At 42.0% G+C, this 123,062-nt stretch overlaps 10 protein-coding genes across 19 annotated transcripts; 5 read left to right on the top strand and 5 right to left on the bottom strand.

The window, feature by feature from the left end:
* Positions 1–18,384: 18,384 nt before the first annotated feature.
* On the top strand, positions 18,385–27,778 carry ncln (nicalin). 4 transcript variants are annotated; one of them, XM_031575152.2, is made up of 15 exons: positions 18,385–18,725; positions 19,309–19,499; positions 19,808–19,952; positions 20,085–20,179; positions 22,347–22,427; positions 22,792–22,895; positions 23,316–23,404; positions 23,630–23,769; positions 24,235–24,413; positions 24,994–25,081; positions 25,562–25,600; positions 25,884–26,044; positions 26,341–26,394; positions 26,489–26,567; positions 26,702–27,778. In XM_031575152.2, exons 1-15 carry the CDS (start codon positions 18,551–18,553, stop codon positions 26,765–26,767), a joined length of 1,686 nt encoding a protein of 561 aa, XP_031431012.1. In that variant the 5' UTR covers positions 18,385–18,550; the 3' UTR covers positions 26,768–27,778. The 4 variants fall into 4 exon arrangements, with proteins under 4 accessions (XP_031431012.1, XP_012683819.1, XP_012683820.1 ...); XM_012828365.3 differs by having other exon boundaries at positions 24,235–24,458; XM_012828366.3 differs by having other exon boundaries at positions 18,388–18,725; positions 25,881–26,044.
* A 15-nt stretch (positions 27,779–27,793) lies between these two features.
* cers1 (ceramide synthase 1) lies at positions 27,794–44,591 on the bottom strand. Of its 2 annotated transcripts, none has more exons than XM_012828367.3 (7): positions 43,127–44,588; positions 37,123–37,282; positions 35,079–35,259; positions 33,715–33,876; positions 31,797–31,944; positions 30,874–31,025; positions 27,794–30,270 (listed from the first exon to the last, which is right to left on the bottom strand). In XM_012828367.3, exons 1-7 carry the CDS (start codon positions 43,382–43,384, stop codon positions 30,228–30,230), a joined length of 1,104 nt encoding a protein of 367 aa, XP_012683821.1. In that variant the 5' UTR covers positions 43,385–44,588; the 3' UTR covers positions 27,794–30,227. The 2 variants fall into 2 exon arrangements, with proteins under 2 accessions (XP_012683821.1, XP_031431013.1); XM_031575153.2 differs by lacking the exon at positions 27,794–30,270 and adding an exon at positions 31,447–31,490 and having other exon boundaries at positions 30,950–31,025; positions 43,127–44,591.
* Positions 44,592–50,002: 5,411 nt separating this feature from the next.
* tnfaip8l1 (tumor necrosis factor, alpha-induced protein 8-like 1) lies at positions 50,003–57,238 on the top strand. Of its 2 annotated transcripts, none has more exons than XM_012828400.3 (2): positions 50,003–50,550; positions 54,859–57,238. In XM_012828400.3, exon 2 carries the CDS (start codon positions 54,864–54,866, stop codon positions 55,422–55,424), a length of 561 nt encoding a protein of 186 aa, XP_012683854.1. In that variant the 5' UTR covers positions 50,003–50,550; positions 54,859–54,863; the 3' UTR covers positions 55,425–57,238. The 2 variants fall into 2 exon arrangements, with proteins under 2 accessions (XP_012683854.1, XP_012683853.1); XM_012828399.3 differs by lacking the exon at positions 50,003–50,550 and adding an exon at positions 52,001–52,754.
* A 3,343-nt stretch (positions 57,239–60,581) lies between these two features.
* On the top strand, positions 60,582–65,105 carry LOC116222136 (inhibitory synaptic factor 1). The gene is made up of 4 exons (XM_031575151.2): positions 60,582–60,780; positions 61,459–62,056; positions 62,806–62,908; positions 64,126–65,105. Exons 1-2 carry the CDS (start codon positions 60,589–60,591, stop codon positions 61,960–61,962), a joined length of 696 nt encoding a protein of 231 aa, XP_031431011.2. The 5' UTR covers positions 60,582–60,588; the 3' UTR covers positions 61,963–62,056; positions 62,806–62,908; positions 64,126–65,105.
* mydgf (myeloid-derived growth factor) lies at positions 62,675–67,016 on the bottom strand. The gene is made up of 6 exons (XM_012828401.3): positions 66,783–67,016; positions 65,439–65,489; positions 65,287–65,348; positions 65,099–65,180; positions 63,853–63,925; positions 62,675–63,513 (listed from the first exon to the last, which is right to left on the bottom strand). Exons 1-6 carry the CDS (start codon positions 66,948–66,950, stop codon positions 63,434–63,436), a joined length of 516 nt encoding a protein of 171 aa, XP_012683855.1. The 5' UTR covers positions 66,951–67,016; the 3' UTR covers positions 62,675–63,433.
* A 3,494-nt stretch (positions 67,017–70,510) lies between these two features.
* On the bottom strand, positions 70,511–74,889 carry loxl5a (lysyl oxidase-like 5a). Of its 2 annotated transcripts, XM_031575150.2 has the most exons (8): positions 74,759–74,889; positions 74,473–74,592; positions 72,355–72,463; positions 72,066–72,203; positions 71,578–71,734; positions 71,286–71,381; positions 71,088–71,203; positions 70,511–71,014 (listed from the first exon to the last, which is right to left on the bottom strand). In XM_031575150.2, exons 2-8 carry the CDS (start codon positions 74,486–74,488, stop codon positions 71,008–71,010), a joined length of 639 nt encoding a protein of 212 aa, XP_031431010.1. In that variant the 5' UTR covers positions 74,489–74,592; positions 74,759–74,889; the 3' UTR covers positions 70,511–71,007. The 2 variants fall into 2 exon arrangements, with proteins under 2 accessions (XP_031431010.1, XP_031431009.1); XM_031575149.2 differs by lacking the exons at positions 74,473–74,592; positions 74,759–74,889 and adding an exon at positions 72,604–73,806.
* A 3,178-nt stretch (positions 74,890–78,067) lies between these two features.
* On the bottom strand, positions 78,068–82,974 carry mibp (muscle-specific beta 1 integrin binding protein). Its single transcript, XM_012828322.2, has 8 exons — positions 82,717–82,974; positions 81,726–81,816; positions 81,305–81,353; positions 80,967–81,141; positions 80,256–80,327; positions 80,009–80,115; positions 78,595–78,680; positions 78,068–78,397 (listed from the first exon to the last, which is right to left on the bottom strand). Exons 1-7 carry the CDS (start codon positions 82,740–82,742, stop codon positions 78,595–78,597), a joined length of 606 nt encoding a protein of 201 aa, XP_012683776.1. The 5' UTR covers positions 82,743–82,974; the 3' UTR covers positions 78,068–78,397.
* A 1,247-nt stretch (positions 82,975–84,221) lies between these two features.
* On the bottom strand, positions 84,222–91,178 carry atcaya (ATCAY kinesin light chain interacting caytaxin a). Of its 2 annotated transcripts, XM_031575148.2 has the most exons (13): positions 91,097–91,178; positions 89,928–90,004; positions 88,032–88,090; positions 87,369–87,605; positions 87,045–87,215; positions 86,837–86,939; positions 86,573–86,704; positions 86,268–86,354; positions 86,090–86,188; positions 85,729–85,764; positions 85,506–85,580; positions 85,347–85,408; positions 84,222–85,128 (listed from the first exon to the last, which is right to left on the bottom strand). In XM_031575148.2, the coding sequence occupies exons 1-12, from the start codon at positions 91,139–91,141 to the stop codon at positions 85,375–85,377; spliced, it is 1,155 nt and encodes a 384-aa protein (XP_031431008.1). In that variant the 5' UTR covers positions 91,142–91,178; the 3' UTR covers positions 84,222–85,128; positions 85,347–85,374. The 2 variants fall into 2 exon arrangements, with proteins under 2 accessions (XP_031431008.1, XP_012683770.2); XM_012828316.3 differs by lacking the exons at positions 89,928–90,004; positions 91,097–91,178 and adding an exon at positions 88,905–89,221.
* A 714-nt stretch (positions 91,179–91,892) lies between these two features.
* On the top strand, positions 91,893–106,318 carry zfr2 (zinc finger RNA binding protein 2). Of its 2 annotated transcripts, none has more exons than XM_031575146.2 (19): positions 91,893–92,001; positions 93,392–93,641; positions 94,725–94,839; positions 95,073–95,291; positions 95,470–95,777; positions 96,328–96,510; positions 96,804–97,041; positions 97,313–97,455; positions 97,632–97,751; positions 97,980–98,125; positions 98,486–98,612; positions 99,524–99,720; positions 100,182–100,350; positions 102,224–102,404; positions 103,709–103,794; positions 103,966–104,061; positions 104,140–104,251; positions 104,455–104,552; positions 104,642–106,318. In XM_031575146.2, the coding sequence occupies exons 1-19, from the start codon at positions 91,910–91,912 to the stop codon at positions 104,813–104,815; spliced, it is 3,054 nt and encodes a 1,017-aa protein (XP_031431006.2). In that variant the 5' UTR covers positions 91,893–91,909; the 3' UTR covers positions 104,816–106,318. The 2 variants fall into 2 exon arrangements, with proteins under 2 accessions (XP_031431006.2, XP_012683851.3); XM_012828397.3 differs by having other exon boundaries at positions 103,706–103,794.
* Positions 106,319–106,424: 106 nt separating this feature from the next.
* matk (megakaryocyte-associated tyrosine kinase) lies at positions 106,425–113,993 on the top strand. Of its 2 annotated transcripts, none has more exons than XM_012828314.2 (12): positions 106,425–106,758; positions 106,901–107,014; positions 107,097–107,212; positions 107,586–107,805; positions 108,560–108,653; positions 108,991–109,056; positions 109,280–109,379; positions 109,756–109,840; positions 109,994–110,067; positions 110,222–110,417; positions 110,556–110,642; positions 112,830–113,993. In XM_012828314.2, the coding sequence occupies exons 1-12, from the start codon at positions 106,750–106,752 to the stop codon at positions 112,998–113,000; spliced, it is 1,332 nt and encodes a 443-aa protein (XP_012683768.1). In that variant the 5' UTR covers positions 106,425–106,749; the 3' UTR covers positions 113,001–113,993. The 2 variants fall into 2 exon arrangements, with proteins under 2 accessions (XP_012683768.1, XP_031431007.1); XM_031575147.1 differs by having other exon boundaries at positions 107,574–107,805.
* The last annotated feature ends 9,069 nt before the right edge of the window (positions 113,994–123,062 follow it).

The following is a 123,062-nucleotide window of genomic DNA, read 5'->3' as shown; positions in this document are numbered from 1 at the left end:
GTTATTTTATGCACTCCAATGACTGTCTTCAGCTAGAGTAAGTGTACCTATACTAAAATGTATACCTTTTCTTTATGGTGCACTAACCGGATCAATAGCAACCACAGCAGACTACTTGAGTATGCTCAAGCAATAATGGACACCAGGAAGTGAAAAGCAAACATTTGGGCTAATATGGGAAAGAGCTGAATGTAGAAAGTTTGTTGATTGAGCAATGAGTATGACTCAGCTACTTGTAGAGACAAGGGACTGAATGTACTACACATTGTCTCATTGCACTCATGCAACTTACACGACTAACATGATTCAGCCTCTGTGTGCAGAGGGAGGGAGTGGTGAGACTGTGGCTGGAAAGGGTGGGTGGCACAATTATGTGGTCATTATGGGAGGAAGCAGAGGTGAGAAAACGGAAGGGGATAGGAAGAGATAAGGGACGGGTTACAAAATGGCGCTGGCTTATTCTTGTAAGAGGAGCAGTGACGTTGCAGATTTAAGATAAGGCATGCTGTGGCTGTTCTCTACACTGGAAGATGGGAGGGGATGCCTGCGGTTGATGGCAGTGCTGATGAGATGAATGCTCCCTCACTGTTCTGTCATCTTTGGGTAATCGTAAGATGAAAAAGAACAGGCTGTTGCCAGCGATGCCGGCCGGAGGTCCTGCAGAGCAGGATAGTGGAACTGTTGCTAGGAGGTGAAAGGGAGAAACACAGTGGCCAGAATCCAGATGGGGTGGGACGGATACTAGAGCTAACATGAAGAGCTTGAAAGAGGGAAGTAGTTGGCCGCCGAGCCTGGATTCAGTCTTGTATTGACATCATATCCTTCATGAGGGCTGTTAATATAAGTGGCTGCTGGCTTGTGGAGCCAGAGGTATGATGGTGGAGACTGCGGGGTGGGACTGAGACGAGAGAGTTGAGGCTTGTTGGTGATTTAGTTTTGGAGTCAGTGGACTTAGGCCTAGAGGCTGAGGGTTGGGGAGACAGGTCTGGTGCAGGTCAGTGGAGAGGATGAGCAAGAGCCAAAGAGGTGTGAGTGAGACATGGAGCTTGAGACAAGCACACACCACTGGAGATGAAGACAAGAGACTGGACTTCGAGAGCTGAACAAATAAAACTTGAAACATAGATCTGAATGATGCGCATTTAAATTGGATGATGGACTGGAGATGTCAAGCTAAACTGCTAAAAAAAAGTGAGACTGTAAACTAATCGCTGAACTTGGTCTGGACTCATTTGAGCATTTGGCATGGAGTCATTTTAGTCAGGGGAGGAGAGACTGGAGTACGTCAACTCACACTTCACCTTAAGGCATGATGCCTAAAATGAGATTTTTCATTTTCTTCCCCCCTTGGGGGCTGGGCAAGAATTTGGATGTTTTTGTCCATAAAGCTCGTCATGGAGGTGGGTTCCATACCTGTGTTGAGGGCTTGGCCTTCCCTCTCTGAATGACCTAATATGCATGTGAGCTTGAGGAGGTGATGTGGTGATGAGGTAACCTAGGGCTCCCACTTAAACCACCAAAAGTTGCTTCATTGTTCCCCTCTCCTGGTGTAAGGCTTTTGAAATAACCTCTATCTGTAGAGACTAGAGAACCTCTATCTGTAGACACTAGAGAGGTACAGCATAAAAGGGTTAAACAACCCACATCAGAATCATGACTGTGGCACATCCAGCTTTGGGCCGTTCTAATGAACACAATTCACAGGTACAAAACCAGACTTATTGGCCTTGTCCCCCTTTTCAGGGACTCTTGCTGGTTGATCGAGACACCCGGACAAGCGGCGGATGACTATAGGGAGCATAGCGGGGATCTCCGCGCTCATTACAACTCCCTTTGAAAGTCTGCAATTGTCTGGTGAAAAGTAAAGGCTGGCAGATCCACTTACAGCAGAGGAGACAGATGATACCCTGTGATCCAAGGCAACTGAGTATACAGTGAATTGGTAACAATGCAACTGAGAGAGAAAGAACTAAATTCCATGTGCAAGGCAGAAAGTAAGAAAGAAGTTATAGCTTTTACATAATTAAATATTCCTGGAAAAAAATCACTGGATTTGACCACTGATACATTGCAAATTTAAAACTTTTGTTTTAATTCTTTGTTTTACTCACCACCAGCAATGTGGTCATGTGTTCTATTATCTTCATCACAAAACATAATGTCACACTGCAAACATTCTAGCTCTTTGAAAATTCTGGTATCTTGGGTAAAATCAATTACGCAAACATTTTAAACACTTTCAAAGGAATATTCCACAAAGACCTTCAGTTCAAGTCTGAGATGTCTTTCAGATCATGTCTGTTTGTGCTCTTGTAGAGCTAAGAATGTTATAGTGATGTAACCTCAAAAGGCTTGTGAAGTAACACTGCATGTGTTTACAGCTAATTCATCACAGCCCAGAACTTAACTCTGCCTCTCAGAAACCTAATCAAATATTCGTTTAAATATTTACGATCATATCAGGAACCCGTCTATGAGAACTGTCCTTTATGTCTCGGGGTCATAACTGACAAGTGGAATGCTCAGATCAGCCCGGCCAATTACAAGTTGAACTTTTCTGGCCCGTGTCTAACCAACGAGCTGAACTCTGCTGACCTTTCTGCTGCTGCTGCTGCAGTGGTTGCGCGGAATGATGAGTGATGTGACTGGTGTTGGAGCAGTGGGCCGCACTCCTGTTCCTGCTGAACTGAGCCAGTATTCTGTGGACACACTGATACCAGTTCAGTAGGTACAGAAGGTCATAACCCGGTTCACGTGTTCTCCAGTCGGATGAACGATTCTTTTTGAAACATTGAATGGGATGCGTGTCCCAAAATGCAGGGTTGGTAGGTGAGGTCATGACAACAAAATGATTCAGAGAGGCTTTCACAGAGACAGAGACAGTGTGTGCATACAAAGCATATGCATGTTTATTCTGTCTTACCCTGGCTTGGTGCGGCTTGCAGAGCTGCAGGAATGGGCAACTCCATCACAAGCTGGCGGTGCCGTTCATTAGTGGGAGAATGACATGCACACTCCAGAAATGAAAGCGGGGCGTGTCCCTTTCGCCGTATAAATGCACGGCCTTGTTCAGGGCTAAGCACCGACTGAAAGAGACAGGCCCACTGCGTGCTGCAACTGGCTTGACATTTGCAGAGCATTCCTTCGGTCTTTATGGGAAATGTGCGCTGCCCGCCACTGCTGCCTCCAAGCCCACATCACTGACTGGGCTTCCTGCAGCCCTGTGATTAACTCTCCCTTCTTCTTTTACAATGAGGTGAGCTGGGTTTCCAGCAGAGCCTTTTACATCCTATCAACTATTTCACTTCAGGCACTGAACTTAGCCACTGTGAACAGTATGTTTTAGGGATCAATGCTCATCAATTAGCTAAGCTCTGTGCCTTTAGCAAGTGATGTTATAGGATGTATGGAACCCATAGAAATACTGAGGAAAGAATGGTCTACCACCTGTGATGTACGGCTTGGTTGTTTGTTGCTGTATCACGCGATTGTAATTTTGGGTGGGTTGTGTGTGGTGATGTGGATGGTGGTTCATATTTTGTGCTTGGGCATTGCAGACTCATCACAATCTCTGCTGGGTGTTCCATAAACTTCACGCCATGCGGCAGAGCAAATAGCCTGCGCTCATTCAATATTAAATCTTGTCAAAGGGGTGGGAGGAGTTCCCACTGCTGAGAAATCCCAGCCCTATTTCACAGTCAGTCTGCAATCCTATGGATTAAACTTGTTATTTACCCAAGTCTCACATCTGTAAAATTCAATTATCATATAATGCAAATAAGCTTATATGGCAGCTCATGGATCTGTTTGGGCTTGGGTTTATAAAACCGTAGCCTCACAGCCTGGTAATCTTTAAATCTCAGCCAAATACGTGACCTCCTCCATATTCATTCAGAGCAGCACAACCTTTTCGCCCTCGTCATGCCACTTGTCTGAGATCCAAGAGAATTGGAGAAGTGTGGACAGATGTGCCTCAGAGAGAAGACACACCGATGCCAGCAGTGTCCTCTCACACACCTGGAAAGCAATGAAGGAGTGGAAATCCCTGGCAATGTGATTTTTGTTTATGTTTGTCCACCAAATCACGGTGCCAGGAACCCTCCCCACCATCGCCAGACTGGACGCACCAGATGCTCCCCAGCTGCTTCCCAGCTGTGACCTGTGGCTGCTCTCACCCTATGGGGAAAGAGAAGAAAAAAAATCATCTTTATCTACACATCATGAGAATCAGAGAAGGTTAGCCCCTGCAAAGATTTACCACCACTAGAACATTGATGTCAATTTCTGGAAAGGATTTCATCCTCCTCTGCTCGATCGGTAGATAGAAATAAATCAATCATACGCCTCAGACTTCTAACTGTAATAGTTTGACACCACTGTTCAGAATGAGCTCAGCTGTCCAGCCAAACGTCTCCAGGTGAAACTGTTTCTCACATTACTGTGTGATGTGAAAATGTTCATAGAATCGTATTTCAGAACTGTAGTGATGGAAAGTATCATTATGATATGCTTCAAACTATTACATGAGATCCTATAAAGACTGGCATTTCAGAAAGCTGTCAATTCCTACTGTAGAGCTCTAAAATAGCTCTTTGTCCCTGAATGCCATGATGAAGTTAAGAAGAATGATCAACTGCCGTTAGACATACCAGAGCAAGACATGGCGGGAAGAAGAAAATGTTTTCAGATCCAACACTTTTGCACTCCACTGAAAAGTGCTATGTTTATCTTCCTAGGAAAATTCCAAGGCCACCCTGCCGGTAACCACAAAATGCTGCGATTGTTCATGGAAAATAGTGAATGAGCTGCAGCTCGATGAGAGATGAGAAGACGTCTTGCTAGGTAAACGCAGACTAAACCAAATTTAGAGCAGAGCAATGCTCTTAGCAGCTGAAGACCATGTTTCCATGCATTGTTTTTCACACAACAAGCAGCCCTCACTGGCATTCAACAGGAAATTGCTGAAATCCTCCAAGGTATATAACAGGGTACCTTTAAGTGGCACTATGGTGCAGAATTTTTCCAGAAGGGGAAATGTATGTCTCGGTTTGTGTTCATATTTAAGCCCCATCCTACCCAAAAGAACCATGAATACATACTGTGTTTATCAAGCACTGAGACTAACATGTGAGGATCTCACGCTACCACGGGGAGCCACAAGAAAGGAGAGACTCTGGAATGCCAGCAAAAGCATGAGATGAAGACAAACTGCGGGACTGAAATATGTTAAAAATGTTGCCCTGGTCCATGGAAAAATAGATCATGCAATGTGAGCAGGATAGCAGGCCATACCGTGGGGATCTTTTGCATGCAATGTACATACAATGCAGCCTTAATGTCTGGTTGGAGAGCCGAGCAGACATTAACATAAAACAACATCCACACACAGCTTGGGATATCTGGATGACCTTGTGATAGGCCCTATACTTTACAAACATGCGCACATTCACGTTACCTGTGTGGAAAGGCAAATTGAGCAGACTGGTACTTTACTTGTGGTTCAGGAAAAAAAAAAAAAATCACGAGAAGCCAGCAAGGATTCAGCCGACAGAAAATATTCATGCCTCGCTATGAGATTTTTTCCCTCCATAGGCTGAAACCACATTTGCAAATCGTGGGCCAAGCTATTTGTTTACAAAGCAGACTCTCACAGGTCCCTGAGATCTACGAGCCCCTGTGTCAGTTTCACACGCGTCCCCTTTGCCATGCCCCGTTTGCGTCATACCAGCCAACTTTATAGAGTGGCGGCCATTAGCTATCAGAACGTGTTTATCTCGCGATGGTCAACAAATGGTCAACAAATGGAAAGGTCAGCCTCAGTGGGTGCCTTCTGCTGCTATCACATCAGTGCGAGAGCTCCACTCACGGCACCAGCTCGCTTTGAAATTAATACATGGTGACTCACGGTGTGGAGCGCATTCGGAGGTTCAGAGGCGAGCGCTGAGAATCGACTGAAACACTGCTATTTTAAACTAGAGTTTGGAAAAAGGCACTATTTTAAACTACAACACATTTATCTCTTTAATTGTTTTGAGTGGCAGTTTGTGGTTGAAATGTATTTTGGAGGAATTCCATTGCTAACAGAATGCTCTTGGGCAAATGCGCCACTGGAACACCGAATGTTGATTTTAATTGTCTGTTCAGAAAAGTCTGTAAGGAGAAAACTCTGTCTCCACCCTGCCCCATAATTTCACATAACCTAACAAAGGCGACTTTAATGTGTGAAATGTCAGCTCACCATACAGCATTGTTGCACATTAATCACAGACTAATTTCTTAGTCATTTGAGTAATTTGACAGAAAAAAAATCACTGCATGTGATTCATGGCTGAAAAAACACTTGCATACACACTTGAAGTCCAAAATTGTTGACATATACACAATATCAATCATGGTCTACTGACTGGACTACACCCGCCCTAATCAAACATGCAATCTGTCTCACAGATGTCTCCAGCTGCAGCGCCCGAGAGACACGTCCATGTTATCACATGCCAACATCTGAGTCATCTTGCCTGCATCAGGAACTCAAAAAAGTACATCTGATTCACAGATTAGAGTACGTTGGATGGCCATGTCCTTCCCCCAGCCTTCAGTGTGAACAGGTACATCATTGTCTCTGCCTCACTGAATTATGTCAAGTGCATGTTTTTTTTCCATCAAACATATTGCAGGTGGTCAAACCTTTAATTGCACTTGTTTTCAGCTCATGGGCTGCGGCAATGGTGGCAATGTCGCCCGCACATTCGTCTCTGTGGCAATCATTTTGTGGTAATCATGTCATTAAGCGTGAGGGTTGTGTTACAGCCTCACTGGAACCTCCCATGTGGGCTCTGGCAGAGGCTGGCAGGGAGGATCAGGATGTCAGTTCAAACAAGCCTGAAGAAACCATGGCGTGATGCTGCTGCTGCTGCTGCCATGAGGCCATCACAGAAAAGCCTCTCCCTAAAAGAGCGGTAAAACGATACCAGTCATTTGGCTAATGGCTGGGATCATTGGTTTGCAACTTATGAAGCCTTTCGGCTTACGTTAAAGTACTTAAGGCCAAAGATGCGTTTCTGTTTCTGCTGAGGCCTGAGAGGATGTTCAGAATTTCAGAACTCAAAATTGAGAAAAAAAAGGGTAGAAAAGTTACATTTACATACAAGATATGATGACCACCAGTCTTCCTGGTTGAATAGACGTTGCCTTCACTTTTGTTATAGCCTCACTATAAACAAGAATAACATAACCATTTCAATTCTTGACAAACTAAAGATTTCTATCTATGATTAAACACAAAATGTCTTACATTTCCTTTTTTACCTACTATCTACGGCAACTCAAAACGACTCAAAGTCTGTAAGCATTTTTATTAACATTTTAGACCAGCCACCTGGGAGCGAAACTTCATCAGTGACCACAAAGGAAGTAACCACCCTGGGCACAAAACAACAGATTCACTCTTCAAAAGTTGTACTTACTGTTGGCTGTTTGGTTGGTAAACAGACACAGAAGAAAGACAGAAAGAGTGCAGGGAGAGAAAACACACCACTCACCGCGAGGATTTTAAGTGCTGTTACCAGACTGCGCAAAAGTTCAAATGAGGATAGGAACAGTGAAGCAGAGTTCAGTTCACGCCTTCAGATTCCATGAGAAATGCGTAATGTTCCCATCCGCCACTATTCCGTTTGTTGTGTGGGGATGAATGCACCGCTCAGCTCGTCCTTCTCCGTAACCAAGGGGGAAAGAGAGAGAGAGAGAGAGAGAGGGGTCAGGTGTGGTGTGAACACACCCGGTAGGCTGAGTGCTATCCTGGTGTCTATCTCAACCTGATGAATCACTCCAGACAAGGCACAGGCTCCTCCACAGTCCACTCAGGCAGAAAAGGGAAGAGAGAGAGAGAGAGAGAGAGAGACAGACAGACACAGTGAGGGAGAGAGAGAAAGAGAGAGGGGAGGGAGTGTAAGAAGTAAGAGGGAAAGAAAGAGGGAGAGGGAGACTTTTAACTGGCAGTCCCTGGAGATCCACTTTCCATTTGAGACTTGCAATCAGTGCTGCCTTCTCTCTCCCCTCCCTCACCCCACCCTTTTTCACCCCCCTTCTCTGTTTTTTTCCAGGCTCCGTTGAGACTGCTTTATTGTAGCAATTGCATTAGCCTTTAGCCAGAGAGGAATGATTCTTAGTGCCTAATGCATTCTCTCTCTCTTCCTCCCTCTCTTTCTCTCTCTTTCTCTCCCTTTCTCTCTCTCTCTCTCTCTCTCTCTCGCTCTCTCTGTCTGTCTGACTTGTACACGTACACACCTTCTCACACTCCCTCTTTTGGAGTCTCTTTCTGTTTTATCCCTTAAAGGGCCACTGTCTTGTTTTGGCTTTTTCAGCTTCAGGCTTTAGACCATTTCTTGTGCATATATTTGTCCCTGTGTATTGTGTGTAATACATTATCATCGGAGCATAGACCTGATAAGCTTGAAAAAAGCTTTGCTCAAAATACTTGGACATGATAAATGCATCAGGTGGGTATTTGTTTTACACTCATTATGAATAGATTTGAATTATTCATTGATTACAACATTATCAATATCAATGGCTGATTTAAAAAAATGTATGAGCCAAATACTGTCAGAAAACATATAGTATATTTTCACTGTTTCTTAATTTCATTTTTAACTGCATGAAATATTGTCTGGTTTAGTGGGCTGTGCTAGACAGTTGACCTTGACTGACTTGGCTTCTGTAATTCTTGGCACGCTGAGATAAATAAGCTTTTAAACTTATATAAATATCTGTGGATAACTGACAGACTTTGTGTAACCAATGTAAAACACTGTGAAATCATCGAAAGGTCATCCAAATAGCTGTTCACAGCATGCTAAACGCATTTCAGAACAACTAAAAACTGGCAACAATGGCACATAAAGCATGTTACTGCCCATTAAATTCTCAATGAAAAGTTAGCGTAGCAATGCAGCCATCAGTGCCTGATTATACTCCCTCCAGTTTAAATAATGCAAGAGAGCGTTTACAAAAAATGCCATATTCCTGTTCTGGAGAGGGCCATGAAGCTTGACAATTACAAGCACTGTGACATACAGTCTGATTAGCTTCTTGTTATGTGTCCTCAATCATTTTGTTGTTCTTTTCCGGGCTATGGAGGCAGCTTTGAGGAGTGAGCACTGGATGAATAAGTGGGCCTCATTTTTCTGCCTCTGGTTTATTTATTCTAAGATGGGGCATTTAGACTTTCCAGAGCCCAGTGCCAGGCCAGCCGAAAAAGGGGTAGCCTGTCTTTGTCAGAGGGGACTGTGGGCATGAGCCGTTAGAATGCCATGCGAATTACCCGTTGAGAAACACCCACACACAAGGGCACCAGTCTGCAGCTCTGCGAGGAGGTTGCAAGGCATGTGGCAGATGCCTGGCTCCTGTGCCCACCAATGAGCACAGCAAGAATCCAGCTTTTCATCAGAAAACCGTAGAGCCCTCAGGCCCCACAATGAGAGGTTAGCTTACCACTCAGAAGATTTATTAGTAGACACATTTATCCAAAACAAATGCTTTAATTTACACAAATATGTGTAATGAATATGTGTAAAGGAGTGTAATGCAAATGTAATGGTTGTTTTTCAGAACAATATTCATTCTTCCAAACAAATGATTACATTATTAGCTGATGCTTTAGGTATTGTTTTTTTTCTTTTTCTTCAAAAAATCAGCTATCAGTACAGTATCAGTGTTATACATTTTCTATATGTGTAAAGTCCAGAAATATGTTGATTGGCCAAGAAAGATAAACAAAGATTGCTGTCAGTATGCAGGGGTAGAAGTGATATCCTGCAGAAGCCAGTTGGGAAGGACACTAAATTACTTTTCTATTGAAAGTACGTGCACATGTTTTTCTAAATCTATAAGAATTTAACTTTAAGCCATCTATGGAGAAGAGTGTGGGCCAGACTGCTTGCCAAGCATCTCACTTTGCCAAAGCTATTTTCAGTCAGCTTGTTGTGCTGTTGCTGCCACTGTTGTTTTATTAAAACAATCATCTGGATCATTCACTGTGGGGAGACTGTTAGACCACCTTGACTTGTTCCCCGAACTCTCACTGGCTGTAGTGTAGCCCTCACACAAGGGGCAGGGGAGATGGCTAGATTGCTGCCTCAGCTCCACCCGCCCGTCTCTCTGAGAGGGGCAGCACATGTGCAGCTTGCGCGCTTCCGCTGCAGAAAATGGTCTGAAAATCTGCTGGGACCATTTGAACTCCCTGGTTCTGAACCGCAGCTGGGCCTCCACATCTGGTGGCCACCCCTCCTCCAGACATCAAAGGCTGGGTTCGCTCCATGCAGACAGGTGGCACAGTAATCCCTCTGGAAGCCCCTCCCAGCCTCTACACCCCCACCCCCCACCCCTGTGGAAGCCCACTGCATGCCCCCAGGGCTCTCGTGTAATGAAACGTGCCGCGCCCCAAAAGCAGGACATGCTAGCAAACCTCGCCGCCAGCGCCACCGCCTATAAAAGAAAAATTGGGGCTGTGGAGGGCACACTGTAGACCCATATGCCTGCCCAAGCCTGCATGGAAGGGCTGGCCTCACGAAAGCCACCTTATCTTTCCACCCCCACACCTAATCCATCTGTGGAGCCCCAAACATTCATATATGATTAGTGGATTCCACACACACACACACACACACACACACACACACACACACACACACACACACACACACACACACACACACACACACACACACACACACACACACACACACACACACACACACACACACACACACAAACGCAGCGCAAGTGGATTATATCATGCAAGACTAGACAGGTCATGAAAGACACAGTAAGCATTAACTGGATTTCACCCTGAAAAAATCAGAATGACACAATGCATGGTGAGCGGGTCACATTCATTTCACACTATCTGCCACCTCCAGAGTATGAGATTTTCCATTTAAACATATTTTATCTTGCAAGGAAAATTGATTCATTGATCACCTAAGAAATGTTATACTGATACATAAGTCATGTTTTTTTCCCCTCAATCATGTGACTATTTTTCCTCTGGAATACATGTTTGCTCAGTGCCTGCTGGGGCCATTATACAGTAAATTAGTGACAAGGAAACATGGGACACTTTATTCTATCGCATACCAAAGCCTTATTCAGATCCAAATCTTGTTTTCTCATCTAGAGCCATTAGTGTGCTATGTTGGGGCAAAATAAAGGGGGAAAAAAAGGAAACACTCAAATACTTGCATGATTAGATGAGGCACAGGGCATCTTTGGACATTTTGATGAATGAACCCACACGAGGGCCTCTAAACGATACTAGTGAGGTGTGTGAGATTACTCAATGTCACATTAATCACAGGCCCTCTGAGCAACCGGACACAGTATGCTAAATTTAACAAAGTGTCCTCTGTGACTAAGACCTAGGATGTGAACCTCTTACACTTGTATGTCACAACTAATGGTTGCATTTTGGTTGCTTCATTTCCCGTGAACGTCTTGAACAGTTCGGTCTGGTCCAGCATGCACGTATCTACTCTGTGAAAAGGCCAACTGATACATAACCTGAATGGAACATGAATGTGGCTGATCAGGTTAGATTGAAACTGCTGAGAAACAACCCATTCCAGTGAATTTAGGCAGGTACAGTATATCACCTTGTGCTTTGTCCAAAAACTATTTTTATCCTACTGTTTTCTATTTGCACCACTAGATCTTGTTAACACTACCACTGATATGAGTAGCAGTGGATAAGCTGTAGGTCAGTACAGAGACTTTTCTTAGGTCATGTGAAAATAAGTCTCATACCACACAAATCTCTAGGTGAGCGTAAGCTTTAACACACGGAAACAGTCTTTTCTGTAGGACATTACTCTTTGGAAGCGCACTAGAATTTCAATCGTGTCTCCCCTGCATCTGGCCTTAGCTGTTGTTTGGATTCATAACAACCAATGAATCCACGTGGAAAACACACAGGGGGAAAGATAACAGAAGCAATATGGTTCAAGTGGCTGCCAGGTTTCATCACTCCACTTTTACCACAAAAATACTGATAGGCCAGATGGCAGACAGGAGACACACTGAGGCTTTGTCAGCCCTATAATCAATACGAATCGTGTGTGGACAAAGCCGTCTCGTGGACTGCTAATTGACCCATTTCCATGCTGAAGAGGAAATCTAGATGGTCTTTTCAAGCAGATCTGTTTTACCGTATCATGTATCTACTAAAAATACAACAAGCATAAATCAAGGGCACAAAATGGATTCCTAATTTTGTTCCTCTCCTGTTTATCCACATGAGTAATGGTCTACAGAGTGAGCTGGTAACCTGACCAAATAAGGCTAATCCAAATAAACACAGAGCACGTTTTGATGGTAGCCTAATCTAACCCCATGATCTAACCCTATGGTCACCCTCCTGTCTAACCGGCAATCGCACAGCCCACACTTCCTACTCCTGGGGACATCTACTAAATAGGCCCATTCTCTCAAGCTGCTCTGGCCAGAAGGCTACGTGGGAGTTTAATTACCTCGTATTTCCATTGCTGTGTTCATTACGCTAACTGCTTGGCCCACGCTACATACCTCCGACTTGCTGTACTTTGTTATGTGTTTGTTAGTTAGAGTCAGATTCCTGAGTGTCAGGCGCTTGTCTCTACAATGAAGGTCAGTACAGTGTGGTTAAAAACGGTTGAGACATGCGTCTGCTTTGTGATTCGCCAGCCATGCAGATCAAAACATGACAAAAGGAGATTATACAGTGGAACACGAGGGATCAAATGGAAAATGCTGTGACGAGGCTCTTTACATTTTCAATCCCCCCCTCCGGGGACATTTAAGAATTCGTAAGTATGCAATTAAGTTCATGTAAACATCAGCCAAAATGAATGATGACCTTTTCCCTTCCTACTATAAGGATTTGAAAAATGACATTAAAACAAAAATATTTTTATGTCAGCTAAACACAACATCAGGAACCCATTCTGGTACCTTTCTGAGAAACAGTGGGACATACAGAAGATGCTTTAAGGACAGATGCCATCAAGGACAGATAAATAGTGATAAATAAATCAGCAGGCCCTAGAGGACATCAAAACCCCTCACCTCCCGCTGGCACCTTGGGTAGATTGCTATACTGTCTGTCTGGACATCTAATCAGGCTGCTCTTGTAGGCAATACACCTTACTCTGTTTACTGACAGTAAAAGGCAGAGGGAAGAAAAACAAACCAAAAAGGTTGTGGCATTTCAGCTTTGTGTTTATAGGAGTGAACACATGAGTCACTCACGAGATTGAAATGAAAAGCAGAGGCAGTGAGAGACGCACACGCTGTTCAGATCTGCCCATCTGTTCTATTCTGTTTATGCCATAACCTCACAGACACATTATCAGATTTACATGGAGGAAGCTCAATCAAATTTCAACATCACACTGTCACAAATTGCAAAAGTTCATTTTATCTGACCCTATCTAGCTAAATAAGCATTCCTCGAATTAGTGTTTTTGTGAGCACATGAGAGACAATGACAATGCATGCGATCTTCTGAGATGAGATTGTGCACAGTTCTTGGTGAGGCTGAGCTCTGGCTGTGACTGAAGCAGTCTGAAACAGGATACGCAGACATGAGTAAAAAAAAGAGAGACCTTCCTGAATGCATTAATGTAACTTAATGGAATCTGTGGCTCCACCTGACCTTCCCATCCATTATCTCTGTGTCCATACCGAAGCTTACGAGACGCTGACCAAATTACAGCATTGACTTCTCATAAACACTCACTCACACCCATACTAAGACATCCAGATTACCATAGTCAGTTCTGTATGTATTATTTCAAATATTGCTGTTTCCTCAGCTGTTTAGTGGATTTAAACTTGTTTGTGTTCTTAAATAATTGAAAAGGAAATGCAATATTATGCCTTGACAGTTGAGGTTCAAATTGCCTACTGTATGTTACATGGCACATTTGACATAAGACAAAATTATGCTAAAATGATAACATTGCTAGTGATCAAATCTGTGTATGTCAGTAAATCATATAGAGCAATGGATGGGGAAGCTATTTCTTTGGTGTTGAACAATTAAAGAGATTTCTCTAAAATCATGGCAAAATTACAGGATATTTCATTCAAAGCTAAGCATGCATGTTTGAATGTAATTCAGTGCATAACTTTGTAAAACTGATGTTTGTAAATTGTTTAATTTACTCTGTGCCCCAGATGCAGACTAGACAGAATTTTGTAACCAGCGATAACAGGCCCTCTGTTCCATTAAGTGAGACGGCAAAACAACATCTGATGGTCTGCTCATTTGTCTTGCTAATGGAGCCACATGACATCGAGTGAAACTGCATGACTTCATCGCTCCCATATTTAGGCACAGTAACCTAGTTGTGGTATCGTAACATTTCGTAAGCATTATTCTTATGTTCATGGTGGTATTTTAAAATGTCAACAACAATTTTGTACTGTATGTTTGATGTGCACATTTTTATTCTATTATCTTTACGAATTTTTTTTGTTTTTGGAATATGACAAGACTGTTGGCCTTTGGATTGTATGTTGAAGACACAAAAAAAACAATGACTCGGTGTGTTAAATGTACAACAGGTATTTAAATATGACTATATGACCACCACAGGTTAAACAAATATGCTTCAAGGCTCTCCACCATTCTAGATTTGTTTTCAAAACTGTTCAAACGCTGCCCTCTGGTGGCCCAAACCAGAGCAGCCGTTGGGCTAGTGGAACAATCAATAGATTACACTCTAGTTCCCCATGTTCTTCTTTTTGTCTTTTTGTGTATGGGTACTATTCCTTTTTTTATCACCAAAAACAAATAGGTTTATTGCAACAAGGAATTGCGTAGTTGTTCGCTAATTCTCGCATTCATTGCTTGACATGTCGTTGCATGTGCACTAAATAATTATTAAGGGAGGAAGTAACAAAAATGGTGGGGGGGGGGGGATGTATATTAATAAAAAAATAGAGTGAGAGTGAGTCTTTTGATTTGATAAACTTGATTGACATTTTATTTGAACAACCGTGTTGCACTGATAAAAAAACTCAACTGACAAGTTTTTGCCACTGATCGGTTTTCAGATTTCAACTTGAAGGCCTGCCTGCTAGTGTGAGCTTAGATTTAGAAGATAGAAGCAAAGAGATGTTGCAATCTTATGCCTGAGATATGACGTTTAACTAGGTCCAATCCCAATGTCCACACTCATCAAGTCAGACCTTGAGATGTATTCCAGCTAAATCCGCTAAGTGCATGAGGCCTCTCGCACAGACATAAACAAAAGGACCAAGTCCGCACTATAATATTATTTTATTCCATTTGATTATTTATTCCACTGTCCCTGTCATTAACCGGCAAAGAGTTAACCTCAACAATGATTTAATGATTTTAATAAGTCAACACCCATACAAATCTTGCAGCTTTCGTCTGTTTACCAGGCAAAAAGGTCTTATCAATAGTACTAATAGCCTTAACAATGAATTCTCTAAGGTCTGAAACCTGTCCTCAGTGGAATTGTACCACCTGCCTAAATTCAACTTGGCTACCAGCTGATGGGTAGATGGAGCAGTTGTTGTCAGCTTCGTCATATCATCCATGTAAACGGGATGGGAGGTAACCGGGTGCTGTCCTGCAGTCTTTCACCACCAACGCCCATTTAGACGCACTTATAATTACCTCGATTGCTATGGTGAAAGCCAATGGTGAAATGGTACATCCAGCCATGACACCAATCTCCAAATGCTGACAGGATGTGGTGTAGTTACTTGTGTTAAAATAGAACTGAATATCCTCAAAATATACATTGACTTATGCTGAATTCTTCTCAGGGACCTGAAAATAACTGAACGCCTTCCACAACAGACTGTGTGGCACTGATCCATTTTCAAGATAAAAAAAAAATACCACACAGGAATGTCTGCTGGTAACATGACATCCATGAGCCTCTGATTGTCCACAAGTCGCTTTTGAAGATATTCCTCTAGGTCCTCTCTTTCAACTCTCAAACTTCCCATTTTCTCTTGAGTGAATAAAGACGTCACAAACTTAAATGGATCCTTGTAGAATGCAATTCTAGCTTGTTCTTTCTTCTTCCTTCTTCATCTGAGGAGCTCCGCCCTCCTTAACATAGCCAGTCTACTCTTCACCATTACCTGCAGTACACTAACACCTCCTCTCTGTTCATCATCTGCTTGTTTCCATTACTTATTCAGCTGCCTCCTTTCTCAAATCAGCCTTTCTATTTCAAACTGTTGTCTTGACTTGGTTTTGACTTTGCTTTTCCTTCCTAGCTTTCTGAAAAAGTCCATATCCTTCCATGCCATAATTATAGATGATCCTACCCATGCGATTCAATTTATTTTCCATCGTACCCTTCAATCCTTTCAAAATTCCTTTTAATTGATGCAATTCCATTCCTTGACTTGGTTTTTGCCCACTATCTGTTTCCTTCTTAGTCTACTTGGTTTGTCCTTGCCGTTCGCCAGCTACATGATGCCCACCATTCTTTCCAAGTGTGCCGAGTGAATCCTCCTTCCACTGTAGCAGGGGTACAGATATCCTGTGGTCTTTGGTGCTCAATCCACCGCTGGCCTTTTATGTGAAGTTTCCATCCTCCATCCACATAAACAAACTTGAAGAGCTTTCCCCTTATTCCCTGAACTGCCTGTGTCCTTGTTCATCCCCTTTCTCGTAGTCAAAGCCATGCCAAACGTCCAAGGCCATGTAGTCTGCCTGTGGGTCATCTTCCACCCCTGCTCTTGCTGTCTCTAGAGGTATTCTGTTGGTTTGTTCTTCTGTAGCTTACTTGGGTGCATCTTCTAGGCTGTGTTTGCCACAGATGCTGCCGTCACATGGTCTCTCCCTTGTTGTCAACTGCCCTATTCACAGCAGTCACTAGGTACTCTAGACAGGTCATTTGAGTTATACATGATGTTAAATTCCTTGTGCTATTGGTTGGGGGCTTCCCATAGTAGCCAATCTGACTGTCACATGCAAGTACTCTTACCCAACAGCCTAACCTAACCAACTGCCCTCCCATAGATCCTGAGCAGCAGGATACAACAACGCACAACTCCTACATCCAGCCTGCCTGGTGCAATTGAGCACTGTCCTTTAACCAATGTTTATGAGCAAATGTTTGGTGGACTATAGAGGGCATCCAAATATCAACTGTCAAAATATTTGTAATAATCAAGAAACTTATGTGGACAGAAGAAATCTGTCTGTTGTCACAAAGGTTTTTCAAGTAATCACACAATACGTGATCCAGTGATGGCCACAATACCATAGCACCATGAGCTGTGGTTCAACAACCATTTCCTCACTCTCAGCGAACAAAGACGGTTTGTCATAAAGATGATTTTGGATCATTTGGCATAGGTTTTCCCATTATAGCGACACAACCTACAACCTAAAAAGTTGAAGACTGACTGAAATAGCCTATCAAACCATAAAATATGCTTACAGGAAACACACACACAGTATCATTAACAGGGATGTTTGTCCACCAAAACCGAGGGGGATCACTGCTTCAATGGTGAGATTAGCCTACTGTAGAGTAATATTACAAGATTTTACACAAATATAACTGAGCATAGTTGTATTTATTGTGACATTGGCCAACATGACCAAAAGAATAACAAAAAAAGAATAACATATTTTAGTTTTGCTGAATTACTGCTCACATTACTATTTTTCAATTGAATTCCATTTTCATATAAAAAATGTCACCCTCATTCATAATTTGCAAACTGTTGCACTTCTTATTCACAGATTACTTTCTTGGGTTTGCTAATAATACATTGTAACATTTCTGATGAGGATCGAACTGTCAAATAAAACGAGGGGCAGACAACCAATAGGATTATTTTTAGTCACATAGTGCGCGTGAATATCTCGAAGGCCCTGTTTATACAAAAAAGGTAACACTGCATTCATATAGTGTAGTTAGGTTGTATTGTGGTTAGTCGTTCCATTATTACTTTACATATAGTGAAATAAACAATGAAGTGCCATACATAGATGTATATGTCTGTCCTCAGAAGAAATATGGCAAATTGCATCCATGTTCAAAACAGACGACGGGTTTCAAGAGGATGTATTAGGTTTAAAAATTCACGTCATCCATGTTGGTAGGACTCAGACTTCTCCAACTAAACTGATATTTGTGAAATATTCAAACGTGCATAAGTAAATTCGCTATATTATCGTCAAAGTATTTGTACCTTGCACCCAGTTGTTTTAATCACATATAATCAATTCATCTCTGTCCACCCCACTTCATAATTTTTTACCTTGTGGGTCCCACCAGCATGATCCCTTCTGGTTTCAAAAATTCTGTTCTGCAATACACCGCTCTATGAGCTCAACAGCACGCGCCGGTTGTTAGGTGGCAGTTGACATTGCCTGTAGCAAAAGGATAGCAGCGTGCTAGCTAACAAGCCTCTGACAGCGACCAGTGTACCCAACGTCCATCAATTGCCGGAAGAGACACGTTCAGTTGTCACGTTTTTCCTCGTATACTTGGTTAATTTAAACGCAAAGATGTTCGAAGAAGCGAGCGAAGTGTTTGAGAACATGTTCAAATCTTCATTTCCTTTGACATTCATTGTATTTTTGCCGGCTGTGCTTATTTTGGTGTCACCGCTTCCAGCCGAAGCAGCACATGAATTTACAGTGTACCGCATGCAGCAGTACGACCTGCAGGGACAACCCTATGGTATGTTACATTTTTAAAAGTGAATGAGAAATTATACAAATGCAGACTTTGAAGATATGTATCTGATTTCTATTTAAATACCTATATGACCGTTAAGTGGGGTAGTTTGCTGTGAATGTTTGCCACAGTATTTTGATAGCTTGCGTTAGCTTAGCTATGCTAGCAAGCTTGCTAGCTTCGTTCTAATTTCGGTCAAGGTTGCTATCTAGCTAACGTCATTGGCCAGATAAGAAGCTAACTAGCTGTGTTACCACTGGCTAATGTGTCCATTAACTAGATAGATTAACTGTCTACATTTAAATGGTCATCCGGAGGCACTCGGACACCTCCAGGTTGCCATTTCAATTTAGGCTGCATGATTTATTTGGTTGTGGCGTAGTGGCAGCTATGACTGTAACCAAAAGCTGGTAATTCACAGTATGCTGGATGTATGCTACCAGGCGAAGTTGGCTAATAACGGAGTAATGTAGCCGATCTTAGCTGGCGGATATATCCAAGTTCTTGAAATGTTTTTTTCGTAGTATGAATGTAACTCCAGCACAACAGTGACTTTTACATTGATGTGTTATACGTCCTCTGTCAGGCACAAGAAATGCGATTTTAAATACCGAGGCTCGCACGGTGGAAGCAGAGCAGCTGAGTCGCCGCTGCGTGCTACTACGGCTAGCAGATTTCTCCTATGAGCAGTACCAGAAAGCTCTTCGACAGTCTGCCGGAGCTGTCGTCATTATTCTGCCAAAAAATATGTCCACCATGCCGCAGGACATTGTGCAGGTACAATATTGTTTGGAATATCCTGCCAGGTTATACACTTATGCAATATAATTATGTTTTAATAGTATTACAAGTACACTATGAAGTCATGTATAATTCAGCATGTAGCATGCATCATGATTGATGTTTATATATATATGATAAAACATTTTCTAAGTTACCATTGACAAGTCTCTGAACACTACCCTCAGTATGTTCACTGGCCTTTAGCATAAGTTTGCTGAATTATTTGTTTTTGTAGTCATAAAGTCCATGCCATTTGTCTTTTCTTTATTTCACCTGACACAACGTGTATGCCCTCTTAACAGCAATTCATGGAGATGGAGCCAGAACTCCTTGCCACAGAGACCATTGTTCCAGTGTACTTTGCACTGGAAGATGATGAACTGCTGTCCATATACAAGCAGACCCAAATCTCATCATCATCACAAGGATCCTCATCAGCAGCTGAGGGTATGGAACAGAATCCCAATGAAAATTCTAAAGATGCATTGCATTGAATAAGAGCATATAGTGTAGCAGCATTTGTCATTCCAGCTATACCTTATTTGACCACATCCTTACTAGGTGTGTTCTTTATTCTAGTGCTGCTGCACACAGCAACTGCCAATGGTTTTCAGATGGTCACCAGCGGTGCACAGAGCAAAGCAGTGAGCGACTGGGCCATCACCAGCCTGGAGGTGAGCAGACTGATTCTAGAGCTCTCTGTCTCAGGGAAGTGGAGTCTGGGTATGTCAAACAGCTTTCCTCTTGCACCCTGAAGTTTGGCATACACCTGCTGCCACTTGCTGTCATTTTGCTGCTCGCCTTTCCAAAATCTTTCAGCCTCCCCATCCAATTCCTTTCCAACTCTACCTTACTGACCCTCTTCCAAAACAGAAGAATTGTGCCCCTCACTGTTTTCTTGTTCAGTTTGCTTGTAATTGCCAGATGTCTATAATGGCAAAATACAAAAAATTGCAAATTTCATAAAAATTGCACCTGTGTATATACATGTATGTGTAGGTGTAGTGTATATAAATGTATATAAGGATCCACATTTAGAAGTAATTTCACTGTACAAGTTTTAATTACACCATGGGTAGGACCATTTTTTAACTACACATTGCATTTACAATAGTAAAATAATAATACTATAGTCAAGACATTTCTATTGACAAATGTGGGACTAGACTGTTCGTGGGACTAGACTGTTCGTCTCCCTTGGTATTTGTGCGTTCAATTATTTTCCAGTGGCTTTGTGGTCTACATAATGGAGCTTTTATCAAGGGACCACCTGAATTAATATGGAGATACTCACCAATGATATATCTCAAATCAACCAGGGGTTCCCACCTCAATTTTTTATTTATTGCCATGGGGAATACACCAGATTGTGTTCTTTATGTGAATTGATATTCCATTTTTGATTTTGGTGCCAGTTCATCCATTTTCATTCTTACAGGCCAGTTAAGTTGCCAGTTGCTAGATGAAATCATGTATGGCCTTGAAACAGCACAATATTTCCCAAAACTACTTCTGTCAAAATGTGTTTTTGTTGGTTTTTCTATTTTGGAGGGACTTTATCTGACACACATCCCTATGAAATATGCCAAACTGACCAGAACCTTGTAGACCAAGAACATATCTCTCACCATAAGCAAAGTAGGCATACAACCACATGTCTATGTAGCTTTATAAAACCCCTAAACTTGCTGTATAAATCCTGTAAAAGTGGCTGTAACTTAATAGATAATTTGAAATGATATGATACTAATATTTGAAATTTGTCTATCATAGTGATCGATCTTCTACCAGTAAAACTTAAATAAATACAAATTTGAGATAGGGAAATAAACAACAACAAAAACAGTTGAATTGACATGGAATAGCCCTAATAGCATTTAGCATGTCATTCAAAAACAGTTTCCAGGTGGTACAGATAAAGGCAGTAGCAGAGATTGTCTGGGTCTCAGGTGTCATTTTAAACCAGTGAATATTCAAAGCAAATTATTAAAAGAAATGTTCACACTGTGTGGAAATAACCTCAGTCACATGACTCTCTCCACATTCTTGGGCTGCTGTATGAGGTGTGTGTGTGTGTGTGTGTGCATGCATCTGTGATCACCACACGCATATAGAACCAAAGCCCTAGTTTGAAAAAGAAGTTGGATAAATAGGCTTAGTGATGCTGGGCAGGGTGGGGGGACGGGGTTCAGCCCACAAAGAGCCCCTCGGTCTGCAGGCTTTTGTTCCAGCTATGGACCTGTCACCTGATCAGTTTAATGGCCTAATCGCCACTAAATCAAACAGTGAAAGACTACAGCAAGAAAGGAAAGCTGCCGGTTCAACAAAAAAAATAAAAAATAAAAAACTTACAGATTGAAAAGGAATTTTCATACCTTTAAGTGTGTCAAGGCCCTTACTGTGAACACTTCTGCGGGTTGCATTTAGTTTACAATGGCTTATCATTAATCGGAACTGTTTGAAAAGATTAAAGATTACATATCCTGGCTGATTATTCTGTATGAACCGACTTGCCATACTGGTTTGGCAGCTGGTCAGACCAGGAGCTCAGTGCGACTGATTTACCACACATTACTACCACACATGATGATACGGTTTTCACAACTTTATAGCTCTATGTTTCACAGAGCATTGGCAAATTGTAAAACACCTGTCTGAATGGTTTTTTTTATTTTTTTTATTTAATCACACTTATGACAGGGGCTACTTTCATCAGGATGTTTTAAAATATTCAGACTATATAATCATATAAATACCACCTATTTTGATACATTACCCTTGCATTAGACAAAGGTGTCTGATCTGCACATTAATGCATCATTAATTTCCATGTCCCATCAGGGAAGACTGACTGGTGTTGGAGGAGAGGACCTGCCAACCATCGTCCTGGTGGCTCACTATGATTCCTTTGGAGTGGCACCGGTAGGCGTTGTTCCTTCCCTCTTTGACTCACTATTTCATAAGGGTGGGAAATGCAGAGCACAGGGGAGGGTTTTCAATGGTAGATGTTAAGTGGTCTGTCTACTAAAGTGAGTTTTTTCCTCTTATTCTTTATGGGTTCTATCGGTCCTTGTAGCGTGAGATTTTTGGTGTAGCTGAAATGGGACTAGCAAAGTGACCTCAACCATCTTAGTGGATTTCTATGTTTGTATGCCTTGCAGCAAATGCCACATCTGTGTGAAAAGCCCAGACTGATATTCCTGGACTTGGCCCCTGTCCTTTCTTATTGCATGGCCCCGGTCCCACTTCGAAAAGCCCTAATCTGATCTGATGTTCCTCCTAACAGTGGCTGTCCTATGGAGCTGACTCTAATGGGAGTGGGGTGTCTGTTCTGCTGGAGTTGGCCCGCCTCTTCTCCAGACTGTACACGTATAAGAGGACACATGCTGGGTATGTGTCTCTCCCAAAGCAGTCAAGACACAGCTTCATTATCTCAGCACATACTGTCTGCCTGGCAGTGGAGAGAAGCTGATGGACTGATATCACAGTGTCAATGGACTGGTTGGCAAGAGGCCAGTTGCACTTGTCCAGTTGGATACCAGAGACAAAGGCAGTTGTGTCACAGCGTGATGAATAGCTCTTTGAGTGACTGCACTCAGCAGTATCTCTTGTTTAGAGCCATCACTAAGATATTGAACAGATGTTGAAGAAGCTAGCACAGACGTCCTGACTAATGGGATTTTTAGTACCTTGGCGAATGTTTAAAATAAAAAATAATTATGAATTTGAAAAGAAAAGTGCCAAGCCAGTGTGTGATCTTTTGAAAGACTGTCAATAAATGTGTCATTAATTCTCTTATATTATGTTTAGGTACAACTTGCTATTCTTTGTATCTGGAGGCGGAAAGTTCAATTACCAAGGAACCAAGCGTTGGCTGGAAGATAATTTGGACCATACAGGTAAAATGATGCAGAATTCACAGCTACATCTTCTACCCAATTATGTAGTCCCAGAGGTATAATTGTAATTGGTCGCAGTGCTATAACAAGATACTTGCTTCGGTCTAAATGACAGTGTTTTTATTGTCCTCTTTGAGGATGCATGCCACCTGAAGTGCTGCCATTTTAGGCAGTGTTGCTTATCCATGGCATGGTGACCTAATTTCCCTTTGCACACCACCCCAGACTCCAGCCTGCTGCAGGACAATGTAGCGTTCGTGTTGTGCTTGGACACTCTGGGCAGCGGGGACAGCCTTCACCTTCACGTGTCCAAACCTCCAAAAGAGGGCAGCCCACAGTACGCCCTGTTGAAAGAGCTGGAGACCGTAAGTCTGACTTCTGACCACTCATGGATCCCAGTACTATATTAAAGCTAATGGATAAGGATAAGACTACATGGGGCGACTGCAAGTCCTTAATGAATAATTGAGTAATACATTGGGCTCTTCTATATGGGACCTCATACTGCATTGTGATTTATTCCATTGTTTTGCCACAGTATCTCCACCACATGCTCTGTGTGAGGTAATTATTTTCTCAGTCCCAAAGATCCCTTTAGCGGTGAACCCCATAGAGCCTCGCAGCTGGAAGTATGAGTAGACTCTAGATGAATAGACGTTCAATAGATTTGGTCTTTGCGCATGACAAACTATATTAAGCGGAGTTAACTGGGTGTGCATCTTCTGGAGAGCCTTGATTCTTCAATCTGTTCCCTCGCTTACCTCTTGGCATAGACCACTGGTGTTCCTGCTTGCATGTCTTACCTCCTCTGTTACCCCCCCGTCCCTCAGGTGGCCTCTAGCCAGTACACCAATATGTCCTTCTCCATGGTCCACAAGAAGATCAACCTGGCCGACGACACTCTGGCCTGGGAGCACGAGCGCTTCGGGATCCGCCGCCTGCCGGCCTTCACGCTGTCGCACCTGGAGAGCCACCGGCACGCCCTGCGTGGCAGCATCATGGACATGCGGTCAGTGTCCCCCTCTCAGAATGGGGCGGGAGAGGTGACAGCTGGGTGGGTGGACGCCGCTCGCACATATGTTCTGTGTTTGTGTCCGACCACACCCTTCACCACCCCCCCCACCACCCTCATGGTACCTCACGTCTCCACCCGACGTCACCCATTAGGGCTGCACGATCTGGTGAAAAACTCACTTTGCAATTGGCGTGGACAATATTGCGCTTTCACAAACAAATGGTATCGTGAGTCTACTTGCTTGAGCAGCACACCGAATATGTGTCAGTCATGTGACTACACACTGAGACTGATTGGTCATCTCTTTGTTATTGGCATAGATAATGAGCACAGAATAGGTCGTCATGTTCTCACACGCACATTTTGTATTTGATTTGATTAATAGCAACCATTTGCAGTAATGTAATCACACACATTGCGATTGTGGTTAGATTGATCGTGCAGCACCTATCTCCCATTATTCCCTGTTCTCCCATCACCTTTGTTCGTCCTTCCTTTTTTGTCATTGAAAACTGATTCTGTACTGTGAGGGGTAACTTGGCACGTGTATTCGCTTGTTTTTATTTTATTTTAGGCCTCACGTGGACTTAAAAAAGCTCAGTCGCAACACAAAACTGATCGCAGAGGCTCTGGCCAGAGTGGTCTACAACCTGACCGAGAAGGTAATGGGCCTGTGAACATCCGTCTGCTCCTCCCCACCAGACACTGGATCTTTGGTTATTGACCACCAGAAGGACCGCCATGTTTTGACTTCCAGCTGCCTTACGCTCTCTGCAAAGCCTGGATGAAAGGAAGCCAGCCCCATACAGTGGAGGCTCTGCAGGGTTGCTGCTGCACACTGGCTGCACATTACGCTGTTTTATGTGGGGGGGGGGGGGGGGTTCTTTGCATGCGTCATAAGTGATCTATCTACTGTGTGTGAGTTTCTGTAGAGTTACCACAACTGTGAAGTAACAACCAGCACCACAGAGTTATTCCCCAAATGTATACTTAACTTTGAAGTCACTGCATAGAAGTGTTTACTCGTTACATTTAGAGACCTTTGATTATATAAGATTGTATAAGATTCAAATCGTTTGGGTGTGGTGTTACATACAGACGCATTGATGTAAATCTCCTTTTGTCAAATGCTAATCTCTTAGGGTGCACCAGGGGACCTCAAGATCTTCACAGAGCAAATGGTGAGTATTAGCTTCTGGACCTTCATGAGAAATAACCTTAAATGAACCCCCCACACCCGGGGTGGCAGCACATGGTGGCATGGTAGAAATCCCAACCTTCCCCCCCGAGACACACACACACACACGCACTCAATCACCCACTTACACTCTCATATCCAGCATAAACTATCGTCTGCATATGTGTGTGCACCTGTTCCTTTCTGCGTCTGTATTTGTGTGCTATGCATACTCCGGCTGCTGTGAGCTTGTGTGTGCATGGCTGACGGCTGTGCTCTTTCAGCAGGTGCAGGAGGAGCAGCTGTCCTCAGTGGTGGACTGGCTGACAGCTCAGCCCCGAGCCGCCCAGTTGGTTGACAAGGACAGCAGCGTAGTCAACACACTGGAGTACTACCTGGGCCGCTATCTCAAGGATGTAAAGCGGCACTACGTCAAAGCAGACAAGAGGTAACGCGTGTGTCCCCGCTCCTGAGGGTGTGTAGTGTAGGGGGTGTGTAGAGGTTTGTCCCAGCACCTGAGTGTGTGTGTGTGTGTGTGTGTGTGTGTGGTGTAGGGGGGCTGTAAAGTGTATGAGGACCTACAGCCTCATAAGATTTGCCCCACAGTCTAATTGGTAACGTGGTGTTCAAGCACATTTTTGAAGCAGGCTTTCTCCCTGTATGCCTCCTTTATAAGTCCCATCATCTCTGGACACATCTATTGGCTACTGGTTTTAAAAGTGGCTCGTTTCTTATTCCCCACAGAGATCCAGAGTTTGTATTTTATGATCAGCTCAAACAGACGATGAATGCATACAGGTGAGACTCTTTTCCTTTTTCATGATGTTTGATCATCACTGTTCTCTGGCGTGTTCTACTATAGTGTTGGTCACTGTGGTTTGATGCTCAACAGGGTAAAGCCAGCCATCTTTGATCTGCTCTTGGCAGTCTGCATTGCTGCTTACCTTGGAGTCATGTATTTTGCAGTGCAGGTAAGATATCAGTCTGGTCCCTTTTAAAACAGAAGTTGGTGATCAGAAGTGTTTTGTGAGGAGGGAAATCGATGAGAACACTCATATACTCCATATGCTCTTGCTGACGTGAAACCCTTTCTCTGTTTTGGCAGAACTTCGTTTTTCTCTACAACATTCTGCGCCGTGTCACTCAACCCAAGGCTACCAAACAGCATTAAGGCTCAGGATCGACTTTCTCTTTTCCACTGAAACAGGAAACCAGACCCACAGTCCTGTTTGTCTCTGAAATGAGCTCTGCAGCTGGTCCAGTGACTTCCTACCCTTGAGCCGCCATGTTTACTTCAACTCACTAATGCCATCAACCACTCCCCTATAACCCCTGCCCCAACTAAAAGTGTTTTTCTTTTGCGGAACAATTTTACCCTAAATTACTCCCTCCTACATGTCAGGAACAGCTTAGGCGTCTTCCTCCTCTCTACTGCCATGTTTGTCTGTTTCTTCCAACACATTGAATTTTGCTCTCTTCTCCCCAACTCCTTTTACTGGCCAAGTTTCAGAGGGTGGTCTTCTCAGGCAGCTAAGATGAGCTTTCACTGTGTAGGAGAACTTACTGGGACCCTAACTACTGAGATGAAATCTCTTTGATAACCTGCCTTTTTGTCTATGCTGTCTTCAAAATGAGATAATGCGTGTGGTTTCTTTCGTTTTTTTTTTTCGTTTCCTGCATTGTTTGTGCCCCAGATCTTTTAAAACTTGACCTTAAAGTGGAATACTCTTCAGCCATTATAGATATTTAACTAAAACATACATTTTGAGGTCATATCCTATACCGGGATATCTTGCTGTGAAAATGACTTTGAAGTGATGGGAGATGATGCCCTGCATATTTTTTAACATTCAGATGCATCTCAAACCAGACCTCACGAGTGATTCTGAAATGTATGCAATGTTCTAATAAGATGTGTATTTTGTATTTGAAAGCAGTGGCAAGAAACTGATTTCCTGCATGCCCATTGTTTCATAAAAATAAATAAACATTCATGTAGTGAAGTTCTTTACTGGTAAAACATTTCATTACAACGGAAATACTGTACGGTACAGGTTGTAGAGATTATCATTTCTGGAAGCTATCCAGGCTTCACTTTGCACTGTAGTTTGATATCACCACCAAACATTTTTACAACAGGGATGAATGATAGAAAAATAAAGGACATCTGTTGAAATAAAAATGAGAACCAAAGAACTTTTTTTTTTCCTCAGACGTTTTTAATTGAATGGGAAAACAATACAATAACACTGGTTCAATGGAATTATTAAAACTGTTTCATTACAAAAGAGAAAGTACCTGTCATACCCAAGTGGTCAAATTTTAGAAAGTGGTCAGATCATGATGTTACGGGGGAAAAGGGCAGATATGGATCCTCGAGTACAAGTGTCTGGTCCAAGTTTAAAAAAAAAAAAAGTTAAAACACAATATTTAATACTTCATTTGATCCAAGTCATATGAAACTAGTTCATGAAAATCCCCCAGTATCTTCCCTATTTCCTAATGAACAATAAAAATAATAGTAATAAATTACAGTGCAATTTGTAAGAAACACCTGGGGGGCAGCCCCAATCTCCTTGTTTCTTCCCAGGTTTCTGTCATAACACTTCTCAGTGGTTCACAAGTTCATATTTGGCACATTCTCGAAAGATACATACTACACCATCAAATAAAATGCATAGAATCAGACTTTGTAAGCAAAGTCAGGTCCACATTTTTAACCCAAACCTGGATGAATTCGTGCTCCAATGCCAGAAAATTAAATCGGCCAAATCTGCAAAAAAAAAAAAGAGTTCTACAACCCAAAAAGTTTTCAAAATCGACTGATAATTTACTATTAGAATTGATGCAATATTGTCAATTGCCCACTGCAAGACTGTTTAGCTCCCTCGTGGTGTGTTCGTATGACGGTCCATGAGGAGACGGGCAGAGACCAAAGAAAGTGCACACTGTGGACAGTACCATGGTAGACAAAGGGCACCTCATCTGTACAAACAGTTAACCAATGCATACAACAGGAGAAGGACAAGACATCTACACACAGTGTTCTCAGAGAGAGAAAAAAAAAAAACAGCAGCGACTCAGATCATAACAATGTCCAAAATGACAAAAATTGGAAAGCTAGTTTCCCCAGCAGACTAGTGGAGTGGCTAGTCCGGAGAATGGAAGACACGTCCATGGATGTTGGACTCCTTTCTCTACTGGCATCTGTGGCCTGTTCCAGCACAAGCATGCTGTCCATCATGACGAGAGATAAAAAACAGTAGCATGGATTTGATCAAAATGACAGCACTTGGTCTCAGCACGGTGCAAACACACACATTTAAACTCATGAAAACATTCAAAACAGTATGTAGGCAAGTAGATTTTCTTTGTATGTATGACTGTGGTCTCTGCTCTTGAGTGACGTCGCATGTCGATTAGGTACATTTAAATAGTTTTCATTTATCTTTTGTCATAGGACTACTTCATAACATACTTGGAGCCATTCCAATATCATGCATTTCCAGAATACCATATGTGCATATATATTTGTATTTGCCAAAGGATTTACACAAAGTTCAAGGGCTAGTCATGTCAATTGGTTTCTGTTATTCACGGTTTTTCAAAGAAAAAGAAGAACCATCCAAATTTCCTTTGGAATAGATTATGCAACCCATTCAATCAATTCCTGCTATGTCAGATCATACGTAATCAGTGGTCAGCTTGTATGCCTTCATTTCAGTGCAACAACAGATGCTATAAAATCAGAAAATGTGACGCCACATTTTCCCCAGACAGGAATGCAAGCAACATTATCAATCCCTATTTATCCACACAAAAAAAGTGAAAACAAAAAGAATTCCCTTAAAATCGTGTATTTTTTTCACATTCAAGCACACCATTACTACAAAGATGTGGCTCGCGCAAGAACAACAGGTCAGGCTGAGAAAAGTCCATTTGGTCTGGAGTCACCAATGCAATGATATGGATCATCAGTGCATGTCTGCAGGAAATTAAACCAGCTTTTAAACATGCACACTCTCATTGTCCCCTCTCTTTCTCTTTGTCTTCCTCTCCCTCTCTTTCTCTCTCTCTCTCTCTCAGACAGGATACAAATACACCAATGTTTCCCTTTATACAGCCGTCACTCCTGGAATTAAAACGAAAATCAACTATCAAATAAAAAAAATGAAAAATAAAAGCCACCGGCTCTTAAAAGAAGATTAAATATGTTCGGGTCTCGACAAAGCACAATTCACCAGTGTTACTGTGAATGCTATAAGTCCCCGCACTGTTGAGGGATGTTTTACACGTTGAGGTTAAGAAACAGAGGTCTCTTCCGCTGTTTCAGCTTGGTGAAAGAGATGACACTATTTCTATATACACCCACCAAACAAGAGGAACTTCACAGAACTTACACCTTTTTTTTTCTCCAAAAAGTAATGTATAAGACATAAGTCACCTGAAATAACATTCACAGTGCTATAATAAAAAAAACAATAATAGAATAGTGTAACTGAAAACATTTCAATGTCTAAATGTGTTTTTGTTTCCTGCAAAACCATCTAGCAACTTGGAGCACAAGTCAATGTAGATCTAGTTTAATTGTATTTCTAGGTATGTGCCAGGAGGTGGTGCTAGAGAGGCCCTTATAGATGCTTCTCCTTGGTGATCCCATTCTGGATGTGTTTCCTGTGGTGGGAGAGGGGGGACAAAGACCAGGTGATCAGTGATCAGCAGATGCACAATAATACCAAGGGATATCACTTCTCCTCAAGGTTAGCAGATAAGGGGAGGCTCATAGAATGCCTAGTAATCACATCTAAATAAGCTCTTTGATCCTATCTGCCTGTTATACAAGGCGTACGGTATCTCATTGCCCTGAGATTGTGTTACTGACAATGGGAGATTGCCCCCACCCTCCCACCCTCCCACCCCCTCCAACTCATCAGTGTCCCACGTCCGAATGTAGCCCTGCTATAGCTGCTGAGAAGGCACACTGCGTGACTACGTGCTGTGATAGTGGACAGATGTGCAAATAGTACTGCCTGCATCTGTGTGAAGTGAGTGTTTGTGTGTAACTGTCATTTTTATATGTATGTGTGTGTGTGTGTGTGTGTGTGTGTGTGTGTGTGTGTGTGGGGGGGGGGGGTGTTGTCCACACGGTGTGTTTCTGTGGGGGTGTATCACACAATTATCTGGGGCTTCCTTGTGGGAGCGTATCTGCAACTACATGCATGCTAATAGCATACTAACATGCTAACAGCATACTAACATGCATGCATGCATACTAACCCTTCCACGTTGTTCTGATGGCCAGCATCAGGGCTCTGCTTCTTGAGCTTTCCAGCCTTCAGCAGAGAGGGGTCCTCTACTTCATACTCTCGCACGTCATTCACTTCCGTCATCTGGCCCGTCAACACCTTCACCACAAACAGCACGATGAACTGCAGAGAGAGAGAGAGAGAGAGAGAGAGAGAGAGAGAGAGAGAGAGAGAGAGAATAGAGAGATGGGCAAGAAACGAGAACAAGATAAGTCAGTGCAAGACTGGACTGTCTCAGAGAGAGAAAGATATCATATACCAAAGGAGGCATCAATGTAGAGAGACAATGAGAAGATCAGAAGAGAACAACATGGTTGTTGGACAAGGTGGACAATCGCACTACAACCCAAACAAAGGAGAGAAAAAAATTAAAAATAAAAATAAACAAAACAAACCAAAAAAATAATTCACCTCAAAAATAAAACACCTCAGAACCCCAACACACACCAGTGCCTCTAGTCCCACACCACTCGAACCGCCCCTGCACCAGAACATATCCCCGGAAGCCCTCGCCACACCCACACACTCCTCCTCACCCACGTACGTCTCTGAATCCGGAATGTGGGAATCTGCTGCTTACTTTAGGGGCTGCCGACATGCACGCGAGAGAGGAATCACACAACATTCATGAAATGGCTTTGATTAAGGATGATCGGCAAGTATGGAGACACTGCAACATGAACATTCCTGTACAATCTCAAGCTACAATCGAGAGCCAGTGAACCTGACAAAGAGCACAGATTAAAAGCAGACAATTCCAGAGAGGGAGGAAGAAGGCACGACTTAGACAGAGATGGATTATGTCTCAAAGAAGAGATAGAGAGTCAGACAAGAGAACGAGTAGAACCTCAGCCAGCTCTGACCAGGGGAGAGCAGGGAGTTACGGCGTCTTACCAGGAACCAGTAGATGTTCATGAGGAGCAGGGCGAGCAGCAGAGCGTTGAAGAAGAAGTAGAAGGGGATGTTGGGCACCAACTGAAGGCTGGATACGCAGGTGGCGTAGAGAACCTTAAGGGGGAACCAGTACAGACGGAACCAAAACCTGCCACAGAGAACAGAGGGGAACACTGTCACTTGCTTGTGTAAGGTATCATGACCATGGCCAACTCTCTCACACACACACACACACACACACACACACACACACACACACACACACACACACACACACACGTCTAATTTGAAAGGGTAACAAGCTGTGCTTCACGCATGTAACGTAATGACAGTGTACAAATGGTGCAACATTACAGGGAGGAGTCGGGAGGAATGGTTTAGCCCTCATAGGATGCTAGAGTAGCGGGAAGCCTTTCCTGGACAGGAGAACTTGCCATGCGTTGGGAATTTACGTATAATATAGTGGAAAGATAAGTGAAGAAGTCAGTAGGGATTGGTAGCCTGATTTCTTACCGCTTCTGCAGTGGAGAAAATAATCTTGTAGACCAAAAATAATGAAATGCCTCACAGTTTAATGCCAAACAGTCCCTGCTACACTCCAACAGAAGAATGAGAGAAAAGTGTTCTTTAAATGGCTTATGGGTTAACCAGAGGTCCATGAAACACGGGTAATATTCCATATCCCAATATGGTGAATAAACCAATCTAAGATTTAAATAACATAAGGAAACTATCAGATGAGTTGTTTTGGCATCTACCTTGATTAAGTCCCTTTTTGAGCTTTCAGAGAGAGGAGGTGTGTGAAGGTGAAAAGTGGATGACGGGGAAGAAAATGTATCGTCTACCTCGGATGATCTTTCTGTAATAATTAGTTTGCACTCTAAATTAGCAAAAACATTGTATACAGAATATATAGGCTAATAACATAGATTTGACTACGAGACGACTAACAGGAAATGTATAGTGACCATCTGACCTGGCTTTATATGTGTCTGGCCTTCTATAGTCATGTAGACATTAAATAATTTTTACTATAGGCTTACTATATATATATATTTCTATTTTACATAAAAACGGCTTTGTGTGGTCGGTTCGAGCAACATTACTGAACATGGACAGACCCGCTATGAAATGTCAACGTACATGTTAGTTTCAGTTGCCTGTGTTGCCAAAAAAACAAGTATATTTTACGGATTTATACAATTTGTCGAAAGAAATATTGTGCTCCTTCTCACGTTAGGCCTATCTTAATTGCCAATCCACTAAGAGACATTAGGCTATTTTAGAACAGTAAATGGGAGAAGGATGCGTTGATCAGAGGTCAGTTGAACTATGCTGTGAAATACAAAACAAAACTCGCATCTACATTTTTTTATGTGCATTACTGAAGGCCTGCTTCATGATACTGGATTATTTTATTCAGCATTCGCAACATAGAGCTAATTGTGGCCAACTGCATAGTTCACGTGGCCATTTGGAGACCTATTTTGTTGAGTTAAATGATCGGTCAAGATCGGTTTAGTAACTCAGTGGTCAATGTTATGCTGTCAAACTGGGTGACAGTGGTCAACTGGGTGACAATGTGGTCAATGTTATGCTGTCAAACTGGGTGACTTCCTCGAAACAACTGACGTGAAAACCTACCGTTTTGATCAAACAGACCCAAATGTGGTGAAGGCGCTTAGCTCTGTGCACTTTATGAAATTACCAAATGAATGCGCTCTAGTAATCAAAATAGCGTGCCCTTCTTTGTTGCGCACAAGAATCGGCGGTGCACATCTATTAGACAGAGTTACCAAGCTGCTGTTTAGTCTGTGAATAAATAAGCCATCTACTGGCACAGAGGTACACAACAGGTCAGCAACGCTGTGTGTGTGTGTGTGTGTGTGTGTGTGTGTGACTGCCAGCTAAGCCTCACCAGGTTATGCTGAAGCTTACAGAGCCCATGTTGGAGAGGATGTCGTTGATCAGGTGGTAGCTCCCACCGCGGGTCTTGAAATAGACGTTGAGTTTGGTGAACTCCAGCTGAATGTCGTTGATGTCATGTAGGAAGAGCACCAGAACCCCAATGTTGTGATATCTGAGGTGGGAAAACAACGTGTTATGTTCCAGTGTATCCAAGGGATAGCCTACATCACATATGAATTTCCCTACGGGGATTAATAAAAGTTTCTCTTTTCTTCTCTTATTTTATATGGGCCATACTGGACATGCCGTTTCGGTGACTGCCTGATGGACACTCACCAGGTGCGGACTGGCTGTTGGGAAGTTCAGGAATTTCCCCCAGTTTTTTGTTTGTTTTGTTTTCCCTTTCCCAAACCCCTTAGACATTATATTGCCTTAACAAATATTCAATAGGCTGTCTCAGCTGCAGCGACACGGCTGGTGCAACCTGCAATAACAGTGAGGGCTTTTGCCAGTATCCAGCCCAGTTTCGTTACTGAAACATGGTAAGAAAAAGGAAACCCGCAGCGGTCAGTGCAGAAAAGGAGCCGTCATGGAAGGTGCCGTGAACTAGCTAAATGAACTAACCAAAGAACAGAATGTTTTTCTTAAGCTTTAAAACTGGGGTTTCAATGCTAGAGTCCTACTGCAGCTCAGTGCACAAGTGAAGAAAATGAACACTCAAATTTGGGTGCTCCAACTTGGAAAAACACATGTCATCAGCTTTGTCTGACTGTAAATTGGTAAGATAAACTATTCATTTGTGACAAACTATCCCTTTTATGAAATAAAGGGAATAGACTGGTAATGTCTGTCAGCATATTTTGAGAATGAAGGATTGAGGAAGAGGGAACATTAACCAGCACAGATCCAATTAGAGGTGACCTATTGAATTTTACTGTGTGACTTGGTTGGTGGTTTGAATACTTAATTCAAATAATTTACTGTTGCATTAAAAGAAATAAAACAAATGGAAAGTATGTTGCACAATACCCCACATGTGTTTGCCTAACGTTGGACTATTCATTCTGAATTTAGTGACGGCAGCAGAACGTTTGATGCTTATGTCAGACAGTCCAAATTATGTCTGTTTTATGCATTTTAACAAACAACCTGAGCCACAAACATGGGGAGGAAAACATTTGAAAATGAGGTTCATCGATTAACATATTATTCTTACACAAACGATACAAATCAATGAATGATACGTCAATCGATAAACATGTGTTAGTTTCGAATTCTGTCTATCCATTTAGAGCCACTTGACATCAAATTCCCGGGCTGCTTTTTGTTGCCAGTCCGCCCTTGACGTTCACCGTTTCTGCCCACATGTCTCACCTGAAGGCATAGGAGAATGTAATGAGAGCCAGAGTGATCACATGATGGACCACCATGACAGGGGAGTCTTTCCTCCAGGCGTCCATGTAGACGGTGGCGTATATGGAGTGCCCGTAGAAGCTGCCCTGGATCAGATAGGCGATGGCGATGTCTGTGGGCACTGACATGCCACTCTTCCAGTCTGTCATAAATCATTACATTCACATGAATCATCAGCATATGCACGCCTGTGCACGCACACACACAGACACACACACACACACACACAGGCAGGCAGCAACACTACATTACCTACCTTTACATCTCCATTACACACACACACACACAGTTCCTAACAAAGACACACCCTAACAGACACATTCATCCACGTCCATTAGCTTGTGTCAAAAGCACTAACCAGCCTAGCTCCTCAGGACAGGAATTTGTGAGCGCCTGATGCACCATTGGCATCTCGGTCGGAGCCGTCATTAGAGCCTAACAGGCAGTTTTCACGGGATATGGAGACTCAGCTTGATAGGATGGGATGCAGTATTTATGGAGCTTCCCCTGGGGACACATTAACCTGGAGGTTTGAGGAACTTTCCATGCTGAGCTGAGCTGAGAGGCTACCTCTGTTGCTACTGCTGTTGATGCTACAGCCTTTAATGCGTATTGATCCCATCCCCCGTCATTAAACATTGAGAACACGATAACAACAGTGTCAGCCTGTTGCCACTGGGCAGCTTTGGACTAGGAAGCGTTCTCTGAGTCTTGTAACGACCCATCAGCATTTGCTGTAAAGCTTCCTGGTCGTGTTGTGGGGATCATTCAGGGAGAGTGCTCATCGACACACTAGAGTATTTCACAAAACCAGAGCTAAGAGTAAACATCTGTCTGAAAACAGCAGCAGTAAGAAATTGATTGATAGAAAACCTAAAATTTAGGTCAATACATTTTTATTGGTGTTAGTGAAGAAATTAGTGCATAGCTACACGTCAGCAATCCACAAATTGCAGCATCTCAGGCCAAACCAGGTAAGGTTCACATGAGGCCAATTGTTTGCCCGGTAGACATAGGTCTTGGGGTTTTAGTTCTAACATAGTTCTTAGACATCCCTGCAAAGTTGTGTGCTGCCTGTGGTGTACTGTCAGTTGACTGAAATATGGTACAACACCATAAACATTTTTGCTCTCTGGAACTGGCTGTATCTGTGATCCAGGAAGATCCCAGTAGATGAGCAACAAACTATATGTCTTGACTTAATGACATCTTTAAAAAAAAAAAGTTTCAGACTTCAACTGAAACAAAAAAAACTTATTATGAACACCAAATACATACATGGAACGTAAGTACACCAAATCAAATTAGGTTAATGTGTCTTTGGACTATGTATAAATCTGCTAATGTGCGTTTCAGCAGGTAAACATTGTCGCCTGTCAAACGAACTTCTTTGTTCTCTTGTCTTGTCCCACAACAATGGTCTGCTAAATGCTGGGTCATGAGATAACTTGTTACAAATTATAACTGATATCAATTCATGCTATATTCATGGCGAACACTAAGCCCCTTCTCATACAAAGGTGAGCTCACAGACCAATAGATAAGATCAGTATATAAAGTTTTACAACTCTATGGCCTTTCTGTTAAGATAACACAGTCACTGAGTTTGCTATGCCTTTTTTGTGTGTTTGAAGAGTTTGTGAGTTGCTTTTAATGGTTTGAATAAAAAAAATACTGATTTAATATTAGCCTTTCCTGTATATTTATTTAACTCAATGCAGTGCCATTTTTATCAAAACTACTGGTGTGTCTGAAACCGAAAAAATTGCTGGAAAATAGCAGGAAAACCTGTGAGATGCGACTGGGATTTTTAAACTCGATACAAAGCTGAAACTCTAAACTGTGACACGTGTAGGATTAATAAGTGGTCATTTGTCAAAGCCCTCTTCAAACCACAAGTAAAAGCAGTGCTTGAACATCATCCGACACCAGACAATTTAGAATGTAATAGGAGACCTTTTGAAAACAGCCTCCATCGGAGAGGCCTGCGGTGCCTCTGGCTTACCGTAGAAAACTGAGGGTGGGTTGTAAAAGAAGGTGTAGTTGGTGAAGAAGAGAAGGTAGGTGCTGTAGGACCACGACATGGTGTAGAAGACCAGCTTCCACGTACTCTCCGGCATCTTGGCAGTGTCTTTGGGCTGGAGACAACAACTATGTGCAAACGGCTGCAGGGACACAAAAGAGACAAAGGACGTACATCAAACATGGGAGACACACTCCGCCAGGGACATGCTCATATCAAACAGGGTTCATTCAGGGTCATTTGCTCAGGCCATCTGTGACTGCACAAGTGTTTATATTCTGAAGAGTTTGTTTTAAAAAACCACATGAGGGGAAACAGTAGGGAGCATGCATGAGGGGCGGTTTGCTGGAGGAGTCGCTCCACCACAGTTCTGCTCATGTGCTACGCCAGCATAAAAGGAGGAAGTTGAAAGGCTGAGACGTGCTTCCTCTGTCAGAGAATCCTGGAGTAACCTGTGCTTTCACAGAAGCAGGCGGGTTAGGCGTTAGGTGAGGGGGGGGTGGGGTTGTGTGAGCTGATTAGCAAAAACACAGTGCACACACTCAGATAAGCCTGAGAGGGTTGGGGGGTTGGGGGGGGGGGGGAGTGAGTAACAGGCGTACGAGCTGGACAGACTGAGAGCACACAGGCTTCATGTTCATGGAGGGCACGGGACGAAACTGAGAAACATATCCCCGAATCTTATCTCTCCACATGACAGAGTATCTGCCGCTGCCTTGCTGCCGAGCGACGGTCACCTAAGGCAGCTCGTCGTAACCCGAGATAAAAACGCGAAAGGGCGATTTACCCCAGTGAGCGTCATAATCATTTATCTTTTATCGGTAACGGCAAGGAGCCAGGTCATCTGCAACTATTCACTTTCATTCCAGGGCAGCTTCATCTAAACCCCCCCCACACACACGCACACGTACACACATACACACACACACACACACACACATCCTGGACCCCCCCCCCCCACACACACACACACACACACACACACCCTGGACCCCCCCCTCCCCACACACACAGACAGACATCCTGGACCCCCAACCCCCCCCCCCCCCTTCACCCCACGGACCCTGGACAGCATCAGACTAAAACCTGTCTGAAGGGAGAGGAGGGAAAGAGAGAGAGAGGAAAAGAGCGTGCACATGTCACATGACCATATCTTGGGGCACCGAGCCACGTTGCTAGTCGGCCTCTGATTGGCGCAGGAGACCAGGCCATGCGTTCGTGGGAGTGAGTCATGTGCGGCAGCGGCAACAACGGCAGAGGCAGCGGCGGCAGCAGCAGGATATCCACCTTCCTGCCCCACGCTCCTCCCCAGCACATTTATTTATAGGGGCCAGCTGTCAGCAGTACGTCCACCACTCTACCCTCCCCCGCCCCAGCCCTCCATTGCCCCCCACCGCCTCGCCTGGGCATGTCTGCTCACAGGCTGGCTACATGCCACAATGTTGGGACTCATCACCCATGCCACACCAGGGAGAAGGCACAGGTGCTGTCGCCAGTCCGAAACCCAACCGAGCCGAGGGGCACCCTTCTGAGTTTTGCTCAGTCATGGTCTCTTGCCAGGGGGAGATTCTCTGCATCTCTTGCATTACATTTGCGGTTCTGTATATGCATATGGTGTGATGCACAAATTAAACAGCCCAACAGCCTACAATGGCAATATAAGAAATGGCCTGACGTGCTTTGATGAGGCGCAAAGATGTTTGGTTGTAGAGAAAGATGATTTGGGATCTAGTGCTTAAACTCAGGAGTATCTCATTCTAATCACAGACTGCCTCAAATTCACTTTAAGGACAGGGTTTTTGCGAGACCCTATGGGACCTGTGAAATCTAATTGTCACAGACAGAATCTGAACTCCCTTTGAACTGATTCTGTTCCCTTTTTCTGTCAAGGAGAAGACCCCTGTATCCATAGCAACCGCTTAAGGATGGCAGGTTTCTGTTGCCAAAATCTCTAAGGCCTCAATCCAACCAGCTGTTGCCCCCAAGTAACTCACTCAGTTGTGTCTTCCTTTCCGTTTTTTCTTTCACTTTCAGCTATGAAATTGCGCAAAGGGGCTTCATCTGCTGTGTTGTCAGGGGATCCCTTTAGTAGAGCTTGCCATTCCCTGGAGACATCTGCCGACACAGGACAAAGCAGCCAACCCGAAAAACAGACCCCCTACTCCTTCCCAGCATGCACCACTGACTCACTGCAGGGATGAGTGGGTGGGGGGAGAAAGATTCTATGGTAAATAACTGCTGCAACTGAATGGAACTCGAACCTTCCAGAGCAAAAACACTGGATTGAATCGGGGTTATTGGGCAAGAATTTGCCCCACATTGAGCTTGTTTGCATCATTCCATGAGATATCGAAGTGCAAAGCTCATTTGACCCGTGCCTGGGAGACATCAATACGGCCACTCACATTAGAGAGATGCACTCCAACATTTTCTGAGGACAATCTGAAATAGTAACTGTCAAACCTAATGAACTTTTTGAGACATCCCTCTCCTTCAGATGACACAGCTGAGCACAGTGCTGCTAGCAAACATCACCATCACCCTTGGGGTTTCTTAGGATAAAAATGTAAGACCACAACCTCCTCCTAAATTCCTAACTGTAAAAAGACAGAGTGAGGAACTGTTGAGGGGTGGCAGAGGAACTCATTCCTTGAGGCATGAGGAGAGGCCTGTACTCCTGCCCATGACTCGGCATAATATATATATATATATATAAAATATAGAGTATTAAGACATCCACACACACATATCCACATACACACACACATATCCACATACACACACACATATCCACATACACATACACATATTCACATCCACACACACACACATATCCACATCCACACACATACATACATATCCACATACACACCTGAGACCAGCTCGACTGTCCAGCGGCCTTAATCTCAGCATTATGCCGGTCATCCCCTTAATTGACTCGCAGAATGAGATCAAATGAACATGGAAACACTTCGTCACGGGATTATGCACACTTATCTTCTCCAGAAACATGAGCCAAAACCGTCAAGGCACTCGGAGTCAGTGCTCGCTCTCTTTAAAAGGTGCCCATCTCTCTTTTCACCCATCTGTGGTGAACCAACAAATTGCCTGAGAGGCGCTCTTACTTATTGGTTTTTATATTTATGTATTTATTTATTTTTAAACAATGTAACATTAATCCAGACTCTCTCTCTCTTTAATGAGACTCTCTCTTTCATTCTGTTTAATGAGACAACACATGATATAAATAATTAATGTTGTTTTTTTTTTTTCACTAAATGATGAGGTTATGCATTCATCAAACTTGTCCACGTTTAATGATGTTTATGTGGGCAGTCGTATTATCTGACACGGTACGTCACCACGTATTGTCTGCTGTGGATTTCCTCTATTATGCACCAAACACAGATAGAACACTGATTGAATCTGTGATTAACTTCGCTGCTAACAAGAGAGATAAAACAGTTACTCAGCCAAAGTTTAAAAATTAACTTTTGCAGCTGGTCAAACTAACGGGAGTTCTTTAAATCATCTTCACTCTACTGGTACAAAACGGCCAGCAGGCAGGCAGGCCAAACTATGGTTTTATGACCCAAGTCTGTTCCTTGACTAACCATATGGCCATCATATATAATGCAACAGGCTGGCATCCTCAGCAGAGAAGAAGTGAAAAGAGAGGCTGCCACAGTAATCCAATTTCTTCCATTCAAACAACTCTTCTGGAGGGGGCTACCATACGGTATTCTAAATGAATACGGCACATCACCACTACCACAGCATAGGGGCGATTCATATGAAGTCTTGCACTCAATCCAAATGGGTGGGGTTGTTTTGAAGCGTAGCCTATACATCACCATGTCAACAGGAACTATATTGACGACCACCTAAAGAATAGGCCTACAGCCTCTCGGTATCTGTGGAGGGTCGCTCCCCATAATAACTGCCAGATGGTCTCGCAAAACGCACTCTAGCAAAGTAATCCGTCAACCTTTCCCCGGCTTGCCTTACAGATTCAGAGAGGGAGGAGACCGCTAAAGCAGGACGACAATTATAGAAAAATGTCTCTCCTTTTCCTGTTTTCCAATCTGTGGGGACAGTGTCCATCGATGGCCCCGTGCAACAGGAGACCAAAAGTCAGTGATTACAGGCAAGGGCAGGTCAGCTGTGGGCCAGCAGGCAATCGTATGGATTCAAAGCACTCCACTGCTTCAGGACTCCACGGCTCAACACTGAGGCTGTTAGCGTTCAGTGGACATTGTGTAAACAGAAAGTACACTTCCTCTTTCTGACTTGGCATGCATTCGTCGAGGCAACAGTCACTGAAGTGCCAGCCTCATGCGTGCAAGGGACAATTTTGTACAAATTGGATCTCCAACTGGGAGCGTGTCTCTCCTCCTACTCATCAAGCTCAAGAGCTAAATTCATCAAGGTGGTGAAGCACTACACCTTTAATTATAATGTAAAAGGCGTACAGTAATGCTTATCGTCCGTTGCTAGCAGTCACTAGTACATGTTGGGGTGAATGCAAAGGAATAAGACTGTATCCTTGAATAAGAATTCTAGCTTGTAGCACTTCTTCAGTCAGGTGGCCTCTTGAATTTGATGGCTGTCCCAAAAAAGTGTTTAGCAACATATATTTGTAGATAAACATCACCACCCCTGTAAGCAGTCTCCTGCAGCTTCTCAACGGGTGGCCAGTGAGGAATTTACAAGAGGAAAATAAAGTGCAGCTGAATGATCTTACTAGGAAAGGGCATTGCTTCCTGCCCCGTGAGTGCATCTGGAGAGCCCATGTATCAGTGAGATATTGACTGTATTAATGATGATGCAGTGTGCTGAGCTAGCACAGAACGGTGTGTGTGTGTGTGTGTGTGTGTGTGTGTGTGGGGGGGGGGGGGGGGGGGGGGTGGGTGGGTGTGTGTGTGTGTGTGTGTGCATCATGCATAGGCTATTTCCATGTCCCACATGCTGCAATGCCTATGCAGGAAGTGAAACCATTATATCTGTCTCTCATTCACACACATGGCGCTTTCAGACAGAGACACGTTTCTCTTCACACCATCACACTGTGAAGCCAAAAGGAGACTGCTGGTTCTGTGAGCACACGATCGCCTTATACGCCTGAAGTGTTACTTGACTCTGAATTTCACACTTATGTTAGTCCCATATCCAATTGAATATCTGAAGAGTTGGGCTCTTCTTGATGGGGGTGCAGTAGGCTACCATTTTCCCCCTTTTACAGTCCTTACTGATAGGTGAGCTTCCTTCTTTTCTGCCTAAAAGGTCTGATGTTTCTTTGTTTAAAAAATACATGAAGATACAAGTATGTATGACTGAGGTAGAACTCTTGGTTGAAAATACCTATCTGTTTGACATTAATTCTGCACGATTCTTTAGAGTAGATTGTTCTAGATACGTTCTAATGTAATTTGGGAAGAGAGTTATGGAGCCTCAAGTTAAAGGCACTTGTTCTTAGCTGTTTAAATTGAATCCAGTCTATGTAACTCCATCTCACCCGAAGCCCCAGCTCAAATGCTCCTTAATAAACATCATGCCATGGATGCCAAGACCGAAGCTTCCTTTAAGTTTAAAATATTTATAGGGTCAGAAACCTACTCTTATAGTAATATAAAGGAAACCAAAGACGTGTAGTAGGGTGGAAAAGTATTAGTAGAGAAAGCTGTAGACTGTAAAAAAAAAAAAAACATGGCTTTTTACTATGTTGAGGTCGCCATTCAATTACAACAGTAAGAGGCAGGACCACATTACCTCTAAAACAGATAAGGGCCTGTGAGTTTCCTCATCTGCTTCAACCATTGTGCCTGAATATTGTCAAATATTTTGTGTGGTATGCTAATATCGCGTAAATGAAGCAAATAATGCAGAGCTTTCAGGATCTTCCACAACTAATGATGACTGTTGTAGCAGTTCAATGAATGATGTTGACAGCGTCACACAATATGCAAACTTCTCTACAAGTGTTTACCTTGAATAAGCATTCGGTCAGCCCCCGTCGCATCTGCGTCCACATAACAGCGCAGATAAAGAACAGTCCCATCTCGGTCCAGGTAATGTAGGCATTGTCCAGCAGAGTCCTTCTGGAGAGCGACAGCCCGCAGTCGCTACAGTCCTTCAAGGCACTGGCCATGACGGTATATGCTTTAGTGAGGAGTTCCACATAACCAGGCATGGGCTCCTCAGCCACGCCGACGTTCATACCATCATCTCCGTTATCTTCGTCCATTGTGCTGAATAACTACTAAAATAATTGCTCGGAAAAAATCAGGTGACGGAGAATAACACCTCACTGACTGTATTCAGTGTGCGCAAAGCCCTGCCAGCAACTTGGCTAACCTTATAACGTGAAAAAAACTTTAAGCTGCTTAACCACTCAAGTAGCCTAATACTCTATTTCTATATAAAGACATGAATATAGCATATGCCCATCTCGAAAAACGATATATCTCAGCTAACGTTAGTATACTTATGTCGTTGTCCCCCAAACCTTTAACTGGCATATTATGGGACCGCAGATGTATCGGTTGATAGTGGCGGCTAGCTAGCCAGATAATGGTGATATAAAATTCAGAATGTGGCGCGGTCAGCTAGCTATGGGAGCTGGCTAACTGGCCAGCTACGAGGACCACGTCCCCTCTACTGTCATACTAGAGTAAATGGTACTTGATAAAGGTGCAACAATTAAATGCATATTAAATGAAGGATCTGGTTTTCAAATGAGCCCGTTATTAGCTAGCTAACGTTAGCTGGTAGCTAACAATTAAACGAGCTGTCTGAAGCCGCTAACGTTAAAGTAGCTGTCAGCTTCTTTGATATCTTTCTCTGAAGACCAATAAATTCGCCACATTGATGGTTAGTATCAAGGTAGTGAACACACAAATGTGAGAGTTAGCTATCGACCAATATCTTCAATAACGTTTTAACACCGCTATAACGTTACCGTTAGCGTTGATGATGATGGATTCGGATATCACATGCAGCCTTTGAAAGAGGCAAACGTCAAATCGACTATCCGCTCCTTTCTATTATTCGCCTTATATAAGATACCTTCCTTGTTTCATTTGGTAAAATATATGTCCCTGCCAAAATAATCTACAAACCTGGAACATCTTTAACACTAAACAGAAACGTCGATTCGATATATATCCTGTAATCCTCAGTGATGAGCGCCTTGAGGAGTGCTCTGTCTGATCAACGTGTCCAGGGTGAGAGACTGGCTGCTGCGCCTTGACAAACCTGAAAGAAAAAACGCCTTGTCTCTCAGCTGCTGTTGGATGAGCACAAGAGTGCTCAGTATTGTGACCAATTTCCCATAAACTGTTTCAATCGTAAAGGACACGTCTTTTTCGGATCCGAGAGGCACACTACCGTTAAGAGCGGAGTCTTTGAGGGAAAAAAAGCAGAGGTGACGTGACGTAATTAAGGCCCGCTATCTTCAACTGCAAGGAAAAACGAACCGTTAAAGACACAGAGCCTCTTTTGCTAGTGTGGATGGTACAGTGGGTGCTTTCCTAAAAGGTTAACATGTTATATAGTTACATCAAAGTCATACAGGCATACATTGTTGATTTTGTTGACGCACTGAATAGGCCTATGTCTGAAAAGGAAATACCTTCAATATAAATCATCATTTTACGACAGGCAAGTTGGACAAGAGGGTGCTAGGCAAATATTAGACATTGTAACATTAAGAACACAATTTTAAACAATCTTTCCTGCTTAAATCTACCGTGCACAATCACTGCAGTTTGAAAGCCTGGGTAAACAATTTACATAGCATAGTATTGCTTTTAAAAGGCTACAGGCAACTTAAGATGGACAGGTACCTTTATATTCTGATAGATAATATGGAAGACGTAGTCTGAAATGGTACAATTTCACCGGAAATTCTTATTAGAGATGAGCCTACAAAATTGGATATTTCAATTAGCTGTTGAAGGTTTGAAAAGCATCAGTATTTGTACCCATTGTACGATTTTAAACTTTTATGCTTATGTAGTCGCCGAAAACTAGGCAGTCTGTCACAGAACCCGTTTCTTATCCGTTACATTTTGAACGTTTGATTTAGGTTCTCAAACTTTTTCTGTCATTCCCCACTTTGAACAAGGGGACCTTTTCAAGCCCAACCTGTCCCTCATCGCTCCAATAAAATGGTAGGCCAAGCTTAAAACTGTCAAATTTAATGAAATAACGATAAGTTCTAAATCCTAATCAATAACAAATAACATCAGTTCGAAGATAGAGAAAATCAATAGGCTAACAAATAACATCAGTTCAGAAATAGAGAAAATAAAAATGCAATGGTGTCAATCATTGCCTCAAATGGGCTGAGTTCCAAAAATAAACAAAAAGGGCCTACTATGCAATTGTGTTATCAATGGTAGGCCAAGCTTAAAATCTCCCTTGTACGTCGCTTTGGATAAAAGCGTCTGCTAATTGACTAAATGTAATGTAAAATTGTCAATTTTAGGTTGATTTTTTGGTGGATCAGCTGTCTTTTTCGCCACTGGTACTGAATCGCCAACCTTTGTATTTCGTGTCACACATTTATCCATAACGTCTATATTAGCCTATAGCCCACTACACTTTCTTGCTCTGGGAAAGTTTTTGTTTCATTGTCCCGCTGCAATTAATATGCCGACGTCATTCACCATGTTCGCACTATGGTTTCAGGTCACATTTTCATCCCGGTCCCCCATATAATGTTAATACAGTGTTGTATAATGGTGCGGCTCCTATAATGTATAATGTAGGCTATAATGGAGCAACACGTAGGCTAGGCCTACAGGGTGGGTGGTAGAGAGAGAACGGTGATGCACATGGATAGATCAGATGTAGCGACCGGAGCAAAGTCATTTTGCTGTAACATTGAACTCCGTGCAACCAGTGTGGAGGATACATCCAAGTTGCCATTCATTTGCTCATCAACCGCAGACCGAAGGGACAGGGAGACAACCCCTGAGTTTAGAATATAGAACACTTCTGCCCTGGAGCAGTAAACAAAAGTCTCCCCTGTAATCTCCGACTACGACTAGCAGGCTAATTAATACAATATTAATAGGCAAATGAATACAATATTTCTTTGTTTGAGTGTTGTTGTTTAGTGCGATGGGGGTGTATGGTCGTTATTGTCTATAAAGGAAGGCATTGCAACCGGAAAATCTCCCGTTCATCGCGTCCATTCTCGCCCCACCTGTCACGTCTCTGCGCCCCATACTTTGAGAAACGCTGATTTAGGCTATTCTCTTCGAGCTCACTGTCTGTGACGTCAGCTACAAGTTGATCTAATCACTTTCAGTGTAAATTTGATCGATGCACATTAGCTACACCCATAGCTCTACTGGAATACAATGGAATTAATGAATGGAGGGAATGTTACATGACAGAATCATGCTAGAAAGTAGATGCTCTGAGAAAAACGTGAGATTTAACACGAACTAACACGATCTACTTAACACAATTTAAATAATATTTAATTAGCATTTCAATTTAAATCTTACAATTGTTTTTGTTGTTTAAGTTAGGCCTGCAATTTGCATACCTATGCTAACACCAGATACCTCTTCAATACTTCCTTAGCCCCCTTTTCCTGCTGTGTCAGTTTGACATCCTGGAGAGCCAATCCTTCTGCCTGGCTTGAAGGTTTCTATTATACTAACTTTAACACCTTTTGCATGTTTAAGACTTTTTGACTGTTGGAGTATGTCATTTCACCAAGGTAAGCGAATGAGTAATTGAGGCTTAGAGGCTTTCGGATACCTTGGATATGAGGCTTCTACTATGGTGCTAACATTTGTTGCCATGATTTACACATGGTGCCATGATATGCCTCTTCTGGAAAGCCACCATGTATTCAGATCACCCTCAATGCATCTTAGCAACATATTTTGTCATTTGGTGAAATCCCTGGTATGCTCCCATGCGGTGTGTTTTTGAGCACATTTCAAACAAAACAGACTTCCTACAGAACTACCGAAAGAAATATGATTAAACATGGTGCCCTTTCATTGCTATATGTCTGCTGGGAAAGCCTGAAATGGTGATTCATGGTTCAGGCTAGTCAGGTCAGGTTTCTGGCAGAAGTTTCTCTGATTCTGTCATAGGCTTACTCCCACTCAGATTTACAGACACCATCACATTTTACACATGCACACAGATGATTTACGCAACTATAGATCCTGATGAAACATTACGATACAACACCGATATTTAGGTTTGCAGCCAGTTAGGGGAGAGAGGAGAGTAGGCTATTTTGTATGGGAGTGAATTGAACCCTGACATATATTGGCCCAGTTAGAGGCATAATTTGAAAACCATAAAAAGCACCAGAAAGTAATTTCAGTTGCAGTTTGTTGTCCTGACCTAAGCTCCTACTGTGAAAGTAGGGCATCTTCACCATTATCCTCTCAATGTTGGTTGTGATTTTCATTTGTTTGTTTTGGTATGTTTTTGCAAGGATTCTTTATATTTTACATTTGTATTTTACATATGTCTTTGGATTTGATGTAAATAAATCACCAACCATGGAGTCTCAAGAAAAATACAGTCACAAAGAAGCTGCAGTTTGTGTGTAAGTATTTCAGTTCTGCCTCAACATTTTTTTGTTGTTTGAGCAGAAAACATTAATATGCAATCCCAAAGGTGAAAGATGACATGCACTCAGGGCATGGGTGTCTCAAGAAAAAGACAATCAAAGCCTACTTTGACCTTCACACAGAGAATGACAGGAAAGTACAATGATTCTATTGATTATTTACTTACTATCATCTCAATCTGGCAGCTCTGCACAATGTACTATCAGTGAACTTTGTGTCCTGTTGTCTAGGGTCACTACTTTGGTTTTCTGGAGTGAGTTTGAAAAGGTTTAGGATATTTTGCAAGTCTTTAGCCTGTAGCTTAATCACTTGGCTTAGGCAAAGAAAAAATAAAGGCCAAAGACATACGCATATAGTGAGCCCTACATTATAAAATTCTAATGAGACCTGCTCTGCAAACAATTACTTACAGAGTGCAAAGTCCCAGTGTAGGGGGTTTCTTAAAGAGCTACGTCAGCAACATTGTTGTGATCATTGTCTGAACATATCTTCCCTGGAATACAAACAGTGTTTTAGGTAGGTCGCATATGAGCCTTAACAGAAATGTTCAAAAGTGTTATGGTTTAGATTTATATGTAATTCTTTGATGAGCAACATTACAGACACTGAGCACACTACCACCTTGAAAATGTCTGGAAAAATCCTGTTGGTATTATTTAACCAAGGGTCACTGCTTCAAGACACACTGGACACAATCTTGAACACCCAACTTCACTGGAGAACAGCAATGTCATTTCATATACAATGGCGCCATCTGTAGGGTGTAGGTCTATAAGCCAAAGATATATAGGACACATGGTGCACACAGGAGCCTTCATAAGGGCACGATGAAGGACAGGATGTTTGCAGATGATATGCTATTTGTTGGTACATAGAGTGTCTGATTTCTGCAGTCTAAAGTCTGTTATAGATCAGTAAAACACTCGTGGGTCACCAGAGTGGTGATGGCACATTTTTCATTAGTCTATCAAATACAAATGTAGGCTATACAGAACATATGTAATAAAAATGTTGTCAGAGATGATGGTCATTTACAGTAACCCGACACAGTCTCACTGTGTACTTGGAGGGCGAAATGGTAAGTGACTGCCATTCTACAGTGATAGAAAATGAATGAAGTGATGTGCTCTTAGTTTCAGCTCTTTAGCATTTTTTTGAAAGATTCATCACACTGTTTGACTGAGGCCTATGTTTTCGTTATATCTTCACCCTGAACTCCGTATCAGCCAAACCTTAATTAGGCTTTTAATTAAGCAAAAGCTTCAAAATGCACAGATCCTATTTCACAGCCGAGCCCCTATTGCCTATCCCAAGACTCCATCTAGTGGGTAAAATAGGGACTACATCATTTTGTGTCCTCCATGGTGAAAAATGACAGTCAGGCTATACTAGAGATTTTTCTTTAGATCAGTTAACCACTAATCAGATAGTGCTGTATTTATCATTCAGCCGGACAAAATGCACATTTAAGTGTCAAACGAGATAATGCAATGAGGCAACGTTGAGTGGATAAAATAATAATTTGACCTCCAATTTACTGTCCACGAGCAAAGAAAATTATCATAATGAATGTGAATAGCGTACATCTTCCGCTTTCATATACGAGGAAAAGTTACTTTTGACCACATTCTTAGCTATCCTAAATGTCTGTGAATTGGTTATAGGAATTATATTTGATATTTTTACACGTTTAATTGTGGTTATTTGCCTTTCCTTTAGATTTCCACATTTCTAGTCAGGCTACTCGTCTATAAAGCCTGATTTGTACCCTTTCTCTAACAGAAAAGAATGATGTCTGAAATAGGAAATCTCATGACATTCTTCCTAACTCAATCTTTAAAAAGGATAGCCTGACACCCTTTTCATGTTACACTGTCTGGAGTAGTCAGTTATAAACGGGGCCTATTGTGCCTACTTAGGCTAGAAAAACACATTCTTCTTTGCCAGACTTCCTGCAAAGTTCATCATGGAACGGAAAATAACACCACTGCTGTCCAGAAAACATCCGGCTTCAGTGCACCTATTCTATGGCACGTCTGGATTTATAATCAGCTTGCGCTGTGTGTGTGTGTGTGTGTGTGTGTGTGTGTTTGTGTGCGTGTGATTAGGCGCGCGAGCGCCCGTTGGGCGGCAATGAAAGAACAGCAGGCCAAGCCATGCAAAAAAGTGAGCCTACTAAATTAACGCCTGAATGCTGTCTCCTCTGTTAAGTTGGGTAATATATATGCTTTTTTGTTTATAGAAATGTGGCATAAGTTCCTCTTCATTGTTCTGCTAATGCGACTTCCTTTGGGAAATTCTCAGCCTTGGATTTCGAAGCTAAATGAGGATAATTACTGGAAACCGAATGGGGGCAGGGAAATTGAGACTCTAACGGACCATTTGCTATTTATGATTGGTCCCGTGAACTCCTACTCCGTGCAATGATTGGTCAAATATACTATCAATCTCCATGTTCTGAAGACCCTCAACTTTGAAACTTTTTGCGAGGAGGAGTCAGATTACTCACTCCTGTAACCGATCTGGAAACATAGGGAAGAAAATACCGTTTCAATTATTTACAGCAGTGCAGATAGAAACACCGAAGGGGTTAGGAGACCTAAGATAGTTTCCTCCAGCGGAGTCAGAATATACAAGGTCTTTGTGAAGTTGTTTTATCTTCTGCTGTCACCATGAAGATTCGGCGTTTATCTTGATCTTTGTATTGGAATAGTTGGAGGCAGCCAAGCAACATTGTAGCCTAGATCACGGTTTTCCCCCGCCCGTATCCGGTTCAAAGTTAAGATATCCCAGGAAGGTAAGGAAACTGTTCAATAACGGCAATGTTTAACCTAATTCTGCTCCATGCTAAAACCAGTTTTGAATGAGTACAGGATGTAATTGTGTGTGTTTGTCTGCAGGCTACAGCCCCATTCCTCTTCTGTTTATTTTTGCTTGACCGATCAGTTTGCATTGTTAATAAGGAATGTAGCTTTAACTGAAAGAAAGCCGCATTTCAAGTTCAATATCAGACCTTTTGAAGTGTTCTCTTAGAAGATCTAACTGTCATTTAGCATGTATCGGACCATTACTGCCAAAACGTCGCAGAGGGTGATTGAATGGACTCATGTCATGTCTCCATCTGCTATGTGGGTCAGGGGAGTGAGAGGGATAATTGTTTGAAGTGACCATGTTACTGGACACTAGACAGAACTGCGCCTGGACACACATAACGCTCACTAATTGCTATGTAAATAGCCTACATTTCTATATGTCCAATAGACATGACAAGATAGGCATTCCATATGTAGTAGGCTATACACATTAGATAGCAAGTAAGTCAGTATATCAGTGCTGTGGGTATTATAATTATTTACATATATTTTCTCACATCAGACAGTCCATAGTGTAGTCAACATCAAAAATGATACCTAGCTTTAAAATAGGTTTGTGAATGGCTAGGCTTTCGTGAATGCACCGTGGTTGGGGTGTGGAGGGTTGTCCAGTCAATTCCCTGTGTATTAGTGATACACATCTTTGATAATCCATTACTCTTTGTATTACTCATTTTAACACAGTGGTGCTTACAGTCAGTCATTTATTGACAGACGGGGTGATATGTTTGACCTGATTTACTAGACTGCAAAGTTCAGTTGGGCCGGCTGCTTCATTTGTTACCAAGGAAACATTACCAGTTTGCTCTTTGATTTGTGCCGTCAGCAGGTTTGAAGTATGCCCTTTTGTATTATTTCATTATTTCACACTCTCCACAGCAACTAGCCTGAAGCGTTTTAACACGCAAGCATTAATTCTGGATACGTAGCTTATTAACTGTGGATGGTGTTGTTTTATCCATGGTGTGAGCAGGTGTCCCAGTCTTTCTTGGCTGTAAGACTGTATGTTATGTGTGTTATCAGTGTTGGTCAGAGCATTCTTCCGGTGGCACATACTGAAATGATATTAAACTCGCCATGGAAAACATGTTGTCATGGTGTGGCTATTCTATTCATTCACAGTAGGACATACAACAATGCTGCACTCACATATCCCCTCTGTGTTGGCAGAAGGTACACATAGACACCATGTGGGGGTGCAATTGTGGAAACCTAAGGAGCCTTCCTGACACCTAAACTCTCCTTCATCCACATCGGTGTGATTTTGAAATAATTCACAAGCGGTCTAAAGTAAACTCAATTTAACGAGGCTCTAATGTGTATATGACCGAGCCTAGCTCTGTGATGAATCTCATGCTTTCTTCATGACAGGCTCACACTGGTGACTTGGATTTTTGCATTTTGATTTCTTACAGCCGAAGCATAATTTAACGCCTATTATTTATTCGGCATCAGTTGTGCTTCTTAATAATTCATTGCGCCACAGGCATCTCAAGGTGTTATGAGAGCATGCTGAACATTACTTGCTTTTTTTTTTTTTGTTTGCCGTTCAAGGGCCTGTTAAACTCTCAGCATTCTGCTCAAAGGCTGGCTGGCAGTGGGAGGATGAGAGAGACCGCCACACACACACACATCACAGCCATACTAAATAAGGTCCCGCTCCAACACCCAGTGTAGTGATTTGTCTCTTATGTAACAATGCAAGAATAGAGAGAATAACCTGAAAAAAGAAAGACAACTGGTGCATCCTTCAGTCAGTTTTTGAAAGTATATTGTCACAGTTTGCAGAGAGTGTTTGGTTTGCTGCGTTGGTGAGATTCAGCAGTCAGTCTTCGGAGGTTTTTCGAATGTAAAGCAGAGCTTGATTGGAGGACTTGTGTTGCAGTCCCCAGGTGAATCCAATCTGACACCCTCTCTCACCTGACCCAATCAGCCTGCAACACGCCCTCCACCCCACACACACCCCACCCCCCACACACACACACACATTCACCACCCCCTTCATTCATTCTGCTCAGTCAGAGCTGTTTAGTGTGGCTGAAACTCATGAACTTCCTTCCCCATAGAAACACAGCCACACAGTAATCCCTTACAATGGAGTTAGAGGCTGTTCTATACATCTCTGAGGGTGAGTAAATGTTGAGAAAATGGGTGCTAAGGGACCAGGAACTATTTGTTTACCGACCCATTGTTTCATTTAGCCTGGTAGAGGAGTTTGTTATTCATGTGTGCCAGACAAGATCAGAGTGAATTCACACTCCTTAGTCTAGTTGGTGTATTGCAGCATCTGCATTAAATGTGTTGATGTGGGATTTAATGCACACAGGGAATTTTTAAATCGGTTCAAATTGCCTTATCCAAATTCTGAGGTCGATGAGCCTTGCTGGAGAAGCATCTCCTTTGTGTTTGTTTATTCCTGTCACCTCTAATTCTCCTTAAATCAGCCGAAAGATTCGACTTCAGATTCCCTCTGTGTAGTAGTTGATGCCTGTATTTGGCACCATCAGTTGAAGCGTAAGGCATACAAGAGCACTTCACGCTTCCTTATGATTCTGAACGGTACTTCAGCTCACCCCCCACACCCCTCCTTCCCTCCCTGTTCCCCCACATCGTTTGCTCTGAGAAAGCAGTCATCTCTTCATGGAGATAAAAAGGCACCTTTGCCAGCCAATGACAAAGTGACATTTTTTTGTGCTTTGCTCAGTGCTCTACTGCAAACTCTAGGAGGCTTGTGCCAACTCTCAACTCAGAATTATGCACATCAGACTATATTTGAGGAGCTAGCCATCAGCTGAATCGATTTTTGGGACCGTACCTTGAAAGTTGAAATTTAATGAGCTCACAAATAAATTTAGATTGATTTTTTTTTTCCCCTTCTCTCTCTTTTGCTGTTTTTTTGTGTCCGTTTGCTGTGGGTGAGAGAGTGACAGACAGGTGTATAGGTATAGGAAAGCCCTTTGATATCTGCAGCTTAATATCATGATCTCCCCTAGATCCTCAAAGCATTTCAGTTTGATCCCGTCTGACATTTTTGATTAACTGAGGCAGAGAGAGTGGGAGATTTACATCATCTGAAATTCCTCTCATGTCGCCACCATGGAACTGTTCCTGCGGTTTAATACTGAAGTATTCTATGGGAAAAGGCCCAGCTAGCATACATGAGAGAATGCAAATTATGTTCTTTGAGGGATAATGTCACTGAATACAAATGACTTGTCTCTCACAGAGTACATTCTAATTCATGTAATGTTGCTCCATGCGCAAAACATAGATGCAAGTAATGCAAATATAGGCTCAGGAATCGTTCACTATAGTTCCTGCCCTGGTTGACATTTTACATTGTGCATTGTGTCACTGAATTTGACATTTTATCGCTGTCGCCTATCTCCTCACCATCTCCTTCACTGGCTTACCGTATAAATCAGAAAATGAGTTATGAGGATGTGAATGTTTGACTCAACGTTCTAAAAATATAATGCACAAGAGTAGATAGCTCTTGATATCAGACAACAGACATCTCAGTAAAGTGGAGTAAATCATTTGAACAGTTCATAAAGTGATTACTAAAGTAAAAGGCCTCTTTCGACCAAGTCTGACCATCCTCATTTTTTGTCGTGTGAGAACCACCACTGGCAGTGCTTCTTTCACGTTGAAGATATGTGTTTTGACATGAAGCTCTGCTCTTCCGGTGCATTGTGTTTTTTCTGGCTGAGATCAACGCGTGAAGTAGCAGTGACTCACTGCGCGCTGGCAGGCAGTACACCGATAACTCCCGGCCCCGCCTCTCGCTCTCTCTCACCGCTGATGGTTTGGTGCTCTCAAAGGATGTTTCAGAGGCTGCCTCGCATACTGGCTGTGCTCTGCGTGAGATGATTGGTAGTTTTCATCTTCGCTCTGTACGTGCCGACTTTTTTTTAGGACAACCAGGCCACAGATTTTCTCACTGCAGAGCTTGGTTGGTGGGGAATGGAATCTATTGTTTTGAACTGAATGAAGAAGAGGAAGCAATTAGTATGCTGCTGTTTCAGGGGCATATTCTTTTCATTGATGCCTTGATGTCTTCAAAGAGAGTTTTTCATGTGCATGTCTCTGTCTTACATTGGTCTTTTCTATGTTGTATGTTTTTCTCTGCATGGAACATGAGTTGATAACCATTAGTTGTTACAATAGGAAATTCTCTGTTGGAGTCCATGAGGAAAGTGTTTTAAACTCTTCTGCTTCCACTCCTTCAGACATCATGGACTCTTTCAGCACCAAGAACCTGGCACTGCAGGCTCAGAAGAAGCTGATGAGCAAGATGGCCAACAAGACGATGGCCAACATGTTCATCGACGACACCAGCAGTGAGGTGCTGGACGAGCTCTACCGCGTGACCAAGGAGTACACGCGGAACCGCAAGGAGGCACAGAAGATCATCAAGAACCTCATAAAGATGGTGGTGAAGCTAGGCGTCCTCTACCGCAACAACCAATTCAACGGCGAGGAGCTGGTGCTGGTGGATAACTTCCGCAAGAAGGTGCACACGCTGGCCATGACGGCAGTCAGCTTCCACCAGATCGAGTTCACCTTCGACCGGCGAATCATGAGCGGCATTCTCAACGAGTGTCGTGAGCTGCTCCACCAGGCCATCAACCGCCACCTCACCGCCAAGTCGCACTCCCGCATCAACCACGTCTTCAACCATTTTGCCGACTGTGACTTCCTTGCGGCACTTTACGGGCCCACCGAGGTCTACCGCGCCCACCTACAGAGGATTTGTGATGGTGTGAACAAGATGCTGGATGAAGGCAATCTCTGACCCACACCATCCTCTTTCTGCCCCCAGCCCCCACCTTTTTAAAGAAAACAGTGTGTTTGTGAACATTTTAGTGTTTTTCTGTGTGTACCTATTGGTCTCTGTGTGTCCCTTCTATTCCCATGATGACTCTAAGAGATCTCCAGACTCCAGACAGTTTGACCCTCACTCCCCCTCTCTTGCCTTACCCATCACTTATGATGATCCTTATAATGCAGATCCACTTCTTTTGATGACTGAACTAGCTACCTAAAATAGTCTTTCACTGAAAGCCTATGATCAAATTTGTGAGTGGTGAGAGTGGTCTTGAACTAGTGCAGTCTAAGGACATTCTGATGAGCCAACAAACCCTAATGCCTAGTGAGAATATGAAGAATTGATAGCACAACTTGAAGCAAAACAAGCACTGCAATTTCTTAAGTATACTAACATGTTGAAGGACCATTTAAGCCTACAGGTAGGGTGTGAATGTATATGCATAATCCCAAGTTTACATGTAATCCCCAGCACTGTCCCCATGCCTTACTTTATTCTTGTATATGCACAGGTGAGTTTGTTTTACGGAAAGTAGTTATAGATTACAGCGAGACCAAAGCCTGTTTGTTTAAACCATGTAGTTGGTGCTTGACAAAGCTGACATTTTATTTTGGAACTGCAATGTATATTTATCAGTTATGAAATCCCAACTGAAACTCAACAGTACCTTAAACATAGCATAGGTTCAGTGTAGATTTCAAATATGTAATGGTGTTTAAATGAAATACAGTACTAGCATGGTTCTAGACCTGGTGGTTTTATAATAGGAATAACGATAGGATTGTACTGACTGTACTAATTCCAGATTTTACTTTGAGACCAGGACCTAGTATTCCAGTAGTATTCACTTACAGTCCACTCCATGCCCTGTACCCCTAGTTAATGTGATAGTTAGACATTTGCTCTTTGAAGTCCTTAATCAGGAATTAAGTTTATGTGAATAATCTACTTGCCTCTGTGACACTACTCAGCACATACAGGTTATTTTAGATGTATTTTTGTAATGCTGTATGTGAAAGACATGTTGTCCTCATTTAATGTTGTTTCTCGTGAAGGATCAGAGACACCTGGAAGAGAGTTTATTCGTGGGATACACCAGATGAGTAATCGTTCTGTCACTGAATCAAAAACCTGTAGCAGCTCTGCCAAAGAGATTTCAAATGAATGAATGTCAGAGAGGACCCAAACATTCCCACAGGAGGTTCTGTTTTTGGAATGTTATGTTTACATTCCAAAGGAAGTTCAACTTTGGAATGCTACAACTCATTATCTATGCACTTAGTAGATTAGTGGTTAATATTTTTGTATTTTGGAAATATACATCTCCCAGCTGTAAAGTGATCACCTGTTGGACTGTTCTAGCTGGTTATGTGACACTTGAGCTCATGAATAAAGGATTTGAAAGCGTATGCCAACACAAGTACTAAAAGGAGAACAATAGACGGGGATATCTTTTTATGGAGCTGTAAAGTTTAACTGCAATCAATGCCATTCACCTCTCAGTCTTATTCACTCAGGGTTGAGTCTCTCATGGCTCCTGTCTCAGTAAGTGAGCCGATAATGAAATGATGGGGGACTGTTGTTTCTGTATATATTTTTACATGAGCTCACCCTGACCATAAAGGGAACATATTTTAAATCAGATTCTACATGTACCTTTTCGATTGTGAAGGTGATTTGATGTGTGTAAACAAATGTCAACCTAAAGGTTTTGTCAACATCCGTTCTCTGTTCTACATTTGCAGTATAAACAAATACACTTTCTTTTTCGTAAGAAATAATTGCATTGTTTTGTCATCTCAGTACTTCTGTAGCAGATCACCAGTATTAGAGCCTCTTAAAAACTGCCGAGAGAACATTCAGCTAATCTCCATGCATCTGACCTGGATTAGTGCATACAAATCACTCATTCTTGGCCAGCGCATTGTTATATTTAGAGGCTGTACTTACTCTCCAAACAAAGCACTCCAGCATTTCTCCCCCCCTCACCGAAGTAGTCAAGTCAGCTTACCATGATGGATTTTCATGTTATCTAGTTGGAGAAAAAGCAGAATGCTTATTTGTGTTTTAATATTCGCTCAAATTTTTTAACTCAAGAAAGAACACAACGAGAAATTAATTGAAATTGATTTTCAGTTTATGTTAATTTTTGGAAGTCAATTTTCCGTCTGTGTTAAGTAGATTTGCATTCCCAGCCAAACGAACGCTCCTCGCCGCTCTCTGTTTCTATTTCAGTGCCGCTCACTGCCACTGCTCTTTGCCTCAGTCTCGCTCCAGTGTGTTTGCTTAATATCGTCTGCCTCCAGGCAATAGGAAATATGACAGTTACCTCAGACTCAGTTCCTGAGCGCCTCCAATCTCACTTTTTCTTTAAAGTGTGTCCTCTGAGGAAACAAGACTGGCATGTTTATTTGAGATAAAACGGCAGAGGTGTCAGACGGAAAAGCAGTACCCTATAAAAATATGTTCCTGACAAGAGCATAAGCCCACACTAGGTATGGCTTAATGTATTCCACACTGGGCTTGGACCCCCACACGTCAAAAGGTCACTTGACAAACAATCCACCCTCCAACTAGGAAAGCCACAGACCTGCTATTGTGAAGGCTGCCCTGTCAGCCGGTGCCAAGACAAACACCGACCCTCAGGAATACCAAACGACCAAGCCCTTGAATCACAAACAGAGGTGACACTAATGACCCCTGCCATATTCTGTGCCCCGCTTTAAAAGTTGTCCACCCACTCTTGAGTGCCAATAAACGTGGCACAGCGTGTGACCATTATTAACTGTCATTCTCTGTTATAGGGCTAGCAAGGAAATAAAATAGTTTATGTAAACCATTTATCAGTATGTGGCTGAAGTTTGGGGGGTGGGGGGGGGGTTGAACAGAGGTGATTATGATGCAGTCTCCCGGTCTCCGGTGCACGAGCACCTGAATAGATGAAGAGGAGAATTGAGAGGCTGTCAGCTGACAAGGCCGGGAAGTTTTCCACTGCTACAGGTACTTGTTGTGAATTTAAAATAATGTAGATTTGGGCCTATTTATAGATCGTGCACAGCGAGTGGGTGATGGCTGAAATGAGAGGGAGTCAGTGTGATGTAACGATGTAACGCCCTAGCAGCCAGGGCCCCGGTGAGAGAGGGGTGTATAGAATGTCATGAAGTGGTGGGAAGTTTCTGTTCCATTTCCATCAAGCACGGAAGACCAAAGCTCTTTCCCTAAAAAAGGAGAGAAGACAAAAGCTTTTGACAGCCATTATTTTCTGCTGTCTGAGATAGGATCAGCTGCGCAAGACTGCAATGTGTCCCTGTAATTCAGTTTCATTCAAACCAGCTTCATAAGTTGCCGTGCTGAGAGACGCGTTTGAAATGAAATTACACCACAGTCACTGCTGCTGAATGCGGTAATTTGGTATGAAAACATGAAACACAAATAAAGACAAGACTTTGAAGGCGCAGTGTGTATTTGTGTGAGTAGAAACGCTGAATGACAATGAAGCCAATGTTTCATCAGCACAATTACATCATTTTTACCGTTTCTTATAACTCAAGTCTGCCCCCTCTTTATAAGGGGGGGGGGGGGGGGACTTTCCTTATATTCCCCTTCTGCCCATCCTCTCCATCCCACACCCCTGCTCCCTCCCTCCATCTTTGTGATCCCATGCTGTGTTTAATTGTAGAGTTAAAAACCAAAACGTGAGTGAAGTAGATCAGAACATAGGCAGGGGACTCACGTAGAGGCACAATGTCTATCCTAGGATTAAAAGCGAGCTTGATTGAAGTCAGACTAGTCCACGCAAGTGAATAAGCAAAGGGAACAGCTCAGGGAGTGAGTGAGTGAGTGAGTGAGTGAGTGAAAGAGTGTGGGAGGAAGAAAGAGCCAGAAAGGGGAGACAGCGCAGTATGTAGGGGGAGTGAGAGAGAGAGAGAGAGACAGAGAGGGAGGGAGAGAGAGAGGGAGGGAGGGAGAGGCAGGAAGCGTGCCACTGCTACTGAGACAGAAATGCAGGGAGGGCGCAGGAGAGAGAGGGGAAGAGGGAGGCCCACTGCAGCAAGGGGTAACAAGGGAAAACGGTAAGAGGCAAGAGGAGGGGAGGAAGAGAGAGAGACGGAGAGCATCCAGGAGGAGGAGGGGGGGGGGGTAAGAGGGATAACATCAAGACACAAGCCAAAGCAGGAAACGGAGGACTGGAAGGAGGGGGGTGCGCGAGGTGCACCGGGAGCGGAGTAAAGTTGGAGGAAGACGAGAGGGAGAGAAGAAAAGCCCATTCAATGCTAATTCAAGTGGCGGGAAACGGACGACAGGCGTTTGCAGGACTCCTCCTCTGCACCGACGGGGCTTCTCCACCATGCTCGCAGATGCCAGGCAGGGAGGCCGGGACAATATCTACCAAAACAACAACAGCACACACCACCCGTGGCCATACAAGGTACTGGGGCAGGAGATGGGGCAAACTGATAGTGGACACAAGATGACATGTGACAGAAACAGGCGCTTGCGATTTGCGGCAAAAGAGCACATTTCCAAATCCCAGGAGAGCACCGGCAGCAGCGACCTTTCAAACAGACCCTGGCGTCAGACAAAGCTCCCTTTTGCCTTGCAGGAAGGCCATGCGCGGCCAGATGTGGCCGGATACAGCTGTGCGCCTGAGGCGAGCTCTGTGAAGTGGAACAGGTCCGTGGGACGGGAGCAGAAACACTGCTTGTTTGTGAGGGACTACTACAGAGAATGCCGCTTTGTTGGGAACTTCCACCAGACCAACACACACCCCTCAAGGAAGTGCTCGCCTGCTCCACCAACACAGTTCAGAGGTCAAGAAAACTGTAGAGTGCCTGTTTGCGGGCAGGGACAACAGCGGGGCTCTGTGAGAGACCCCTTTCAGAGAGAGCCATATGGAGCTGACATGCTTGAGACAGGTAAACAAGACCTGAGTGCACACGACTATTTAAAAGCTACTTTAAATTTGGATTCTGATTGCAAACTGGATAACAGCCAGAGAGGTCAAGTCACACCCAAGGTCCTGAAACAGGAGAGCCTCAATAAATCCAGCTCCAGTAATTCTTTCATCCTCCCAGAAGTTCCTTGTGGGGAACCGACTAGTGCAAAGCAGCATCAACAGAACCATTCCCAAATGGGGGAGAGCACAACTAATTCTGGGGGACTGGCCTCCAGTGCAGCACAGGGACCAAAGCGCGAGCCCGAGCCTTGCCTACTGTGGCCAAAGAAGAAGCAGAGGGCCGTGCGGGACCAGATCCGACGAGTCATTGTGGAACTGGAGGGGATTTTGCACGGCCTAAAAGAAGTTCATTTGGAGATGAAAGAGGTACAAAAAATTACATTTCCATTTCTTGCCTGAAGGATTGAAAAAAGAAGACTAATTCTCAAACATTAATGACATAAATTATTAATGACCCACAAGTACATTGAATTGAGCTGTTTTTTTAAACATTCTGATGGGTTTCAATGTATTCATATAATCCAGTGTTACGAATTGCTGGGAACAAATGTACCAGCTTCATTTGCATATAAACATAGCATTTACAGAGCAATTATGGGCTACACTTTTCACTGTAATCCATCCAGAAATACAGCTGTTTTAGATAATGTATGTTATTTCATTGTGTCATGACCACCTAAGCATAGTAGCCCAGGACAATTCTCTGCATGTTTAATGCAAGAGGAGAAGTGCTGTTTGATATGCTCCATTTATCAAACAGCACTAGCAGAAAGCAATGCTCATACTTCATCTTTTTCAGTGTCCACTCATCCACAGATGTTGGAAACAGCTGGAACGAGTAATTTTTTTTACCCATGCCTGTATGAATGCATTACCATGCCTAATGGTGTAATTGTCATAAAAGCCTTTCCATAATATGCCCACTTTTGAGGCGTTTTTTTCCCCCTTGCCAGATACTGGTCTTACAAATGCAGGGATGGGATCACTTTGGCTGTGCATGGACAGCTGCTGTGGAGATGTTAGTGTCATCTTTCTCCCACACAGGTGGTCCAACAGATTGATCATCTGACCTCTGCCATAGACCTCACCGAGGACGAGCCACACACCGGTCTCCATAGTGACACGCTGGGCAGCAGCAGCTCCAGCGGGGTGATGGTGGGTGGGAAGGCGGAAGGGGACGACAGCGGGGACGTGGAGTCGGGGAGAGCCAACAGTGCCCCCTCCTCCCAAAAGAGCGTCCCCTCCGTGACCAGCAGCCCTGTGTCATCCAGCACCGTGGCCAACTCTGCTGAGGACCACCGCAGTCCCTCGCCAAATGACCCATCTAGCAGTGATTCTCCACCAGCTAACCAATCCACTGACCCAAAGACTAAAACCAGGAAAGAAGGAATGACCCCAGCTATCTTCAAGGCAGCCACTCTGGGACCAAGGGGCAAGAAGCCCCCGCCGTACCCCCACCACAAAACAGCCAGGGCAGACAATGAGAGAGATGGTCTGAAAGCTCCCCCATACCCCGTGAAACGCAGGCTGCTCTCCACCACTGTCTGAGGGACCAGGGGCGCCAGGGTTGCTGCTGCTGGCTGGCACAGTTCTCACCAGCTGTGAGAGAGAGGTCGGTCTCCACGGTGACAGGAACCGTTCAGTGAGTATGCAGCTGGAGCCCCTGCTGTGTCCCGACCGAAATTGATGTGTTCTTATTTAGCGGGCTGCTTCAACTGGCTTTGTGCCAAAACGAGAACACACACACCTCTTTCGAAAAAAAAATGGCTTGTGGTCCCCTGTTAAATGTTACGTTTCAAGGCATTGTGACAAAGGGAAAGAACAGTGCGTGTAATTACCTGAGTGGGTCCCTTACTGAGGGTCTCTGCCAGCGTTTGGGGAGCTGCATACAAGGCATGCAAAATATGCTAGCTAATCAAAAACATTATTGTTACGTCTGCATTTGCTGCACCACATACTTAATAGAATTACAGTTTTAAAACTAAGTACCCGGAGTCAGATACAAAGTGCATTACACCTCCTAGAGGATATTGTGAGTCACTGCAGCTAGTGAAGAGGTCAACATATGTACTAGATGTTGTCTATAAGCAGAATTTTGTAATTCAAGTGGGCATATTTATGCTAATTTGTATTTGATTAGTATGTGTTGTATTACAGCACCAGTGTCCCAGATATCAAATATATAACCTTTTTCGTGAATCGTTTCAGCTCGACATGCTAATTCTTCCTTGCTCCAAAAAAGGCAATAACACCTGAGCAATTACAACTGTAAAAAAAAAAAAGATTTATTTTACAAAAGTGGCTGCTCAATACATTTCATAGCAACATTTATGGGGGGGGGGAAAGAAGGTAGTGACAGTATGAAAGTAAAGATGTGCTGTGACCCCCCAGGAGAGACCCACGGTACTGCTGAAGGAGCATGCACCACAATCAGTGGTGAGGACCTTTTGCACAACTAATGGACACCCTGACGATCGATGCTGCAGTAGATTGGGTAAGTTCCATCAAGCTTCCGCCATCTTTTTGTTGACAAAATTACCGGCTGATGGCTTGCTTCACTCACTGTGGGAGATCAGTGCGAAATACTGGGATTCTTGTTACACCAGATAACATGTATTTCTTAATTTTCTCGGGAACAGCCTTGGTTGGAGACACTGTTTCATCAGATACAATCTAACTTTTGACATACAATCTGACCATTGACGCACATGACCATCCTAGCAGATTCTTAACCCCTGGTTTAGTTTAATCTAATATCCCCATAGAAATCCCCCCCCCCCACCCCATTCATTCTTCATGAATGCCTCGTTAGAAAAAAAAAATGTAACTGTACTATTCAATATTGTACAGAGCAGTAGCATTTCAGTACAACTGATACAGTGAGCAATTTCTTTCTTTCACATTTACAGTTCCATCCCTTCTTTATCACCAAGGTTTCTGCAGTAATGCAATCTTCCTGATTCTTTCTTCATTTCGCCTGACGAAAGCCCATTCAGTTGATCTTCTGTCTCCTTGGTAGTCACAGCTCGTCATGTTTGGTCCGAGCAATCATGGTCACCTTTGAGAGCTCAGCCCGGAACTTGCCCTCCCTTTGTGTCACTGAGGAAGAGGAAGAGAACAGGGCAATGCTTCACTCCAATTGTTCACACAAGAAAGAAAAGCAATAACCTGGCTTTGTGATTACCTACAGAATGTCACCCAAAAGAGTATAAAGGAAGTTTAATGCCACTGATCTGTATGTCAACTGCCAAACTGGCCCATGATGGCAGCCATAAGTAGCTAGCTGCTGCTCAGGGGGAAAAAAAAAAACCTTTGATCTCAGTTCAAAGTACACGCTTTACAACTGTGGTTGTTGAGATGGCTGTCAGGATATAGTGGCAGTATGGAGGGGTAGAGAAGCTGACAGGTAACGGAATACGTCAGCCTTGAAAAAATCACCTGAGGAGTCCCCAACAATGTACTCTTCCTCCTTCAAAGGCACATCCTTTTGTCCTCCCACAGCAGACTGGGACTGTAGGGGGGGATAAAACAAAAACAGTTGCGGTGATGGGATGTGACAAACACGAACATCAAGAGGGCTGAAATACAAGGAGACACTGCATCCTGAAACAACCCAAATCAGAGATGACTGACAAGGGCAGGAGAAGTGTACTCGATTTTTTTTTTTTTATAAAGTGTGTATGACTTTTTTTTTTGTATTTCTATACATAGGTGCTGCTGAGACAGGAGCTGTATGGAGGCCACGAGACAACCGTCTGCTCAGTGAGCTGGAGTTCTGAAAGACTGAGCCCTGACCTTGTCATCCCGCACCGCGCCGCCTGTTCTTATACTCTTCCCTTGTATTTCTTCGTAATTGAGCGTGGATTTCTAGATCACACGGCGGCACAGAAACAGGACCTGCGACAACAACACTTCCTGTCTGTCCTGCTGGAGGACGATTAAGGATTCTGGGTCACCCATGTGGCCTGCTTATTCTCCACTCAGGGCAACGATTGGTGCACACATGTTTGGCTCGTGCGGAGCAGACAAACTATTCTCTGGCTGATGACATAGCTGGCCCAGGGAGGGCAGACACAAATATCTCATTGGCTATTCACCAGTCAATCAAGCACAGTTTGAGTTTGTGTGAGTGCACTGCTTGACAGAAAAGTGAGCTTTTTGGTAAACAGTGCATCACCTATGCAGAGAGCCTGTGCACGCTATATGTGTGGCCCTCTATACATATGCAGAATCAAGCTTCAGACTCCAGTGTATGGACATGGCTACACTCTACAAGTCTCATTCATCAGGCTAACACATGTAATACAAAGCAGTTAAGCTGGTTTGACTACGTTGGGGTTTGGAAAAACATGAGATGCATGTTTTAGAAGTCAGGTTTTCAGACTTTCTTAACACTTTTCAACATCATATTCAACTTCATATATTTCTGCTAGTTCTGCTCATAATGTTGTCCAAGCCTGGTGTCATCAAAATCAGACAGACTTTTAAGGTCAATTTAAACCAAAATGTCTAGATTCTATAATGGTTTCCTCCACATAAAATGTTAATGTTTTAATGGCGCAGCAGTTGTTAAGAATGTGTTACTGTAGTGTTCCTTCACCAGCAATCATTCAAACATGAAGACAGAGCAGCACATGACTTAAATAAAGACAATCATTGTGAGTTTGCAGATGAGGATACTCACATAAGCACTCGCGTATTCCATTTTTGATCCTGTGATCTCCGCCTTAAACTGTGTGAAGAACAGGTAGGACTTCCCTTGTGGCCTACCAGAGAAGAAAGAAGGAGAGAGACAACTATAAATGTACTATTCACTTTAATTGACATTGACAGCAGGTGGTAATGCACACACTAGCGGACAGGGGAACGTACCTCCACACAGAGCAAGAGACCAGCCTGTCATCATCACTGAGGCCCACGCTCATGTGCCATTGCTAAGGGGGGGAACCATTACAGGAAGTGTTAAAATGGAATTCTTCAAGTTTGTGAACTTGACAAGACCATCTCAATGTAGCTCACAGTACCTCATTGGTTCCTCCTTGTGATGCATATGTGAAAGAGCATTCATGATCTTTCTGTGGGATAAGAGGGAAAGCCAAGAAAAAGAGACTTAGAATTCAAATGTAAGTGATGCTCAGAGGATGTAATAGCCTACATATAATGCCAAGGACTCTCTTTATTAAAAAAAAGAGTTCACAAAGCCAAAATACTTAATGAGCTGAGTTAATTGAACTCTGCCACATTACAACAAATATTGTTTCAAATATTAGATTAGTTTGACATTCACATTTAACTTTGATGCATTCCATTTTTTTCTATTACATGAAAATGGCCATTCACATCACTGAACTGAACTGAACTGAACTGAACTGAAACTTTTTCCTCAAAAGTCAGCCTCATCAACTTAAAGCACTGGGTGACAAGTTACAAGGGAGACCATCCATACTTCTGGAGGTCAAATATTGCTTGTTTGGAGTTCAGTTTTGGCTCTGACCAAACTCTGCAGTGTGTGACTGCTCATATTTGCTTGAGAATACATTTGGTAAAGCTCTTAAATATCTTAATACAAACTGGCATCTGAGGGTTTCAGGGATTAGGGTTAGGCCACTATGTGACCACTAGGCGGTTACATATGAAAGGCACTGTAGGTGGCGTATTGTGATTAGCCACCGTTGCTGCTGACGTTGGGGTTTCATAACCAATGAATAGCCGAATTGTTTCATTTCCGTACTGACGTGTCAAAATTTAAAGCACGGCTCTCTGTATCAAATCCATGTTTGCTCTTCTTTGAGTAAAATGTTGTTTATATTGAGGAAAACAAAGCAGAGCAAAGCACAGCTAGAGTGTATTCAACAGAATGTATTTCAGCATATCTCTCTGAATGATGTTGCCCCTGGTCTCATTTAGTAGCTAGGCTTGCTGCTGGTTGTGGGAATATCTTCTACCCATGTCAGCGGCACAGCAAGTTCCCTAGCAAGAGCTAAGGAAATACAATGTTAATACTTCCTTCTATTCTAGCATAGATACAATGTAAACCTGATGTTAGTAAATGTAATTGTATGTGCCCAATCAACTACTGGTCATTCATGAAAGGCCAACCATCGTCCTTTCAAAGCAGCTAGCTAAGTTAGCAGTTCACCTAGCAGGCTGCAAAACAGAAAGGGTTACCCAGCTATAGCAACTGGTTAGCTACGTTTTGGGATAATACTCATTTAACTCTTAAAGAATTCTCCAGCTAAATGCAGGCATCCAAATACAATGAAGGAGTATCTTTTAGTTAGTCAGTTGCTGTTACAATATTGGCCAGATGAACAGTTGACACGTGAATTTGGTACCATTGCTAACTAGATATCTAGCTAAGTACTTACAATTTTCTCGGAGAAAGTGTGTACAACTCCCCCAGGTTTTACGTTGAATTCCACCGTTTTTGTGTTCTCGGATGAAGCGACTGCAAAGGCAGACACGACGATGAGAAAAACAGTTCCAACCATAGCATTAGTTGAGGGACCTGCACTTCGGCTGTTACTGAGGGCCATTTTGGCTTTTCGGTAGCTGCACCACAGAGAGCTAAGTTAATTGAGCGCATTGGTTGAACGCAAGGAGGTCCAGGGTTGCCAGATGTCTTTTTAGCATTGCGTGACATCACTAGGGAAAATGTCAACAGTAGAGCCTTACAATGCCCTTTCAATATAGTGTCATCAATTTGGATTGAAAAAAAGGTTTACTATATGATTAGGCCTAACATAATGTACAGTTGCTTCGTCTATCAAATATCCATGAACAAATCTTAGCCATATAGATATTCTGCAAATAATGTCATTATCGTTACAAGATCTGTAAATCCCAAGCAATTTGCAATTTGCACCTATGTGGTGTTATCCTGTTCTGTAAAATGCTGGATACATCTGACACACCTGGGGTAGAAAAATATTTTTAACCTGTTTTTTGGAAGAATAACAGAATGTGTGAGTGTGTGACAGTGTGAAGCAATCTATGAAAAAAGTTTAAGAAAGTATGACTGTTCCAAATAAGATGTTACTAGAAGGTTTCCTACCACCTCCTTTTGGCACATAGGCTAGTTGTTTTTTTTGTTTGTTTGTTTTAAATATATTACCCTACTATTCCTATGTATGCCTACAATCTTTTAGAATTTCTTCCGTTTTTGTGTTTTCTTTTATGTTGGTCTGTGCTTACGATTAAACTTAACTTAAAGTTTGTTTCCCTGTTACACAATTGTTTCTCACAATCACTTTGTATATCATAAGCTTTGTATATCACAAGTCATGATTTTATTGCAAAATGTTAATCCATACACTAACAGCAATACATTTTTACATCATTATATCTATACTTTTAGTGTAGGAATGGTCAAATAATGAGATTAAGTTATAATAAAGTTATTGGACTTGTCACTGGACAGTTAAAGGAGAGTGAGGTAAGATGAGCCAGTTCTTCACAAAACATTTTTATTTACCTTTCAAAGTTTTGTTTTTTTGCATATCAGGTATAATCAGTCTCCAAAGTAATTTATCTCAGTTTAAAAAGTTCAGTATCATATATGTTGATGAACTGGCAGTGTGTAAAAACTCTGCTCTGAGTTGCTAGATGCATTTTTCCCCAAACTGTGGCTGTAGGGCAAAATGGTGGCATAACAGCTGCATAACAGCAGAAGAAAAACAGATACTTCAGTGTTCAGGGAGCAGAACATTTAGTTTGTGATTATATGGATATTCAGTACAATTGACGTGTTGGTGTTGTTCTGTTATGTTTTAAGGCTAAAAAGTTTGCTATTATACCAAATATACTGTTGAGAGTCTACACTGAAGGTGAAAAAACAAACAATCTGTGTAGGTTCCTCAAAATATTTAAAGTTCCATGTCTTTCAAGACTTCCATGTCTATTTCTTAACAGAAAATTGGCTTTATGTTTCAGATGAATAGACAAATTAGTTGTAATATTTATTTCATGAACACCAATAAAGTCAGCGGAATGGGGGGTTTAAAGTATTAATGATTTTATTTAGAATTATACTTTAAAATCGGGTTAATACAATAGTTAGTAACTGCTTTGATGGCTCAATTTACCCTGTCAGCTGGCTCGATCAACCCCCAACATGGGGTAATTTGAGCCACAAGACCACTTTCTTTGGGACCCCATATTTTGTTGTTTTGCTAAGGTTTCAATTAATGGCACATATCCTGAACTTGTATTGTATGCATTCATTCTATTCTTGTCTCATATTCCTTTGGCTATAGGTTGTTTATTATGCTTTTTTGGTTTCCCCTTTCCTTTAGTGTATTATAAAGCTTTTTGTGCATGTAAACGGTCTGCAGAGTTACAAGCCCAAAGTACACACCAGAGGGAGTAACTCTCTCCCAAAGAAATCGCTTTTCTCAGCTGCCTGAAACGCTTAGTTGGAATTCTAGCCTTTTCCTCTGTAACATGATAACGCAATCTCGTAATACAATCTTTGCTGCCCGCGGAGCTGATCAATCGAGCACACTCGGCTCATCGGGAGGGGGAGCAACTTAAAGACAGGAGCTCTAACAAAGCGTTTCAGACAGAGGGTGAATAGAGATGTTCAGTATGAGAATAATACGGTGTTTTTGGATCATTGAAGCCTATATAAATCTATTCTAGTAGATCCCAAAAATAAAATTATGAACACTGAAAATGAGGTCCCCTTAAAAAAACAACCAGAGCACATGTGGGAAAACCGGGGGTGGAAAACTGCACATTTAGCAAAGTTACACCTGTGTTCATAACCATGCTCCTCCTCACTATGGCGGCGAGGCCCATACTCACAAGAGCCAACTGGCTGACTTTCATATGTACATTATAAATATGGAACAACACTGGCATTACACACTGCAGCTCTACCAAAAATAACAGGAGAGCTTCAATCTAGCAAACGCCTCACCTGCCTTGTCCGGCTGGCTTCACCACCCAGTGCTGCGTCTCGGCCCAAAAATAACAGCATTTCAGGATGTTCATTAGTCTGAAGTTGGAGAATGTATTGCACAGATGTTATGCAGACCGTTTGGTATTTATTCAGGAGCTATGAAGGGCACAGTTTGGAGGATGCCCTACATAGGACAACCTGTCAAGAGTATGATCAACAAGCACTCATCAAAGCCCATCTGTGAAAAATGGGGCCCTTGTTAAGACCAGGTAAACATGAATTCCTTTTCAAGAAACACACATAAGTTGTCCCTGGAAACAAGAGAGGCGTTTAATATAATGAGCCTTCTGACTTTCCATGGCCTCTCAAAAATACAGAGTAAATACTTGCACACGGTGAAAAATAAACACTGGTAATTCTGTCCCTCAATAAAACTTTCTACTGTCATTCATTTTCTCCCTCTCAGCAGACAGAACAGACAGAACAGACCAGTGCTATGGCCACAAACTGATGCTGAGAAGTGAGATATATCAAGACCTCGCAAGTTAAATTGCCACCTGAAAGAACTGTAATCCAAAAGCTAACTGCATAATGTCAATCTATGCATCTTTTAGAAGTGAACGGTAAAGATTCTCCACACGTTTACTAACTTCAGACATTATACTAACTATATTTAGCGCAAAGTTTACTGATGAGGTGCGTATTTAGTGAGGCGTTCTGCAACACATGTTGTTTAACTGCCCCCACATATTTCTGTGCTATACAGTGAGTTGGGCCAGACACTGAACTCAGTGCTGTTCCACATGCTCTCTGTCTGACACAGTACCTGTGGAATTTCTCCACTCCGTGCCATCCCCAACCTCCAGGTTCATGAGAGCTGCTACTGGCCATGTCTGAAGCCTAGCATGTTGGACTACAACCTTTGGTCATCTAATTATCAGCTCTATTTGCAGCTTAAATTTAAACAAAACAAACAAACAAAATTCAGACATTATCCTAAAGTGACCAACAGTGTGCTTTCTTTGGTATCAGACAAAGAGTTTTATCTAGTTCAATCTTTGGGTGGATGTGCTTCACAAGTGCCTGTTAATGTAAACACAGGATTCACCTAGAACACGGCGCACACGTGAAGAGGTGTTCATATGGGACTGCTTTGGTCTTTCTATTTGGAATGAGGAAAAAGGATTCATGAGCTGATGCTTATCTTTATATGAAAACTTTAATCAAAGATACAAAGAGCTTACACTTCATGGAAAAGTGCAAATTTACAGCAATTCAAGCTTTCACAAATATGTTGCGTGCAATATTCAAATTATGCAGCTCGTATATAGGAACACGTATCAAGCTATTCTTAAAATTCTGACACTAAAGCATTATTTGTGGAATGTATAGTAGCATATAGCTGATAGAAAAGATTACCAAAATACTTTAAATTATTGTTTAATATTGAGATTGATACAGGCACAATATTTATCACACAATTTTGGCCATACTTGTTATGCATCATAGTTAAGGGCTTAGCCATGTTTCAGATTATATAATATCATATTAACGGTCACTACTGACTGAACTGCACAACATTGCATCAACATTACACAAATAAAACGTAATACTGTTATCTTTTACTTTACTCAAATAAATAGAAATCCTTAGAATTTCTTCTACTGAATCCTCTTCCTCGACTGAAGCAGTTAGTTTCTGTGAAACAACAACAGCTTGTCAGTGAAGGAACAAACTTATTATGTCTAACGCTTTTTGTGTCACTACTTACCCAGTTATTCTGCAGTTGCGCACTTGCACATAAGGGCCTGTGTATCTAACATCACACCTGACAACATTGTTGGAGAAATCAGACTCCTCCACCTGGAATGTGGGGTTCACTGTGACCTGCAGAAAAGACACAGCTTTTAAAGCAAACTCCACGTCTGCTTTATAAAACTAGGTAAAGGTAGACTTCTTAAAACTTCACCTTCAGAATGTAATTTCCTGGAGGCACATCAGTGATGTCAATCCACTGGCAATCAATGTTGGCATTGTACAAATCATAGCAACCAGGGCCCAATCCCTATTACAATTATCACAAACACATCTGTTATAGCATAACACACCAAATTGCATTGGTCATTCATCAAAAAAGCACCTCACCACGTTGGGCATCAGCACTTCACTACAACTGAATTACATGACAGAGAATATTCATATTTCTCTGGTATTTTTGTCCGAGAAGCCTGTGATTTAGCTGAGCAGGTCATTTATCTTACCTGTGTGTGAGCCGTGCAAGCGTAGCGTCGCCTTACACCGGGATCACAGTTAGTGTCCTCCAGACAGAAACTAGCCTTGTGTCCCTCAGCTACCTTTCTCTCAGTGGAGATTTCCAACAGGTCGTAATTACTGAATGCCTCCATGCTGTGGTAGTGCCTGAACGAAAATAATTGTGGAGAAAAATAGGTTTACTTATCCGGGAGTAGCTCTAAATATAAATGCCATCAATTTTACTCAGTTCCCGCTCTTGTCCTCTGAATACCACTATTGCAGGTGCTTGCATAATCTAAACACAAGACACTAAAAAAAGGAAAACACACATCCCACTTCCAGTGCACTTGAAAACAGTGATACTAGTAGACTTATAGTTCTAAGTGCAGCCCAGGGCTAACTGCATCAGTGGAACTTAGCGTTGGAACAGGTTGTGTTGGGTCAAGCTACAAACATGATAATATGATGCTAATGATGAATTTAATGATTAACTCACTGATGGCAACTATGCCACTCCCACTGGTGTCTTGGTTTCACAGGCAAGAAGTCAGCAGTTCCTTGATTCTTGACTCTCTGGGGGAATCGAAGTAGCACTCTGTAGTCGAGGTCTCTGATGCTCTGACTATAGGCAGACCTTGATGGGGAAATACAAAGAAAGTATTTTTATAAATGTCTTGCAACATGCACTGAAGAACAAATGTATATTTATTCAACCACTAGATGTGATTAATAGCTGTACCATGATGACTTCATTGTGATTAGGAGCAATAGAGAGATTAAGTTACCGAGAGAGACAGTTCTCCTCAGCTGCACATCTCAGTGCATACATCTGCACACGCTGGATATAAGATGCTGCTTGAATGTAATAAGGGTCAGGTATGAGGTCTGGAAGACCTGGAAAAAAAACAAAGTGAATAATACAGAAAATATTCTCAGACATTATGAAATTATCTTCTTGGTTGAAGTCAGAGGTTGTCCATAGGCCAGGGGACAATTTGTGAGAACAATTTCTAGCATCCCATCCGATCACCTACCATTATGGAAGTACCTGGTGCCATAACCAGAGGCAGGTGGAGGATGGCCTGGTGGTCTCAATCTCCCACTTGAGGGATACATATTGTGAAAAATTGAATTTCTGTGATTCTTGTTGCGGGAACCATCATTGGTCATATTTTCTGGATTTCTCAGCTGGGCATCTTCCTCTGTTGTGTTATAAGAAGCAGCAGGAGGAAATACTTCTTGAGGCACTTCTTGAGGAACCTCTTGAGGCACCTCTGTACCTCTTCCTCCTGGAGGTAAATACTGTCTGACCTCTTCAGTGTTGCCTTCAGTCTCAGGTCCGTTTAGTGACGTGTTTCGACCAACTTGTGTTTCGTTCAACTGTGTCTCAATGTCTAAGTGTTCGTCCGCTGTTATTTCAGCGTTATCCTGTGGTGATATTTGGACATGCGGTGCTGCTGACACAGATTCCTCTTCGCCGTGACTTCGATGTCCCCGCGACCCACCGTTCCCAGAATACTCCTGCGGTAAAGTTTGCACACTTGTGCCATATAGTGCATCATTCGTGCTAGGGTTGGTTGGATTTACAATCCCAGCATCTCTGCGGAAAGAAGCCAAATACCTCTGATTCCTGTCACTGGAGATGAGGCTGTTTGTCATCGTGTAGGGAACTCTAACTGTAGCATCCGAACTTAAAACAGCCTCTGATTCCCGTGAAGAGTGTGGCAAAGAAGAGTCCACCACACTGGGATGAGGTCGCCTGGACCCCGATTCTGTAACCGATGCCCTGGAAGCGGGGGACCTCCTTGGAAATCCCAGAGCTCTAAGTGTAGTTAAATAGAATTGACCACCTCTCCTTGACTGTACAGGTGGGTGAAATTGTGATCCGGTGCTCGATAAACTGTGGACATGGCCGTTACTCTCCCATTGCACTTTGTGCCGCCATGGTCCAGCGCGCGCGCGTAAATGGCGCTGTCCGGTGCTTAAATCAACCCACGTATGGAACAGTATAAAAAGCAGAACTATTAACTTAATCATGGCAAATTGAGAGCAGACTGTACCACTGTGATATTTCCTCTTGTAGTGAAAAGCTGTTAAACTTAAGCTGGAATATTTAAAGTTCCATTCTGGCTATTGAAGAGGGTGGTGCGTTATAAAGGAGACGGCAAAACGGAGGTGTAAGAACCCTACTTGTTCCAAAGTTTGTCTACGCATGCACAGATAGAAGTAGGATTTCTAGAAGAAACACCGTATGCCACTTAACCATTTCGCTTCTGAAACCCTTACACAAGGATATTTGTTTAGTGAGCTAAATCTGGCGAGTAGGTGGTACCAGAGGCGGTTTTCACGTGGATGGCTGTCAAATTCAAACGTGCAGTCACTGGCAAGTAATATTGTGAAATTGTAGTAGTGAAACTGTGGTGAAAGTAAAATATTGACTGGTGATGTAAAAGTGTCTGTAAAGTGATGGCTATCTGGAAAATATTTTTTTAATTGCGCGTGTATATGGGCATTGAAATAAAGTCAGGGTATAGTGTTCTTGTTCCTTGCCCACCCCGTTACCCAAGCATTTCTCCGGTTAGGCCACTAGAACACCTTTATTTCCATCTGGTCAATAACAGAAAGCAGGGGGCGTCGGGGGGGGCAAAACTTGCCCCGAGTGCGACGCGCTTTTAAAAGAGAGGAGAGTTTACATGAAGTGCAAATACCAAGGTCATGGAAAAGTAGACAGACGGTAAAAAAAAAATCGGACCACTACTGAGAGATCTTACATTCTAAAAGGACCATGTCATGAACTGGAAACTGTGAAGAGTGGCTGCGTGATTGAGTTCTTATCGTTTGTAATGACTTACTTCCTAAAATGCAAAGTGATTATCGGAAAAAGAAAAGGAGTGAAAAAATACCTTGTTTGTATACCATCGATCACCAGATGATGGCGTTGGCGGGCATCATTCCGAAAACACGTCTTGGCATGCTGGTTCTTGAGTCATATAGTTGTCAGAGATGACTTCTGTGACATCCATCTCATTTGAGGGCACAAAACAACATAGGCCTCATTTAAAAAAAAGTATGTATATATATATACAGATATAGATGTATAGAAAACCATACAATCTACTTTAGGATTAAACTGTTTCATAAGTCTCAAATAAACAGTAGATTATGTTGTTCTCTTACAGTTTCTCTTACCTTTACCATGTGTGAAATACAATGCCATTTTGAGACAGATGGAAAGTGTTATTTCAGATCACCTCACCTTTCCCCTGTATAGCTGCCCTCAGTCTCAGGGCATTGAGAATGGACGTGATGAGGAGAAAGTATTTTGCTGATAGGCTGAAATGGGCAAGAAGCCAGCCATGCTGAGAAGAACCACAGAGTGTCGACCATTATAAAAGCCAGTCTCTGCCACCCTGACATGGCAAGAATCCCAGCTAAATATAAACACACAGTCTGTCCGTGTCCACAAGCACTTACAGGTCTCTCAGCAATGTATGACTGAAAGACAAGCTTTCAGTTGTGGGCAGTTAAGCAACTGCCATTAAGTCGTATGATGATTTCATTACATTACATATGCGACAAGACTATACCATTATACTATTTTGACAAGGGAATTTGTCCTTTTACAGTTCTTTCAGTTACTCTGCATATCCAGAGTGGAGGCAGACTATTTCTAAATAAAATTAAATTGTAAAAAGAATTTAAATGAGGCCTGGTTCTCCCTCAACGAAAATGTCTAGACATTATTTGTTTTTGCTTAGGTCAACCTTCAGTGCAGACACCAGTGCAAAGCCACTTTGAGTATTTCTGGCCCTTTAAAACAGCGGGTGTGGAAAAGCTGATCACCTGGCTGGCTGACTTTCACTCAGCCTTCCTACCCACGTCTGCACGTATGTTCTGGGATTCATCACCATCCATACCACATTCATAAAAACCCATGGAAAATATTCAAGATTATTTTTGTCACACCTCAAAGAGTTGTTTGGTCATTGCTAGCTGCCCAGTGCATACTTGGCCTTTAGTTGGCTTGGGCTGAGTTGTGGTCTGTCCAAGACGACCGCTGCCCAGAAACCAGTAAACACAATGACACATCCAGGAGGTGTCCCCTCACACATCCACACGCCATTGGCACCCAGTTATGCACAGTTGGAAGATCATGCAGAGACAAAGTTATGGCCTCATGCATATGGGGTGGGGCTCAAATGACTCAAACTACAACTCTACTGTTGATTACCGGCTAATGAGATATAGATCATTATGTTTACCACTAATTCAGACCTTTATCTTGCTCTAATCATTAAGTCAACATAGAGCGTCTTGGATAATTCAAAACTTTAGAAGTGTGTATCAAATAATGGAGCATGTGATGACAACAATTGGTAGACGAAGACGGAAAGATGTATATAGTGCCTTGTGAAAGCCCCCTCGAGTCATCACTTTTTTCTAGACTTGATAGAAACCAGCCAAAACTATTTTGGTCATATGTCTGTTAGCCACGTACCTTTCACTGAAATAATGGGACTGTATGTGTGACATGAGTTGAGTTTGTAATAAGAAGGGGCTTGTTGCTTGACCCTTGTGGTGCTTGTAACTTTCCCCTGGTGCCGATGCCAGTGCTGTGAATAAAGCTGGTCTCACACCTGTGTTGCCTGAAAGTTTTCACCACTTTACCCTTACCTGGACACAGATTATTTCTCTATAAAAGATATTACCTGCATGTTATGTACTGAGAAATAAGTGGTTCCTAAACCACTGCCCTACAGGAATGTTAGTTATTTTGATCCACAGGCTAAATAAATCAAATTCCATGGCGAGACCAGGTCTTGCATCAGCTCTTGCCAGTGATGCTTGGATAAAGGGTTTATATGGTTCCTGGGGAGTTTAGCCTACCAAGCAGTCAGTTTATTTGAAAGATATAGTTGATATTTTACATCTTTAAAATTATTTACAATATTTTGTCATATGAACTTGTGGTTACCACAGTAAAATATACCTGTTCCCTTAAACTGCCACTCATTCTAATCTCTTTAGGTTTTCAAGTCATTGTTCCAGAGACTAAGTGTAACGGTGTAGTGAATTGATGTCAACCAACTGAAAAATACTAACCAGATGAAAATGTCAAAATAAATGACTAAATAACAGCTAAATATACATCCAATTTCATGGCAATAGTGTCATGCTAATACAGAGACATGCAATGTCCAATGTAGTCCAGTGTGTTCCATTTCTAATCCTCCCATAACCCTATTTATAACTTTTATTTATAACATAAGAATGTGTGACATGGTCATGTGCAAGAAACTCATATGGTGCAAATCTAGGGTACTGATGACCCAGAGCTTGTGTTCTGCCCCTCACATTATAGCTGCTCTCAAGTCCAGAGTTACATTTCAATCCCAGATGGAGTCTATCAGATAGTATTAGTAATTACAATTACCTCAAATACTAGTTAAAATTAATTCACTTCATATCCACCATCATAAATTGTTTAACTTAACCAGTTTACATTTATCTCTTAAAGTTTAAATAGACTGAAGATAGTGGTTGCTAGTATGGCCAATGACCAGCAGATTGCCCTTGTTTGTTGAAAGTAGGACACTCCTAGCAGCTGGTTTGCCTGATTATCTAGCCTAGCGGTTCATATTGTAGTAAATATCCACTTACCTTGCAATATTATGCGTCACTGACGAATTGTAAGTTGTTTGCATTTACTAGATGAATATATTCTATACTGTTACAACTTCATTGGTGTTAGCAGCTAGTTTATTAGCATTTAGCCATGTGGGGATACAACTGTATTACAATTCTGTATTTTACAAGTAAAGTGTATTTCTAGCTAATTCAAGGCTAACTGTTAATGATGTGCATTTGGAATGTTAAATCTGTACAATGGTTGTCAACTTATCTAAAACATTAGTAAGAGGATTGTCAGACAACTGATATTGCATATTAAAGGTGCAGTATATAGGATTTAGCAGCATTTAGTGGTGAGGATGCAGATTGCAACCAACTGAACTCCTTATGTAGATATATAAAGGGCTCATTTTAAGATGACGAAAACATAATTATGAATACTCTATTCCATTTCTTATAGATCACCCTAAATTCTCTACACCGCACCTTTAAGTACACTAGAATGGACGTGATTGATCTGTAGATGGCAGTATTAGTTACATCGTAAACACCAAGATTGTACCGTTTTGTTGGAATCTTTTTTGTATTGCATTGTTTAGTTATATTTGTAAACATTAAGCTTTTGTGGTATTTATACAAACCAATTGGTAATTTATTTCCTTTCGACCACAACATTGTATCTGTATAAGCCATGTTGGCGGAGCCAGAGTTTGAACCCGGTTCATTACTGTGCTGCCCAAATTCTTAATGTGAACCCGTACACCGCATTCTGACTCCAGAGGTGTTCTTACCGACACACCAGGGCGACACCACCACACCTGAACCTCACACAGTTTTTTTTTCTCCAGTTACCAGTTCCAATCGTGGTTTAGTGTAGAGAGCATTCACAAAATTGTGACAAACTCATTTATTTGGGAAAGGTCTTTGAAAGTAGGCAGGCTGTAACCTGCATGAGTGCACAAATAAACCACTACAAACACATCTTACAAAACATTACATAATCAAGTAATAAATGCAATTAGTAAAGTTCCAGAAAAACAAAACTAACGTAGTTCCTCAAAAAATTTGATAAATTAAAATGCATTACTATATACAAAACTGTAGGCAAGAAGAAGAAAAAAAAACAACATCCACAAGAATGTCTTCAGACTGGGTACTATTTACAGATCTGTACATGGCAGCGTTGTGGAGTTCTTACTGAAAGAGAAAACATACCACTGTTACTCAAAACAAAAACGTGAAATTGTACAACATGGAATACAAAAAAAAAATGTATCCAGATTCTATTTAAATTCAGTCACACATCGTCATATGGAAAAGATAATGCTAAACACAAGCGAGTTGATGTCCCTTTTAAAAACTGCAGAAGTTCCTCCACACTGATTTACACTTACCTATAAACAATTTAACAATGTATTCTGAATGCCTTCAAACACCAGGTTGAAGATTTCATCTTTAGACTTCAAGCCATCTAGATATTCTGAAATAAGAATAATGAATTATTCTGAGGCACAGAGATAAAGAAAAAATAAAGATGAAATATTAAAACACTTGTGAAACATGGTTGTAGTTTTCCATTTTCAAATTTGTTTGTATTCAATCCAAATTCCAGTTCAGTTTTAGTAGTTTCATTTTAGTTCATTTCATGGACTTTCTATTTCTTTTCAGTTTATTGTAGTCTGTTTTAATTTTAGTTGAGGACAAAAATGGTCTGATTAGGGGGTGATTACGTTGCGTGCTCTGCCAATACAAGGAAGTGGAATGGTGTTGAAGTAAACTAACGGCGATCTTTTAACTCTTGAACGGGAGTTGTCTCTGCGCTTCCCTATCACTCAACGTCCACACTGGTGACCCCGTTCAGGACAATTCTGCCGTTTACAGTGCATGACGGCTAACGCAGGCATTTCTGCTCTATAGGTCTCCTGGCTGACCAGTTAAATATGACTAGATATGGAATCATGAACACACTGCCACATATATCTTTATCTTGAGATGATTTCTTCCAACTACAAAAGCAGTTTATTAGCCATATGACTTTATTCAACAGCCGGTCTGCCACCTGCACATAATATCTATTCGATGTAATAAATGCTACAATGACTCCCATCACCAGCAGCTCAGCTTTTACATTAGGTTATTTTTGTACACAAATACATATACCGTGTACCCCGATGAAATGTCAAGAAGGTATGACTGTATGAAATAATAGATACTGCCCAAGCCTAACTCACACAAGAACACACAGGTTGTTAAAAATGTTACGTTCGTCACTCACTCTGTCTCACTACATCCTTTCCCATAGACAATGTGTATTGCTCGATGGTAACTTTGAAGGTGAACTTGAAGATTTTGGGAGATTTTTCCCTTTAATTTCTACGCCACAGATGCTGTTACCAGAATTCACCATGCATTCGCTTGTACAGCTTTCACTATTACATTTGAAATGGTCCCATACAACACACATGTTTCCTCCCTGACATCGGATTTCTTTACTTGACAATAACTACTATTACTCCCGGGAGTTAGTGAGTATAGGTCCTGACACGCTATGTCGCCATCTTAAGGTTGTCACCTATAGCTCCACACTGTACACAGAAGTTTAGGAGCGACACCCACCGCCTTGAATGGATACAATGTCCACCGCCTTGAAGTGATACTTTTTTTTTTTTAAAGCAATCCTTATTAGTTTTGCTGAATTGTACCTTTTCTTCAGGTAAATTATTTGATTTCTTTTCTGCTTCTAATAACCCTGCTGTGAAAGCACGGTTCCTGTGAATTCATCGGTTTATACTGAACATTTTCACTCACCAATGTTCAAGCAGCTGTGCTCCATCGCCGTCCTGTGCTTCAGGTACATGGGCCACACATGGCCATCAAACAAGCCAGGGGGGTCTGGGACAGTATATTGTCTTGTACTACAAAACAATCATCATATTTTACATTTAGTCATTTTGGAGATGAAAATATGTATCTTTATTATCATTGGGCTCTCTGCAAATTGAATCTATAATAAACATGCAAAGTTGTAAACATGTACAACTGCAAATTTACAAACCTCCTTCTCCTCTTGCATTCCTCATATGGAATGCTGATGTAGTAACTTTTGTCGAAGACATCAACCAATGGCCTTGAAACAAAATAGAAGAAACACGCTCAGTGTGAAGTTCTGTGTGCCATGAATACAGTGTACCATAACCACACAACATACAAACCCAGTGAAGGTTACATAACGTAAACATCAGTATCTCCTTTCATATTGGGGGTCTGGAGTGGAAGTGAGAAGATATCGCACTTCGTAGGAAGCTCTGCTCATCAGCCATGTCCAATCAGCAGCCACCTTACTTATCTACAGCTCTACAGTGCTGTTCACTGAGCAGTGAGTGCTCTACTGCTTACAACTCACGTGATGTTGGTCTCTACCCAGGACTGTACTCTCTGTGCCCTAAACTTTATAGAAGCTAATCTCTTCCTAAGCTCGTTTTGATCTTTCTCCAATAAGAAAGCCCATCAAATTGTTGGCCACCAAATGATTGGTATTCTAGTCACATAAGGTCATTCATTAATGGTTAGCATTAAGGCTAGAAACCTCTAGTGAAAGGGGAGTGCCAAGTAATTCCAGATAACATAGGATGGAATGTACTTTGTTGATGCCAGGAAAATCATTTTCGCAAGTAGTCTTAACATGACTACACTAGATGTACGAGTGGACAGAAATCTAATTATCTAGACCTAAAGTCAGATGATGCAAAACTGCTGCAAGACTCACATGTAGTTGTAGAGCAGGAAGCCCTCCACAATCAGTATGTGGGTCTGCTTCTCTCGATTTTCCACATCTGCCGCAGGCGAGAGCCTCACACCGTGGGAACGGGCAAACTTGACAGGATTCTCAATCCAGCCCTTTATAGTGTTGACCATGGCCTCCATATCCATAGCTGTAATAACTACACAGGGAGAGCACACAGGGAAATGTGGAAGGCATAAATAGTGTGACGGTACCGAGTACAGACAAAATTCCATTGTGTGACAAATTACTACAATAGCATCTACAAATACAACAAGGAATAGATGTATTGCTGGGTTTCCTACAGTTAAACACGATCTTACCATCCCATTGCCTAAAGCCGTCCTCTCCGACTTCTATTTGATCCGGTGGCTGAAATAACAGTGACCAGTAAAACACTGCTGCAACCTCAGGGTGACCAGCACACCAGACGGCCTGATCACATCCTGAACTCATGCTAACACATCTGCTCTAGCCACACAGAAGCATGCAAAGCAGAATTGACAGGGAAATCTTGTCTTTCACAAAATGAGAATGAATGGAGGTACATGTGGATGTGGTGAAAGCTAATATTTCCTACATCTGTTAAACATCATGTTGAAATAAATAAATAAATAAACTGTAGCAATGGTCTTAAGTGAAAGATTAATGGAAAGCACCAATGTAAGACCAAGAATGTGTCCCTGAACTCATGTCCTTCATTCACAGCTACATAGCCTTGGTAGAACAAACTGAAACACTTACCTTGAAGAAATCATCTTGATGGATCACACAGCAATTAGGTAAAAGTTTGACCAGGCTGTTCGTCAGTGTGGTTTTGCCACCATTTGTCACTCTGCAAATAAAATCGAACAGAAATGTGCACCAATTAGAAAGGTTTTAAAATGTGAAGAGGACAAATGGCTTCCTGTAATTCACATTAGCCTGCCTGGCAATACAATCACTGAAAAGTGGCGGGACTAAGGTTAGCTTTAAGCATGGTAAGGTTAAGTTGTATGTCAGCTAACGTTAGCTAGTTTCGTTGTTACAACTTTGCCACAGCGGAAGGGTAATAATACAACTAACATTAAAGGCTTTTATAGTTACTTTCAAAAACAGCATGTCCTTAAGGATAAAAGTTGGTTAACGTTAACTGTATAGCAAAGCAAAACCAGTTAGCCTTAACTGTTTGTCCAAACTAACGTGGTTGTCATATCGTAAACATTGGACAGGTGCAGGAGCAACGATACCGAATTCATCATAGTTATTGATACGGTAGCTAATGACCTTAACGAAGAATGCAATTGTGCAATAGAAGTAGCAACAACTTTAAAGCAAAGTATATATAGACATTGGAGTTAATGACACCGGAAACAACCCATCCTTTGTCTGGCTAACTAGCAGAAGTTTAAAAAGTGGTTGTCCCTCCACTTTCTACACGATACCGCGCAATATTTTAAATCTCCCGCTTAAACTTTCAAAGCTACCAATTTGACGCAGGGGGATATTACGTACTAACATACAATATTATTCTCAAATGTGTGCATTATAGCTCCTGTAAAGACTGTTTTAAAGTAACTTAATTAACAGAATACCAGTTTAGATTTTTAGGAACATTTCCAGGCTATAAATTTAACTTACATGTCCATGTCTATTTAACAATGTATCTAGCGGACGTTGTAAATTATACATTGACTACTTAAATAGCTGGCTAGCATATCCTACAGTTGAAGTTTCAAATAAAATTCCAACTTACCCTCCAATTCCTATGATGTACTTCATCCTGAAATCGGTTCTACCGATTATAACGGTTATTAAAAGAAGTAAGAAAACTTTCCAAAGATACTGATCAAAATCCTCACGACAAGCAAATGCTACCTTTTTCTCAGACACTGGGTAAAAGTTTCTGTAACGTTATCTAAACTTCCCACGAAGCAGTTCATTGATACCTTCAAGAGACACCACGAGCCCAATTCCAGACCTAGAACGATTCACTTGAATATTTACCCCTCGTGGTCTAGGTTGAGGGCGCGGCTCTTTTTGAGCTGCCTATCGTGCTTTACGAAACAGTGTCAAGAACCAATCAGCGCTCAGAGGCCCCTAGGGTTTACATTATCTACTGCCACCTGTTCTGTGTCCTTGTGAAAAAAGTAACTGCTGAGCGTGTACACGCATGGAGCGGTCAATGAGACCTATAAGGAGGCACATTGTGTTTATGCGTCCTTTGACGTGACTAGTTTCACGTAGACCTCACATCAGCTAAACAGCTGTAAATATGTCAGTGTATTTGCTTACACTGTAAACGTGGTGGTTCACACATGTGATGGGGAAAATGCATCCTTGGCAACCAAGCTATCTTAAAGACCTTGTGGGGGCCCTATACAAAACGTAGGCTATAGCCTACAATCAATATGATTGAAATGTACACAGGTCTCTGAATCAAATACAGAATACAATTTGCATTTGTTTTGTGTTTTGTGAATGATGGGAACCATCACTAGTTATCAGATGATATTTGAGGGTTTCAGTTCAAAGTCAGAGGTGATACCACTCATATGTAATGTCACCACTTTAAAGCAGCAGTAAGGCGTTTTGGTGTAAAACTAGCAAGGTAACTACTTTTGGGGCACACACACCAACCTTGCAAACACTTACAACAGCACAGCTGACACAGATACAAGCTTGCATTCTATGGTGCCTTTCAACAATATAGTTTGCAATGTCGTGCTGTGAAAGCTTCTCACAATGGTGGTCCGTCCCAGACCGCAACACTACAAAGTGTATAGCCTGAGCATCTAGTGGGAAATCTGTCCCTCGCGCAGTTCATTTGAAGATCATGTAAAACTAAAAAACTAAAGTTACAACTATTATTAAATTATATCAATATACAATGGAAATAGAGAGGGTCAGTGACTGGGATGAATTTCCAGACACCGTTCCAAATGTCATATAAATCATCAACAGTAATGAGAACAATATTTATGTGACATACACCTGCGTGCCATTCCTGAACACAGCTAGTTTCACTGGCCAGAGGACATTTGACCAGTGAGCTTAGCTTAGATGTGTGCGCAGTTAACCTCGCAAATAACTTCTGTGATTTAAGAGACAGCAAATAGCTTTGATTGACTATAACAACGTGTTTGCATGACCACAAAACCTGTTGTGATGATCTGTTGTTTTCCCAAATACTTTTTACTTTATACAGATATTCTATATTCTATGTATGGCAATTCTGTTGTCACTGGCATCAACATAACATTAAAAGAGGAGTCTTGCTTTAATCATACCAAAATGGTCATATTCAGCATATGTGAGAAGCAGTAAGAAATTACTGGGTAATATTTATTTTTTGTACCATATCACAAATCCAAAACTAAGGTATATCTTTCCTGTTTACAATACTTGTACTTCAAATTAAGAGTTCAGTAGTCCAGCTTTTACAGAGGCACCAGCATTTTCTATAAATTCTCAAGTCCAAGAGGGGCCTTATATCCAGAAGATTGGGCATTGCTGTTTAATTTTCTTTTGTCAGACAGTGCTTTTTAACATTGCTTGTTTACGGTTGTATTCCGCAGCTGGTGACATTAGCTTTATTTTGTTACATTTGGAATACATTTGGAAAACGTGACTTCTTAAGGATATGTAAGAACATCAAAATCCATGCCAAAGTTACTATGATGCAAATGGAAACAAGCAGGTAATAAAATGACTCATTTAAGATGCACTTAAGATGTGCAAATTAATCCATACATTCAATAATACATATTTAACAATGCAGCTATAAAGTAAGGTCCTACTAATGCCATTCAATAAACACAAGAAAAATAAACAATTTGTTCAGGTTTATCTATGCATGTGCCTTCAAATGACAAACAGCAATGAGGTCAACATGCATATGATAATGAAATACAAATGAAAATAACAAAAGAAGAAACTTGGCATTATCAATTTACACATTAAGAAAATATATAAAAATAACATTTCACTAATGACAAGGCAAATGAAAGCTTGGAGAATAACTGCTAAAAGCAATGCTCCAATCTGGCACACATGGATCTTCAGATGAATGCTCCTATTCAGCAAACCCTGGCAGAACAGAGGCACGTCCTGTGGTAGAACTCGGATGTATGATGGTGTGGGATAGCATTTTGAAAATGTGTTCCATCTAAATGGAAAATAAACAATGCCTGTTTTATACTTCAAAACAACGGATACATCTCCATAAGAAACCACAAAACTGTAATTGAAAACAAATATAATTCAATGTCTAAAATGGTATGAAACTATATCCTGTTGGTGCATGTATAAAGTATAGGCTACTCCCTCTACCTTTGTGATCTATACATTTCTAGAAAGTTCCAAAGTAGCCTACGGTGCTGTTACCTAATGGTAGTTTGAGCTCTAATCACCCTCACAATCCTTGGTCCTGCAATATAGCTTTAGGCCTGTAAAACATGATGAACACTTGAACTGTTTAAATATGAATGTGATTGTTTAAATTCTAAAACATGACAAAGAAATAAGGCTATGTCTTACTCTGACCTCTCTGAGTGTGATATAGCTGAGTCTGACTTTTGCTGTTGCTGTAGCTGTTGTTCCCTTTGCTCCTGTTCCAATCTTCAAACAGAAATATTGATTATATTATTATCATTTATTCACATTCATGCATACAGTGTCACTGTTATTTAAAAAAAATATTATTACTCTTATAAGTACACCAAAACATAATCAGATAAACTAAATACCCCAGTTAAAAGAGCTCTACCTTTCTTTCCGTGCTTTCATCCTTTCTTCTTCAAACCTTGAAATAATAATTAAGACAACATTAGATTAATGTTATGGTATCTTTATAATAAAACATATAATATATAATGACAAGATAACAACAATAATATGACATTGCACAAACCGAATTAGTACGGTACATAAAACAGATTTGGGCCCCCGATTATAATTTCCAACAATAGTCCTATATCCTATTGCCATAACAGTCTCAGATTAAAGAAGCTACTGTTGTTAGAAAAATCTCTCTCCCACTGATGCCTATGGTGATTTCTAGTCCTGTATTTTTGATCAGAGCGTTGGGGGTGACAGATCTGTCTTCCCCTGGTGGCAAAAATACTCACTGAATGACACACTCGGGGATTTGCACATGCTCCATGGGAACGATCTGCTCCAATTCTTCTAGGCTGTGCACGTAGCGAATCTTGTTCATGAACTTCACGCTGTGAAAGCACAGTGAGGGGCCGTTACTCACACTGCCATGCCAGAGTGAATGTCATCAACATGAAGACCGATAATCACCTGATGAAAGGTCTAGAAATGGCCACCACTGTGCGAATGAACCAGGAAGGGTGAGCAATGATGAGAGACTTCAGGTTCTTCCTTAGCCTATTTGAAAAAAAGTGAGGCAAAGTTAGCAATGCTATCCAAAGGGAACTGCCTCATTAATATTTGGACAAAATTTGTTTGTGCAAAAATGACTTCGATGTGACATCAAAAATGAGCAGTTACAATGCAGTCATCTTTGTTCATTGTGTGTGGTCTGTGTCATACATGCATCACACAGTGAATAGAGGCAGCTTGCATTTTGGCACACTGATTCATACCTTCTGTCAATCATTTGATAACACTTCTTTAGCCATCCTATGCCTGGCATCTTACTCCGTGGTGTGCCTCCATTCATGTAGATAATCAAATAGTCCTCCGCAACCAGCATTTCTAGACTGCTCACCACATACCTGAGAGTGGGTGGGTGAGTGTGGTTTAGAAGAGGGGGAGTGAGTTGAGGGATTTCAGTGAGGTGGATAGGCAAGCAGGAGGAGGATGAAAACATTCTCTGAAATAATCCACGGTGGACCTCTCATACTCACAGAAAGAGGTTCTCCATGATGTAGTGATACTCTGTACAGCTACTGTCAGGGAGGTAGCACGCAGTGAACACAATGATGGCATTCAATCCTTCACCATAGTAACCTGCAGAATCACACAAACAAACCTGACATAATAATACAAATACCATGACCTTTAAATGTAATTTTAAATAAGCAAATGAATTGTTGGCTGTCTGGCTAAGCCTACCTCCATGAGATACGACACGCAGGTACGGCCGAATGACTTGCATGTCAATGCGGTGCTCCTGCTCCCCAATGATCACCGTCCTCCACAGTCGTCCATTCCCACCTGCGCCATCATCATCTTCCACTTCAGGTCCCGCTCCGTCTGCTGAGGTTTTTGCAACAGGTGTGTCATCTGCGTATGGAGAAATATTGCCGTAATGTATCCAGTGATTTCAACCACAAGATACATATTTACATTCTAGACACACAAACATATAGTACAACTGGTATAACAGGATCATGTGTGTAATCAATGTGATTGTAAAACTCAGAGTCTATGACGAACCCTCCCACTCAAGGTCATTGCCATTCGGGACAAACTCAAGAGAGTCTGTCTCATCCGGTGTCTCAATATCATCCACGTTGATATCGAGGTCATCGGGCGTATCCAGGTAGTCGTCAGACAGCAGCGATCCCTCACTCTGGTCCAGAGAAAGGTTCATGTCTGGAGCCACTAAGGTGCGGCGCTTTCGGTGAGATCCTGACCCCCCTGCCCCACCCAGGTGAAGGGAGTTTGGTGGAGCTACGAAGGCCAAGAGAACATAAACATGATGCTTCAGTGGTGTAAACTGGAAGAAGAAAATGGCTGATAGGTTGAGGAGTGTGATTAAAGATGCTCTCTGAGCTCATCTGCCTCTTTGTATTACTGATGCTAAAGAATGTGTACATCATATAGTTGTGATACATCATATCTACATATGCAGCATCTCTTTTTGGAGTTAATTTAAAAAAAAAACATGATTGACAGAGGAGTGTAACATTGAAGGAAAGGTTTGATTTGTTGAAGAGTATATCTAGCTGTGTGTGATTGGTTACAGAAAATGGTGTGTTATTACGATTAGTATGATTAAGAATTCTGACTGAGAAGTATACAGTATTTGGCTATAATAAATGTGATTGACTGAGGAATGTGTGATAGATTGAAAAGTGTAATGATGGCTTCACTCACAAGTTCTGTCATCAGTAAGGCCACAGGATGACTCCATTTCACCGTCCTCTGGAAGTGGTCTAAACAAAATCACCAAAATCTTCACATAAGGACAATTCTAAAAGGGCAGTGCATCAAAATAGTACTTAGTGCAGCAGGTTTGCCTTTAACTCAAGGGCCGGATTTCCTGACAGGCATGAAACATATTTGCCATTTTATTCTATTTATCACCCACGCAGTACTAGTCACTGATCAATTCTCTCTTCATGAAGCCCCCATGGAGGGAACAGAGAGGCTGTTATAGAGCTAAGCCCCCAATAACGCATTCTAATGAATTCAACAGAGGAGGAGGGACAGCTAGTGGCACTTAAAGGGGTGGTTGTATTTGGTAGCAGCTGTCTCCCTGCTACTTAACTTGCATGGGGTGTCATCTCCCTCACCTCCCACACAATGTGCGGGCAGGGAGGCAAAGGGAGAGGGGGCAGGAGAGACACAATACCATAGGGGGTGGGAGAACAGAGATGTCGACAAAACAAAGCGCACGCTTCTGGAGGAAAACAACAAAGAAATGGAAGTTCTAGGCAGACGCAGCAGCCAATCTGGAAAAACAGTGATACATTGCAGGCTTTTATCAACTCCTTTTCTCCCTATGTAGCTGCCAAATGCAGTTAATGCACCTTATCTGAAGTCAGCATTTCTGGTAAGCATGATTTGATACACACTGAGCTGTAAACAGAACTATCAGATGACTGATTATTCCCTGAATAGAATGAATAGAATTCCCTGAAACAATAAGCCCGAAGAGCATATGGTATTGATCCAGAGAGATATGACTCTTACACTAGAGGGCAATACAAGGCAAGCTAATATGGGAAATTAAGTGTTTTCACTTACCTTCAGAAAAACAGAAGGAGGAATGGATCAGATAAAGACTGATTGTCCTGTGTCTCTGCAAATTCTAACACTATACCCCTCAAAGATAATCTTGTCCCTATCACATGTATTGTGTTAAGAACCACATCTCAGAAAACCTTGCCTAAAGATGCTAAAACAGCCTCTCTGCTTTTTTCCTCTCTACTCCTGACCTGCCTCCATTTTCCTGGTGATGCTGTGTTGTTGGCTGTCGTGCACGTCACATGACGTGGCTGATTTCCATTTAAGGAGAGAGCTGCACCTGCTCATCTCTGCAAGACCACAGAGAGAACTGCCACTGAATCTTCTCTGTCAGATGTATTCCTTTTCCTAGTGACCACGGGAGGATTTTAGGAATCTTTAAATCCCAAATCAGTATTTTAAAATGACTTGATTTCATTGTGAAGGTTACAATATGATACTTGATGTTACCTTTCCTTCTTCTGTATTAGTTTTATTATGAATCTATTATTTTTCATTGAGATATTTATTTGTATTGCTTATTTATTGAGATGCAAAATACATACAATGCATACAATCTAATAATTAAAAGTCTGTTGTGTAGTTTTTAGTGGCATCTATTGAAATGGAATATAGTAGGATTCATAATAAGCATTTATCATATCATATAAGAATCATTGTGTTTTCGCTTAGAATGAGCCCTTCATATCTACATAGGGAGCTGGTCCTCTTCCACGGAGTCCGCCATGTTGCATTGCCATGTTCCTAAAGTAGCTCAGAATGGACAAAACAAAACACTGACTCGAGACTTCTTGCGTTGTTACGGCATTTAACGGCTACCATAGGTTCTCGCACACGCTTGGGAAGGGTTTTCAGCTGGTTACAATTCAGCAACCTCACCAGTAGATGCCACTAAAAGCTACACACTGTACCTTTAAGTTATTCGCCTTTCAAATACATGACAACATTTTCACTAAGGATTGTTTATGTGTGACTGTGTCTTTAAAACACAGGGACAATTCCATAATCTACGAAGGGTCCCACCTGGGAAAGTCTTCATCCTGCCACTCATCTCTCACTTCCATGTTGTCCAGCAGCGAGGTGGCCTCAGTAGTGGCCATCTTTAGGAAAGGGAGAAGAGGGGCTTGTGTTACAAAGGCAGGCACACCTTGTCCCATCGAAATAACAGAGAATAATCTGAGCACTCATTTGAAATGAGGAGTACATATACTCTACATCCTGACATGAGGTGCACATTGAGGAATCACTGAATCACATGGAATATAGTGGAGGAACACGTGCTGTTCAGTACAGTAGACTGGGAGTACTGGTCTCAGCTGTCTCCAATGAGATTTTTTTTCAATAAAATATCTGAATATTTTATCCAGGTCACAAGACTATCCCATGAGAAGCATGTGAGGTGCATGTGACCAGCCCCCTGACTTTCCTCAAAGTCGTCCTAAATAGAAGCAAAATGTAATCTTCCTTCACAATCCTCTAATCCTAAATTGATCTGACACGTTTTGTTGTGTTAAGTCTCATCACTTTTGGCAACAGAATTTGGAAAAAAAATATCTTTTTAATTCATTATTTTGGGGTTAGTGATTTCAATGTCTGTCATTTAAAAATATTTAACTACAATGAAAGTGAACACATTGGTGTGCACAGTCTGTACAGTGGAGTAGGACAGAGATAGCCTATAGTGTAGACTGGTTGTGAGAGACAGCCACAAAGACTGACAGGATGTGATTAATGTATTTATTATACATTAATTTGTTTCATGTTTGGACACTGTGTGAGCTTCGTATAAATTGACTAAATGATTGCAAGGCCATGTTTTCTGTATATGTATCACATAATAGATTTGCCTTGCTTGAATTTGTTAATCTGGGAGCAAACACCTGGAGTGCTGTAGGCAGAACTCTCATGTGGGCGGGCTCTTCTAAAAGCATCTGAGAAGTTACAACATAATCTGAATATTCATGTTTACGTTAACAGTTAACTCTAAGGTTGCTTTCAATATCCTCTCTTGGATGCCACAAAAATAGAGGTGCAGCCTGAGATGTATAGGCTAATCAGAAAAATAAAACTCGCAGAGGAATGCATTAGAGCCCATTTCTCTAATGACAAAAACGAAAACTAAAGAAAACATGATTAAGAACATGATAAAGTGACAATGAATAAACACAGCGGATAATGGTACTGGTACTCACAGTAACAGATTCCAGGTTGGCCTTAATTTGTCCCTTTCCTTCCATCTTCAATGTTAAAAATTGTCAGGAAAAAACCGTAAGCCTATAGAATTACCGAATCACGGAGCATTCTTCAAAAATTGTTATCCTCCATCTAAAAAGTTAATTTGTTAGGCCTACCAGATGATATTGACTCCGCATGTCACCGACTTCAGAGATGAAGCCACCTGTTTGTGAGCTCGTAACTCCTGGAAAACAAGCAACATTTCTCATTGGTTGTCACAATCTGTCTCCCATTGCTATTTACCGCGCGCTTAACCTATGTTGGTCCAAGGCGCTCTCATGCAGTGACTTGCTTGTTTCTTTATTCCACGCACTATTTATTCTAATCATATCTCTATATTTTCTTTGCTTTGCCTGAATGGAGGGCTGTCCCTGTTCCATGGCAACAGCATCTTCTACTCAATCTGCAAAAATTCACCCGACCGCCCCGAAGTGACTCCTTCCAATCACATCACCGTGCACCAGGTTTGTGTTCCCATAGAAGGAGCAGAGAATTCCTAAATAGGAAAATCCAATTTACTTCAGAAATAGCCTACGTTGCAAACAAGGGGGCTAGACTGCATGACATTGCTAGTACTGAAGATCCAGCCAACTAATCGCACGAAGTTGCTTTATAACAAGCATTGTCACTGTCCACTGTATATAGACGGCAATTCCTAGAGAGACTCTTTAAGTGAGGTTAAAAAAAATAGAGAAAGTGAGGAGGTTAGAACTGCAGCCTGCATACAGTTAACACAAAACAGTGGTTTGCGAGTGGTTAGGTTTTGTCACATGACCACAGACCGATACAGCGGTTCTGAAAATGCCAAGATGGCTGCAAGTAATTATTATGGGTTCACACATGGTGCCGGTCCGCAGTACAGGTAATTGCCGGGTCAGCGCTACATGCAGTGGACATATAACAATGTATTGTGTCTTGCAGACGTACTGTCAATCTGAAATAGTTGCGTCGCTTTTGTGTTGTTGAAGTGGCATCAGAATGAGGAAATGGCTAAGCTAGCTAACATGGTTTGAGCTTGCTAGGATAACTGTTAACGTTAGTTTAAAATCCTTGCTAGTCATGGTTTGGGCACAATGTGCAGAATCAGTGCAAGACAGTTTTGTAATTATGTGATGCTTAAAGGGCTCAGTGTAACGGGAGTTTGTACACATACGTGATTATGTCAGTTGAAGGCTTGACATTGCCAGAATTTAATTTTACAGCCAAAGTTAAACGGCCAATGCCAGGTATAGCAGCATGTGAAATGGATAAGGCTAGTTAAAAAAAAAAAAAAAACCTAATCTGTTCAGAGATACATGAGTTGACTTTACAACACATTGTAGACTGCCATGCTATTTGCAGAAGCTGTGACAATTGCGCTGTGCCTCAATCGCAGTATAATTCTAGCCTACATCAGAGGAGGTTCAACACAGACTTATTTCAGTGTCCAACTATGTTTATTGAACAATGCGAATTATGTCTGTATAACACGTTGTATTACCCACGAAATCTGTAATAAAGCGTTAGTTAGTTTATTGTCCCCGGGGGAAATTATTTTCCACAGCACTGTACATCACAAGGAGATCAACCTCAGGTGTTTACATACAACAACAGTACATACCACAAAGCATCACACAACAATAGCATACAGTAGCCTACTCAACAGCGCACACAAAGACTCATAGTTCCCTTAGCGAGTCATCCAGTTTAGTGCTGCTCTGGCTGTGGGTACCAGGCTTTTGCCAAAGCGAGACCCTCTGCTCCTCAGGCACCTGTACTTGCCCCCGGGGGGCATTACAGTGAAATGGCAGTTGAGTGGGTGTGTGAGGTCCTGTTATCTATTATTTTGGCTGCAGGATATGCGTGTTAGTTTTTCACGGTTTGTGACACAGCATGTTGAAGAAACAGGTGGAACAGTAGAGCTAGATTGGTTTTACTGCTAAGTTTATGGATGGCATATGATACAATATAACTCTAACTTGCCAATGTTTTTTTTACAACTTTTTCACAAGTGTGGGTTTAATTTATCTGATATGTACTTTATTGTTAACAAATAAATATTTATTCTGCCTATCCTGTTGATTTTCATCGTAGGCATATTGTAATTATGTAGCCTAGTGTTGAGTTTTATTCAGTGTTGTCAATGAAGTGATGGAAGCCAGGTTTACTTTTTTCATGAACATCTCTTCCAAGAGGGGCTCAATGAATATTAAAGTCCAGTCCCCAGTATGTTCCTAACACTTTGAGGCTTGTTATCTGTCTGTCTCTCGCAGCACGCAGCCTCCCAATGCATACTCACACCCCACCTCAGCTAGTTACAGTGTGCAGCCGGTAGCAGGTGTGGCCCATGCTGTGACTGCCTCCTATGCCCCAGCTCCCACCCCTCAGGCAGCCCGGCCTGTGGCATCTGCCCCCTACCCTGGGTACCAGACCCAACCAGCTCCAGAGTACGCCTACCGCCAGCAGGACCCAACGCCTCAGCCCACTACTGTACCACAGACCTACCAAGTCTTCACTGAAGCGGTCAGTGCCTGTTTACTTTTATTTTCACACGTTTACCCCTCATGTAGCTCATAAAGGTTTTCAGAGCCAAATTCCACTTCCTCTGTTCTTTGTTTTGTAAAAAAAAAATTAAATGGGTAAGTCCATGTCCAATCGAAATGTTTTAGAACATTTTCCCTACTGACCATCTTGGATTTCTTTCATATAATATGCAAATAATGTCAAATAATGTACCCAACAACTAGTGAGCAAAATCTTTACTTCTTTAGTTTCTGAGATATGGAGACTTTAAAAAGGGGTTGTGGCTCTAACTTTCTAAAAAAGTTCCATGAGTCATTACTTTTGAACTATATATGCTAGATGCTTGAAATTGAATAAGTGTTCTACACTGTGTATATTTGCCTAAGTTATGGCCTGCTGAAAATTGTATAAAAATTCTTATTTGCTTTGGAGCAATTAGGTGCATGTCTGAAAGAAGAGGATTTATGAGGCTTTAAAAATTGAAAGATATATAATTTAACACCTGCATTTCAAGTGCATATTGCCTATGTATGAGACAGTCTGCCATAAAAACAATCATGCCACTGGAAAGAGCATGTTGTAGTTAGTAAATGCACAAAATATGAAGTTGGTACCTTTAACCAAATTATATTTATTCAGGTATCAACATGCCATGTCACATAAAATGTTTTAGTATGATTGTATATCAAATCCACAATTTTTTTTTTATTCATTATTAATTACAGGAATATGCTATGCTAATGTAGCATCATGATTTCATTAGCTGTCTGTTATTCAGTCCTTATGGCACACTAAGTTACATGATGTCTGGGTACTGTATCATTACAGATGTATCAAAACTGAGTGACCTCAGCTTCGTGCTTGCTATAACCTCTCACAGCTTTGCCTGTTTGTTTAGGAAAAACAGCTGAATTTCTATGAGCAAAGAATGTAAAAATTAAATAATACACCATGATGTGTAAGACTTTAATCTAGTATGCTTGTTAGATATTTTATGTTTATTAATTTATGTGTTTATTACATTGCTGTTTGATAATATACAACGTATTTGTCCACTTTTGCTTTGCTCTGAAAATATTACAGGACAACTACACTTATGGCCGTGCTGCAACCGTTGGCAATTATGAAAACAAACAGTACTATCAGACCACCATAGCCCCTGCTCAGCGGGCCCCAAGTGACACCTATTTTCAGCCTGGTGATTATTTAGCTCTTATTTAGCCCTTAATACCACACACAAGTATCTGCCATTGACTCTGAAAGCACGTTTCGATTTTGAGAACATATGGGAGATTTTTGTATTATGACTATTAGTACTTAGAAGGAACCAAACAATTTTGCTGGCGTAGAACGGCAGCAAATGAATAATTGACTTTTGTCTTTGCGGATGCTAAACTGACTCTCTCTGCCGCTGGATCTGTTTTCTCGCAGGCCTGAAAAGCGGCTACAGTCCAGTCAGCACAGGCTACACCCAGCCGCCCCCTCAGAGACAGGTGACTGCCTTAAAGCCACTCGCCCCGGCCAGCTCCGTGGCCTCCAGCTACAGCATCTACCCGGTGTCTACCAGTGTACAGCAGCCCCCCACTCCCATCTCCACATACACTCCCAGCTCTTCCTATAACGTCAATTCCACAGCTACATCTTATTCGGGTAAGGAAACTAAAAGCATACCTAGTGTCACCATTCTCAGAGGATATGACTGTATATATGGTAGTTTGAACAATATCGTTGCAAAAAAAGGTGTAGAGAAGGATCTTAGGTAAGGAATTGTCATGTTCTACATATAAACTTCTTAGGCATATAGTCTTTTCGCCTGTTCCCTTTGCAGGCATAAGCTACTCCAGTTATGATTCAACTGGCTACACCTCCACCCCTTCCTACTACCAGCCAGCCCAGCTGCCTCCCCCCCAGTCACAGCCTCCTCCTCAGCAGCCACCCCCGCCACAGCAGCCCCCCAAACAGCTGACCAATTCCTCCTGGAGCAACGCGGGCAGCAACATGGTCACTGCGCCAGCTGTGTCCTCCTACAAGAAGCCCGTGTTCCACCAGAGCAAGCTGCAGAAACCCAAAGGTCCGCCCAAGCAGCCCCAGCTGCACTACTGTGACATCTGCAAAATAAGCTGTGCTGGACCACAGGTAGGCTTCCAGTTTATGATTGATTTGTGGAAATCAAAAGGTAAAATAGCAGTAGTAGAGTTAGAAGCAATGTTGAGGGGAAACTTTGGTTTGTTATTTAATTGTGTTGCACAATAGAGATAATTGATGTAAAATATGGCCAAGATGAAATGTATTAACATATAGTTTATGTTGGTGAAATAGTCAATCAATCACAGAAAAGATCTTTCACACACAGTCACATTGCCCTTTTTAAAATTTGTTCAATTCGATATCAATCTGTAAAATTTCTGGGTCGAACTTTTGCATTTTTAGTTTTTCTAGGTTCATTTCCACAATGGTTAAACATCACCTAATTGTCATATTAAAGAAAGTCCAATAATAACCAATGCCCCCCTTTAAGTTATTTTTAAAAACATCTCAATATGGCTAAATAAATAAATAAATATAAATAAATAAATAAATAAATATAGAAAACTGCTATATAGTGTTTCATATCTCATTCCTATCGAATCGATAGCTTCATCAGGGCATCTGTGCCAATACCCAGCCTTATTCTTTTCCTTCACAGACATACCGTGAGCACTTAGAAGGCCAGAAGCACAAGAAGAAGGAGGCAAGTCTGAAGTCAGGCAGTCAGCCCAGCAACGGGCCACGTGGTGCCCAGACTCAGCTGCGTTGCGAGTTGTGTGACGTCTCCTGCACTGGAGCAGACGCTTATGCAGCACACATACGGGGGGCCAAGCACCAGAAGGTTAGCATGGCAGCCGTAGCCACTGGTCATGTATTAGCAAACCATACTGCTCTTGTCCGAGTGATTAAGGTAGAGACCAGTAGTGATGCAACAGTTTCATTCTCTTTCACTAACTGACAAAAGGCATGTACACACGCTGCCATGTTTTGCCTTTGTTGTGTTATCGGTTGCTCTCGATGAAACCATGCTTAATTGCTTGTTTTACTCTCAACTAAAACAGCCAGTGGGTAGTGTAGTGTCTGACTCAAGATGTCCACTGTGTCTCCAATCAGTGAGGAATGTGTTTTCTACAGGTAGTGAAGTTGCACACAAAGCTTGGCAAGCCCATCCCCTCTACTGAGCCGGTGTTGGTGAACTCTGCTCCAGTCACCACTACAGTGACTGCTGGAAAGCCTACAAATCCCAGCGTCACGTCTTCCGCTGCTGCTACCACCACTGCTGCTGCTACACCTCCAAAAGCTACTTTACTAAACAACGCCAAGGCCTCAACACCTGCAAAAAGATCTGTCCCACCCAAAGCACCTATTGTTGGTAGGAGTCAGCTGTAACAAATCCCACACCTTTTGCGTAGTGATTGCTTTGGCAATGTAGCTGTACAGAGAATCTGGTATTTTTTCTACCATGTTGCCGAATGTTGTGATTGTTGCTTTTAATGTACGCCCGAATGTCATTTTTTTCATATGTAAATGATTAAGGTGAAGAAAGACATTGCAAGCACATTTATGCAAATTAGATGTATAGGTGTCTGATGAAACTTTACATATCCATCATGTCCAACCATTTCACATCTTTGATGTCCTAGCTAAACCCACCCTGCCTATCCCGGCAAAGCTGGAGGAGGTCAAACAGACACCGGTCAAATCAGACGAACACAGTGATGATGATGGGGACAGTGTGGGAGGCCAGGGGGACGTTCAGCCTGTAGGCCACGACTATGTGGAGGAGGTAAGTGGACAGACTCCGAACAGCATGATGCTCTCTCTATGCGTTTGGCCCACGGCCATGTTTTAAAAACATGCTTTTTCTACAGTATGGATTTGGCCTGTGACATTTATTGTCTTTTTGTCTGGCGGGGATTACATTGATTTCCCTGTAATGATCGCATGCCTTCGATTTTGCAGGTTCACAATGAGGATGGGAAGGTCATCCGTTTCCACTGCAAGCTCTGCGAATGCAGCTTTAATGATCCCAACGCTAAAGAGATGCATCTGAAGGGACGGAGGCACCGCCTGCAGTACAAGGTGGGCAAACAACCATAAAAAGACGACTTAAAAGACTATTGAGTTTGTTGACTGGAGCCTACACATTTTAGTCCATTGGTCTTACAATGCCTTTACCACAAGGTGGCAGCCTTTGCAAGCCAACTGTGAACCTATATCATCCTCCCACTCCAGCATCATCTTAGATGAGGCCTACAGTGCGTAATGGGGGTGTCTGATATGCAGTGACATTTTTCCGCCCACCTGCAGAAAAAAGTGAACCCGGAGCTGCCGGTGGAGATCAAGCCGAGCAACCGCGCGCGGAAGCTGCAGGAGGGCAAGCTGAGGAAGCAGAAGCAGAAGGCCGTGCTGAAGAGACAGCAGGAGGACGAGCAGCGCTGGCACATGGAGATGAGGTCAGACCTGGGAGGGTACAGGGGGGGCGGGTGCCTGTGTGCTAATGTGTGGTTGGGCGAATGGGGAACCCCATCACAGAGGAAGTTCCTCAACACCATGTGCCAAGCACTGAGCCAGACCCACGAGGTTCATTTCAACTGAAAAAAGCGGAAAAGCCACCGTGTGATTAAAAGGCATGCAGCTTCACATGGGATGGTTCTCCACACAGGGCATCATTCATGTACATAGATCCACGGCAACAGGGAAAAAGTTCTTTCCACCATTAGTTCCTCTTCTTCTTTTTCTCGTCTTCTCCACTGTGTGGGTCTTTCCTCAGAACACGGCTGATCTTTCTCTGTGCTTCCCCTATTCTATTGCAGGCGCTATGAGGAAGAGCTGTACTGGAGGAGGCTGGAGGAGGAGCAGATGTACTGGGGGGAGCAGCGGCGCAGGATGGGGCCTCCCCCGCTCATGAGCCGGCCTGGCATGCCTGTTCCTCCTCTTCTGGTCAGTGTCAAATAGTCCCATGCGCAGGGGAATGAGGTGGAGGTCAGTGTCAAATAGTCCCATGCACAGGGGAATGAGGTGGAGGTCAGTGTCAAATAGTCCCATGCGCAGGGGAATGAGGTGGAGGTCAGTGTCAAATAGTCCCATGCACAGGGGAATGAGGTGGAGGTCAGTGTTTGAAGCAAAGACCCACTGAAGGAGGTTTGCTCAATGAACTCTGAAGTAGAGTCTGTTGCACATTTATCAATTACACTTGACATGTGCATACACGTTCACTTTACACACACATATATTTAGATCATGACTGAGGCTGTTAGTCTTTTTGTTTCGGTTTATGAAATTAGAAGCTGAAGAGATTGTTAATGTAGACACTCTTAAACCAGGGCAAGGCAGGAAGTATGTATGAATGTAAGTATGTGGTATTCACTAGAACTGAAACTTGTGGGAGGTGTTTGTGGGTCATTACTGTGTCATGGCTTTTGTAGTTTCATAATACAAATTTTCTTAATTTCTTCTTGTATTTGAAACCTTCCTCTAAATCCTCTGTGTTTCTGTCCTTATCTTGTGTTTAAAATGTGACAGATGAGAAGGTTGACAATGGCAGTAACTACAATAGTCAGTGCTTTTAGATATCATAAACCTGTGTTGCTGTCAGTCACTAGATGTATTGCTGAGCTGGATGTGGTCATAGTACCGCACACATCATTTTCTGATCATATATAATATTGATAGCAGCTAGAAAACAATTTCAGGTTCAAGTTCTGCTGTGGGTCTGCTGGGGTGAAACGCTTTGTTTGCTTGTGTTGCACTCAGAGCTATGACTATTTTCACTCATAGGTTGTATTATATATAGAAACACCATTATAAGCCTCAGCCCAGCCTCAGTCTTTGTAAATCCTCCCGTCCTGCAGCCTGTCCGACGGCCTGTATCCCCAGACGACCGGCACATCATGGCCAAACACTCCACCATCTACCCAGTGGAAGACGAGCTCCAGGCCGTGCAGAGGATCGTCTCGCACTCAGAGAGGGCCCTCAAGCTGGTCTCCGACTCCCTGCTGGAGGAGGCGGCCTGTGGTGACGACGCTAAAGACGCAGAGCAAGAGAAAGTGTAAGGCTCAGTCTGGCAGTCCCCTGTGACAACACTGACACAAACATGATGCCTATCAATGTGAAGATAGATCTAAAGATACACATCTGCCTTTCAGGAGTGTTTGAAAATTGTTAGGCAGTGTGATGAACATGTGGGTGGGAATATTTGAGAAATTACCCATGTGTTCTAAAACCACCGCAAAACATGTAGACATCAAGGCTGTCAGTGACCACAGATGATGAAGCAACATTTCAGATAAACCTGGAAAGGATATGATCTGTCAAAGCGTAACAATTGTAATATGTTTTTGCACTTAACTTAACTTACATTCTTAAGTTAAGTTAAGTTAAGTTAAGTTATGTTATGTTGAACTTGGGACTGACTCACTCACTGTATCAGCTTTGGACTTGACTGTCCGTGATGCTTGGGTGGTTTCTTATCTCTTCCCCTCCTCTGTGTTTCTCCCGTCATGAACTCAGCGCTGATCCCCAGGCCCGGATGCTGAAGGGGGTGATGCGGGTGGGGATCTTAGCCAAGGGCCTGCTGCTGCATGGAGACAAGAACGTCCAGCTCATTCTCCTGGCTGCCAAGAAGCCCACCTGCTCACTCTTGAAGATGGTCGCTGAGCAGTTACCCAGTCAGTTAGCGGTAAGAGCCTTCTCAACAGGGGTTGTGTCAACATAAGGGGACACATAAGCACACATGTGCAGAAAATCTTGTCTCTGGAATCGGATTTTGTACTTTTTTTTTAAAACCTAGTTTTTGAGTGAATTGGCCACAAATATAGATTCACCTTGACTCCCAGAGAAAAGAGAGTTCACATATCTGAACTAGATGAAGAGTTCCAATGTAGGTTGAAGAAATGTTATGACCCTGAATCTGATCGAATGTGATGAGCCAAAAGAGCTGATTTGCTGTGTTCAAGGAGATTTTGAGATTGCACCTCCTAAAGGGTGTTGTTAGACTTGAGCCGACACTGAGCTGACAGCTGATGTGGGACAGGTCCAGAGCAAAAGCCTGTTTTAGACTGGCACAGATGGAAACAGCATGGAAAATGGACACTTCATTGGACCGATGACTGCTGATGTACATTTAGTGAACTATGCCAAACTGCTGATGACCCCAAACCATGGAGAGAAAAACGTCTCATAATTATTTGTAAATGCACATACCATGATCAACAAATATTCAACGATTTACAAATATGTTTTTTTTCCACGAACGCAGAACTCCTTACTTGTGACTTGGCTTGTGATTTGTACAAATTAGTATCGACTTGTAAACATATACTTCATAATTTATAAAAAGTAAATAAAAAAAAAACATCATCTACAACAAATAGGTCTTAATCCACACAAATGTGCCCCCCTCCAAACAAGTGGACATGGATGGTCCATATATTGCAGATTCAACACTGCACACACAGAAATACACTTTTACAAATTACTTTTCTAGACAAATACACATGCAAAAGACACATTTTTACAAATTATAATGTGTATATTTACAAACATTAATCTGTACAAATCATAGTACGTTTATTCAAAAGAGAACTTAAAAGTCACAAATAAGAAGTTCTGTGTTTGTGGATACAAAAACACAATTGTAAATCGGTGAATATTTGCGGATTACGGTAAGCGCATCTACAAATCCAGAGAAATCAATACATACAGAGACATTTTTCTTTCCATACCAATCACCTTACTGAGTGCAGACCAAGTTTGGGTAATATGAAGTATGGATATGACTAAAAGGTTCAAACTGTGTGTGGTCCTGTTGTGAAATGGTGGGACGTCAGCCATTTGGTTGAGTCATTTGAGTAGTATGGGGAACAACATTATTAGGTCTTCCTGTGGATATTTTACTGGAGACAAATAAATGAAACACAAACACTTAAAAAAGCATTAAGAATCCTGGAGATTCTGAGTTTGCACCTCAGATGAATTTTCAGTTTAATGACTTAAAACTGCTGTTCAACTCAGCTTTACAGATGTTTGTAATTCCACTCATTTACACACATCATTTAGAGCTCACTAATTCCCACAAATCTGTCAAAAGAAGTACCAAACAAATGCACAGGGGTAGGCTGAGGATGATCACCATGATGTGTTTGAGTGAATGTGTCATTGCAAGTGCTTTTAACTGATCTTTAGTGCAACTGCCTGGTTACGACACTCAAACCCTACAGAGTGACCCTGGGGCAATAATTTGTGTAAGAATTACAAAGTAAAGTCATAACACATCCACAAAATCAAACAATCTGATCTGAATTACAAAGTAAAGCCATAACACATCCACAAAATCTAACAATCTGATCTGAATGCAAGGACGTATCCCCTGTTTTGTTTTATATTGTCCGGATATTGTTCAAATATATTGTTGTTACAGACAGAAAGTCACCCTGAGTGCATTATGCACTCCAGATGTTAGAGACGGGCTGAAACGGCCCTCTAAAACTGGAGCAGCCCCCAGCAGCACCTCCTCTGTAGTGAGTAATCTGCAGTGTCCTTTTAACCGGCAGACATTTTCTGAAGATCAGTATGAGGTGCAGGCTCACCCAGACGAAGCCAACATCGTGATTTTTTCGAGCAAGGAACCAAAAATGCAGGTCACCATCTCTCTTACATCGCCAGTGATGAGGGAAGACCCTGCCCCTGCCCCCAACAAGGAGGAACAGGCAGGAGCCAAGGCGGCCGAGAAAGGTTAGAGAAGCCATGCTTTCAGTCCAAATGCACTGTGTGTCTCTCCTGACCCAAAGACAAAAGTCTGCTGCCCCCAAAGCATCTGGGAGCAACTTGAGACCCGGACTTTAAGAACGTCCAACTGGTCTCCCCGACCCCCTTCACTTTGGGTGTAATGAAACGATTGGCCAGCCGTGTTATTTTGTCTGTGTTATTTGGTTCAGGTCATAAGTAGTCCAGACCCTCCCTACATTGTTTGCTTATTTATTTATTTGTTTATTTTCATGGAATCTCAATTTACATTGGAAGCGGGATCTCTCACCTTTCTATGCCACAGTGGCAAGCGTCTGCTGCCAACATAGACTCTTTTAACAGTGGACAGGTGCCGTGGTGGAAATGATCATCTGTTTGTAAATGTTACACCCAGGGACGAGAGTCTGGTTACTCTTTTCAGCTTAAAGGAGCTGGGTTTGGCTTGTAGGCTCATTTGAATCAGCCCGACTTCCATTTAGGGATAGATAATAACTTTTCCCATCACATTCTTATGTGGCATTTCAAATGTTTCATATTTACATGCCACATAAAGTGTCTATTGTCTAGTCATGTAGGAGTACACTATTGAGTATTATGCAGTATTAATTATTGCACCACTTCTCTCTCATCCCTGGAAGGTAGAAGAGAATTGTAAGTGATTTTAAGTTTTAATAAGGTCACATAAGGACGTGTTATGTGACCTCTTATGTCATCGTGCACCTTATTACACACAAAAATGGATTTTTGAGTTAATGGTTTACTGTGCCTTGTGATCATTAATACCATTGTTTTGCATTTGCCAAAATACCTTTGGGAGTTGTTTCCATTTTGTTTTAATCTTTTGTTTTTATCTTTTTATAAAACCCTGGCCTGTCTGGGTTTGTTGAGTTTCTCTGTATCAACAGACCTACACAGGTTGTTTTGTTTTCAGTGAAAATCTGTCCTGAAATTAGTTTCATTTCACACGATTTACTCAAGTGGTCACTCTTTCCAGGAACGAGGACATGAAATGTCGACATCCCGTAATGACCTTGAGTATTCATCTTGAGGTCATCATCCTCACTGGCTAACTTGTTACATCTATACATGGGTTATCCTTGTTTATGTACTGTCCCAGGCATACACCTCTGACTCTGTGTCACAAAAGGAGAATTGGTTTTGTACTAATGTTCCTCTAAGGTATCACAGTTTTTCTCTTATGTAAAATGGCAGTTCATTCTGTTTCAAAAGCTTTGTATTGTATCAACTAATAGTAGTGACTAATTAACAAAGTTCCTTCTTTACCTTAGTAGTGACAGAAAAAGACCCACCAGATGTTCTCAGCAAGAAGAGGTGTTTAGAGTACCTAGCAGCTTTGCGTCATGCCAAATGGTTTCAGGTAAATAAAGACTAGGCTTTGTTTGGATTTTGTACACATATATGCACATTGTTTGAATTGTGTGCATATCTAGATGTGTAAATGTAAACATTTTTTTTTATAAAAATGTGTAGTGCGTGTTGTGCCGTACACTGCATGAAAACTGTATGTGCTGTGTATGTCATGTCTCAGGCTCGAGCCAATGGCCTACAGTCCTGTGTGATCATCATCAGGGTGTTGCGTGACCTCTGTCAGCGAGTACCAACCTGGGGAAAGATTCCAAGCTGGGTGAGTTGTTTCTGAGTCTTGGGAAACAATGTCATTTTAAGGTCCGTTGTGCTTACTGTTATCCTTCCATACTGGCAGGCTATGGAGCTGCTGGTCGAGAAGGCCATTAGTAGTGCCTCAAGTCCTCTGAGTCCAGGAGAGGCCATGCGCCGAGTCCTAGAATGCCTCGCTACTGGAACCCTCATGCCAGGTTAGCGCTCGTTAGCTTTCCCTTCCTTCACTGTGGAACTGTGAAGGTGAAAACGTCTTTCAAATTGTTGAAAATCCTCATTTTAAGCTTAGCAAGCTGTAATGGAAGAATTAAAAAAGAGCATGGATTTTTGTTTAGTTCTGCATGCCGCAGTGCACCTGACACTCGTTGTGTACTAACACACTTCTGCCTGTTTCACTCAGATGGCCCTGGTCTGCTGGACCCCTGTGAGAAAGACCAGACCGACGCTCTGAATGGTATGAGCAAACAAGCCAGAGAGGATATAACCGCAAGCGCACAGGTAATCACGCTATGCTGTGGTTATTTCTATATTAAGTGTATTTTTAAGGCTTTTTTTTTTAACGACATCTGCACCTCTTCTTTCTTTAGCACGCCTTGCGGCTACTCGCATTCCGGCAGATTCACAAAGTCCTTGGCATGGATTCCCTGCCGGCATCGAAGGCTGGTGCCCGGAACCGGAAGAGGCGAAGGGATGGTAGCGAAGCAGGGGAGGGAGAAGGGGAAGGCAAAAAAGACAAAAAGGAAGATTTAGAAGATGCTTGAAAAGCTCTTCAAGGCAAAGTGCAATTCACTGGCTGGCATTAGCATGGTTTATGCTCTTTCTTTTCCATATATTCTACACAGACACCTTAAAAGACTAGACTGATGACTGGCCCTCACATAGGACTGTGGAGGCGGGGAAACACACTGCTGTTTCTCCCTCCTGAAGGTACTGTAAGGTTGACTTTGGTTACACTCAACTGTGAATGACTGTCACTGAAATGAAAAGGACATCATAGCATCATTCCATGTCCAGGATAAGTGACAGTGTAGCTGCTGAACATCCCAATGAGTAATCTTGAGTCGACTACTTTTAATATTATTCTATTACTGACTGTACGTTTAGGTTTAGCCATTCTCAGATGTCTTCTCGTGTATTAAGCATTAATCGCACCAAAACCGGCCAGTTCAAGGCTTTTTGTAACGTACTAAAACTACATTCATTTGAAGGTCTTGAAAAGAGATGGGATTTTGTAAGGAACTTGAACACATTAAGTAGAAAGCAAGAAGACAAGAAACAAAAAAGACAAGAACAAATTAAGATAACAATTAACAATCAATAAACATTACATGATAGAACTTTTAGCTAAAGTATGCCTGTGTGGTATTCCAAAAGGAAAAATATAAACTGTATAAAACTATTAAAAGCACTTTTCCACATAGTGGGAAGATGTTCTTTAGGTGTGAGTGTTTGTAAAACAGACACCTGAATAGTAAGGTTATACCTTGTGAAAATAAGAATGTACACCAAAAGGAACTGAATACGTTTTTAAGCGAAATCATAGGATTAACAGTGCTGAAGCAGTTACCATGGTCTCAGTAATGGGACTTAAGTATATTTAGATTTGTTAAATTGCACAATTGAGAGCCAAGCATGCTGCAAATAAGGCACTTTCAGAGGGACACGTCTGACTTGAGGTGAGGAACGTATGCAGTCAGGTTTGCTTTTTAAAGCCCGCCATTTTAGTGTGGGCCATCTAAAAGGAAATGACACGCATGAACAAGACAGTGGTTAGATGTCTTGGACGGTGGCTCTCTTCTCAGTGGTATGACCTGGTCTTACGAGTTTTCTTTCTTTTTGCCTGATGTGTGTAGGATGTGTGTGGTCAATGTGAGTTTTCACACTTTTTTAGGTGTGAAGACTTTGGAAAGTGAATATTTCAGTAAATAAACTTGACACGTACCATGCAATATGGGTGGCTCCAGGCCCTAAAAAGGTGTGATGACGAACATGAACAATTTCCTCAACGGAACAGTGCACTTACGCATTTTATTGTCTGTGTGAGGTGTGTGTTTTCACTGTAATATTCTTAATTTACTTTGCCCGTCTGATTCATTTTTATTATTTTAACCCATTTTATTTCCCTTTTATAGTACTGGTATACTGTGTTACAATCATCTGTTTAACAGATATTGTTTAAAAGACTGTGTGGGCGTATGTAATTTAAAAGTCTTTGTAGTGTTGCCTAACCATCACAATATTAAAAATATGTACGAAACCTAAAAGCAAGAAGGCTTTTTTGTGCAATATCAATTAAACATACAGCAGTGAACAGAAAACCACATATGTTAAACCCTTTGAAAGATTTCCTGAGAACTACACGACAGATTACATAGGCTCTAAGTACTGTAAGTAAACTTTACCAGGCTGCTTGCCAAATATATTTCACATCACATTGAAGGGAAGTCTACTCTGTGACCAATATGCGTTTGACGGAAGTTCGCTGACAGTGGCTTTATAGTTTTTTTAGTGACGTGAATGCGTGTTGGTGACGTGATCTATTAGATGCTCAAGAGAGTGATTCATTGAGGGTTAGTCGAAAATGAATTTACTGTGCTCCTGTAAAGGACAAATGGTATGAAGTCGGTGATGAATCAAAACTTCGTCAGCGGGAGAATGAACTGTATTATCCTAACAGCATAGCCTACTCTTGAAGATGGCAACGGTAAGTAACAAGCGTAAAAGTTATTGCGTTTGAAATACCACGGTTGTTCCTGTATATCATACGACTAAACATCTACTCAACTACTAAACATCATCTACTGAATATTACATTACTTTTGTGCTTCTCTCTTTTTTCTGTGAAGAATTTTTTGGTGGCAGGTGTACAGTGTATTGCCAAAAGCGACCACTTAAAGCTTAAGCCTGGTGAAATTGCTTATCAAAAAGGAAATATCATCACCGTAGTGGAGCCAACACAGGTAAGGTCAGCTTTGACGTATAATACATTTCTGTACAAACGTCAAATTGACAGAATTAAATTTATGATTGTGACTTTTTCAGGAAAAGGGTATATATAAAGCCCGAAACAACAAGACAGGAGAGGAAGGGCTTATTTCTAGCACCAATATGAGGGAGAGAGAGGCCATACGCATAGACTCCTGCCTCAGCCTTATGCCGTAAGTCTCTGTACACTTTTGTTTAAATATATTTAGCGCTCAGACAAAAAGTACAGCATTTGATCTACAGATGGCAAAAGGCAATCCACTTTTCTTACACTCTGACTGAAGACTTGTGTGAAGATTTCAATGACAGTGCCGAGTTTGTACCAAACTTGATACATATTGTGTGTTTGGGGTGAAACTGGAGGCCTAATAGTGTATCATTTTCATACTGTTAAGTGTCCATGTACTGACCTGCATGGCTGAACTTTGGCAGTACATCATACATCATACTGTCATGAGTCATACTCCACATTATTCGATTTTAGTTCCTCCATCACCCATTGAAATACCCTTTCTTCCCTGCACTCACTGTAAGTATATGCTTCAGTTGGTTTCATGGGAAGATTTCAGGCCAAGAGGCTTTGAAGAAGTTGAAGCCCAGAGAGGATGGCCTGTTTCTGGTGCGTGAGTCCTTCCGCCACCCTGGGGATTATGTCCTATGTGTCAGCTTTGCTGGGGATGTCATTCACTACCGAGTCATCTACCAGGACAACAAACTTACAATTGACAGCTCCCAGTTCTTCTATAACCTTATAGACATGATTGCGGTGAGTGCTCTGTAAACCTGTTTAGATTTACAGTTTCTGAAGTTATTGCGCACTTTCTTTGTCCATGACATCCTTTATACACAATAGAAAAAAAGTTTCATTTCAGTTCTCCAACCTTTTAGAAATAGTCACTCCTCAGAATATTGACAAGGACAAACAGGGATTATAAATAACATTATTTTTATGAAGCAGTGAACTAATTTTAGGTGAGTGGAAGTGAAAGTGAGTGAAATAATCTTTCTGTAACCTAATTATTGAACTGTATGATTGTCAGCAAAATGTTATTACATCCTATTTTAGGTATTTTGAGCTATAGATGCATATGGAGTATAATCAAATGAAAGCCTTGGTTGCTCATGTTTGCTTCCATCATCCCCTTTAGAAGATTATAGACTCATTCCAAGAAACTATGGGGGAGTACCATGAGATAGCGGTTTGAATGAGTGGTGGTTTGTTGCACCACAGCTTCATGCCCTATCTGTCCTGTAGAGCCTCACTTTACTTCCTCAGTAGTTTAAGCCTTATTTTGAGTGGTAGTCCTTAGTCCCCTGGCAGAGGTTTCTGTTGGTGCAGAGCCACTACAGACTACATCTCCCAGTACACCAAGCATGAGTTTACACCTCACCTTATCTCACCACCTGAAAGTCCAAAACTCCCTCCTTATCAGTCATTTCCATATAAATGTTAAAAATGATTCAGTGCCCTTTTTATGATGAATCTCACGCTACCTTTTCCACTGACATTTTTTTTTTAGTTTTATTCTAAAAATAAGGGAGCCATTGCTACCATTCTGCACAGACCTAAAGAGAAAGCAGGAACCAGGTCAGCTGAGTTAGAGATATCTAAAGGTAAGGGTTCCTTTTTTGATATACATAGAGAATTTGTGTTTATCTTGTTCTCTTGTAAAGGTGTAAAGGTTCCTTTAGCCCTTTAATGAAGAGTTGTATGTGTGTTCTATTTAGCTTCCAAATGTCATGTATGAAGAAACCTATTATCACCTAAATTGTCCTCTTATGGAATTCCATGTGGAGCTCTTGAAGGTTCTAGATTGCATGTATTTCTCTGGATGGCTATACTGAAAGAGGACGAAACTGACATAGACAAATCATATAAAAGTGATCACTCATAGCCTGGCTTCATTGAGCACTTCATTAAGCTTGTGTCTGCTGCTCCTTTTTGTCTTAGCGGGATGGCTCCTCGAAATGGACAAGCTCATTTTAGGAGCGAGCATTGGAGAGGGAGAGTTTGGGGGTGAGTCTCTCCACCTTTAAAAAGAAGACATTATTTTGGTGTGTGACATTGCAGTCTTCCTGTACCCATATTTGAGAATTAATTTGTAGGGAAGTACCATAAATGACAATGTCTGTGTTGATGTTGTTGAGCTGTCGCACATTCCTTATTAGTGATTCTTGTCTTTGTAAAACAGTTTTCCACATCATTCCTAGACTGACAGTGAGTCCTTTTTTGTCCACAGAGGTGTATGAAGGGGAGTACTTGGGCCAGAAGGTGGCAGTAAAGAACATTAAATGTGATGTCACAGCTCAAGCTTTTTTGTCAGAGACAGCAGTCATGACGTGAGTTTTACTTCCCCTTACAAAGTGTCTTCTTTTCTTTCTGTATTTCCCAAGGTATATGTCTTTAGTGGTAACCTTAAATATTCTGGAAATTACGACCACTTTTACACACATTTCTCAGACCACATGTGCAGTTGGTCATTCAATATGGGTAGTCTGTACATTTTTGTTTAAATTATTATTATTATTATATAGATTATTTTCGTTTAGTTTAATTACCTTTGAAAACATTCTGCTAAATCTCTTAAATCTATACACTATGTATTTGTTTACTAACTGTATCAGAGGTAAAGTAAGAGTAAAACAATTATTGTAAGTTAATTCTATTTGGTGGAACATTTCTTTAGCTACCTTCATCACTGTTTATCACCCACAGGAAACTACAGCACAAGAATTTGGTGAGGTTGTTGGGTGTGATTTTACACAATGGATTGTACATAGTCACTGAATTGATGGACAAGGTATGTTTATACCCAGCCAGGTTTGTTGGGGGATTGTATTTAGGAACTTTGGTCATGTACTACTCGACCAGTGTGAAAAAGTGTTAATATATGGTGATCAGTAATAGCAGTAATGCATAGAAGCCTGACAGTGGCTAGTTTCCTGCTCTCTAGGGCAACCTGGTGAATTTTCTACGCACAAGAGGGCGCTCTCAGATCAGCACTGGCCAGCTGATGCGTTTTGCACTGTAAGTCTTTGACTTTTTTTCCCCCCCCACTTATGTTTTTCTGATCTCCACAGCCATATAATTAAATCAAACATTTTATTATGGGCCACAGTAGACACAGTTTGACACAGTTTGAGAGAACAGAACAGACAGCTGTTGACTTTGTTGTTATCAGAGACGTATGTGAGGGAATGGAGTACCTCGAGTCCAAAAAGTTGGTTCACAGGGATCTGGCAGCCCGTAACGTCTTGGTGTCTGAAGAGACGGTGGCCAAAGTCAGTGATTTTGGGCTCACCAAAGGGGACTCGAAGGGCTCAGAGCAAGTAAAGTTACCCGTCAAATGGACTGCACCAGAGGCCTTGAGGAAAGAGGTGGGCTTGGTGTCCTCCACACAGGTTTTAAAACATTAAGGCTGCACTTTTTGTTTTTAGCAACACGAACAGCAGTATACATGTAGCATTTCATATTCAGTATTTGACTTCCTGTTTTGCTGACTCGTTTGGTCCTAGAAATTCTCCACGCGGTCAGATGTTTGGAGCTATGGGATCTTCCTGTGGGAGACATTCTCCTACGGCCGTCAGCCCTACCCAAAGATGGTGAGTTAAGGCCAGCCCTCTCCGGTCCAGACTGTCAGGATAGTCTGTGGTCAGTCAGGACTTGTGAAGGGATGAAAAAAGCAGCTACATGCAGAATGTAGCTAAAGCAAATCAGTTGTCTAGACTTAAGTAGTAACCCTTGTCAGACCTCTCCTCAGATCTTACTCACTTAGCTGCATCAGGGCAGAGAAACTATAGGAGATGTTAAATGAGCCTACAAGGACTTTGATCAGCTGGGATGGGTTATGAGGAAAAAACAAGCAAACTGGCTCAGTTTGATGGTGGTCAAAAGTCGGATTTGCTGAAGTAGACATAGCCGTTGCTTATTGGCGTCTTCCAAACTGATTCATTCAATAAAAGCACACGTTATTTCTCCATATTGTTTGAGAGTTTGGATGTACTTAAGTCACCATTTTGTCAAATAAATTTGAACCCTCTTTACAAAATGCTTCAAAAGGCGGCCAATTAGAACAGTGACTCATGAATATATCAACTACATGTCTCAGAAGACCATATCCTTTCCAGTGGGTAAAATGACATCAAACACACGTCAGTCTACACTTTAGTCTGAACATTCTTAAAGACTGTAGGAAACAGTCTGAAGTACTTGTTCACCTGAAATAAGTATGCAGCACATGCACACTGTTGTTTTGGGAGTCATTTTTATCATTTTAAAGCCAAATGCTGGTTGTGTCTTAATCTTCATAACATGCATGTGGTAGTCTGATGATGGTCACCTGCTTCCATTGCATGAGCACATCTTCTCCTTTGCCCGTGTTTCTGTCAGTTACTCACTACACAGGTATGTGACACGGAGAAATCAAAGCGGTTTCACTAAGCAGGTAATAAAGGCAGGGATAAACCCGGATTAATGCTTGTGGGGCTTGTTTCTACGGCAACAGCTCCTCATGGCAGCAAGCCAGCAGAGGAAATGCTGGGGGGAGGGTGGGGTGGCAGGGCAGCCAGGGTCAGGGATTATCTTACTTACAGATCCCTGTGTTACACATGGCCCTAAAGGCTCATCCGAAAAACGTCCTGACCGGTGTCGCCGTACTCCAGCTACTTTTCGGTTTGTCATTCATGTCTCGGGGGCCATGCACAGCGAAGGTCAGCGAGGGTCCTGAATGTGCCTGAGTCAGTTGGGTCAGGGGCTCAACAATTTGTTTCTAAGTGCAAAGTATAGTTAGTTATATAATAGTTCAACCCTCAGTTTTACATTCTTTTATCAGTGTATCCCTAGGGTTACTGCACTCTTCTTAGTTTATAATGGTATGAGACACACTGTGACCATGGATTAAGTTCCTAGAGAGAAAGCGAACCGGTGGCATGTGAATCGTTAGTCTATTGCAAGCCTGCATTACTACTGATCCCGGACTCCTTGACAATGACACGAACCCAGACACGAACAAGCCAGAGTTTGCCAGGTAACCCATTCAGCACCAGTGCCACTATCACCTCATCTACATGGAAAGACTTGGAGATGGGTTGATAAGGTTTGAGGTTTCAAAACAGCGGAGACTTGAAATAGTATCAAAATGAATGCTCTTTTTAAAACCATAGGTAAAGGTAAACTGCTCTACAAAATGAATAAGTAAGGGACAGATTTCAAGCAGATCAAGTGCAGCTTCCGTATGAACAGTATAAGCCTTAATCACCAAAGTCTGTTGACAGGGCAAGGTTAATTCTGAGCCAATAATGAGTGCAACGACAGCCTAGCCAGAACACATCTCAATTAACTGTTAAACAGTGGTGCACAATCCAGCCTTATCGCTGCTGATAGCTCACTGCCCTGGCACTGACCGAGTGTCCTCAGATGACTCCATGTCTTCACTGCGCTACTATACGTAGCAGGTTGGACTATAGGTCAGCAGCAGACTGTCCGATGTACTCTATATGTGGCACCTAGATTGGCAACAGGTCTTTCTCTGAGGAATGGACTTACCACTACATGCATAGACATAGACAGTACTTGTATGAAATGACCCAACCTCATGAATGTAATGGAAAGTGTAAAACCTGTGTGCAGGACACACATACATTGATGAAACTGTGCAAACATTAACCATATTGAGTTTATTATTCTAAAATATATTCATATATTTTTCAAAATAGATAAAAAATATACTACAATACAATTTATATTCATAAGGAGAATGAAGTGACCCTTTTCTGTCTTTCCTGTTGTAGTCACTAAAAGAGGTGAGAGAGAGAGTAGAGCAGGGCTATCGGATGGAGGCACCTGACGACTGCCCTCCTGCTGTTTACCAACTCATGGGGAGCTGCTGGCAGGAAGAGCCGGGGAAGAGGCCCTCTTTCCACAAACTCAGGGACAAGCTGCAGAAGGAGATCGACAGATAGAGTAATAGACATTGTGTCCTGTGTGATACACACTCTACTAATACTGTATACCATACTATATGCTAATAATTCTTTAGACGTGCTCTGACCTCCTTTAGATTTTCTTCAGCCTTTATACTGTGTACTGAACTGATTGTTGTTGAGCTTTTAAGTTTATTATTGTGTAAATATATTTGGAAAATTCAGCTTGTATTTCTAGACATGTTCTTTTTTAAATGTATATTTTTTGTTTTGTAATGAAATGTACTACACATGTCCTTTTGTGTATCATTTTATTTCACTTTATGTTGCATAAAATGTGAAAAGATGCTGCAGGTGGTCAACAGCATTTTCACTGCATCATCTGCCTGACGCAGAGATGAACGGAACAGAAATGAATTCACAATTGACAAAATGTCTTGACTACAGGTATCGCAACAATCCACTGTAATATACTTCTGTTACTGCCTCTACTGCTCCTAACAGAACGGGATGTGGAGGGGACAGGGGAAAATGCTTTATCTGGGATTAAAACTCAGATCACCAGTATCTGCTTGTGTTGTACTGTAATTGTCCAGCAATATGCCCAGCGCCTCAGGGCTTAATATGCAAAATCTTGAATGTTATTGCTGATATAAGTAAGGAATTACAAAGCGGACAGCAGCCTGTGTGGAGGGGCTTTCTGGAGTTACAGGGGATTGGGTAGAGATATCCTCTTTTCTTTCCATCTCATCTGGGCTAAGATCTCAGGACAACAGTTCCTCTGACTCATCAGAGTTTTGTAAGACCTCTTGGGACCGAGGGACATTTGCTGTTTTTTTTAGATAGTCTCATGCATCTCTCTTCACACTTGACACGTAGCTTTGAAACATTACATAATGAAACCTGCTGTTGCTGTCGTCCTATAGAACTGATGAGATTTTGAAAGATTTAGGCAGGGAGAATTTTTTTTTTTTCTTTTGTTTTGTTTCGTTGTCACGTTACATCCAAAATTAAATATGTCATTAGTTTTAATGCTTTGTAAGCCTGGTATTTGTCTTTTACCCATGGGATAGACCACAGATTGAGTCTTTATCCTCTTTCTTTTCATTACGATAGGGCCTGAGTTGGATTTGCTTTGTGTTTCTAAAGCTTGTAAAAGGATGAGATCTAATATTTAAAGAAGTAATGAAAATCAAGTGGAAAATTTCAAACATATTAGAGGATTTAAAAGGGCATTTGCCTTCTTCAGAGTGAGATGTTATTGCTTCAGGATAAATACATTTTCTGATTGTTCATGAATCAGTGAACTTGTATGTTATGTGCCAGAGACATTTCCAGGGCATGTATTACATGAGTCTATACAACTCGGAATTTCCTTGACATTCTCAGGTTTCTCCTAGAAAACAGTTCTAGGGAAAACTCTGTTCATTTCATTTTGAAATACAAAAAAAAAACATGCTTACAGTATTAGTAAAAAAAAAAGCATATAGCAAACTACAGTAGTGACACTATGTACTTATGCTGAACACAAAATATCCATAGGTGAATATACAGAGTGCAGGGGCGTAACTATAGGGGGTGCAGCAGGTGCGGTCGCACCTGGGCCCGTGGGTCTAGGGGGGCCCGTAGCTGGGACCCATAGACATATTTATGTCGATCTAAATAGTCTGAATAGCCAAGTCGCATTGCCAAAACTACTGATGTATACCCATATTCAGCGAAAAAATGACACTGACAAGCGTTATAGGCGGATACACAGTTTTAAGTGTTTTAGGCAGAATATGTTTGCGGGGGGAGGGGCGTGGTGGTGGCGGCAATTACAAACATGAAAAAAAGGGTACGGGACTGTCCACCAGGACAGCAGAAGTCCGGCAGCAGACTGCAGCCAGCTTAAGTTGCTCTCTTTTCCAGAAATTGTTCTTTGTGAGTTGTAAGCCAGAGGTGTTAGCCTGCTGTAAGCAGCCGCATTTCCGAAGGAAGGACGGACGGCTGGCATCTGGCATGTATCGGAGTGGCAGTGATCTCCAGGTATCAGACACCACGTGAGATTCCAATGCTCTTGCCATATCCCTGCTTACAGGTTGCGAACATGGAATGCGTATGGAATGCATGGAAGCGTATTCCTTTTCAGCATCCAATGGCATGCAGGATCAAACCCTCGTTTACGTTTCCTCTTATCATCACTGTTGAGGTCAATCAGGGATTACACCTTTACCTCGTTTCACCTGCTTAGACTCTCTCAGGGACGGATCATGTGTCCCTTAACATTTTTGAACAGTCAGAACACATGCTAGTGACAGGTAGATATAAAGTGAGCATTACGGCCATTTTTTATTTCATGGTGATTGTTATATAGAGCATGCTCTGACAGTTTCTGCACCCAGTAGTCCACCCATACATCTTCAGCATCATAGCAGAGAACATGCAAGCAGAATTATGCCTTTGTCAAAGTGGATGGATATCAAAGATTTATTACCCAGGTCTGCATAGAATCAAGCCAATACCATAGCTGAGTTATGTGATAATACTGTAATGCCTTTATGAAAAATACATCCCAACTTCTAAATCCTACAGTAATGCTGAGTCTACTGTAGTGTGGTGTAGAGGAAGGCCTTAGTACACACTCTTGTCATATTGGCTTACTACTAAACTACTAGATTAAACCAATGTGACCCATAGGGTGGTCAGTTTTCTGTTTTCCCTGAATATCTGGATGATCATTATGAGGGCTTTTTTCCAGGTAACGATAAGTTATTGATAAAAATGGAGGTGATGAAAATGCATGTGAATTGAAAAATAGTGGGGTGAAAATGGATGTGAAATGATCAATAGACTACAATGTTCAAGTTATGTGATGTAATTTAAAACCAATTTGATTAAAACAATCGTGATATGATGAAAACAGAGCCATGGTTCATCATTTTCATTCATCATTCACAACACAAAATTGCAATTTATCATTTAAGGAAAGTGGTCTCAAGGGTGGAAGTAACAAAAATGAATTGATCCACACAGAATGACAGTTGTTTTTGAATTTGACACCAAAACTAGTCACCTATTTAAAAATGAAAGTCGTAACATCCAGCATACTGTTGCTTTGAGTACAACCTAAAGACTTATACATAGATATATATGTATATATAGACATAGACAGATATGTATATATAGATGTATTTACATAGTCTAAATAAATAATGAAACAAATAAATCATATATTTCATATGGAGGGGGATAACCCCAGCGTGTCCCTTTGTGATTTTTTATCAATGTGTGTTTCTTATGATTTGTGCCCTTCCTAATCCCCTATGGGAGTGCAGTAATCCAGGGGCATAAAACCGTGCCAGGAGGAAGTGATCAGACAGGGAAGATGATATTAAAATATGTAATTGCAGGACCTGCAGACTGTCTCAGCTGGCTTGACCAATTTGTGTGTTTTGTGGGTGTAGGGGGGGAGCAAACGAACACGACCTTTGTGCCTAAATCTTCCTTTTCAAATCTGCCCCTCATTTCCTATGGAATCAGGGCATCTGAGGATGACTACTGCCAAACACTATCAGTCTTCACCAAAAAATACTAAGCATGGTTTGAACATGACGCGTGGCTGAAATCAGCTGAAGCTGCTGTTTCAATTAAACATCCAATGCTAGATGAATGTTTTGGGCTCCCAAAAATCTCAACACCCAGTGAGTACACCGAAGTGAGTTTGGCAAGATAGATACAGAGAGGAGGTAAAACATGATTGGCCTAGGAGTTGCCCCGAAGGCCCAGATTTAAAAGCAAACATTAATAATTTGATTTAATTTAATCCTATTAAGGCTGTAAGCAGAATCAGTGATGGTGTTTGGTGGCTGGAATGATTGACTCCCTCTGCTGGTTCCTGCTGGTTCATGATCACTTCAGCATGCAACACTCGCATGGAATGAATGTGTTGTGCTACATCAGGTAATACCCAATACAGGGTATACATGTACGTCAGTATGTGACATCAGCATCATGATCTCGTCCCCACAGAGGAAGTTCGTCCTCTTAGTGGAAAGGTTCGGAAGTGAATGACAGGTAAGTCACTTAAACAACAGATTAAGGGCTAGACTGCGTCACTGTCTCAATGAATATCTCCCCTAATAACGTTAAGAGTATCAGATTAAGTGATACGAGTGGAGACAAGATTCCATCAGGTGATTTAAAGTGTTCAGGAGCATCTTATTGGACACTCACTCCTAAACTCACATTAGTCATTCTAGTTAGCGTAACAAATGCCATTGAGAGGTGAGTTAAGTTGGCCAAAAAAATACCCTGATCAAGTTAACTGAATTATATCTTGCCAACCCTCATTATGTGTTTTGCTCTTTGGTCAAACAGACCTAGATTTTATATTGGCACTTTATAAAGGCACCTCACATGCTGTAACTACTGTGGACATGATAATATGTGATATACTCATTGTGGTTGTGTAAAAGTAAGTTGTACTGAAACTGGTTTGGTTTTACATTGTAACATAATTATTAATTTAACCATGCGTTAATAAACAATGCAATATTTATCTTCATTTGCAGAAATAATCAGGTATCACCCTTTGCAGTATTGAAGTAAGACTTCAATCAATTATGAACCAAACACAGATAAGCATAATGTCTCAGACGTTTTTTTTTTTTATCAGATTCATTTTAAAAGTGTTCTTCCAATACTGTCGTCTTCTAAATGAGTCGTCATGATTGTGTTAAACATGCTAGTCACTCGACAGCTTTAGATATGTTGCCTCAACAATGGAAAGTTCTATGGTAATACCCCTCATACGAGCAAGTGGCTTACCTCCCACTTCTACCATTCAAATTCCCATACAGGAGAAAACTCCATATTTTAAGTGACCCTTAAGTGTCTGCTGTGAAGACCCGATGAAGTTATCAGTGCCTGTACGAGATCACTTTGTCATGATTTCCTAGCGTTTACACAAAGAGGAAAAGACTGGTGGACGGTATGAATCACATTTGTTCACTCCCATTCCAGTCATCTCCCCATTCTCTGTCTCCCCCTCTCTCTCCCTCTCATGTTCTTTTCCTCTCTCCAAAGCCCTGTCCCCTGTAAGCTGACACAGCGCCTTTAAGCGTTAGCTACTTTGTCCCTAATAGGATCAGAGGGGCTTATTTTGTCATCTGATAAACCTAAGCAGCTTGATAGCTGTGCTGCACCTTCTTAACCAATTTGTACTCAATTACGCTAATGGGGAAACAACAGTTGAAGTTCAGAAAATGCACAAGCTTGATGGAATAATCACTGATAACTGGAAAATACGTGAGCTTGATTGATTGTGCTCTCACAGATGACTTTTGGATTCCCTCCTCACTTGACCATTTCTTATGGATCACCGAGTACTCTGAGTACATAACTAATAGTGATCTCAGAAAGGAGATCCATGAGACCTAATATCATCTAGGTTATAATGTATAATACAGCTAAATTGCCTTTGGGATAAACGTACACAAGATGGTGAATGAAGAGGTTGCGAGGAAAGTTCTAAGGTCACAGTGCCAGGCGGCTATGGAGTCATGCTTTCTGTTGATACTGACTAAAGTATTGTTTGCACACACATACATTACGCCATTAAGGTCTTTACTGTGTTATTCGCATTGATTCAAGCAGCCATCTACTTATTCTTTACTCCTGAAAATATCTGGTATAGTGTGACGATAACTTAATCAGACAGATTGTCTACAGCTTTACGTGACTAGTTTCTGTAGCAAAAAGGTAAACAATCTAATCTAGAAAGACACCATGGTGTGAAGTATCCTGAAAGTCACCCTTTGTGGTCCAGCTTACTTGGCTCTTGACATCCTGTCTAAATGAGCTGCTTAGCTGCATAGTATAGCATGGTCTGCGTATCGTGTTGGTTTTGCTGGATAGGGAAGTGCAGCACAGTACTACCTACTGCCCTGGTCATATCCTGCCTCCCCTCACTGCTCCCTCTAATTGCTGCTATCATCCACTCCTCTCTCACTACTGGTTCATTTCCCGCACCCCTCAAAACGGCTGCTGTCTCCCCAATCCTCAAAAAACCTGGTTCAGATCCCAACAACTTTAATAACCTCCGCCCCATCTCCAACCTATCTTTCATCTCCAAAATACTTGAGAAAATCGTTGCTTCTCAACTCCATTCCCATCTATCTCAAAACAGTTTATATGAACAGTTCCAATCTGGTTTCCGTCCCCGCCATAGCACTGAAACGGCCCTTCTGAAAATCACCAACGACCTCCTTATTGCAGCTGATTCCGGTTTACTATCCATCCTCATCCTCCTTGACCTGAGTGCGGCCTTCGACACAATCTCCCACACCATCCTCCTCAACAGATTATCCTCCATCGGCATCACTGGCATCCCCCTTGACTGGTTCCACTCCTATCTCTCAGACCGCACTCAGTTCATCCAACTCAAATCCTTCCGTTCCCAACCGTCCCCTGTCTCCTCTGGTGTCCCCCAGGGCTCTGTCCTGGGTCCCCTCCTTTTCATTACCTCCTTCCCCTTGGCCTTATTTTCCGTAAATTCAATATTCTTTTTCATTGCTACGCGGATGACACCAAGCTCTACCTCTCCACCAAGCCCAACTCCATTCTTCCTCCCTCATCCTTGACAGATTGCCTTTCTGCACTTCATACCTGGTTCACCTCAAACTTCCTCAAACTTAACAGTGATAAAACCGAAATCCTTTTAGTCGGTACTAAATCCACTCTACTCAAAGTTGACAGTTTTTCCCTCTCAATTGACAGCTCCATAGTTTCCCCCTCCCCCCAGGTAAAGAGTCTGGGTGTCATCGTCGACGGCTCACTCTCCTTCAAATCTCACATCAACATCACCACCCGCACCACCTACTTCCATCTCCGTAACATAAATCGCCTCCGTCCCTCCCTCACCCCCCACACCACCTCTATTCTTGTACATAGCCTTGTCACCTCCCGTATTGACTACTGTAATTCTCTCCTCTTTGGTCTCCCCCAGAAATCCCTCCATAAGCTCCAACTGGTCCAGAACTCAGCTGCCCGTATCATCTCCCTCACCCCCTCTTTCCACCACATCACCCCCATCCTACAGCAACTCCACTGGCTTCCAATTCACTTCCGTATCAACTTTAAAATTCTTCTTCATACTTTTAAAGCCATCCACAACCTTGCCCCTCCTTACCTGTCTGACCTCCTTCACACTGCCACCTCCACCCGCTCCCTCAGATCCTCCTCTTCCATCCACCTAACTGTCCCCTCTGCCCGGCTTACCACCATGGGGAGCAGAGCTTTCAGCCGCTCTGCTCCCAAACTCTGGAACTCACTCCCACCTGACATCCGAAACATTGACTCCTTCCCTCAGTTCAAATCCTCTCTCAAAACCCACCTTTTCAGGATTGCATTCTCACTGTAGTTGCCATGCTGTTTTTACTTGCACTTTTAATTTTAATTGTTTTGTTATTTGTTTGCTCCTGTTTTAAATTGTAAAGCGTCCTTGAGTGACATGAAAGGCGCTGTGAAATAAAATGTATTATTATTATTATTATTAGTGCAGTAAAGCCTAATTTTCAGAAATATCCTGGGTGGGTTTGCCAATAACGGTCGCTCTTAGCGTTTTATGAAGACTTGAAAAATATGTCTTACTAAAGTTGTTTACTTTTCGATGTATGTTTCCCAAAGCATCTCTTAGTTCCCTAAGTTCCCCTAAGAGCATACCTTAATAGGCTGAATCCATGTTTCTCATATCGATTATTGTCATTCACATAGGTTTGAGCATGCGTGAGTAATGCGGAAGTAATAGCCTACTATGCAAGTCAACAAAAAACGAAATTCCCAAATAAGGATGGTTGTAGGCTATGTGTTACTCATAGATTTGTATTCACGAGGGATTAAAATTAAACGGTTTAGCACAATATAGCATGATAACATTATAGCAATTTTAATTGCTTAAAAGCATTGTCAAATCTGGAGTTGTGGTGGCTGCAATGGTCTACTGACTGAACATCTGCAACACTAAACACATACACACTACATCACATCATCTAATAGCAAGGGTAACCACACAACCATAAGACAGCAACCATAAGATGGCTACGAGCCTAGATAGCTCTTTTTTGACAGCCGTTGTCTGTTCCTCTTCCTTGATGGACTCTGATGTCACGCCACCCCGCACTAATCTGAACTTTCATTCAAAGTGACAGGAAGTCTCTCTGTCCATTAGTCTACTTTTCCTATTCATTTCAATTGTGTAAAAAAATTATATTATGATATTTTGAATTTGCAGCTAATACATTTTTCATGAATATACTGGGTGCAGGGGCCTTTCTAGGGACTCCAGGGGCCCCAAACAAAAGACTGAGCATGGCCCCCTAACCCTGACCCCTGACCCCCACTGTCTACACATCTACAAAGGGTATCTATTCAAGCTGACCTTTTATTGGGATAAACTGTTCCTACCTCTTTACTAAGCATATCTGTGGAGACATGTAGGTCTTCTTATTGGAATGCATCAAGAAACGTAAGCAAATCTCCTTCAGAGCAAAGACCATAGCTGTATTTGGTCCGCTACCTTTGAAAACAGATTTGGTTTCTTTTGGTTTGGAGAGAACAATGTCAGGACAGTTCACACATCCACCATTAGGCATATTTTTAAATCTTAATCCATAGTCTGGCTTCAACCTGGGTTATGCTAAAGCTTTGTTCACTTTAAGACCTGAACAACTATATTAGGCCTACATACAATATCTGCCATTTACGCATTCAAAACAGGTTATTAAAAACAGATGACAGTGTAGGAAATAACCATAGCAGCCAGAACATTAGCCTAATGCAAACTTACAAAACATCTTGCAAGATAAATAGTGTACACTAATTATTAATAAAATACTGGCCAGCTAGTTGTTTTTAGAATTGACAACCCATTAACCTGTAGGGACAACTTAAACTGTTGCCATAACTACTTCAGTCAGTGTAACAGATTCTCACTAACCACTGTTTTGTTTTTCTTCTTCCCCACCTTTCACCTTCGTTTCGAGTAGTATGATGAAGTAGTTGCGTTTCACGGTGTTGTTGCACTGTGGACTGATTAAGAAGCTCTTAGCAAGATATTGGTATGGGGACCATGCCATGGACATGTCATTGTAGTCTTCTGCATGAAATCATAGATTTCAGGGGGGCTCTCTTTGCTGGGGACTACTGTAATCAGCTGTCCACAGGGCCCCTTCCAGCTCGGTCCTGTCACAACGTCCCTCCGTAGATGGCACACCTGTGGATAAGCTAGTGCCTCGAGTCGTTATGGTACAGCTTAAGGTAGGCTATAACCAAAGACAGTAAAAGAAGGACTGAAATTCATAATTGGCGTAGCATTAAGAATACTTTGGGAAATCTACCCCTGATCTTTGTCTTCTTTCATACTGAGTTTGAGCACTGAGGAACGGGTAAGTTTGTATTAGCATGCTCCAAAGCCGTTTTTCAAAGATGCATGACATTTGCCCTTCCCTATCAGATCCTTTGGGATTTTGTGTGAGTGACCATATGGTGTTCTCTAGTCCTATAGGCCTTCCCAGAAACATAGTCTTCCTCTTACTGCTCTACCCCGAAGACTGAGCAATGACACGAGGAGTCCATTTCAAAGAAATACAAAATCTGACTTTGCATCTGTCTTTGCATCTGTTCTGCAAACTAGATTAGAGATTATGTAGATTTGCACAGGGATATTGTAGCGTAATTGATACTGTCCCTATCTGTCATCGGCTACTTAGAATGTTTTAATTATTTTACTTTTAAACATAATTATTGCCGAATATTAACATCAATTAATTTCTACCAACCAGGGAACCACTCTCTCCCTCTCTTCTTCCACTAAAACAAATGTAATCCTTTTTTTGGATTTCAGTAGGGTTAAATCAAATGTTTAGTTTCAACTGAAGGAAAAGAAGGAAACTGTTTTGACTTTTGGTCTCGGTAAGAGCAGTGCTGATCTCTCTGATACCTCTGTTAACCTATCAAGACATCCACATTTTCAGATGACCACACACTCTTAAAGTGCCAGTTCCCCTCAAGGAGACATATAAACATGGACATACCCAATCCAAAGGTTGTTGAAAATGTGCA

Source organism: Clupea harengus, chromosome 10 (assembly GCF_900700415.2).
Source record: "Clupea harengus chromosome 10, Ch_v2.0.2, whole genome shotgun sequence".
NCBI classification, from domain to species: domain Eukaryota; kingdom Metazoa; phylum Chordata; class Actinopteri; order Clupeiformes; family Clupeidae; genus Clupea; species Clupea harengus.
Note: the sequence above shows the minus strand (reverse complement) of the source record. Positions and strands in the feature narration are given on the sequence as shown.

What these genes read in the sequence shown, in the direction of transcription:
- atcaya (XM_031575148.2), bottom strand. Translation starts at nt 91,141, where the DNA reads ATGGAAGGAAAGGGACAAATTAAGGCCAACCTGGAATCTGTTACT. An exon ending in CAGGATGAAGACTTTCCCAG is followed by an intron (nt 88,091 to 89,927) that starts GTGGGACCCTTC and finishes GATTTTGTTTAG; the next exon opens with ACCACTTCCAGAGGACGGTG. An exon ending in ATCATGGAGAACCTCTTTCT is followed by an intron (nt 86,705 to 86,836) that starts GTGAGTATGAGA and finishes ACCCACTCTCAG; the next exon opens with GTATGTGGTGAGCAGTCTAG.
- ncln (XM_012828364.3), top strand. Translation starts at nt 18,551, where the DNA reads ATGTTCGAAGAAGCGAGCGAAGTGTTTGAGAACATGTTCAAATCTTCA. An exon ending in GGGCCATCACCAGCCTGGAG is followed by an intron (nt 20,180 to 22,346) that starts GTGAGCAGACTG and finishes ATGTCCCATCAG; the next exon opens with GGAAGACTGACTGGTGTTGG. An exon ending in TGTTGAAAGAGCTGGAGACC is followed by an intron (nt 23,770 to 24,234) that starts GTAAGTCTGACT and finishes CCCGTCCCTCAG; the next exon opens with GTGGCCTCTAGCCAGTACAC.
- tnfaip8l1 (XM_012828399.3), top strand. Translation starts at nt 52,721, where the DNA reads ATGGAGTTAGAGGCTGTTCTATACATCTCTGAGG. An exon ending in TGTTCTATACATCTCTGAGG is followed by an intron (nt 52,755 to 54,858) that starts GTGAGTAAATGT and finishes CCACTCCTTCAG; the next exon opens with ACATCATGGACTCTTTCAGC.
- mibp (XM_012828322.2), bottom strand. Translation starts at nt 82,742, where the DNA reads ATGAAGTACATCATAGGAATTGGAGG. An exon ending in TTCCTGCTCTACAACTACAT is followed by an intron (nt 80,328 to 80,966) that starts GTGAGTCTTGCA and finishes TTTTGTTTCAAG; the next exon opens with GCCATTGGTTGATGTCTTCG. An exon ending in GAATGCAAGAGGAGAAGGAG is followed by an intron (nt 80,116 to 80,255) that starts GTTTGTAAATTT and finishes ATTGTTTTGTAG; the next exon opens with TACAAGACAATATACTGTCC.
- zfr2 (XM_012828397.3), top strand. Translation starts at nt 91,910, where the DNA reads ATGACCACAGACCGATACAGCGGTTCTGAAAATGCCAAGATGGCTGCA. An exon ending in ACCCAAAGCACCTATTGTTG is followed by an intron (nt 97,042 to 97,312) that starts GTAGGAGTCAGC and finishes TTGATGTCCTAG; the next exon opens with CTAAACCCACCCTGCCTATC. An exon ending in TGCCTGTTCCTCCTCTTCTG is followed by an intron (nt 98,613 to 99,523) that starts GTCAGTGTCAAA and finishes CCCGTCCTGCAG; the next exon opens with CCTGTCCGACGGCCTGTATC.
- LOC116222136 (XM_031575151.2), top strand. Translation starts at nt 60,589, where the DNA reads ATGGGGGAGAGCACAACTAATTCTGGGGGACTGGCCTCCAGTGCAGCA. An exon ending in TTCATTTGGAGATGAAAGAG is followed by an intron (nt 60,781 to 61,458) that starts GTACAAAAAATT and finishes TCTCCCACACAG; the next exon opens with GTGGTCCAACAGATTGATCA.
- cers1 (XM_012828367.3), bottom strand. Translation starts at nt 43,384, where the DNA reads ATGGACGAAGATAACGGAGATGATGGTATGAACGTCGGCGTGGCTGAG. An exon ending in TGACCGAATGCTTATTCAAG is followed by an intron (nt 37,283 to 43,126) that starts GTAAACACTTGT and finishes GTGTCCCTGCAG; the next exon opens with CCGTTTGCACATAGTTGTTG. An exon ending in CCCACCCTCAGTTTTCTACG is followed by an intron (nt 35,260 to 37,122) that starts GTAAGCCAGAGG and finishes GATTTATGACAG; the next exon opens with ACTGGAAGAGTGGCATGTCA.
- matk (XM_031575147.1), top strand. An exon ending in CCGTAGTGGAGCCAACACAG is followed by an intron (nt 107,015 to 107,096) that starts GTAAGGTCAGCT and finishes TGACTTTTTCAG; the next exon opens with GAAAAGGGTATATATAAAGC. An exon ending in ACCTTATAGACATGATTGCG is followed by an intron (nt 107,806 to 108,559) that starts GTGAGTGCTCTG and finishes TTTTTTTTTTAG; the next exon opens with TTTTATTCTAAAAATAAGGG.
- loxl5a (XM_031575149.2), bottom strand. Translation starts at nt 73,606, where the DNA reads ATGATTAAGTTAATAGTTCTGCTTTTTATACTGTTCCATACGTGGGTT. An exon ending in CACCAGGTACTTCCATAATG is followed by an intron (nt 72,464 to 72,603) that starts GTAGGTGATCGG and finishes TTTTTTTTCCAG; the next exon opens with GTCTTCCAGACCTCATACCT. An exon ending in GAGGAGAACTGTCTCTCTCG is followed by an intron (nt 72,204 to 72,354) that starts GTAACTTAATCT and finishes TTCCCCATCAAG; the next exon opens with GTCTGCCTATAGTCAGAGCA.
- mydgf (XM_012828401.3), bottom strand. Translation starts at nt 66,950, where the DNA reads ATGGCCCTCAGTAACAGCCGAAGTGCAGGTCCCTCAACTAATGCTATG. An exon ending in ACACTTTCTCCGAGAAAATT is followed by an intron (nt 65,490 to 66,782) that starts GTAAGTACTTAG and finishes CTTATCCCACAG; the next exon opens with AAAGATCATGAATGCTCTTT. An exon ending in CACAAGGAGGAACCAATGAG is followed by an intron (nt 65,349 to 65,438) that starts GTACTGTGAGCT and finishes TCCCCCCCTTAG; the next exon opens with CAATGGCACATGAGCGTGGG.